Here is a 144,179-nt window from a genome sequence, read left to right as displayed (position 1 = left end):
CATTACAGAAACACAAGGAGTGTTCCTCGCTCATAATTGTCTTTTTATGTAATGCAAAATGAATTAAACTATCGTGTTGCTCCCAGGAAGCCTGAAACACTTATAAAATAATGACTTTTGTTTTTATAAATTAGTTTAATTTATCCATTTCTTTATTGCCTATGAGTTTCCTACAACATTCAAGGTGCTGCAGGGGCTGAACAGATGTGTGGGCATGGCCCTGCTGTGTAAGAGCTCAGGGTATCCACATACATGCCATTGTTTGGTCCCCATGTTTTTACTTTCACTCTATTCTTGGTATATTGAATAAACATGACAATATCTTCACATGTGAATGTGACATTGCTCACCCCTTGTCTGTAAGCTATTGCTTTGTTTTTTTCTAGTATTGAGGCTAAGGACAAACAGTTCATCACTTCTGGTGTTCTTGGTCTGCCTTGGTACCAAACTAGACATTTTTAGAAAAAATTCTAAGGCTAATTAGTATATAGACTGTCACCTAGAAGAACAAAATACAGTTACTGATGCAGGACTAGGTACTGTGATCTTTGCAATTTTATTATTGGCTATACCCTGAGTAGTTCCATGGAGCAAATGAGAATGTGAGGAGGAAGTTCAATCATTTGTGGTTCATAGAGCCAACCTGTGGACTCTTCTTAGTAGAGTGGTTTAGTAGATGGTGATGGAAACCTCAAACAGGAGGTCTCAATTTGGGGATGATGACTGTGCTTCAGAGGGTAGAACTTCCTGAGATTATAAGTAACATTTTATATTTAAGAACCTATATATTTTCTTGAAGAAATGATCTATAGCTTTCACTGGGTTCTCTGAGACAAACGTGAATGCCCCAGAATTTACAAACTATTGGCCCAGGTCAGTACTTCGCAATTTTTTTTAAGATTATTTATTTGACAGAGAGATCACAAGTAGTCAGAGAGCCAGGCAGAGAGAGGGGGGAAGTAGGCTCTCTGCTGAGCAGAGAGCCCAACGCGGGGCTCGATCCCAGGACTGGGCTCAATCCTGGGACCCTGAGATCATGACATGAGCCAAAGGCAAAGGCTTAACCCACTGAACCACCCAGGTGCCCCACTGGCAAATCTTTTATGGAAAGCACCAGACAGTAAATATTTTAGGCTTGGAAGAACATATAGTCTCTATAAACAAATGGGTGTGTCCGTGTTCCAATTCAACTTGTTGTTTCTTTTGAAATAAATATGGTGACTGTAGGCTCTAGTTCTCTGACCTCTGGCTTAAGCCATGACTTGGTAGCATGAACTTTCAAAATACTGTGCTGAAGTAAGTTTATCCAAATTTTCCCTTTTATGAAACTCAGATTTAATGCAATGATTTTTATTGATTTATTTTTGTCTTACTGAAGTATAATTTACATGGAGTAAAATGAACAAAGCTTTATGTGTACTACTCAAAGTATGTGTCTACATCCATATAATCACCACCCACATTAAGATATACTCCATCAGTCCAGAAAGCTCCCTAATGTTTCTCTTTAGCTACTATCTCTCTCCCTGGAAGTAATCATTCCTTATTCTTCTATCACCATAGCTTAGTTTTATCTTTTCTTGAAATTCATTTAAATGAAATATACAGCAGTATGTATTTTTTTAAGGTTTTATTTTTTTAATTTTTTATTTCTTTTTTATTTTTTTTAAACATATAATGTCTTTTTATCCCCAGGGATACAGGTCGCTGAATGCCAGGTTTACACACTTCACAGCACTCACCATAGCACATACCCTGCCCAATGTCCAGAAGCCCACTCCCCCTCTCCCAACACGCTTCCCCCCAGCAACCCTTAGTTTGTTTTGTGAGATTAAGAGTCACTTATGGTTTGTCTCCCTCCCAATCCCATCTCATTTCATTTATTCTTCTCCTATCCCCCTAACCCCCCATGTTGCATCTCCATGTCCTCATATCAGGGAGATCATATGATAGTTGTCTTTCTCTGATTGACTTATTTCAATAAGCATGATACCCTCTAGTTCCATCCATGTCATCGCAAATGGCAAGATTTCATTTCTTTTGATGGCCGCATAGTATTCCATTGTGTATATATACCACTCCTTCTTTATCCATTCACATGCTGATGGACATCTAGGTTCTGTCCAAAGTTTGGCTATTGTAGACATTGCTGCTATAAACATTTGGTTGCACGTGCCCCTTCGGATCACTACATTTGTATCTTTAGGGTAGATACCCAGTAGTGCAATTGCTGGGTCATAGGGTAGTTCTACTTTCAACATTTTGAAGAACCTCCATGCTGTTTTCCAGAGTGGTTGCACCAGCTTGCATTCCCACCAAGAGTGTAGGAGGGTTCCCCTTTCTCCGCATCCTCACCAGCATCTGTCATTTCCTGACTTGTTAATTTTAGCCATTCTGACTGGTGTGAGATGATATCTCATTGTGGTTTTGATTTGTATTTCCCTGATGCTGAGTGATATGGGCACTTTTTCATGTGTCTGTTGGCCATCTGCATGTCTTCTTTGCAGAAATATCTGTTCATGTCCTCTGCCCATTTCTTGATTGGATTGTTTGTTCTTTGGGTGTTGAGTTGGCTAAGTTCCTTATAGATTTTGGACACGAGGCCTTTATCTGATATGTCGTTTGCAAATATCTTCTCCCATTCTGTCAGTTGTCTTTTGGTTTTGTTAACTGTTTCCTTTGCTGTGCAAAAGCTTTTGATCTTGATGAAATCCCAATAGTTCATTTTTGCCCTTGCTTCCCTTGCCTTTGCCGATAATCCTAGGAAGATGTTGCTGCGGCTGAGGTCAAAGAGATTGCTGCCTGTGCTCTCCTCAAGGATTTTGATGGATTCCTTTCTCACGTTGAAGTCCTTCAACCATTTTGAGTCTATTTTCATGTGTGGTGTAAGGAAGTGGTCCAATTTCATTTTTCTGCACGTGGCTGTCCAATTTTCCCAGCACCATTTATTGAAGAGGTTGTCTTTTTTCCATTGGACACTCTTTCTTGCTTCGTTCAAGATTAGTTGACCATAGAGTTGAAGGTCTAGTTCTGGGCTCTCTATTCTGTTCCATTGATCTATGTGTCTGTTTTTGTGACAGTACCATGCTGTCTTGATGATGACAGCTTTGTAATAGAGCTTGAACTCTGGAATTGTGATGCCGCCAACTTTGGCTTTCTTTTTCAATATTCCTTTGGCTATTTGAGGTCTTTTCTGGTTCCATATAAATTTTAGGATTATTTGTTCCATTTCTTTGAAGAAAATGGATGGCATTTTGATAGGGATTGCTTTAAATATGTAGATTGCTTTAGGTAGCATAGACATTTTCACAATATTTATTCTTCCAATCCAGGAGCATGGAACATTTTTCCATTTCTTTGTGTCTTCCTCAATTTCTTTCATGAGTTCTTTGTAGTTTTCTGCATATAGATTCTTAGTCTCCTTGGTTAGGTTTATTCCTAGGTATCTTATAGTTTTGGGTGCAATTGTAAATGGAATTGACTCCTTAATTTCTCTTTCCTTTGCCTTGTTGCTGGGGTAGAGAAATGCAACTGATTTCTGTGCATTGATTATATATCCTGACACTTTACTGAATTCCTGGACAAGTTCTAGCAGTTCTGGAGTGGAGTCTTTTGGGTTTTCCACATATAATATCATATCATCTGTGAAGAGTGATAGTTTGACTTCTTCTTTGCTGATTTGGATGCCTTTAATTTTCCTTTTGTTGTCTGATTGCTGAGGCTAGGACTTCTAGTAGTATGTTGAATAGCAGTGGTGATAATGGACATCCCTGCCATGTTTCAGACCTTAGCGGAAAAGCTTTCAGTTTTTCTCCATTGAGAATGATATTTGCGGTGGGTTTTTCATAGATGGCTTTGATGATATTGAGGTATGTGCCCTCTATCCCTACACTTTGAAGAGTTTTGATCAGGAAGGGATGCTGTACTTTGTCAAATGCTTTTTCAGCATCTATTGAGAGTATCATATGGTTCTTGTTCTTTCTTTTATTAATGTGTTCTATCACATTGATTGATTAGTGGATGTTGAACCAACTCTACAGCCCTGGGATAAATCCCACTTGGTAGTGGTGAATAATCCTCTTAATGTACTGTTGAATCCTATTGGCTAGTATTTTGGTAAGAATTTTTGCATCTGTGTTCATCAAGGATATTGGTCTGTAGTTCTCTTTTTTGGTGGGATCCTTGTCTGGTTTTGGGATCAAGGTGATGCTGGCCTCATAAAATGCGTTTGGAAGTTTTCCTTCCATTTCTATTTTTTGGAACAGTTTCAGGAGAATAGGAATTAGTTCTTCTTTAAATGTTTGGTAGAATTCCCCTGGGAAACCGTCTGGCCCTGGGCTTTTGTTTGTTTGGAGATTTTTTAATGACTGTTTCAATCTCCTTACTGGTTATGGGCCTGTTCAGGTTTTCTATTTCTTCCTGGTTCAGTTCTGGTAGTTTATATGTCTCTAGGAATGCATCCATTTCTTCCAGATTGTCAAATTTGTTGGCGTAGAGTTGCTCATAGTATGTTCTTATAATTGTCTGTATTTCTTTGGTTTTAGTTGTGATCCCTCCTCTTTCATTTATGATTTTATTTATTTGGGTCCTTTCTCCTTTTTGATAAGTCTGGCCAGGGGTTTATCAATCTTATTAATTCTTTCAAAGAACCAGAACCTAGTTTTGTTGATTTGTTCTGTTGTTTTTTTGGTTTCTATTTCATTGATTTCTGCTCTGATCTTTATGATTACTCTTCTCCTGTTCGGTTTAGTCTTTCTTTCTTGTTCTTTCTCCAGCTCCTTTAGGTGTAGGGTTAGGTTGTGTACTTGAGACCTTTCTTGTTTCTTGAGAAAGGCTTGTACTGCTATATATTTTCCTCTCAGGACTGCCTTTGCTGTGTCCCACAGATTTTGAACTGTTGTGTTTTCATTATCATTTGTTTCCATGAATTTTTTCAATTCTTCTTTAATTTCCTGGTTGACCCATTCATTCTTTAGAAGGATGCTGTTTAGTCTCCATGTATTTGGGTTCTTTCCAGCTTTCCTCTTGTGATTAAGTTCTAGCTTCAGAGCATTGTGGTGTGAAAATATGCAGGGAATGATCCCAATCTTTTGATACCAGTTGAGACCTGATTTGTGACCCAGGATGTGATCTATTCTGGAGAATGTTCCATGTGCACTAGAGAAGAATGTGTATTCTGTTGCTTTGGGATGAAATGTTCTGAATATATCTGTGATGTCCATCTGGTCCAGTGTGTCACTTACGGTCTTTATTTCCTTGTTGATCTTTTGCTTGGATGATCTGTCCATTTCAGTGAGGGGAGTGTTAAAGTCCCCTACTATTATTGTATTATTATTGATGTGTTTCTTTGATTTTTTTATTAATTGGTTTATATAGTTGGCTGCTCCCACATTAGGGGCATAGATATTTAAAATTGTTAGATCTTCTTGTTGGACATACTCTTGGAGTATGATATAGTGTCCTTCCTCATCTCAAGTCTTTGGCTTGAAATCTAATTGATCTGATATAAGAATTGCCACCCCAGCTTTCTTCTGATGCCCATTAGCATGGTAAATTGTTTTCCACCCCCTCACTTTAAATCTGGAGGTGTCTTCGCGTCTAAAATGAGTTTCTTGTAGGCAACATACAGATTGGTTTTGTTTTTTTAATCCATTCTGATACCCTGTGTCTTTTGATTGGGACATTTAGCCCATTAACATTCAGGGTAACTATTGAGAGAGATTAATTTAGTGCCATTGTATTGCCTGTAAGGGGACTGTTACGGTATATTGCCTCTGTTCCTTTCTGATCTACTACTTTTAGGGTCTCTCTTTGGTTAGAAGACCCCTTTCAATATTTCCTGTAGAGTGGGTTTGGTATTTGCAAATTCTTTCAGTTTTTGTTTGTCCTGGAAGCTTTTTTATCTCTCCTTCTATTTTCAATGATAGCCTAGCTGGATAGAGTATTCTTGGCTGCATGTTTTTCTCATTGAGTGCTCTGAATATATCATGCCAGCTCTTTCTAGCCTGCCAGGTCTCTGTGGACAAGTCTGCTGCCAATCTAATATTTTTATCATTATATGTTACAGACTTCTTTTCCAGGGCTGCTTTCAGGATTTTCTCTTTGTCACTAAGACTTGTAAATTTTACTATTAGGTGATGGGGTGTGGACCTATTCTTGTTGAATTTTAGGGGGGTTCTCTGCACCTCCTGGATTTGATGTTTGTTCCCTTTGCCATATTAGGGAAATTCTCTCCAATAATTCTCTCCAAAAGACCTTCTGCTCCCCTTTCTATTTATTCTTCTTCTGGAATCCCAATTATTCTAATATTGTTTCATCTTATGGTGTCACTTATCTCTCGAATTCTCCCCTCATGGTCCAGTAGCTGTTTGTCCCTCTTTTGCTCAACTTCTTTATTCTCTGTCATTTGGTCTTCTATATCACTAATTCTTTCTTCTGCCTCATTTATCCTAGCAGTGAGAGCCTCCATTTTTGATTGCACCTCATTAATAGCTTTTTAAATTTCTATTGGTTAGATTTTAGTTCTTTTATTTCTCCAGAAAGGGCTTTTATATTTCCAGAGAGGGTTTCTCTAATATCTTCCATGCCTTTTTCGAGCCCGGCTAGGAACTTGAGAATTGTCATTCTGAACTCTAGACCTGACATATTACCAATGTCTGTGTTGATTAGGTCCCTAGCCTTCAGTACTGCCTCTTGTTCTTTTTTTTGTGGTGAATTTTTCCACCTTTTCATTTTGTCCAGATAAGAGTATATGAAAGAACAAGTAAAATACTAAAAGGGTGGCAAAGACCCCAGAAAAATGCACTTTAACCAAATGAGAAGAGACCCCAAATTGTTGGGTTAAGAAAGGGGATAAAAAGAGGTTCAGAAAAAAAAAGAAGAAATTAAAAAAAGAAAACGAATAAAGAAAAAATATAAAAAAGAAAGAATATAGAGAGATAGATAGATAAACTAGTTAAAAAACGTTAAAAAAGAAAAGGGTAAAAGTTAAAAAAAAATTAGCAGAAACAAAAAATTGGAAAAAAAATTAAATTAACCGCAAGACTAACGAATCATGGGGAGAAAGCCATGAGTTCTGTGCTTTGCTTTCTCCTCCTCTGGAATTCTGCTGCTGTCCTTGGTATTGTACCTGCTTTCCTTGGTGGGTGAACTTTGTCCTGCCTGGATTTTTTGTTGATCTTCTGGGGGAGAGGCCGGTCTTTGCCCGAGGAGGAATTGCACCGCCCTTACTGGGGGCCAGACTAAGTAATCTGCTTGGGTTAGCTTTCAGGATCTTTTGTTCCCTGAATGCTTTCCATAGAGTTCTGGAGGATGGGAATGAAAATGGCAGCCTCCCAGTCTCCGGCCCAGAAGAGCGGAGAGCCCGGGGCCCCACTCCTCAGTGCACCCCCAGAGAACAGCACCCAATCACTCTCGTATCCCTGGCCTCTGGCCGCGCTCCGAGCTCACCCAACCTGCAACTGGTTCAAGGTAACCCCGAGCTGAGAGCTTACTCGGCTCTGTCCCTGAAGCCGGCTTCCCCATTTTAATACCTGCAAGCTCTGACACTCTGACACCCCGATACTTCTTTGACCCTGCGGGACCTGGGGCCACGCTACCCCGCATGGGCTTCACTCTGGTTTAGCCTCTGGACCAATATCCCTCAGTGGAACAAACTTCTAAAAGTCCTGATTTTGTGCTCTGTTGCTCCTCTGCTTGCTGGGAGCTGACCCCTCCCCCCGTGGTCTATCTTCCTGTCGTTTTGGATTCACTTCTCCACCAGTCCTACCTTTCAGAAAGTGGTTGATTTTCTGTTTATAGAATTGTTCTTCTTCTTCTCTTCGATCTCCCATTGGATTTGTAGGTGTTTTCAATGTTTAGATAAGTTATCTAGCTGATCTCCTGCTACCTGATGTAGTCTCAGCCTGCTACTTCTCCACCATCTTGACTCCTCCCCTCCAGCAGTATGTATTTTTTGTGTGAGTTTGGTTTCTTTCCCTCAACATAATGTTTTGAGGTTCACCTGTGTTTTTGAACACACAGATTTTTAATATAGATATTCTGGTTCTTTATAGTGTTGTTGTTCAAGATCCCACTTGCTTCACTAGCAAGACTCTGCTGGTCCTTTTGGTTTTTATAGTGCTGGATTAGGGGTCACAAGGAGATCTAGGAGAATTCCTGTCTCTACCCTCCCACCACCTGGAGTCAAATCACAAACACAGAAACTGCAATTCAAGAACTCTTAGTTACAAGTAACATCAACAAATTGAAGCATGAACTCTGAGTAACCTTCCTCATTGAAAAATTTAAAGATTTAAATGTATTCTTAACAAGTGAGGGCTCTTAGGGTGCCTGGGTGGCTCAGTGGGTTAAACCTCTGCCTTCAGCTCAGGGCATGATCTCAGGGTCCTGCGATTGAGCCCTGCATTGGGCTCTCTGCTAAGTGGGGAGGCTGCTTCCCCCTCTATCTGCCTGCCTCTCTGCCTACTTGTGATCTCTGTCAAATAAATAAATAAAATCTTAAAAAACAAACAAACAAACAAAAAAAGCAAGTTAGGGCTCTTGTTTCTCTCTGCTTTTATTATTTTTTAAAGATTTTATTTATTTATTTGACAGAGAGAGAGATCACAAGTAGGCAGAGAGGCAGGCAGAGAGAGAGGCAGAGAGGAGGAAGCAGGCTCCCCGCGGAGCAGAGAGCCCAACGCGGGGCTCGATCCCAGGACCCTGAGACCACGACCCGAGCGGAAGGCAGCGGCTCAATCCACTGAGCCACCCAGGTGCCGCTCTCTCTGCTTTTAGATCATAACAAGCTAATTTGGTTTTACACTACCACTGGCCCATAAAATTGGGAGGAAGTTTCCAATGTCCTTTGGTCCAGTGCTTCTTAGAATTGTATGTGCATATGAATTACCTGGAAGTCTTATTAAAGTGCAGATTATAATTCAGGGGGTCTGGGTTATGGCCTGAGAATTTGCATATCTGGCATGTTCCCACATAGTGCTGATGCCCCTGACATGGGAAACATGTTTGAACAGCAGGGCTCTCATCTAGTAATTATTACTGATGCAGTCTGGACCAGAGACGATGGTGTCCAAGGGCAGTGAAAAGCTGGAGAGAAGTAGGACATTTATAAGTTAAAATGAAGAGACCTTGCTGAGAAACTGGACTAGTACATGAGGAACAGAAGACACTAAGTGGATTCCCAGGGGGCTGCTTTAGGATACTAGATAAATGGCAGTAGCTCTGGATACCTTCCAGATCGCTGTCTACCTCTTGGCTGCTTCTGGCCCTGGGTCTCTTGCAGCCACGGAAATTTACAGATTTGGGATCCTACTGGAGCAATATATATCCCATTATTTCTGTGTCTAAATTTTAAAGGTCTAAATATGCTTTGTCTTCCTCTACTGTCTTTATGGTGGATTTTTTAAAAATCTCAATTTAAAAAATTGCATTCTCTATATCATAATACATATTGATATAGATATATCAATCTGCATTCTCTATATCATATATTTACCAAATTTGTTCTTACGATGCCACCTAAACCTCTGATTTTACGAGTTCAATTTTGGCATAACATATGTTTTTAAATTGTTAACATATGTAGGGTTTATAATCTTCACATGGACTCATGTTCATCACATCTCCCACTGCTGTCTTTGTTAAGTAAGGCTTACTTTATTACACGTACATTTTCAGACCCTCCTGCAACAGGCAGACCCCTGATTTTGTTGATTTTAGTCTTGCTTCAGCTTGCTCACATTCATCTCCAGGAACTCGTATTCATATCAGCTCATGTTCATGCATGTGTTACCTCTCCATTGAACCCCCAAACACACACATGGTATTTGCTTAGGGGCTTCATTTATACAGTGTTTCTGATTATTAGTTCCATATCTTATAACAAGCACACCCTAAATTAGTACTAGCAGGTTGTGCGGCACTTTTACCTGTGACACCCTTCCTACCCATCTCCATAATTCCAGAGCTCTATTTTTAGATGCTCACATAGACATTTCCATTACAACGTCTTTTCTATCTTTTAAAGAAATTGTGTGTATTTGAAAAATCCCTTGTACCTAGACCGTTATTTGAAGGCCTTGATGAGATGGAAGAATGGCCACAGTGAGAGTAGCTAGAAAAGTAGTTCTAAGCTAGAAGGAAAAGAAGTCAAGATCTAAATAAGGGAAATCCTAGTCAGTAATTTCAGGGTATGACAAAGTTCAAGACGATACTAACAGAGTAAGTGGCAGATGGGGATGCAGAGATCATAAGAGATCAATAGGTCGAGAACCCAAGGTCAATTCCTCCCTATTAACAATGTAAGTTATGAAATTTATTTACCTGGAACAAGGTAGACAGTCCATAAATGTGAAGCTTTCATTTCTTCCTCTTAGCGGAACTGTTGTTTACACTCAGCACTAAAGTGGTGTTTGAAAGTACAGGAAGGGTGTGGAAGTCTTCTGTCCAGGGCAAGCTAGCTTTGGTTGTGGGCGAGTATTAAATAATGTGACCTGTTTTATTTTATACTACTTGGGTGTCCCGATACTAATTTGAACATTTTGCTGTTTTTAGAGAGTGGACGATATTTTAATATCATTGTCAGCTATATTAAAGTACTCAGACAGGACTCACCCTCTAGAGAACAGAGGTAATAGATGTGAACGGCACTGGGACTTTCTTCTCTTTCTTCTCCTGGCCAGGGTCCATGAAGTTCCTTCCACAGGCCAACCTTACTCTGTTTGGGGTCCCAGGAGGTGGAGAGGGTGGGGAGGGTAGGTTTTTGGTACTCAGGACTGGATCTTATGGTTGGCCATGGCCTACCTGCTGCCCAGCTCTGTCCTTTCCCAGTGACTGGCCCAGGACGAGTTCCTCTTGCTAGGTGGGCTCTGGCACAGGGTCTCATTCTTGCAGAGGGATCTCCATCCCAGGGGCAAGGAAGGGAAAGATCACAACCCCTTCAGTGCATAAGGGTATCAGCCAGCCACAGAGAATTCCTTGGCCTGATACCTCCCTGCTCTGGCACCCAGGGAAATAGCTCTCAGCTTTCTATTTTTAATTTGTGTTTGAAATAAAGTTTTTAGCTAGCTAAAGAAAAAAAAAGTATATAGAGTTAAATGAGGGCTTTGACAGTTGATGTCATCGACCAAGAATATAATTGTTTGGAAAACAGAATTGACTCATCAGATGAAGCAAAGAATTTTCCAGGATTTTTCACTGAGGTTTTCTTGTTATGGGAAGATAAAGGGAACAATTTCTTGCAGTTTGAATGGATCAATACCACCAAGTATATTTGTACAGATTCATCCTCTCTCCTTTTCTCTAACAGACCTTGATTATCAAGTGCTTTGTCACTACATGTAGCTTTTTGATTAAAGGATCTCTTATGTTGGTCATCTCCTTTTGTTGCACAGATGAACTCAGTGTTTTTTCAATCTCTTTCAGTAGCTTTACAGATATTGTGAAAAGAAAACTCTCCAAGGATCGCATCCTTTTTAATTTCCTCTGTTGATCGTCTTAGAATTATGCTTTATGGTTTTTGTGGTTTTTTTTTGTTTTTTGGTTTTTGTTTTTATTTTGGGAGGGTTGTTGTTTTAAGGATTCTTATTTTTCCAAACAAGAATAATGAATTTGGGGAAAGGTTGCTCAAAGCAAAAGTTGATCACTTTATGGAAAGTTTAAGGAAATGCTTATGTAAATCCAATGCCAACAATGTACTTAAAGAAAAGTCCACTGATACTATTAATATCAACATATTTTCCTTTTCCTTCTGTTGGTAAGTCTTTCATGAATTTTCACACCAAGATTTCTGAGTGTAGTCTTTGGAGGATTCTTTCATTAACTTGGCACAGATAGAAATATCATCTTGACCTTGTTTCTGAAGGATGTTTTAACCTTACTAATTAAGCAACCTCCACCACTATTCAGTGAAGCTCTCTTGAGAGTGAAGAGCCTTTGATTCGGGAAATCTCCTAATTGAATAGGACCTCTCATCGTAAACCAGTAATAACATGTTGATTATAGTTTTACCATTAGGAATTCCATTGCTTAACACAAATGGATAATAACAATAATTTGATTAACCTAAGTCAGTTTTAGCCTGGAGATACTTGGAACCATTGACAAGATCAAGTTGCTTTAGTAATCCAGGAGTCCAAGGAAAGAGGGCCTTTGATTCATGATAGGAAAAAAAAATATTGTACAATAGAGTTTGTGTACTTATATAATAGCAATTTTCAAGTGATGGCTAAAGTCTAATGCTTCTTTTCTCTCTCAACTTGTACTTAAAATTTTTGTTATGAAAATATTAGAAATACACAAATTTGTGTAAAGAATTCCCACATACTCATCATTCACCCTCAGTATTAACCAGTATTTTATCAATCTTGTGTCATTAATCCCCTCTACTTCTTGTTTCTTTTCTGGGGTTCTTTAGAGCAAATCCCAGGTACATTATTTCGCCCATAAACACTTCAGTATTTGCCTCTGTCGATCTACTTTTATGTTGTTAAAATTACTATAAATGCTGAAACTTACATAGTACTTTATGGTTTTAAAGTGCCTTATCTCATTGGGTTATCACAATCATTTGTTATGTGTTACTATTACTGGTCAGCACATTACAAACAAAATGAAACAACCCAGAGGTTTTTAGTGCTGATGACATTCTTAGGGGCTACTGAACAGTGACAGTGTGTTTGAAGCTTGGGTCTCCTACAAATAGCTCTGTGCTGTACTTGCTGTGGATATGACCCCAAGTACAAGCCGATTCCTTGGGTATTTGACTTCACCTATTCTGAGCAGACGCTCCCTTCTTTTGCTCTTATGATACCTGAGAACCATGTAAAGGAGGCTGAGAATCGCCAGAGGGAAAGAGGTCACGGGAGATACAACTTTTTATTCTGATGTTTTGACATCTAGGGCCTTGGTGGCCCTAGAGAGACTGCTGTTCCCAGGGCTCCAGTTCCCAGAGAGTAAAGGACTCACTTGCAAGTGTGGTTTTCATATGCGAGCCAACCAATCCAAGTCCAAACCCTCCTACCCGCATTCTTTACCTCTCTGTTATAGTCCATGCCACTATTTGCCTGTCCCAATCACAGGAGGGCCAGGCACCAGACAACGAGGGACAGCCCCTGTGCCCTAAAGCCCACCAAAATTATCCAAACTAATCCTAAACCTGCTTACCCTGCCTCACTGATTCTTTCCCATGGAAACCACCATAAAGGCTCTTGCCCATGTGGCCAGTGTCCCGTGGCGTGACCCTCCTCTTAGGAACTGTTGGTCTGTGGGCCTCGCTCCACTTGGATAACAATAACATTTTCCAACAAGGTGGTAAAAGCTGAGTAAAATCTCTTGAAACTATTATCAAGACCTTTCTAAGATCAGACAAGCCTAACTGGAAGCAGGTTAAGGGTCCAGGTTCAGGTAATCAAGTTGGAAATCAAATTCTAAGAAAAAATAGCCACTGGGACAGATAATGAGGTCAAGTACACAAACAACATCATAATGGAATGGCAATAGGCATTTGTTAACCTTCTGGGTTCCTGAGGTGGGATGAATTCCAGGGGGAATTACATTTTTCCTTAGGTATGAATGTCATTCAAATACATTCCCTTAGGGCCAGGAAGGCAGCATTCCCTTGTGCCCTTACGTGGATGTCTCCCCAGTATTTCTTCCCTCAGGCTACCATTCTTGCTGGTCCTGCCTATCCCATCCTATCTTGCAGTAGCTAACAGTGAACGACTGTACTTGAGGCTTTCAGTTTCTGCCTCTACTTCAAGTGTTTCTGCTACTGCCCCTCAGAACAATTTGTTGCTTAAACTATAGCCCCTGGAGGATTTTACTAGTCGCCAAGCACATTTAGATATGGCCTTAAGAAAAACATGTATTGGCAACAGGTCTTTGGGGAGAAGGACGATATACGACCGTGAAGCTGGACAGCTGGGGATGCCTGGCTAGCCCAGGGCGGAATGCTGCCTGCTTCAGAGAAGCCGAGAACCTGGGAACGCCGGGTCAGCTCCGGGTGGAACGAAATACTGCCTGCTTCCCTTTTCCGTTATCGCTCCTTTCTCTTCCCAGAAGTGCCCGTTGTCTTTTAGATGAGTCCTTTGAATGTGCTTGGTTAACTATAAACTTTATCCTCCTCCTTGCTTGTTGTCCACAAGACGTGTGACTAGCATTTGACCTTCATCGATTCTTCTGTTGGCTATTGTTTCAATCTAATAAAAGTGAGACTGTGGAGTTGTTCCAGGCTGCAGTCTTTTCGACTGTTGCCCCCTGCTCCCAATCTCTTCAAGCTGACTTGTTTTGTGCCTAATTCTTCTCCCATTGTCACGGACTGGAAGTGGCATGTTTCCTCTTCTCTGAGACTCGAGTTCTCAAGCTAATGCTTGCATATCCAACTCAGTGTCCCCCTCAGGTAGGATTTTAGATCAAGCACCTAGACTTCTCTAATATCCTCGTTTTACAGATGAGGAAAGTGAACTTCAACGAGGTAAAGGATGGGTCTGAAGAACACAGGCTGCAAAAAAGGTCAGAGACCTTTGACACTGAAGTACACATTCCCTTACTATGTTGGGAATTTTCAGTAAAATCTGGCTTTTATTCAATATAGATCATATCTCACAATATCGAGTTTTAGCTGACTACTAGATGGCTAGAGCACAATCAGTATAATAAATATTTATTTAGGTAACTGGGAAATGACTTTCTTAAGAAAAGAGATGTTCTTATAACAGTGTATGTCATATTTCATTATAATTCTGATACTGTAATATACTAGACTTTTCTTTCTGACTCTCGCTTCCATCTACACAACTATCCTCACAAATTCCACTAACACACAACATAAAGACACCCTACATCTGAATATGCAGTCTCCTTTTGTCCTTAAAAAGAAATTCCTTAACTCAAATGAACTTATCTCGATCGATGGGGCAATAATAGGCTATGTGTTAAAATACTTCACATTAACTCATTAATTTTTATACAAGTTGATCTTGAAATAATGTCCTAAAAGCATGCCATCATTTGAGGTAGTTTATTATTTTGTACTGGTTCTGGGAAATAGGTAATTAAAGCTTCATTACTCACTAAGGAACTCACTTATCTGAGATGTCACTATGGATCCAGGACCCATGTGCCTGTGCTAAGGACTCAAGTGACCTGGACATGATGAGGAAAATTCCTGAGGTCCAGCTCTCTCAAGCTAGAGCTGCAGGGGGTATGTGGGGGTGCACCACAGGGCGCTGTGTTTTGCCTTCAGAGCTTCTGAGACAATAGGTCTGGGGAGGCCTAACAAGGTTCTTCTGGTTCAAGAACCACATTTAGAGAGGGCTGCCAGCAGGAGCTGACAGAAACTCCCAGATTCCTTCAGAGCCAACTCTTGATCTTGTAGCCTTATACCAAGTAGACACGTTATTGCTAACTACCTTCCTGTGCTTCTGCCCTGAACCAAAATTCTCCAAGACGAGGCTCCTAAAGCACAGCAAGTAGTAACCCCGTCAGACAAATGTGTGTGAAAAACAGACCCGCGCCAGCCATGGGATAGATACTGCACACTTTCAAGCCTTAGTGCTTTGCAGCAATCAGACAGGCTTTCTATGTCCTGTAAGTAATTTGAGTATGAGGGATGGTTTCATACTCCTGTGTAGTATCAATCTGTAAGAAATGTGAGGATATTTTCGAACAACCTGCACTGCTGTTGAGCATGGTTTCCCTGTAATTCAGGGGTCCTTAGCACAAGCTAAGGTCGTGTTGCTTCTCCTGGAAGCTGCCTTTAACCTCATCTATTATTGCTGATTTTAGTGTATTGATATTGTCAATTCTCCTTATTTGGGGATGTCATATTTGTGAACTTGCTTATTTGCCAAAATTTATCTGTAATTCCCAAGTCACCAGTCGAGGTGCTTCCTGGTAACAAACCTGCGTTGCCTGCAGTGCCTGTTCTGAGCTGACATCCAACAGGGTGAGGCTCTGCCTTCTTGTTTCAGTTCTCATAGTGTAAAAGTGTCCCTGAGGCAGTCCACTTAATGCCATGTTTTTCATGCTTTTGTGCTTTTGTTGTAATTGTTGTTTTTCATTGCTTAAGATGGTCCCCAAGCATAGCACTGAAATGCAATGCAGTGTTCCTAAGGGCAAGAGGCTGTAGAGTGTCTCACGGAGAAGAAGTATGTGTCAGCTTAATTTATTTCGGCAGGAGTTATAGCATTGGCCAAAAGTCCAATGCTGATGAATCGATAATATATATATATTTTTTTTAAAGATTTTATTTATTTATTTGACAGACAGAGACCACAAGTAGGCAGAGAGGCAGGCAGAGAGAGAGGAGGAAGCAGGCTCTCCGCAGAGAGCCCGATGCGGGGCTCAATCCCAGGACCCTGGGATCATGACCTGAGCCGAAGGCAGAGGCTTTAAACCACTGAGCCACCCAGGCGCCCCGATAATATATATCTTAAAATAGGCATATTTAGGGGTGCCTGGGTGTCTCTGTTGGTTGAGCATCTGCCTTGGACTCAGGTCATAGCCTCAGGGTCCTGGAACCGAGCTCCATGCTGGGCTCCCTGCACAGCCAGGGGTCTGCTTCTCCTCTCCCTCTGCCTCTCCCTGGCTCATGCTCTCGGATGTTCATTCTCTCTAATAAATAAATAAAATCTTCAATAAAGAAATAAGCATCTTTAAACCAAAACACACATAAAACAGGTTATGTATTGATCAGTTGACAAAATTGTTATGACCAGAGGCTTGCAGGAACCTAACCTTGCATTTCCCTTAGAAGGGAAATGATTAAGTGTTCATTAATCCAGTGTTTGCAGCAGGTGTACAGAATGTGACTGTCAGGAATAAGGGGAATCAACATGACTTGTTTTTGCAAAAAATACTTCCACTCTTAGGGAATTTTATTCATCTGGTGATTAAATTTACCAGCTCCATGTTAACAGCATCATATACTGACTTCTCGATATGCAGGCTTTCCACCATGAAAAAGTAAAAATGTCCTGCAGGTGACATAAGAGATCTTCTTAGATGCAGTGGATCACGGAACATGGTAAATTTTGCTAATTCTTCTTTCTTTCTTCCTTAGTTTCCGCAAAATGGGAGTATCTGGCTGCCTTGCTCTTACTGCCAAGTGTGTAGGTCTCCTGGCCTTGCACTGTCACACATGAGGACCCTAAGCACCAGGAGAGTCTCCAGGCTTTCTGACGCCTGCCTGGTCAGGAGTCTGGAGAACTTAATGAGAAATTACCACACTTAATGCTGCTGGTCACAATATGGTGAAACTTCTTGGACCAGACTTTTAATGAAGTCTCCACATTCCTAGGTTTCCAGAACATAAAACTAATAATGCTTCTGTGGCTTTCTAGCCTCCTCATGAAGTAATGCAGTGAAATGTGCATTTAAGGACGGGGGAAAGAATCCCATAGCACTGGGATAAAAGGGTTTGGACATTGGATTATTTTTTCTACTCAAAAGAAAATGCTTGAAACTGTGGAGAAGCGAATATGATCTCCTTAGGGAAGCAGTACCATGTAGTTATGGGGCAGGTGACAGACCTGAAAGTCAATCCATTAACTGCATCTTCTACCACTTTTGTAACTGAACTAGTATTTATAGTAATTCAATAAAACTCTTGAACAAACGAGAGATAGTGATAATTGTTATCATTTACTGAGTCCTTCCCATATTCCAGGAACTGTACAAGGCACTTGTTACAAGCATTAGCCCATTAGCTTCCCATCTATCTTCTTTGTGGGAGAAGAAACATTATCCCCAACTAGCAAGTGGAGTCATTGAAGTTCTGGGGGTTGAAAGAGCTAGGGTACAGGTCACAAAGCTAGTATACCTGGACCCCGGTGTGCTGACTCCCTGCTTCTCCCCACCCCTCGCCCCCAATCTCCCATAACCACTGGTTTCTGTGTATGAGGAAGGACACGGCGGGCTGACTTCCCCTCCAGGTATGATGAACTAAAAGGTGACATGACCATGGGACAGGCTGATTTTCACAAACTGAATGTGGACCGCAATTCCATGAACTTGGAGTGGACAACACTTCTGGCTGAGAACATATTTTTATGCTTTTTGATACTGGCTGATTAGAAGCCAGTGGAAAGGTGATCTGTTGTAAGCAGCTGAATTAAAACTTCTTTTGTATTGTTTTCTCTTTTACAGCTTCATCGTGAGCACTGAATTGCTCTTGCCTTGAACACTGCTCAGAATGAAATAATGAGAGAAGGACAATACTGCATTTCTTTTTCTTTTAATCAAAACGTCATGTCTTGAAAAGAATTCTCCATTGAAAGTTGACCGTCTGCTCTTAGCTTGCTTGATGATGTATTCAGATATGTTTGGGGAAGTCTTTCACAAGCTCAAAATTCTTAGTCTCTTTTTGCTCAAAACAGCAAATGACATAGTAACAAAAGCTTAATCTTATTTAATTTCTAGATGTTCACTTTGAATCCACAAAGACTCCCAAATTAGCACTACCTGTGCCATGTTGGGTTACTTGATATCCTGAATGAGAGGATGGATGCTGTACAAAGCCAGAGCCCATCACTTAAATGATATGAGGCTAGTTTAAGAAATGCCATATCGCTATCAATTTTGAGGTTCCTCAATTAATCTAAGTACAATATGGGATGAGCACCTCTATGACTCTCTGATTTATATATTTTAGTGTATTGGGAATGCTATAGATTCTAACACTAAAATAGACATACCAGATCACAGATTTTGAGCCCAGGCCCAAAAGGTCTTGGGGCTCTGGGTGTTGATGTGTCAATTTAAATTTTGTGAGTCAAGTCTTATTTGGGGAGCTACTTATATTTAAGAAATTTGATTAGAATTATTTAAAAATGAATAGCTACTTCCTCATTTGCCCTCTGTTTAAGTTTGACTTTCTCTTATCTAAGGTTTCCTTGAAGTGTGGGTCATCTGAATGTATGAGAAAATCACTTAGCATAACGTGATATCTTGGACAGGATCTCTCCTGTGATTTTCCATCTTCTTTTATCCTGGAGAGTCGAAGGCTCTTTATGATATTCTCTAAACGTCAAGCCTTTTAGTAAGTTCTTAAGAAAGTTGCCATTGAGGAACGGCAGCTCTCTTTGCTTTTGAAACTGTAAACTTTGTGGTCCAGAGCCCAAGGTTTGAAAAGTGGGCTTTGGACTCACTCACATAAAGAGCACAGATGTATGTGTGCACTTAAACCAGACTATGAGGTAAAGGCAGTAACTATTACAGCACAAATATGATACATCATAAATAAATTCACAACGTGGATAAATATGGATCTAGGTAAGGACACAGAGATGGATAGATGTAAGGGTGGGAGAGAATTGTAGGACTTGATTTCCCCTTCTCCATGGGTATATAAAGGGATAGGACTTCCAAGATCCTGCTCTATTAAAAATTATGAGAGGGAGAATCCAAGTCTGTGTTCATTCAGTGCCTAGTACCACCCTCATTGCAATTAGGTGATTATTAGTGATTTTTCCTGATGGCGATAATGTCAGGGAGAGGAATACAACCTTCCTAGTAAGGCAGTACTCAGCAGTCATTACTATGATGGTGATAAAACCATAATGAGTGGTGGTTAAGAGAAGCAGGAAAATCATGCGAATCCATGCCATTAATCCCAAGTTAGATCTGATTTTCCCGTCTGCTGCCAGTTTGGTGCATTTCCATCCTTCATAACACCTCAATTTCCTAATGTTCCATAACTGATTTTATTCTAATAATAACCTAAAACTGAACCCACGAGGCCTATACCTGACATTCATTTTATAATCTTACAACTAAGTCCAGTTTCTATCATTAATTTATCAAGGTCTCTCTTAGTGCCTGATTTTATTAACAGGGAACCTCGGTGACCGACTCTTACCAGGTTAGTTCTTAACTGAAAGTGCTTTGGGAAAAATACAGGCTTTGGAACCATCAGCTCTAGACCTCACTGTTTGATTTGCCCCTTCCTTAGGGACAGTCTCAGCAAGACGTTTAACTCCCAGGTGCACACTTTCCTTATTGTAAAGTGACAGTAATATTTATTTTGTAGGACCACTGCAAGGAGTATAGTTAGCACATACGAAGTGACTAGCTCAGAATCTGACATACCTCAGGCACTCCTCAATCAGAGCTGTTATATGATGATGATAATGATAATGCATCTGAAAAAAGGGCACATTTTAACCAAAACATTCCTGAATCACTGCCCTGTCTTTGCTGGGCAGAGAGTCCAGTGCTTGAAAAGAAATTCTTATTTGTTTCATCCTGTAGGTGAGACATTGGATTGTCCATCTCATTGTGACACAGTGCCCTAAGGTGGACAGTCCTGTCCTCAGTGCTTGCTCTCAGGTAACAGACAGGAGCTTGGTGGAAATCAGTGCCCATCTGCGAACCCTCAGGTAATCTCTTCTCTGTGAGCACGGTCACCAGACAGCACAGTGGTCATGTTGTTCTTTAGGACTGTGGCTTTGGTCTGTGTTTTTTCTTGATTTAAGTCACTGAAAAAACGAATACACACTTGTAGATGGATGAATTAGGAGTCAGGGTTCTGCCTGATACGTTTTTGTGTCTTGGTAGAGCAGCCGGCATCATTCTGTGAAGTGACCTGACCCATCAACACCGACTGGAATAGAACGAAACAGAAAGGGCTAGATGCACGGTTTGAGGAAGTGTGAGATTTGGTCTAATCAAAGATTTTTTGAAAGGCAAATTTAGGATAGGAGTCCAACAACAGCACAGTGACTATTCTATATCCTTAATAGGCCTGTCTTAACAACAGCAGTAAATAGTTCTAAACTCTTCTTCCTTTTACCCTCAAATGTAAGCAAGAATGGCGATGGTGACAGGTCAGGGGAAGGCAGAGCCATCAGGCAAAATGCCCTCTATAACAGAAGCCCACTTAGCCAAGAGTGTTTCCCAGAGAGAGGCACAGTGTGTTAGAGCTGATGCTGGAAAGGTCTGAGCCACAGCACTTGGTGCTTAACTGATTCCCATCTCATGACCAGTTTCTCCACTTTCTTTTAACTCAGAATACCACAGCTGCAAAGGACATGGAGGACAACCTCTTATCTTTATATTATACAGTATTATTAGCCTTTCTTCCAGTTACCGTTTCTGTATAATAACCGCCCCTGGAATCAAGCGGTACAAAATAACCATTTTATTAGATTCCCAGATTCTGTGGTCTGTGAATGGAAATGATTGCTTATCTCTGTTCTATAATGTTTGGGGCCTTAACTGGGAAGACTGAAAGGGTCTAGAATAATCTCTCACTCACATGTTTGGCTTCTGGATAGGGATGACCTGAACTCTGGACTGAATGGATACTGTCCACCGAAGAGCTTACACATGGCCTTTCCCTATGGTTTGGCCTTCCTTCCTCATGGCACGGCTGCCCAGGACAGTGCAGCTTTTTACATGGAAGCTCACGGCTCAAGCAGGAGTACCTAGGAAGCAAGGAGGCAGCTGCATCACTCTGTATGAACTAGCCTTGGAATTCATGTAGTATCATTTCCTCTGTGCTCTAGTGATGCACGTAGATAATGAGTGTGCCCACTTTTATAGGGAAGGGCATATAGATCTCACCTCTCAGCTGGAGGAATTTCAAAAAGTTTTACAGTCATTAAAAAAAATGGCACTGTCCATTCTATAGTTGAAGCACCTAAGGAAATATTAATAACTTATCATATAATGTCTAAGATAATTATAGATTCTGAATTTTTGAGCCAAAGAAAACCTTTAAGATTCCCCTAATCCAAACACTTGTTTAAATAATAAGGGTAGTATCGAGACCTAGAGAGGGTGCTGTGACTTGCCCAAGCTCACACGGCCAGGCAACAGCAGGGCTGGGATCCGATCCCAGGTCATCTGACCACCAAGTGCTCTCTCCATCAGAACGAATGAGTATTAGCAAATGAGCATCGCTCACTACAAACAACTCTCTCTGACGAAAGAGAGCTTTGGAAGGGGCGATGACACCACCAGCAGGAACAGTTGCACTGAATAGCGACTGCCACCACTACTGAAAACATGGGGGACGGAGGAAGAGCTGGGAAATCCAGCAATATGCCACCTCTTTAATAATACTGCCTTCTATCAGAGCTGCACATTCACAGACACATACATTGATCGCCATAATAACTAAATGATAAACAGTTACTCCCATTATTTTTCCCCCAAGGGAAACTGGGGTTTAAAGGACTTAAGTAACTTATCCAAATTTGCATAATTAGTAAATGGAACCATGAGACTCCACACCAAGTCATCTGGCTGCACATCCTATGTTGTATTTTCCCCAACGGGAAACTGGTTTTAATCTTTCATTTGCAACATAAGTAGATAAGGGTACCTAATTCTATGGAAGTTTGCCTTCTGCAAGGGGAGGGGTTGGGTGTCATGGGACGTATCAGAGGACAAGGACACAAAACCAGCACTTTGGACTCCAGTCCCTGTACCTGTCCAGTGAGCTTTTCTTTTCTTTCTTTTTTTTAAAAGATTTTATTTTTTTATTTGACAGACAGAGATCACAAGCAGGCAGAGAGGGAGGCAGAGAGAGAGGAAGGGAAACAGGCTCCCTGCTGAGCAGAGAGCCTGATGCTGGGCTTGATCCCAGGACCCTGGGATCATGACCTGTGCAGAAAGCAGAGGCTTAACCCACTGAGCCACCCAGGCACCCCAAGCCTTTTATTCCTTAAGAATGTCCTGTTTCCTTTAGAAGAGGGAAAAGGGAGTAAAAGGCAAACAATGCCATTTTTGCTGCTAGAAATGCACCCCTTTTTATGGGCACCTACTGCTGGCTTTCATGCAAATCAAGCAAAGGCATTCTGAAATGCTGATTTGCTTCCTTGGAGAAGCCAGGCAGGTAACCTGTGGTGGTTTCTGGAAATAAGACTCTAGAAGAGAAGACCCTGAAAGTGATTTTTGTCTCATGAGCTTGAAGGGTTGTAAACTGACTCTCCAAGGTGACTTTTGACATTAAACCACAAAAAAAGAGATTAAGAACAAAGAGTATAAATAATACAAATAATAAAAAGGTAAAATATAGTTACCATTATATCTGAGTAGATGTTTATATTACAAGCCCTTCTCTGTTATGAAAACTGAAGCTGTTCTTGCTCTTGGAAAAATCTGAAAATGGTTTTTCAAATATCTTTTCAATTACAAACCTCTTTATTCTATGTCTTGATTTGGATACTTAAAAATACTTAAATGAAAGCTGCAAAAACATTTGAGCTTTATTTGAACTCTGGTCATAGAAATCTTGCTTATATTATCTTTAATGCTTTTTAAAATAACTCTCATGATCAGATCAATCTATGAAATTCCAGGTTAAGACTCAACTTGTTTAAATACTTAGAGCTCATGATAGTTAACTAAGTAGATGTGGGGGGCAGTGCAGACAGATCTCTATCTCTAGGAAAGTAAGACTTGGGCAAAGGACAATGTGATTTGAATTGTGTCAGTGTGTGCCTTCTTGTAACAGCAAATTCCATTGAAGTGTCCTTTCCTCTCAGCTACTCAGTTAAATATGACACTAATGTTTCCCCATACAGAAACACCAACTCTTGATCTGCTAGCTAGGAAAGGGGAAACTGAGTGTGCCCATTTATGAAAAGCCCCTACTAAATCTTTTTTACTTAAACTCTACAGGTATCTCGATGTGAGTGAAAACTGACAGATTACCAATGCAGGAACCCACGTGTTGGCAAGAAGCTGCCACCAGCTCAAATATCTAGACCTTAGCTCTACAGGAATAAGCAAAAGAGGGTAGGGAAATGAGATTATCCTTTTTTATCCAGTTGCTTTACAAAAATGAATCATGCATTAATTATCCATTTCAGTTCATCATTTTAAGGGCACCTTAAATGCAGCCTATAATGTAGACCATGATATGGTAGGCCAAAAGGAATCTGAATCTGCTTATGGCATTCCTGGGCCCCAAGCAAGTCAAGGGATGTGAAAAAATGCCTATTTCAGTGACTCTTAATATTTGATCACAGTTAATAATAGATGATATTCTATCATTGTAGTAGTTAGCTCCCAAACTAGCCCCCGATGATTCCCAGCTCCTAGAATTCATGCCCTGTGTAGTTCCTTCCAACACTGTATTAGCATTGGTCTCTGAGACCAACAGAGCACAGCAGAAGTGATAGCATCTCATATCTGAGACAAGGTGATAAAAGACTGAGCCTTCCATCCAAGGCAGCTTTCTTCTTTCTCTCTCTCTCGCTCATTATTTCTTGTGGGAGAGCCAGCATTTACATCATAAGGACACTCAGGAAATCTGGGAAGAAATCCACATGGTGAGGAACTAAATTCTCTGGGCAACAGCCAGAAAGGAACAATAACCATGTGAGTGAGCCTGGAATGAAATCTTCCCACAGCCAAGTCTCCTAACAGTCTGACTATAATTTCATGAGGCACCTTGGGCCAGAACCACTCAACTAAGTTGTACTTAGATTCCTGAGGCAGAGAAACAGAGATATTATGTGATTATTATTTTAAGCTAAGTTTTGGGGTAACTTGGTGTACACCATGTAACTAACACTCATGAAGAAGTGTTCAGAGCTGGCATTATTTCCACTTACTGAGTAAGACACTGATGATAGTTCTTGCCTAAGCCCATATATCACACCTGGTTGCTTTTATAGCTGTATATTTTAACAAATATATTCTTGAGCTCTGAATGGGCCATCTCATAAGAAAATGATTTTAAGGGATTAATTGTACTTCATTCCATCTCTCATAACACCTAACACATTTACTACACCACAGGGTCATTAGTGGGTTAGCTCTAAATCAGGATTGGTTACTTTAAACATCCTCTTTGCCAAAGATACCTGAAAACATTTTAAAAAATAAAAACAAAATAAACATAGAGGGGATATTGGTTTGGAATATGTACAAATATGAAGGGTCACACACTTTAATAATTACTGTCTGAAGTTTTGCAACATCGTAAAGGATGCTTAAATTATTTTGTCTCATGAAAATTGAGATTTTATATCTACAAAATAATTTAGAATAATCAAACTCACAGAGAATCAATTTTTTAATGATTATAAGAAGTCAACAGATTCTCTAGTTTCTAGATATTATTACTATTACTATTTTTAGTTTGCAGGGAAATCGGAGGACAGGGTAATGGTTTACTGGAAACATTTTATTTTCCTGGAAACATCAAATAATGTTCTTGTACCTATTTGCTCTCACTGGTACATATCTTTAAAATTTTTCAGATAAAAGATTGCTTTGTGGTTAAGTCTTTACTCCTTAGAATCACAAGAGTGACTATTCCGGGAGTAGATGCAACAAACTCCTGTCATCAAGTTTAATTGGCATACTTTAAATAGATAATAAATTCAAAAGAATTAGGTGAGCTGTTTGCAGTAAGGGATAGAAAACAATATCCCAGACAAGTACTTCCTTCAAGGTACTTATCACCTAATTTAAGAAAAGTATCTCTCTCTCTCTCTCACACACACACACACACATGCAAAAATCTAAATAGCATACACATCCTTTAAGAGGGGGGTGACTTCTGGAGAATGGTTTAACCTCAGATAATCCTTGAAGGATTGGTAGGATTCAGGTGGGCAGAGGAGAGGAAAAGGAAGTCTAGGTAAGAACAAATTCTTTCACATTGTGATTTTTTAAAAAAAGAGGTTGTATTTGCCAAAAGCTTTCTTACAAATCACTTAATATACTTAAATATGAATCATCCCATAAATATAGTCTTGTCACTTTTCCATCTAAACTTATGCCATGTTCTCCTAATGAACCATTAATTTTCAAAAATATTATTTTGATATTTGCTTGATATACTTAATTTAAAAATTATCTTATTGGGGTACCTGGGTGGCTCAGTGTGTTAAAGCCTCTGCCTTTGGCTCAGGTCATGATCCCAGGGTCCTGGGATCAAGCCCCACATCAGCTCTCTGCTCAGTGCAGAGCCTACTTCTCCTCCTCTCTCTCTGCCTGCCTCTCTGTCTACTTGTGATCTCTGTCTGTCAAATAAATAAATAAAATCTTTAAAAAAAATTAAAAAATAATAAAAAAATATTGTTGGGCATAGAGATTGCTTCTGATTTTCATTATAAAAAATAACATAGTAAAAATATCCTCGTAAGCAAATATTTGCATCTTTGATTATTTCATTCATAGAAAGCCCTAAAAAATAGAATTACTAGTTCAAAAAATTAGGAAATTAACATTTTTAAGGCTTTCAAATTAATATCGCTAAAGTGCTCTTGGAAAGGCTTTATAGTGCATTCTTCCAACAGCGTTGTGTGGAACTGCCTGTCTTGCCTCATCAGTGGAAACCTCAGTGCTCTGGTACATATAGAGCCAATGTTATGGACAGCATATCTTATTTTGATTTGTTTTGCTGATGCTTCTTGACATTAAATGTTTTTAATATTTTTTTTAAGATTTTTATTTATTTACTTGAGAGAGAGGGAGACCAAAAGCAGGGGGAACTGCAGAGGAAGAGGGAAAAGCAGGCTCCCCTTTTTTTAATATTCTTAATGGTATTTTGCATTTATTTATTTCTGTGTTGGGGGGTTTCCCTTTATACTATTGAAACATATATCTTGGGGGGTTCCTGGGTGGCTCAGTCAGTTAAGTAGCTGCTTTCTGCCCGGGTTGTGATCTTGGGGACCTGGGACTGAGACCTGCTTCAGGCTTCCTGCTCACCGGGGAGCTTCTACCTTTTACTCTGCCCCTCTCCCTATTCATGCTCTGTCTCTCTCTCTCTCAAAAAAATAAAATCTTAAAAAAAAAAGAAACATACATATGTGTAGCTTCATAGATTTGTAAATATTCTTTATAGATATTATGGTATTAATGATCAGTTTTTTAAAAATTTTATTAAGTATTTGTTCCAGTATACCATTTCATGAAAAGTTTTCCAGGTGATTCTCAGGTTTTCTTGATACACTGAATACATTTTAAAGAAGAATACATGAATATGTATAAAATATACATACTTTATAATGTGTTACAATGATAAATACATGCTATTCTATTTTTTTCTAGAGGTAAGCTGCTTGATTTACTTATTTTTTTTTACTGGAGTTTAACTGATAAATAACATTATATGAGTTTCAGGCATACAACATAAAAATTCAGTATTTGTATATACTGCAAAATTATCACCACAATAAGTCTAGTTAACATCTGTTGAATTTAAAATCTCTGATTAAAGATAATGTATGAGACAATCATTTATCAATTTGGAAGAGTCAATTTCAAGAAGTCATGAAGCCCTTTTTATCGAATTCATTTGTTCTACGGTGGTATTTTAGGGTGTGACCCCCTGTAGTTCTACAAAAAATATGAAGGTTGTACTTGGTTTCCTCTTGTGGAACTGCATATATATACTAGATACAGGGTCTGGAAATGGGCCCAACGGGAAATAAGAGGGGCATGTAAAATAGACATGAATTCAAACTACCCCAGTCTTTTTCATTCATTTACGAAAGTATTTACCACAGACCTATGCCCTTGGATTAGCAGACCACTGTGCCCACACACACTTCTGTTAGATTTACAGAACCAACATGCTTCCTCTCCTCTTTGCAACTTCACCAATATCATCCCTCTTGCTAATCACGTCTATCTATGATCTTCATAACGGAGGCCGCAGTTGATAGACAGAGGATGCTTGTCAGAGCCTACAGATCTCTACATGGGAAAAATCAGTAGAATAGAATAGAAAGGAAGACATCATAAATGTACTTCATTACAGCCTTGAGGCCTACTTTTCCTTCAGGCCCAATTTTTTATTTATGCTTAAGCCACATTACAGATGGAAACTCCCCCCCCCAACCCCCACGCTGACCTTTCTTTTATTTTGTCTTTTATCTATGAGTATCTGAATAAAGACTGTGCTTATGATCCCGCTGATCAGCTTATTATACGTGTTTGGATTTCACTTGTAAATGTCTGACTGAAATATAACAAAGAAAAAAGTGAATATACAGTGTGCTGGGCTAATGATAAGCCACTGTTACCTTTTACTGATTTTGTCTCTGAGACAAAAGTCGCTCATCTGGGTGATAAAAAACTAACAAAAGTCTGACTTGACTGGAATCCGAGTCTTTCCTGTGTTACTGTTGGCGGGGGGCCTGCATGAATGACACACAGCTGAGGTCAGTTCCCTAATTAGGAGACTATCTTCATGGTGGAAGGGTGCTGTGTCTCTAATTACACTGATATGTCCCAGAGGCTTCATTTCAGAGAGGGTTTCATAAGGCTAGAACCTACTAACATGCAGAATTAAAGAAATTTTTTTTTTCATTCTGGCTTGTCTCCAAAGGCTGGATCATACTAATTAAAGTACAGAGGAGAGAACAACTCCAAACTTGAGAGCTTATTTTGCTGGTTTTCACTATCATACTGACATGGAGATTGTAGGCTGCCTGTGTGTGTGTGTGTGTGTGTGTGTGTGTTTATTGGTAACTATGGCCACACCCCCATTTTTGTTGGCTCTCCTGGCACTCTTACTGGATTATCTGCTTCATGCCACCTCAGGATCTTCCTTTTCTATTTTACCTCGTCTCCAATAAAATATTCAGTTAATTCAAATGTGAATTCAAAACCAGTTATGTTGCCTTCTTTACTGCTCCCAAGTCAGCAGTTCAGTAGCTTAATTTAGAGAGAGGTGATCAAGTAGGCAAATATACGACAGGCGCGGGTGTCTCATTGTTTTACTGCATCTCTCGGAGCACGGGTACCTCTAAAAGCAGAGCCTATCTGAACAGGATTTATTCGATTGTAAAAGGAAAGAATGTTCTATTCTGAAAGCGATGGGGACTTCCAGAAATGGTGGAAGTGGAATAGCCTGAGAGAAACATTTACAGCAATGTGAAACCTGTCCTTACATTGCCTTCCTCACGTTAGTGAATTTATTTTCTTAGAGGAAAACATGGAACACTGTTCTCACGCTCACGAAAACACGCAACAGAAACCTGGGTCTGCGTCCTGTGGTTTTTATATTATCATTGAGGTTTGGACCAGAAATGAACAGGAACAATTATCAATCACAGTCTTGCCCACTCATTTACTAATAGACTCTCAGGAATGAGAAGCAGATTACTTTTTTTTTCCCCATGAGGAGATAGATCTCTAACTAAAACGTTCAGGAAAACACTCATTTAATTCTTCTTGTGCAAGTAATCTAAATCATTTGTTTCATTTGAGAGGCAGGATTGATTTAGCATGGACGTTGGAACCCAATTCCCTGGCCCAAACCCCAGCTCTTTTATTAGCTGGGTGACCCTGGATGAGATACTAAACTTCTCTGTGCCTCACTTTCCTCATCAGTAACATGAAGATGAAATGATAGGTCCTGCCTCAGGGTCTTCGTGGGGACTAAGTGACTTAACTCAGGAAAAGATTTAGGGGCCCAGAATATGAAAAGCCCTCTGTGTTAGGCATTATTATTTGTTTATAAATACCATTAAAATTGTTTTTATTCAAATAATAAGTATTATTCACCATGCATACACTCATACTACTTATTTAAGGTGGTTATTTCTTAGAAAGTAAAAATTATCATTACTCAGTTTGAATAAACCCATTGTAAAGAACTTTGAATTTTCATAATTATTATAGGGAAGACTTATTCCTTAGAGAGCACTGGCCTAATCATTCAGTGGGACCCAAAGAGATATCAGAATTTCAATATTTATGGATATTATCATGACATTTAAAGTCCTCCAATTTTTCTGTTATTAATTGAAAACAAGAGATAGTGTCCATTTTCTTTTTTCTTTTTTTAAAAAAGAAATTACCTATTTATTTGAAAAAGAGACAAAGAGAGAAAGAGAGAGAGCATGAGTTGGGGGGGAGGGGCAGAGGGAGAGGGAAAAGGAAACTCCTACCGAGCAGTGAAGCCCGCTGTGAGCAGGGGGATCATGACCTGAGCAGACGGCAGAGGCTTAACTGACTGAGCCACCCAGGTGCCCTAAGAAAATGTCCATTTTAAAGATGAGGATAGAAATTGAGGAGTTTTTTTTGTATGTATAATGTTCTTTTAACATTGAAAAGCATAAATTTCTTACTACAGATATGTGTTTTCAGCAGTATGAAACATGGGGAATTATTTCAGGGACAGTCTAAGGAAGCTTTTCCCCTTGCCTTTGTTAACATTAGGAGAACTCTCCGTGATATGCTATGTGAAACATTGAAAATCCCCAACCAGATCATCTTTGATAGTGCGTACAGGCCACACATACTATCTGGGTCTATATCTGGAGAGCAAAGATGATAATACTTAGGATTTAAGTTTGAAAATTCCTTTTCCTTTAACGTTGGCATGGCTTTATCTCCGTGGGACCATCTCATGTTTCTGACATTGATGACTGTCCCATTTCCCAACAGTTCTGGGGAGAGTGGAAATACGTTTGCTACAAACCTACTTGCCCTAACTTTCCCCCCTTCTTGCTATTCTCCATTCTTACCTGCCTTCCTGCAGCCCCCCAATTTTAAAGGGAAACCTGGTAACTAGCCTAAAAGAAGAGTCTGACATGGACAGAAGAATTATCGCTTACAGAGGGCACAAATACTGAACATGGATTCTGTTAAATCAGAATTACTATTTTTAGGGATCCCAACTAGAAGGTCAGTAAAAAATCCTGCTTACCAGAGATTTTTTACTTTAACCTATAGATTTATTTTCAGTAATCTGTTTCTTTGAAGTCCCATTTGTTTAGATTGGTAGAATCACTGACAATGATTCTCTGGCATCCGTATTTGCTAATCATGGGATCACAGGTGGATCTGCTGTGTGGCCAAGGCTGTGAACCATCGTTAAGATCAGTAATTCTCAATTTTTATGTACATCAGGATCACTCAGAAGACTTGTTAAAACACAGACCGGTGTGGGGCACTTAGGTGAGCATCCAACTCTTGATTTCAGCTCAGGTCATGATCTTGGGGTCATGAGATTGAGTCCCACGTCTGGCTCTGTGCTCAGCGCAGAGTCTGCTGGAGATGTTCTCCCTCTCCCTCTGTCCCTCCTTCCATGTGCTCTCTCTCTCTCTCTCTCCCTTTCCCTCTCAAATAAATATACAGTCTTAAATACACACACACACACACACACACACACACACACACACCTATACACACAGACTGGTGAGCCCCAACCCCGTAGTTTCTGATTCAGTGGGTCAGGAGTGAAGCCCCTCTCCCCCGCAAATTTTCTAACAATTTCTTAGGTGATGCTGATGCTGCTGGTCCAGGAGTCATCCTTCGAGGACTAACAATTTAGATTATACATGGATCCCTTGTCCTGGGAGAGGACATTGTGCTCCCGAGATCTAGGTAAACTCTTCAAAGTTACTCATGATTCTGACAAATCTTGAGGTTGGACTTACACTCTCAGGTTCCCTCCTGTCTTGTGCTTCGTGGGGTCCTGCTCCCTCTCACATGCACAATGGTAACTCAGCCTCTTCCATCTCAGTTGTGAGTGAAATAAACCTCAGTAGAAATGTTTCAGGGAACCCTAAGAAAGGCCTACATCACAACAAAGAGAACACCTTCTCTCATCCTCAAGTGTCCTGTCAACCTCACCTTGCCGGCTCTGGCCTCGCTCCATTTACTGCCTTCTGTCTCTCCCTGCTCCACGGTCTTTACCCGCTGTCAGGAGGAAGAAAAACCCATCCCTGTCCATGAAGAGTGGCAGAACTATCGCGCGTTGTTCTGCAGGCCCTTTCCTCCTACAAACGTCTAGCACAGTATTAGCCCAAACAAAGACAGGTCCCTTCTGGGAGTAAGTCTGGTGCCAGATGTTAAGATAACGATCACTTTTACTTCATTATTACTAAATAGCCATCAAAATGACAACACCGTAATAACCCTCTGGATCTATCTACTATTACCCTTTCTCTAAGTATCTCCAAGTAGAATCTGACATCTTTAGATCTTTGCCCTGTCATCTTTACTTTTTTTGTTTTGTTTTGTTTTGTTTTAGTCTGGAAATTTTATTAGGCGTGTTCATTGTATGTGCTTCTTTTAGGGAACTATGTTTGCAGTCTCTGTCTGGATGGGAGGACAGGACTGGTAGGGGAGGAGGGATAGCGTGGGGTTAGTGAACATGCAAGGCCAAGGTAAATTTGGGGGCTAAGTTTTTGAAAATGTCATAAAAAAGTACACTTCACTATCTATTCTCTTAACTTTTTGTTCTCTTTCTCCTTTCCAGAGTTTGTTCATTGGCTAATTATTGTCACATTAGTTTGGAACGTGTGAAACTCAGTTTCTACAAGAATGTCACCCTGCATGTGGTTCAAAACTGCGAAAACTGAAGATGGTAAGAGAATGTTGATTTTTGTCCACTTGTTTCTCTTTCAGTCTTAAATGTCATCACAAAATGAAAACTTGATATCAGCTGTGCATTGGTTTATTATTTAATATTTGTATTATTATTATTTATAAATCCTCGGTGTTGCTTCCATTTTATCAGCACAGGGTTCTAGCTATCATTAATTATTTCCCAGAAAATAGCTTCTGGTAATTTCATTTAAGACCAAACCAAGTTTTCATGAATTCTCATATAGCATAAAAATTATATTAGTTCTTTGGTACTTTGAAATTCATTGAAAAGTTTAGGAAAAAATACTTGGGGGGATGTTAGATACTTTTCATTTACGTTAGCCTCTGTCCTTGGGATCACCATTTACCAGAACAATATACAAGCCAGGGAAATAAAACATTTGAGGAGTTTTGGGAGTTGAAACTACCATTTCAGATGTCTGATATTTCAAGAATTATTTGATGAATCCTAGTCTCTCTGTGAAATCTGAATTTTTTTGGAGGAAATCTGAGATTTCTGTAATGAGTTAATCTTTCAGGAAATAGAGGAATCCATAGAACAAATACTTCTGTATGGAGCTCCAGAAATTTTTAGGCTTCAAAATGAACAAAATAATGAAATAGTTTGAGGGAATTCAGTTTGCTGATTGTCTATGTCTTATACAAATCAACTAATAATTTGTTTATTACTAAAAAATATGAATTGAGAACTTAGAAGACATAATGGAATTTACATTATTTTCCGCAATCCTGCAGGTATGGCATTCCTTCACAAATGTCTAGTTAGTGGGCAAAGGAATTCTGTTTTCTTCCAATGTCTCATTGCATGGTGCAAATGTGACATCTTACTTTTTTTTTTTAAAGCTAGATTTCACTTTATTCTCCCATCTTCTTTAACATTAAAGATTTGCAAATTAAAGAATACATGTAAGAGTGTTAGAAATCCTGGTTCTGTATTTCCAATTACTACATCAGTAAAAAATTAGTGTCCTAGTTCATTGCTAAGCTGAGACTCTGGGGTATTAGTGAAAGAGCCTTATTTGAATATCTCATCCTTTGAATACTGAATTATAGAATACTTTCCAGAGGAATAGGAAAGGTTTTAGAATTTTATAGATCTCTATCTGACTGATCTAGTTTGTCTCATTTTGTACTTCTGGGAACAGGAGCTTTAATCTTTCTTAGTCTAAAAAAAAAGATTAATATTTTAACATCTCCTATTATAGAATTGGGAACTTCCATGGCACATAGAAATGTACATTTCTCCATTATTTTGGATGAATATAAATGTGTCTCTGATCTAACAATGCACACATTGCATTCCCTGGGGCTAAAAGTAATTTTTGAGCATTTGAGGTCAAATTCATAGGATTTCCTAAGAAGAAATCCATTGTGATCTTAGAACATGATTTGACTTTTGTTAGAATGTAAGTTTGGGAAAAAGTTGAGTGTGTCCTAGACATTTCTAAAACAATTAGTAAATTGGGGCACCGGTATGGCTCAGTCTGTTAAGTGTCTGCCTTTAGCTCAGGTCACGACCTAGGGTACTGGGATAGAATCCCATGTCCAGTTCCTTGCTCAGCGGGGAGCCTACTTTTCCCTCTCCCTCTGCTTGTTGCTCCCCCACTTGTGTTTGCTCTGTCCCTCTCCTTCTCTGTGTCAAATAAATAAAAAAAACTTTAAAAAAAATAAGTAGTAAAGTAATAAGGAAATACTGACATGATTATTGTTCCAATACCATCAACATTAAAATGCACACAACTGCCTAATAGTTGTTTATAATTATTCCTAATTTTAAATCCTGCCTCCTTTCCAAAGGCTTTAGGACTTTTTTTTAATAGGTAAATACACACACGCACGTACGCGTGCGCGCACACACACACACACAGCTGAGCAATTTGAAATTACGGTAAAAAAATGTTTGCTCAGAAACCAGGTAGAGAAACAGGAGAAATGGAACTGGGGTCAAGGTGAGGGAAGACTGAAGTTGGAGCTGCTGGCAGGGAAGGCAAAATGGGAAGCACCATAAAAATGATGGCCCTTTTTGCCTTCTAAAACAAGGCCTGGCAATTCTTTATCAAAGGCAAAATTAATCCATCCTGAGAAGAATTTATCACTGGATTCTTCTACAATACTGAGAAACTAAAAACCTTAACAGTCACACATGTCAGCTGATTGCGTAAGATTCTACCTGGTCAGTATTTCCTTATTTTAAAAAAATGCTACACAAGTCACCATTGATAGAGTTTCCACATTCTTCCTTCATGCTACCACTATTGCTGTGGGATGACTGCACTTCTTTCCCTGTAAGTTGAAATATTATGTTTTTATTGGATTTGAGGAATTTTCAGAAGCACGAAGGTAGAGGATTAGTTTGAAAATAAGCAGATCCTTTGCTAGTGCATTTCGTTAACTTGTGCTATGAGAATATGTGAAACATGTCCTCCCCTCACTACTTCACATAAAGCAGGGTTGGAAAAATCCTTTTGTAAAGGGCCAGAGAATGAATATATTAGGTTTTACAGGTCAGATGTGCCTATTCCAACTACTCAGCAGTGCCCATCTAGCGTGAAAGTGAATGCACAGGACTGTGTTCCAATAAAACTTTATGTATGGACAGCAAGTGTTACAGTAGCACAGAACATACCCTTTCCTTCAGAATATAGCTGGTCTTCAACTTCAGATATTCTCACCATTCCTCACTAAGGCGACAAAATTTAAAAATGTACTTGGTGTTCTCAAGTTTGATGCTATCTTTCTCCTTGAGAAACATAAAGTCCTTAACATAAAGAATTTTCATGCACTTACCATGCTTAGACTCTAGGCTCCACTGTCTCCACTCCACATAGTTGGGAGTCTTATCTTTTCACTTCTTTTTAGTTGAAGATTCTCCATCTTTATGGCTGCATTGTCACTTCTGACCTGTGCAAAATAAAAGAGACTTTCAAAAGAGTCCAAGTACTATATGATGCTAATGTTTTCAGGAAAATAGAATTTCTAGTAATAAAGACATTAATAATATACTAAGTTAAATATGCCCTGAAATATTCTCAATTAAATCAAGATATAAATTATTTTTGACTTAAGAGGTAGACAATCAAGGAATAATTGCATGGTACTGTGTTGAGATCTTATAAAAAATAATCCATTTTTGTATGTCAAACATATCTACCCCCATAATAAAATAAAAAATGATAAAATTTTAAATATTGGTATTTTCTTGCCAGTTTGTCCTATTTGTTTATAATGTATTTAAACTTTTACCTGAGATTCCTAATTCGTAAATTACAATCTACTTTTGAGTCACTCAGTGTGTTATGAGAGAATAATATGTCAATTAACTCTGGAAGGAATATTTTCTCTTTTATATGCTATACATATTTAATTGTATGCACCATGGTTTTATATGTAATACAGCAATGCCCAATATTTTATTTCTTCAGAACTTATATCAGGGCATTGTAGTGGCTTCTGGGGAGCCCATATATCCCACAGGGTCATGCCCTTTGACTTGAGTCTCTGTTGTGACTATTTCATGCCAAGGAAGTAGGTGTGCACTGTCTTTGGCAGGTTACCCAGACACTGGGATGAGGATTCACGTGGACATGGAAGGTAAGCAAAGTGGGGCAGGTAGAACAGTCAAGGGAAGGAGGATAAGCAACAGTGCACCACTGACATCAAGTAACATCACCGTAGATAACTTTGTCTCAGTCCAAATGCTGAATATTGTACGGGTCAACTCAGTGTTGCTCTACAGCGAGGGCAAGGGGGCTTGACCACCACTACTTTCAAAGGAGATACAAATTGCTTGGTATCTACAGTTAACTAGACATGCAGGCAAAGTAAACTCGAACAGCCTCAAGGCTGACTGTTGGGTAGAATGCATAGGGACGGGGCCGAGCAAGAGAGCCTTTGGTACTTGTGCCATGTACAAGTGCCATGGAGCACTTAAATCGGGCGATCTGGTTTGAATCCTAGTTCTAGTAGCTGCGTGATTTTAGTCATAGCACTCAACCTCAGATTTCGTTTTCTTATCTCCCAAATTGGGAAGCCTAACTTTGTGAAAGGATATTTAAAGGATGAAATAGGATTGCATGGTGGCAACATAGGGAAAGGATCCTGGGCAGAGCAAATATTGTAGATGAAGTACAGAGTCTTAAAAAGAATGCTTAATGTTTGGGAAACAGTATGGCTGGAGGACAGATCCGCATGTGCAGTAGGTATGGAGGTGGAAATGGGGTCCTATGCGGACACTTGAGAGGGAAGCACAATCTCTTTTTGGAAAGTCAGGGAAATGACACCTAAGTTGAGGTCTAAAGCAGGGGAGGGGAATATCAGGTAAATATGGTAGGCAGAGCTGAAGTGAGAAAGAGCCCATCCCACTTCAGACAGAGATGTAGAAAACAAAAAGGGTGTAATACAAAGCCCAACTCAGAGCAAAAAATGTGTGGTAGATTAAAGATGGTCAAAATTCTTTACTACTCCTCTCATTCAGTGATGGTGACTATTTACCCCCCTTTTGAGTCGGTGTTGGCCTTAGTGATTAGCTTGACCAATAGAAGGTGGCTTAACATTGAAGACTTCTGAGGCTAGGTTGTAAGAAGCCTTGCAGCCTTGGCCCAAGGCTCTTTGAACACTCATGGTTAGAGCCCTGAGGCACCATGTGGGAAGTCTAAGTGTCCTGAGGGAGGGGCCATTGTGAAGAATCCGTGAGACTCCATGAACGTAAAAGCTGGACTAAAATTTGAAAATTCGTCAATATAATTCATCACATTAACAGGATAATGGAGGGGAAAAACCACTATCCTCTAAATAGATACTGAAAGCATCTAACAAAATCCAAAATCCATCCATGATAAATATTCTCAGCAATGTAGGAATAGAGGAGAAATTCCTCAACCCTATAAAAAGCATCTACAAAAACTCTACTGTTAACTTTACAATCAACAATGGAAGAGTGAATGATTCCCCCATGATTAGGAACAACACAAGGAGATCTGTTCTTACCACTGTAATTCTACATTGTAGTAGAAGTCCAGACCAGTGCAATAAAGCAAGAAAAAGAAAACATATACAGATGGGAAATGAAGAAGTAAAACTACCCTTTTCTTCCCACAGACGACATGACTGTGTAAGAGAATATTCTAAGATCCTATCAGATCCACTACTAAAACTAGTAAGTGAGTTGAGCAAAGTCTCAGAATACAAGTTTGTCAAAATTCCAAAATCAATTGAATTTTATATGCTGGAAACAAACAAATGAGGGATACAACATGTTTATTGATAGGCAGACATTGATCTATAAGATTCAACACAGTCTCAGTGCCAGAAATATAAGTATAAATTGAAAAACTGATCTTAAAATTTATATGGAAATACCTAAGACCAAGGAATATCCAAAACAATTTGGAAAAAGAATAACAAAGCTGCAGAACTTATCCTACTTGATTTTGAGTCTTACTATCAAGCAATGTGATCAAGAATATATGGTCTTGGTGAAAGGATAAATGTATGAGTCAAGAAGACAGAATAAAAAATCCAGAAATAGACCCATACGTATATGGTCATTTGATTTCTGACAAAGGTAATTCAATAGAGAGAGGATCCTTTTTTTCAATTTCAATCGAACCAACTCTATAGTGTTCTAAACAGTATAAACACCATTTCACAAACCAGAGCAGGGTAGACATTCCGTACTAATTGTCTATAATTCATGATTTCCCAAAGTCTGATAACTGCCAACACGTACACACACACAACAATGCTGTATACTGATTACAGAAACAATATGCAACCAAAGAGGAAGTTCATCTGGATGGATGCATAATGCTGTATTTTCTAAAAAAAAAAAAAAAAGATCTGGCAAAATGTTCATATTTACAATTTTGGGTATATCAGTGTTACATTATTCTTTTCTCTTTTTTCTAGATTTACTTAAAGAGCAAGTAAATTACTATGATGTAAATTTGTGGACACATTCTTTTTTTGTAAAATCTTCAAAATTTTCTTGTAACTTCCTTAGGAACAGCAAGCCATGACAGATATTCATGAGAGCACTAAGACTCAAAGTCTTGCAGGGGTGCCTATGTTTGAGAAATTTCTGAACCTTCTAATTGGTCCCTCAGTGGTATGCCATTACTTGGATATTTTGTGCCATCATAACAGGCTCATTGGATCTTTCTGGGGCAGAGTAACTGGAATGTTAAGTGACTTTGAAGAAGGCTCTTCTACCTGAAGGAAATCCTATAGGGCAGATTACAACAGGCTTCCACTAAATGCCTCTCCCATTTTACTGAGTGAAGAGGAGGTTAGGGGGTCATGCTAATTCCCTGTTATAGGAAATTGGGTGAATTTATGATATTGGGGCACAGGAATAATTTCTCATGACTCACTACCCTGGTCATTGGTTTCCCAAAGAATGTTCTCAAGATCACTAACTTGGTGGAAAGCCCTCAGAAATTGAAACAAAAACCAAACCAAACCCAAAACCCTACTTTCAAAATCAAATACATTTAGGAAATTTTAGCTTAAGCAAGTATAAACCGCTTTCTTTATCTCATCCAAGAAAGGGCAGAGTAGGATTCTTTTCCAAATTTATTTGTGTTTTAGAAGTGTATTTGATCACATAACATCTTTTCACTGTTCTTAGAAACACACTCTAACAAGATTATCTCTGATTTTTAAAATCCTTGGGTAGCCACAGAGCAAGCTGCTCTTTCTCAAATCATGCTAATAAATATAGGCAAGCTCTCTTTACCTACCAATTCATTGGCTCACAAAGGTTGCTCTGTTATCTCCAATTTCTCACTAGCTGTTTCTGGATGCTAGAACAGAAAAGAAATGCTTCCTATTTCTTTCTTCTCCCTCTTTCTTAAAAAATTAGAGACAGATTATGTAACCCTGGCCTTCCCCTGAGTATATTGCTGAGGATATTTAGAAGCATTCCTCAGTAACTTGTGAATGGCTTTGCAGAAGCATGTCATGTTTTTAGATAAACTGGAGGTCCCTTACTCTTTCTATAAATCAATTAATTTCTCACTGATTTACATGACAATTTCAGATGGTTGTCAATTTGTACTTGTGCCTAATGAATTAGTCTTAAGATTCATTACCTCCTCTTCCGTTTCCCCTGATCTCCTCTGCCATAGGCTTAATGATGTATAAAAAAAACAAAAAAACAAAAAACACTTAAAATATGAAAGGCAACCCACTAGGAACTTCAAGAATCTTTTTATAAACTCAAGAGTTCCTTCAAAATGTGATTCCTTAATAGAACTGACTAGAAAGTTCAGAAATAAACCCAAATACAGAAAGGAATTGAGTATATGCCAAAAGTGACATTTAAATCCATGGGGAAGGGACAGTTGAATAAAGTGTTAGAACAATTAGAAAAATAGTAAAGTTAATTCTACAACTCATACCTGACCCAAACCAAATTCCAGACAGAATATAACTTTAACTTGAAATGTAAAACCATGGAAAAAAAAAGAGCATTCCTGTGCCTTGCTTATTTGAGCTGACATAATTCATACTAAGTAATGTCTTTGAGAACAGGTCACAGTGAAATTGAAGAAACTTTGGTAGGAACAGAAGGATCCAACTCTTCCACAAAGGCTGGGAAATGGTTTGGTTAGACAGAAGAGGGGAAAATTAAGTTTAATATTTACACTTTGTGACAATAATAAGGAGCTATTATGTTAATTACATAATCAAGGGGAGAGTAGGAGCGCTGATGGAATCTAAAGGGAGAGATATTGGGTATATGAAGTGGGACCAGAGGACTCTGAGTGTCCAGATGAAGAGTTAACCCTTGGTTCTCTTTTAATTGGGGAACTCTGGGAATTTATGAGCTAGAATGTAGGTTTTCTTAACCATTATTGACATTTTTGGCCAGATAACTCTTTGTCATGGGAGGCTAGCCCTGTGTATGACAGGATGCTTTTCAGCATCTCTGGTCTCTACCTACTTGATGTTAGAAGCATCTTTCCCTTGACAAATTGTGCAACCAATAATGTCTCCAAACATTGCCAGATGTCTCCTGGGTAACAAAATCACCACAGATTGAGAATAACTGAGCTCTAGGATGACAGAATAATTGGCGTTTGAGATGGACTGTCCCATTGTGGTTGTGTAGAATGAACAGAAGACGGTCGGCAGGACAGGAACCTAAGAGAATGTCTTAGAGACTATCCCAGTACTTTAAGTAGGATCATTGTCACAATAAGGGCCCCTAATAAAGTACAAGTCCCTCTCTCTGTGATCTTGTATGGTCCCCTCCCACATTGAGGGTATGTTGGCTTGCCTTGTTGACCATCTTGGCTTTGTTGGCCATGTTGGCTTGCCTTGATGAATGGAATATCAGCAACCATGACATAAGCTGAGGCTTGAAAAGAATTTGTGCATTGGGATTTAGCCTCTTGGATCACTGCCCCCATGTAACAAAGCCCATGCTAGCCTCTTGAAGACATATGGTCCAACTAACAACCAACACCCACTTCCAGATATGAGTGAGGCCTTCTAACACCATGAAGCCACAGTGAAACCACCATAACTACATAATCTTAGGCAAGCCTGCAGAAAAACTACTTACCCAACCCTGCCCAAGCTAATGACCATGAAATTATGAACAAATTAAACGGTTGTTGTTTTAAATCACTAAGTGATTGTTGTGTTGTTATGCAATGGTAGATCACTTAGAGTGGGTTTGGAGTAGATCATTATCACGGGAAATGAAAAGATGTGTATACAAGACATTTGCAAGGATTTGTATTTCTTGATGACTTTTCAGTCAAGGGACTCAGTGAAAGTGCAAAGCAGGTCAAAAAATACAAGAACTTAGAAACTGAGGGCAATGGTCAAAGTGAATTCAGGAATGAAGTTGCAGGAGCAGTCTTCAAGAAAGCACTTCTGTCTAAGCAGTTAAAAATATTAACTCATCTATTTTGAAAACTACAGATATATAGTAATTACTAACAGTATAATGATAATAATACTTCAAAGGTTTAGTTGAACAATTCTATTTCTAAAGCTTTAAGGGCATCATCTAGCTAGCCACTTCTTCCCTTATATGGAAAAATCAATCTTTTAGAATAAACAGAAGGCACTCAATAACAATTTATATTGCAATAATGATAAAATTCATTTTGATGTGTTAGCTGTCCACTTGCATGGAACTATATTCACTTAGCAATTAGACTGCTAAGATCAGGGCCTCTAAAGGAATGCCTCTCATAATTTACCAGTTAAATTTATAGATGATAATTATCAGTGATATTTATGGCTTGATAGATGCTGAGCATTGACTCTGTTTATTGTACTATTCAAGAATTAACAGTTCCTCAGATGGTTAGCACTTAGTCTTATGTTTAAGAACACCAGCCTGGAGGGATCCTTATTGTCAAATCCCCTCCTTTATTTTAATCATAATTAAAAAATCAAAGTAATAAGCAATGAAGAAAATCCAGCATGAGATAAAAATGGAAATACAGAGTCATAACTAAAAGAAATGGCTGTACATAAAAGAAAGTCTAAAGCGTGGAGGGGATGGATAATGTAAATACAGTAAAAATAACCCAAATGCATTTTCACAGGCATTAGAATCACTGGAGGGAACATTCGCCTAAGTCACATGACAGTGAGGAAAGTCTCTTGGAAATAGGGTAAGATTGAAAAAAAGAAAGATCAAAATGATCGAATTTTTAAGATCTTGTACCCATTAAGCAGTCAGTATCAAAGACACAATAGCACTGCTGAAGTAAGTGTTTAAAATCAAAGGGTAACCTTGCACTTGGACATAAAATTTCCCTAAGATTTATCTAAAAAATTTTTTTTAAATCACCCTAGTTTATAACTGTCGCTGCCTGCCAAAGAATTTTGATTACTAATTCTTTCTCAGGTTGTGGAGACAAGGACCGAGAAAAATTATTCGGATGCGGGGGATCTGGAAGATCTATGTGATTTCTGATATGTGTTGACCAGTTGGAACTTAATGTTGGGAGGGCATAGATTAAGGAAAGCCAGTAAAATCAGAAAATGGAGTCTTCTGGTAAATCTCGTAGATAAGTTTGCAAGAAAACTTGTTCCCAGACAGAATTTAGGACTGTATATGCAGACGTTTACCAAAATTCCGTAATTACAAGAGACTGAAATATGCATAACGTTAACCAATTTGGGAGTCCTACCCCTATCTTCCTTTTCTCTTATTGTCCAAGTAGCTTTGCACTCTCCTGCTAGCTCTTGGCTTTAACCGAGCAACCAGTGTTTTACTCCAAAGACCCTGGCAAACGCTACCGCTGCAGCCCCGGTTCTGGCCGGTATCCCAAGTCTAAGAGTCCCCAAACCCGGCTCAGCCAGCTGGAGCCTGGCGCAGAAGGGACAGCGGGCTCCGGAGGCGTGGGAGCCCGAACCACGCGCCCCTCCTACCTGGCTGGGCGGAGCCAGATCCGAGCGGAAAGTGTGAGGGCAGCCCCACTGGGCTCTCAATCTCGCGCGGCCGCTACTGCGCTGTACGCGGAGTCCGCACCCGGGCGGGAAAGGGCCGCGCGCGGGACCAGCGTTGGAGGGACCCTCCCCCGGCCCGCGCAGGCGCCGCCCTCCCACTGGGCTCTCAATCTCGCGCGGCCGCTCCTGCGCTGTACGCGGAGTCCGCACCCGGGCGGGAAAGGGCCGCGCGCGGGACCAGCGTTGGAGGGACCCTCCCCCGGCCCGCGCAGGCGCCGCCCCCCCCCCCCCCCCCCCAGCGCGGATATTCCTGCAAGCGGCCCAACCAGCCAGAGGAGGCTCTCGCTGCGGCTCCCGGCGGCAGCAGGTGGCCCCGGACTTCCCGCAGTTACCGCTGTCTCAGTGGGCCGCGCGCCCCGTCGCGCCCCGGAGCCCTCTGGGCTACCCTCGCCGGGCGGGATGGAGGTACGGGGACCGGGAGGATCTGGACCACCTGCGCTCTTTCTTCGCTGCCTGCGACACGAACCGCTGGGGGCGCCTGGAGCGCGAGGAGTTCATCGCTCTCTGCGCTGAGCTGCGCGTGCGGCCGGCCTACGCCAAGGCCCTGTTCCAGCGGCTAGACGCTGACCGCGACGGCGCCATCACCTTCCAGGAGTTCGCGCGCGGCTTCCGTGGACGGCACCGAGGCTGGGCTCCCCGGGAGCCCGCGTCCGCCGGAGCCCGCGTCCGCCTCAGCCCACGCGGGACCAGACCCCGAGGACAGCCAAGAGGAAGAGGGCGACGGGGACGCACTGGGAGCCCCCTGGGGTCTGGCGAGCGCTGGCCAGCCTTGGCAGGACTTCCAGGCGAGACTTGGAAAAGAGGCCAAATTCATCCCCAGGTGCGTGTGTGGGTTGGAGGGCGGGAGGTGAAGATGGTGTTACCTGCCCTCACTGGTGCGCTGGCATCTCCCTCTTAACCCGCAGAGTTAGCAGACCTACTGGACCCAGCTCTTCTTTCTGAGTTGCTTTTCTCTGTCCAACTATTCATAGGGGAGATCTCCCTAGAGTTGAAGAAAGGGAGTGCGTTCAGAGTCAGGCTTTGGGGAGAAAGTTTCACTTGCTCACTTCTGAGCCTTGCAAAAGTCACTTTATTAATTACCTGGGCTGCAGTGAAATCCGCAGCATCAAGAGTTTGTTCCCAGACAGAGTTTAGGAGCGCTCTCCAGATCTCATCGCACCTTCTAGCAAGGACCCTGCCTGCACCCCGGGGCTGTGAGCTGCGGATTGTCAAATTGGTGTCCCTGATATGTGTAGTTCATGTATTTGTTGTTTTCCTACAACATAGAAGACGAAACATGCTGGGCATTTGTACTGCTGGACTTACATACTCATTGATACCTACCATATATTATGCAGTTTACAGTTTACAGAGTTCGTTCATTTAATTTTTGCAAAAACCCCGGATGTGGATTTTCTCATTTCTAATTGGAGAAATTTAAACCCAGAAATATAGACCCCTAAGACATTAAGGAACTTGACTGATTAATGAAAGAGCAGGGATTTGATCCCATATGTTGTTGAGCTGAAAAACTCTGTTTTATACAATAGAATAAAATGATAAAGTTATATAATAAATTCTCTATGGCTCCGACAGAAATGATATCAAGTTACTAACTTAATTCTCAGGGGGAAAGGAAATGCCTGCAGGGCCAGGCTTGGAAAGATGCTTAGGTTTTATTCAAGAGAAATTTGCCTCTGTGCTTTCCTTCCTGTCATGGTGTGTCTTGAACTGCTGTATTCACTTCTTCCTCAGACACTCTCAGCATGTTAATGCTGTAAAATGTATTCCTGCTCTCTGTTTGGATTATGGTTGAAAGGCAGCTTGCATATCTTAGACATAAAACTCAGAAAACCAAATAGCCCTGGGAGGATCATTGGTCTTGCTCACCCATTCACAGCTTGGACCTGCTGGCTTGGGAGTCCCACTTCCTCCTCCTCCCCAGCTCCTCCCTCCTGTTTGGAGAGTGAGACATGGAGAATGACTCACTGCAAGTATGAGAAGGATGGTGTAGAGAAAGTGGGCGTGATACTCACCTTTTCTATTATTTACAAATGAGTTAAAATACAATCTCTCCATTGGGGAACTTGTAAGCATCGCTACAAACTATATTCTTGGAATTATCGTTTATCTGTAACTTGGTTTAGGTCCAACTGATTACAAAAGGCAACATTTTTCAGAATCAGGGAAGGTGAGCCCACGGGATGTTTTACACACGAACCTACGCACATACCTACTTTTCACAGTTGTTAAGTCTCAGCAGCAAATACTTGACACTTAACCTTGAAATGATTAGGACGGTCTTCTTAGTATCAGTATAGAAACCGGGTTTTAATATTACTGGTGATACTGTTATCATGATGCCTTTCCAAACTCTTCAATGGTTATTAAATTTAACGGGCACCAGAGTCACCTGGTAGACTTGTATTTTAAGCCACACCCCCTTGTGACTGGAGATTAACAAGGACAATATTTGCCTTCCTGTGCTTGTTCAAGTGGAAAAGAACTAAATGGAGTTGCTTCATCTGATTGTTACCATGGCAGCCAGTAACTGTTTTTGGTAAATTTGATTGCTTCTATTCCACTTTCTCATACAGCTGTTTACCTTCCTTCCTCTCATCCGAATGCGGTAAAAATTGTTTATCATCGATAATGCTGTTGGCATTATTTCAGCCAAATTAATTCTGCAGACGTTAGTGAGTGCTTATTTTGTGCCAGACACTGTCGTAGGTCCTGCCCTAGGTCCCGGGGGACAAAGACAAGGATGAGATGTAGTTCATGCCTTCAAGAAGTTTATAGTGTGGGTGAAACATTTCTCAAAAATTTCATCAAAGAACATTTAAAGATAAGAGGGTTATTTGCAAGAAATTCCATACATAGCGAACATAGCGCAATAGTAACCAGGAGCCGTCTTTGAAGCCTTGAGTTTTTATTTTTAAAAAGTTCATGTGTTTGTTCATTTTAACTCCATATTATATTGGGGCTTATTTTAGTATAAAATATCATATTTTCCTCCAGTGGGAAATTGTTTCTCTAGGAAGGTGTGCCATTTCATCGGGTGGCTTTTTTCCTCATCTGGCACCCCTGGTGGCTTCTTGTCCAATGCGTATCCAGGGGGTTTCCAGGTCCAGGTTGAGAAGATGAGTCATCAGATATTAGAATGTTTGGCTCCTATAAGGAAAAATGTGGTAGTGTTGACAGAATTTCCAGTTGTAAGACCAATCAAAGTCCTGGATTAAAAATATAAACATGTTTGGGTTAAACTCCCTAGTCATCAGTGTTGTGGTCTTAGAGAAGAAATAAGGTTGCACCGTAAAAGGATGAAAATGGTCTCTGGGATGTGTGTCAACTCACTCTTCAGTTGGTTTTATTGTAAAAGATTGAAAGACTCCTTCCCCTAAAGGGGAATGTCTTCAGTAGTCAAGTGACTGTTAGCCTGAGCTAGGCAGGTGTACATCTTCTGCCGGGGCAGGATGGCCATCACCACCTCCTGGTGACCTGGAATTAGGTCGGCCAACAGGTGAAACCACAGTGGGTAAGGCAATGTGGTTATAGAAGAGAATTCAGGAAGGAAGATTGTACAAGGCCAAGAACACTCCATGAAGTGGGGAGAAAATGTTGGGTGAGAGAGAACAGACTTGTAATAACCTAGTCTGGCCAATTTTTTGTGCCAGGGGTGTTATGAAAGGGAGTTTCATACCTAGTAGATACTTAATAAATGTGCTCAGTAAATGTTTGCAAAATGAACAGAATAAACTGATGTTTTTTGATTCCTTGATTCATATACTAAGAATGCAGTTCATGGTATGTGTATTTTCTTTATTTCCAATAAAATTGGTTTATTCTTTTTTTTTTTTTTTTTTTTTTTTTAACATTCTGCTGTAACCTGGTCATGGTTTTCCGAGTTTGGCAAGAAAGGAGGGAAATGGTGTGTGTGTGTGTGTGTGTGTATGTATATATAAACATTTGACTGGGGTAGTGGGATGGCAAAATTTTCAGCTCTAGTTGGACCTAAAGTTTTTTTTGTTTGTTTTTTTTTTTTTAAAGATTTTATTTATTTATTTGACAGAGAGAGATCACAAGTAGCAGAGAGGCAGGCAGAGAGAGAGAGAGAGAGGGCAGCAGGCTCCCTGCTGAGCAGAGAGCCCAATGTGGGACTCAATCCTAGGACCCTGAGATCATGACCTGAGCCGAAAGCAGCGGCTTAACCCACTGAGCCATCCAGGAGCCCTGGACCTAAAGTTCTTCAGAGTTTTCTCAACTCCATCTTTTGCATTTGTAAGTATTATTTGTGAATTGATTTCACTTCAATAAATCAAGTTAGAACAGCATGTTTTTCACAAACAGAATCATGAGGATCCGACTGGCACGAACACTACCCTGGATTTGTACGTGGACAAAGGTACGGCCACAATGGCCAGATCAGGGATAGACCCAGGCTGGTGCTTGTAATGTAACAGGCGTTAGTGTGATTGGTGTCCTGCCAGGCAGGGCTAGGCTGTTTGTTGTTCAGACACCAAAATCTATCCCCTCTACTCAGCTGTTTCTCTTGGTTTCTGATCTTCACACACGCGCGCGCACACACACATACTCTGTTGAAGGGGAGGCTTTTCTTTTGATTATGTAGAAACTGAATTTAATTGAGAAGAACCAAAACTACCCACTTGTGATCTGTGTATGGGTTATCAAAAACAGTGTACTTCAGCATATTCGTGTCATTGTAGTGATGATTATGAAAATCAGGAGAAAAAAACTCAGTGACTGAACACCAATCCCACTTAAGCAGGACATTTTTAAAACATGTAGCTACAAGTAAGCAGAAGGATAGTTTCCACACTGGTCAGGATTTCTTTTACATTTTCCCCTCTCGGGTTCCACATTAGCCCTTTCCAGTCTGATTGCCTTCTTCCCTAATAACATGGTTCCTTCATGAACCCCCTTCTCTTACACGATGTGCTTCCTCAGATGGGAAGGCAGAGGGCAGATAGAGGCAGAGAAATGGAAACTCAGAGGGCTAGAGATGTGGAGCAGAAAGGATAAGGGGAAGCGAAAGACAGAGGTCAACAGACAGATGGACAGATTGGATAGTGCCTCAGTTTCCCGTCTCTTTCCACTAAACAAGTTCATTGCCATGAGCCACCTTATGATGGGGGAGGCAAATCAGCTCTGCTTTATTTGATTTTAGCCCTTGAGTATCCTAGAATGTGAACATCTTGATGCTTTGGATGGTGTTTGTAGTATTTGAAGATACATTTTTCACTCATGTGGCAGGAACATTATCTGGTGTTCATCCAAGGAGGTACAGACTTGTTCCAGCCTTGAGGCACGGCAGTGGGTTGGACCCCCAGTCCTGGAAGAGGATTAAGCGTGTTTTTGCCAATGTGTGATATTTACCTCTGGCCCTGGCCTTGGGATCTCTCAGTGTTCTGACCACATTCTTTCCAGAATTCTCTGCTTTTTCTGGGTTCAGAAGTGGGGTCTTTGTAGATACATATTTTCTAACTGTTGTTGTTCTGCTGCTTTTCCTTTTTTCTCTTGAGTGTATTCTCTACTCTAATTCTGAGTGTCATTACCCCACTGCTGAGAAGAAACCTGTCTGTTGAGAAGACCACAGCTGTGCCTTGGACCTTATGAGCCTTGCTCCTGGGCTTTGTAGTAGTCTGTACATGGCTTGGTTTTTACGAGCTCTACTTGTTTGTGGTCCCTCCTGGTTTGGATATTTGAATTTTATTTCAAGGTAATGATTTCATTTTGGCCTCCTGGCCCCAGAAACATGTTCTGGCCATCCCATTCTTGGAGGATTGTCTGTCTGGCCAGATGGTTAGGGGCCCTGCTCAGACTGTGAGGTTCAGTGTTTTGTTGTCAATTTCTTGATAAGAGATTATTTATCCTGCCCTTATGGTGTGGACACAAAGGAAAAGACTTCAATTGGGGTATCCTGGGAAGACTGCATTCCAGGAACCACAGACAGTTCTCTTAGCTGTCTTTTAACCTGAAGTTTTGATTGACTCCTCTCCTAAATCACTAATCAAATTCATGGTCCTATTACTCCTGTCACTTTGAGAATGCAGACATTTTTGCCTGTTTCTTCATTTCTGTCTGGGTTACATAATCTTAACTTCATTTGGAAAATGGAAGTATCTGTATCGTGCTGATCTGCCTTGAGTGGAGGTTTGGAGGCTGCCAGCAGAAATGGGACCCTATCGGGGATGAGAAAGAGATTCAAATGTCTGGGGGTTTTTCCTTCTAAAATGGTGTATAGAGTATACATTCTTGCTTTATAGGTAACTTGTTAAAGCTTGGGTAGGTCCCCATTGCAGTATGTTGTTGGACGGGAGAGATGGGAAGAGATTCCTCATCATGGATATTCAGGCTCCTTCTGTCTGATGATATTAGTCTTATATCAGGTTGTAAAATAGAAAGCAAACACTATATTCCAGAGGAAAGTTGTCACGGGGAATATATGTATGACACATGATCTACTTATTAGTTCTTCAAAAAGGGATTCCATTGCTTCAACTTGTAAATATTTGGGATTTCCCAAATTATAATTGCTTTTGTCAGAGCAGTTATTAAAGGAGCACAGTGAATTTTGACCCTTCAGGGCTTTGTATGTCTTATAAAAAGATCTACAGATGCAGTAGTTTGGACATGTTTCTTCAGTTCTTTCTCTCATTCACCCAATATGCCTGCCAGCATCCTAGGCACTAGAGAGACTTTGTAGACTTGACCCTGACCTCCAATGAGCGTATTGCCTCAGTTTCTTAATTACATGGGAGTTGATACCTGAAGGACCTGGGAATTCAGTATAATCAATGAAACTATACCTCCTGGTACATACCCCAGCCTATGCACATTTCTGAGTGGTTCTCAGATCAGGGGCTACAGAACTTTTGGGGTCTTTACACGTATACTTGGGAATCTTAGAATACTGTACGTTTTTGTTTTCATTTTGACAAAATAAAATACAAACTAATTTGCACACATTTGGAATCATGTGGATGACTCGTACCTTACAGAAACTCCCATGGTCACTGTAGCATTATTCACTGTAGCCAAGAGATGGAAGCAATCTAAGTGCCCATTGACAGATGACTGGATGAAGAAAAGGTATATACCTACAATAGAATATCATTCAGCTTTAAGAAATAAGGAATTCCTACAATGGGCATCACAGATGAACCTTGAAGAATTACACTAAGTGAAATAAGCTAATCACAGAAGGACAAATAATGCATGATTCCATTTGTATGAAGTATCCTTAGTAGTCAAACTCTTGGAAGGAGAAGTAGAAAGGTAGGTGTAGGGGCAAGGCGAGGAGAGAATGGGGAGTTGTTGTTTAATGGGTATAGTGTCTCAGTCATTCAGGATGAAAGGAGATTTGCTTTACAATAATGTGTCAACAGTAGTGTCCCACAAAAGTTTTGTTAAGATGGTAGGTTTCCGGGGTGCCTGGGTGGTTCAGTGGGTTAAAGCCTCTGCCTTCGGCTCAGGTCATGATCCCAGGGTTTTGGGATCGAGCCCCGAATCAGGCTCTCTGCTCAGCCGAGAGCCTACTTCCTCCTCTCTCTCTCTGCCTGCTTGTGATCTCTGTCTGTCAAATAAATACAATTTTTAAAAATAAATAAATAAATAAATAAATAAATGAAGGTAGAGTTCCTCTATGTTTCTCACCAAAAGAAAAAACCTTAAAAGAAATAGGAAATTTTTTTACAGAGATGAGAAATTGAGAAGGTACCGAAGTTCTGTGTCTTAGCTTTTGTCTTTTGTTTTTGTGCTGTCCCAAGTACAGGTTCTTTCAAGCTTTGCCCCTTTAATGTACTCTTACTTGCTGTTTGTGGGTGAGCAAGCAGAAACACTTGAGATAATGACACATTCTTTTATTTATTCATTTAAAAGATTTTATTTATTTGAGAGAAAGAGCATGAGCAGGGGGGAGGGGCAGAGGGAGCTGGAGAGGTAGACTCCCTACTGAGCAGAAAGCCTAATGCAGATTCCTTTCTGGGCTCTATCCCAGGATCCTGAGATCATGACCTGAGCCAAAGGCAGACACTTAACTGAATGAATCACCCAGGCACCCTGAGATAATGACATATTTTAAGGGCACCATCCCTACACACAGACACACATATCAAGGGCAACCACTCCCTTCAATTTCAATTTTTTAGAATTTAGTTTTGGGACATTTTATGAGAAGGTTCAAGCATGAAAGCCCATTGTGATTATTTACAATTATAAAATTATGGAGCTTGTTCAAGTGGCTGTTTTGTTATAGTGATATCTTTGACCAAGAGTATTTTTAAATGTCTGGATATGAAGCAAAAAAAAACACAAGTGAGTTATTCATTCGAAAACCCGCGTGCCAGGGTGAAAGTGTCACCTGCTGTCAGCGGTGTCAGCCACTTCGTAATTCTTGCCTCCACAGAACAGAGTCACAGTCTGCTCTGGGCTGGGCTGGAAGAATTCCAGAAGAGTCACCTGAAAGTTGCTTAGAATATCCATGTTTGGGACGCCTGGGTGGCTCAGTGGGTTAAGCCGCTGCCTTTGGCTCAGGTCATGATCTCGGGGTCCTGGGATCGAGTTCCGCTTCGGGCTCTCTGCTCAGCAGGGAGCCTGCTTCCCTCTCTCTCTCTGTGCCTGCCTCTCTATCTACTTGTGATCTCTCTCTGTCAAATAAATAAATAAAATCTTTAAAAAAAAAAGAATATCCATGTTTGAGGACATTCGATGTCATGTTTTCTGACAGAAATGTTATAAACCAGTGTTAGTGTTGGTGATGCAAAATAGTTTTTTTTTTCTCTCCTCAGGGATACATGGCACAGCACAAACCTCCGTCTGGCAGACAGTGTTCGTTTGGGGACGTTAACAAATGAATTACAGAGCAGGCATTCTTGCTTGAACACGGTGCATGCATTCCCGAAAAACGTAATATTCTGCAAACACACAAGACATATGAAAAAAAAAAAGGTTGGGTATGACCACTCAATATTGTACACCTTTGTAGCCAGAACACTCAAAATAACAGTAACAATCCTAATAAGGTACTAGGACAATAAAAAAAAAGTCATGTTAGAGTCTTAATAAACACAGAAATATAACAGTCTAGGAATCCCTGTAGATAGTTTTAAAAAATAAAAATACAGGATTTTGTAGTTAATTTTTTTGAAGGTGAAGGAAGCTTGATGAGGAAGGTGTGTAGGTTGTGGCTGCCGAGTTATGGGGCGAAGGACATAATGCATAAAGCTCTGAGAGAACCAAAACAAAGCACGTGGACAGTCTGTGCCAACAGGAAGGCCCCAAGTCAAGTGGACGTTGTGTCCCACACTGTATTCACCTGCTGTCTGCTGCTTCAGCTCTGGGAATGGACTTGCATTTGGTGGCTGTTACTGGGCGGGAGGGTGAGGCACAGCATTAATATGCTGGGAAGTACAAGTTCTACTTTAGCATCACTCACCTACGAGCTAATTAATGCTCTAGGAACACAGTTGTGGCAGAGCAGTCCTGGTCTTGAGTACGGATTCATGAGTGGCTAGAGCAAGGCACAAAGCCAGGATCTTGAGTGAGGTTGGTCCCGTGTGTATAGATTTGGAGGCTTTGAACTGGTCTAAAGGGGTAATGCATCACCTTGCTGCTAATAGATCACAGTGAATAAGCTGTCTTCAGGCCAGTGAAAATCTGTCAGTCCGCAAAAGTCTGCCTATCTTTTAGACAGGTTGTTACAATCCTAATGAGCCCTGGCAACAGTTAAAAATACTACGATCTAGCTGAGCGTTTGGGCCTTAAAAAGTGACCTCTCTGCCGAATGACACTTAAAGTTGTTACGCAGCAACTGAAAAGTAATTCAGTTCTTATTGAATTCAATTTATTCAACTGAGTAAGTTGAATAATCTTTTTTAACTCTTTTAGGCAGTGCTAGCTTGCATATGCTGTGAAGCTGGTAAATTTTGGGGTGTGTCTTAGCACCAAAGTGCAATGATTCAAATCACCATGTTATTTAGGGTTCCCAAGAGAAACAGAAACAATAAAGTGTGTGTTTGTGTGTGTGTGTGTGTGTGTGTGTGTGTCAGAGAGAGAAAAAAATATTTTAGGGAGTTGGCTAATTGTGGAGGCAGGTGCGTCCCAGCTCTGCGGGGGGTGGGGGGTGGGGGGGGTGGGGGGGGTAGACCAGGAGGCTGGAGACCAGCGAAGAGTCAGTGTGGCCCCGGAGTGTGATGGCAGTCTATTGGCAGAATGCCTTCTTCCTTGGCGGAGGTCAGTCTTTTTCTTACTGTCTTCAGTTAATAGGGTGAGTCGTGCCCACATTATGGAGGGTAATGTACTTTACTTAGAGTCTACTGATTTAAATGCTACTCTGATTTACAAAATACCTTCACAGCAATATCTGGACATGTATGACGAATATTTGAGTACAGTAGCCTCACCAAGTCAACACATAAGATGAGCCACAGCCACTAAGAAACTTTTTCAGATATTCTCAGTTTTTGAGATTACCTGTGTCTTCGGAATCAGTTTTGAAAAGATCAAAGAACATTTTTTAAACGCTTCTAGGTTGTAAAATATGTACCAAAAAACTTTCAGTTATTTATCAGAATCTAGAAATATCCCTGTACATCTCTTGTACCCACTTCCAAATGCCAAAACACTCCAAAACAACATACCACATTTCTGTGGCAACTTTAAAGTTACTGTCATTTTTCTATTGGCCAAGAAAAGCCTTGCCCTCCTTATATTTATGGCTCTGAGATGGGCCCTGAAGAAATGAACTTTTCTTTCTTTCTTTTTTTAAAAGATTTATTCATTCATTTTAGAGAGAGTGGGAGAGAGTGAACGCATGATCGAGGGGAGGGACAGAGGGAGGTGAGGCTGAGAAGTAAACTCTGTGCTGTGTGGGGAGCCTGATGTGGGGCTCAATCCCAAGATTCTGAGATCCTGACCTGAGCTGACACTAAGAGTCAGACACTTTATCACCTGAGCCACCCAGCTACCCCCAAATGGGCTTATTTTTCAAGCTCTTCTCTACCCCTTCATCCTTACCCTGCAGTTCCACTCTTTATCTCAGTATCTCTAAGTCTGAACTGAGCAGCTGACAGAAGAGACATTTTGGATTGAAGCAGCCTTTGCCCTGTGGCAAGCTGTGCCAGCATTGCACACTGTAGCCCTTGCCTGAGCAAACCATTGCTTGCTTGCTCACTTCTTTCTTCCTTCTCCCTCATCCCCACCCTCCCTCCTGCAAATGCGTGGGCAAGACATTATGCCAAGAAGTCCAAAGGCTAAAGTTTTAATGAGAAGCAGTAGGAAATTCCTTAGAGTAGGGACACGTTCTTTCTTTACCATTTCTAACCACTAGTTTTGGTTCCTGAGTTGGTAGTTGCTACCAAGGATGGAATTTGAGAGGCATAGGGAAGCCTGGATGTGTTCTACCAGATAGAGGCCTTAAAATTCAGCCATAAGAAAGCCAGTGGTTCCATGCTCATATTCTTAGAATGAGGCATTTTTTAGTTCATCAGCAGACCCTGCTTTTAAATCCCATCTTTTCTCAGACATTGCTGTTCAAGGGCCTCAGACTGCAGCATTGGCAGCACCTGGTAGTGGTTCTAGAACTGCAGACTCCTAAGCCCCGTCATAAACCTGCGGAAGGACCTGTATTGTAACAAGGTCCCTTGGTGATTTGTGCATGTATTTAAGTCTGCCAGGGAAATGAGAAGTGACGGTATGGGACATGGCCACATTGGGTTGGGAGTTCAGTATGAAAAGATAGAAAAGATCCAGAAAGAGCATGTTAAAGACGTAGAAGGTAGCAAAGGTGAACTTCATGTACTCCAGAATTCTTCCCTGGGTTGCCTCTGGTTGTCTGAAATCTGAGTTGTGAAGCATTCATGACCGAATTACCCTGAAGATAAGTAACCGATAGTTCACCAATGTGAATGTATTTGTGAATACAATTGTGAATGAATTTGTGAATGTATTCTTCAAAGACAGATAGGCATACAGCACAGTGCACAGAGCTTACCTGCACACACCTTGCTGAATCTTCCCCAACAGAACACTCCCATAATCAGCATCCAGATCAAGAAACAGAACATTTTACCACATCTGCAGAAGCCCTCAGTGCTCCCTTCCAATCCCTGTTGCCCTCACCACCAGGTTAGTCATTATCCTTTGCCTGTTGCTTGTTGTTGTTACTGTTTTTACTTATGCTCCCTTCCAATCCCTGTTGCCCTCACCACCAGGTTAGTCATTATCCTTTGCCTGTTGCTTGTTGTTGTTACTGTTTTTACTTACACAGAGGGGCTCAAACAGTGTATTTACCCTCCTGTCCGCAACCATATGTTCATGAGCTTGGAGCTGTACATCTGTCATTTCCATTGCTGTAGTGTATCCCTCTGTGTGAAGATACGACAGTTGACCCATTTCACTACTCATGGTCAATTGGGAAATTTCTGCCTTGTGGCCTTTACTCCTATAATGAGCAGCCTGTCACATGTCTTTTGGTAAATGTATGGACACATACAATGCATTGCCCTTAATAATTTCAGAATAATTTAAGATCTCCTTAGAAACTCACGGCCATGATTGTGAAGCTTTCATCTTGGGCTGTAGTATAGCGATACCCCATGTTTGCAAAGATGGTAATTCAGCTTGGCTTTTTGGGTTCTTGTATACATTTTCTGTTCTTGCTGTAAGGCTGCTAAGTTTCATTTCATTATCGTCAGTTCTTCCTTTCTTCCTGGGTACCTTGTCTGCCAAAGATACACAAAGCACATGATCCTATATTTTAGAATAGTGTTTTTAAACCCCTACAGGATTATTCCTGTACCTACAGGTTATTCCTGTACTGAGCAGGGGTGTCTCAGAGGCTGCTTTTCATTCTTTCTTGCTTTTCAGCCTTCTTTTGGATTCTTCTTGGTGCCAGATCTCCGAATTTTAGGTGGCTGGGGTACTGCTGCCATTTTGAAATCATTGTCATTATTTTTTTCAGTCTTAATAATTTTTATTCCTGTGTTAGCCCCTTTTCTCCTCTGCTCATTTTGAAAGTTCCTCAAAGTAGACATGATAGTTCTAAATTATCTTTGTAGAAATTATGCCACTTAGATAAGCACGAATACTCAGTTATATTATTATGAAACATGTGAGAAGTAGGTGTCTAGCCAAGAGTGGGCGTGGGCTTATGCTTGGATGAACCCATGGGAATCTGGCAAGGTGTGAGCTTGCACCTGTCTCATTGGCCCCCAGCCCAACAGATGGTCACTGAAATTATTTGTAATGCTTTTTTATGAGTCTTAAGGAAATGCTACAAAAACTATTCAAGAAGGTAAACAGATACTACAGCTTTGTGGGTTCTCCTTGTCCACTCAAATGAATTATTATAATAACTCTGTTACAGCTCTTTCTTTAGTACTTGGATTGAAAGCAGCCATTCGACATTTATTTCCATTTTGTCTCTGGGTTTTGGGCCAGTTGCACTGCCCAGAGGGGATGTTATCCACACAGATGAGAGCGGAGGTCAGTTCATGCCACAGGTAACTGGAACGGCAACTAGGGGGGAATAAAGGTTTGGGATGAAAAATATAAACTGAAATAAATGTAAAAATACACAGTGCTTTGAAATTCCTTTTTTTTTCTTTTTCTTTTTTTTAATATGATGAAGGGGTGAGTTAAGTTGGTGACTCAATTAAGAGACCAGTTTTTCTTTTCTCAGCTCTCAGGAGGGGTTGAGTTCAGATTCCTTCAGGAGATAGTGTTTGCATGTCTGAAGGTAGTTTGCTCTTTTAGTGGGGGACAGCTCTGGGAACTCAAAAGTGGATTAGTTTTCAGGGCAACTGATCCTGATATAAAGTGAAAAAGTCAGGTTTTAATAGGATTTTTGGCTACCTTCTTTTTTTAAATTACATTCCAGAAAATTACCCTTCAGTTGTTGAGAAAATCAAATGAAAAAGTAATTAAACTTTCCTGCTGGGTGCTGGGGTAGCAATGAAGTGAACAGTTGATGAGCAATGAAGTGTAGCTCGGGAAGCTTCTCCCTTGTGGAAAATATGCCCCATGTGCCAGCGAATGAGACCAGGGGTCTCTCAGAAGGTCTTTAACTGTTGAAATGTCAAATTAATGATGTCAACAACATTTTATTTTCAAGTGTTCTAGAAAATTTGTAAGGAAATCTCTATAGCTAATTTGACTTTAGTTTGGTCTTTTTGATCTAGCACTGCGTAAAAGAGAGACTGGAAAGCCTTTATTGATTTATCTTTATGTTTGACGGTGAGGTAGGAAGGGAGATAGGTAAAAATCAATGATTCTTTAAAAAAAGTAGATTAAAAAATTCTTTGATATGCTTTTTGTGCAGGAACTCAATAAACACTACCACGTGTACAAATAGTTTTAATTTAAGTTAGTTCGAGGATGCATGGAAAAACTCTCTCGTTTAATTACATGATCTTTCAGAGCAAACTCTTGTAACCCTCAAGAGAGGTTTTTAAGAAGCCCAGAGCAGGCTGGTATGATCTACAATAGTATCATCCATACTGCAGCGTAAGGTCAAGATTCAGCTGTTGAAGAAAATGTGACTATAGCTTAGGCACCAAACAGTTATCTTTCTGTGATATCTGTAATAATTTAGCATTAAATGCCAACCAATCAATAATTAGTAGTAGGCTTTTTCATTACCTATTATATACAAATTCAAAAAAATAGGTTTGCTGCAAAGTGAAGAGGTAAGTTGCACTAATATCCCAGAATATGCTAATTTTAGTGGAGAAAAATGTGCTCTTTAGTGGTACTCATGATTCTATGTGATATGAAGAAGTCTTTTGGAGATTTTTTAAAAAGACAGGCAAATCCTTATCTTTTATAGAGGATGGTTGTGGATTGTCTGTGTAACACAATATTTTAAATCTGTGTTGACCTACATAAAATCCTGCAATTTAATTTGTGCTTTGAGGACTCACATGTATATCATAATGTTTAGAAACTTAAACGTACATATTCCTCTGTTATAAATGCATCCTTCTTTATTATTGAAGAAATATATTCAGGATTCACAACATTAGTTCGACCATTCAGCTGGAGTTCCGATTTCAGCAACCTCAGTGAACACTCTGGCCGGTAGAGTTCAGATGTGATTTCTGGAATGCCCTGCTTTCTCAGTGTTCAGAAGGGGATTGGCCTCTCTCAGCTTGGCTGTCAGATTTCCCACAGTTAGTCTTGTCCCCAACCCTGACCAACAAAGTTCATCCGCTCCGTCCTCACTCCGGCCTTCCTTGGCCAGCCTCAGATCCAGCATAGAGCTCCACCCTCTCTGCTTTGGCTCCCACTGAGTCCTCCTTCTCCAGGCTCTGTCCTCCATTTATGCAGGATCCTGTCAGGTCAGATCTCTAGTGCTGCAAGGGATATGGAGGCTGATAGGTCACTGGGAAGGTAAGCATCTGCAGAACATTCAGTACACAGAGCTTCAGATTCGGTGTGGCAGGAGATCTGAAGGGGATGATTTCTTCTGGTTGGAACAGTCGGGGCAGGCTTCATGGAGGAGGCAGCTTTGGGGAGAGCCTTGACTGATGTGTAGGGTTTGGTTTCTGGACAGAAATACAAAAGGCTGTGATTTTGATTAGAGACCGGTATTGAATTGTAATTCATCCAGGATGGGGTGAAGGTGTTTCCCATGACATATTTGATCTGAACAATGTCTCCTTTTTTGAAAATTTATGTATTACTTGTTGGGCACTGTGCAAACTATTGGGGGACCGTGAGCACCTAAGAGTGCTTAGAATAGGAGGAGGTTGAAAGAAATGACATAGGAAGTAGAGTGGTTGTAAAATTGATCCCCCAACCCAGAATTTTCTTGCAAAAAAAATGAGAGGAATTAATATACTTAAAATCATGTAACCTTATTGGAATATTGTTTTATTGTCTGACAAATTATGTTTTCATTTTACATGTGATCCTCTGACATAGTTCTATCAAAAACGTTAAAAAAGGTGGGGCGCTTGGGTGGCTCAGTGGGTTAAAGCCTTTGCCTTCAGCTCAGGTCATGATCCCAGGGTTCTGGGATTGAGCCCCGCATCGGGCTCTCTGCTCTGTGGACAGCCTGCTTCCTCCTCTCTCTCTCTGCCTGCCTCTCTGCCTACTTGTGGACTCTGTCTGTCAAATAAATAAATAAAATCTTAAAAAAAAAAGTTAAAATAGTTATTTCTAAAATGCATACACATTTTATATACATTAAGGCAAAGAAAATGTTGCAACCAGTTATGTGAAGATTAAAGAAATTGTGTAAGTTTTCTGTACCCTGTGCCTCTGATAGTTACTTTTGGAAAATATTTAAGTACTTTAATCAGTTTCTTATCTTGTACTTTCCTGAAGAATATGTCTTTTTTTTTTCATTGTGGTCCTTATGATTTTACTGCCCCATCAAATTGCTTGTAATGCTCTTTAGAAGATTTTGATATTAAATTTGAAATTATTGACATTGAGCAAGTGACTCTTCTCTGCAGGTCATCATGTTTTTAATGGAGAAAACATTCCCTGTCCAAGTGCTGACATAAAATCATAGAGAAAACTCTGCAATAAGTCTAGAGCAAATTCTGATAAAGGGAGGATATTCTCAACTTAGTTTTGGTATAGAGAAGTGTTGATACTTACGTATGTGAATTAATATTTCTGCCCTTTATGGTCACAAGCTCTGTGTTTTCTGCCTCCCTTTGAAGAGCTTTCTTTGACAAACACTTTGACAGATTTCTTTCTTAAGTTTTGCAAGGTAAGACTTGTAGGATAAGTTTGTTTCCATTTATGACTTTTATGAATGTTTTCCCATATTGAGATGCTTCAAAATTGTAGGCCTTTTCAATTTCATTTCATTTTGGTTCAGAGCATAAATGTAATCAAATACAAATAGGAAGTTGAGATATTCCAAATCATAATTATGGAATTTTGGGGTTGAATTTGTGCAACATTTGAGCTCTCATTTCATCTGTTTAGTTCATCAGTGCCTTCCTGTTTTCAGGCTTATTTTTCCAATCTGCTAACAGCTCCAAAAGCTGAAGACAGTTTTTATAAATTTGATAAAAGTTTTCCAACAGATTTTGAGCAAAATGTAATGCCAACTTAGGGGACAGGTTTACAGCAAACATAGGGCGATTTGCTAAGTAGTTCATCAAAGGTTTAAATGTTTCCAAAACCTGAATATGATAAGCCACAGAGAAAAAGTAATCAGGACAAAAATGTTTCGATGCTTTAATTATATGTGTGCATATATTTGAAATTCTGATAGCAACAGCTTCTCTTTCAGTTGGTAGAATATCAAAGCCTGTCTGGATGCCATCAAATGCACCAGCACCATTTCCACATGCAGTTCTACTTCATAGATGGCTTAATTTAGTAAAAATTATGATAATATTTAACCACAGTGCTTTACTTTTATATTTCGTGAAATTTATAGTAACATTTGTGATAAGTTTGGAAGTTTTATCTTCCACAGAATGAATTTCTAAAAGCTTTACTGGGATGTCATGAAGCGATGGAAAAAAAAGAAATCAAACCATTATTGGAATTAACTCAACCGATTTTCTTTTTGAGGCATTGATCAGAATGATAACAAACTGGCCTCATTTACCTCTGCAAAGTTCTTTTTTGGCTAATGGAGGCACGTAAGCACCTGTCACTTCACCATGTGTATTTGTATAAGGAGACTTGGAAGTGAAAATGCACGGAACCAATACAGAAGCATTGTCTTTTGATTGAAGGGAAAGGTCCCACTTTACATGCTCTCATTCTGCAGCTGCATGAGTGACCTCGCAGACCCTGAACAGTTTTTCTAAAAGATAGATGCTGTGCTTTTTCAGGAAATTTGTTGTCTTCTGGTTTTTGTGGTTAATGGTATCATTCTGGTCCACCATGGTGGAGGCTAAATGTTGACAAACTTAAAAAAAAAAACCATTTTGTTTGGAATATTTTTAGATTTACAGAAAAATTGTGAAGCCATTACAGAGTTCCCCTATTACGTGTATCCGCTTTCCCCCATGATTAGCACCTTGTATTGGTGCTGTACACTTGTCACAATCAGTGAACTGATATTGGTACATTAGTATTAATTTAAGTCCATAGTTTATTAATATTTCCTAAGTTTCCCCCTAATGTCCTTTTTGTGCCCCAGCATCCTGTCCAGGACACCACATTCCATTCATGTGTCATGTGTCCTTGGGCTCCCCTCGGCAGTGACCGCTGACAAACATTTTGAGCAAGTTACACATTTATCACCATCATTCTTGTAGAGAGGAAATTTGGTTCTTAACTTTTTTATTAATCATACACCTTTGTTGTTCCTTGAGCTCATGGTTTCCAGAAGGGTTTATTGCAAAATAGTAAAGCATCATCATTCAACAAAATAACTAGTTACATACATTTAAATTGTACTAACCTGGTTAAATTCCAGTAGCAAGAGCATTCCAGATACTTCCTATTGCTGTGTGGGAGGACGGTCCGACTTCTGCTTTCTGTACCCTGTGCCTCTGATTTCCTTATTTCCCCTGATTTGGCCAAACAGCCCCCTGGCAGAGAGTAGCACAATGGACTGGTCACCCAGGCGGTCAGCAGGGCAGCCGTCCCCAGGCTTTCTCCCGCACCCTCTGAGTCCTGTGGACTTACCAGTCTCCAGCTTCTCTTAATCCAAGTCTAATTTGTTTTATCAGTGAGTATTCTATTCCTGGCTTCTGAAAGGAAAAGCCTTGTTATGCTGTGTCTGAAAAGGGTCAGGAAAGGAGAGATGGGTTTATCACTGGTTGTCTTCCCATTTAGCCACGTGTTCATGAGAAGTTTCGCCACTGGAAGGGTGTATCACACACTCCCGGGTAAAAGCTGGAGGTAAAAGGTGCAAATCCACCAGCTTCCCTTGGCTCATTGTAATGCAGCTGTCGATAACTTTAATGCATAGTTAGTATGGAGTTCAGTAACAGTTAACAGTTACGTACTCTAAATGTAGCTTTTTTCCTGAGCATTTATCCAGAATTTTCCTTTTTTTTTTCTTTTTAAAGTCAAAGTGGACAGAATACAGGACAACAGTATGAGATTGTCCTGGGTAAACCCAGGAAGGAGACAGATGTCATCGAAAGAAAAATTTTGTGCAGGAACTGATGTGGCAGTCTTTTATTTTCTTCCCAACTCCTATCTTTCGTACCAAAACAGAAATTTTCTGTGTAAATACACCAACTTGCCCTTCCATTACTAGATTATGCCTACATTTAACTTGACTCCAGGTAAGCTGGTAGAAGAGAAATACCAGGAGAATGAATGTGCCTTGCCAGTAGTCTTAAGTAAAGAAGTACCTATTCTCACGTGTGTGTGTGTACACATCCAGAGCACACTGACAGTGTGGTGTCCATATATAAATATAAATTGATGTGCACGTAGGGGCAGGATGTGACCAAAGCCCTGTTTCCTTGTATATAGAGGGCTAGGCCTGCCCTGCCCCATCCTCATTACTGTGCTCAGGGCCTGCTTTATGTTAACAGACTATAACAGGGATCCAAGGAGGACCCATTGGGCCCTCGGCCTGTTTGTGTAAATAATGTTCGATTGGAGCACAGTTAAGCTTATTCATGTGTGTGTTCTCTGTGTTTGTTTTCATGCTACAGTGGCAGGGTTGAGTATTTGCAACAGAAATTGTAAATATTTTCTGACTGGTGCTTTACCTAAGACTTTTACTGACTCCTTCTTTTGGAGTATTTGGACCCAATTCCAATATGTGGGTGTGACCCCCCAAAAAAAGCAGTCCTTGGACACCAGCAAGGTGTTCAAGAATTCAGCTCAATTCTGACACTGTCTACTTGGAGAGAGCATCAGATTCCATAGGTCCCACAACACTTCCCCATCCCCCAGTTCAGACACCAGTCACAAACCTAAGGCTGTTATGTGTGCTTCCAACTGACTGGAGGTTCCAACAATCTCCTCCTTAAGTTCAGTTAATTCAATAGAGAGACTCGCAGAACTCAGGGAGATATCTACTTACATTTACCACTTTATTAAAGGGTAAGGCCAAGTATGAACCAATAGCCATATGAAGAGATACACAGAATGAGGTCCTGACCAGAGGAGTTTCTGTCCTCATGGAGTCTGGGGCCTGGCTCAGTGGCACATGAAGTGTTCTGGTTTCCCAACTATGGAAGCTCTCCCAAAAGGACCAAAAAGATATTCTCTTGGGTTTTATATGGAGGGTTCATTATGTAGTCATGATAAGCTAAGTTGTTGGCCATTGGCTGCTTCAACCTCCAGCCCCTTCTCTCCCTGAAGGTCAGGGTGTGGAGTAGGGGACTGAAAGTTTCAACCTTTAATCACACGGTTGGTCCTCCTGGCAACTATCCACCTCTTTGGGGGGGGTGGTCTAAAAATCACCTTCATTAATAAAGAGAGTCCTGTTTCACTCTTATGGCTTTGAAAGTTTACAGGAATTATGAATGAAGACCATATATGTCTAAGAAATGCATTTTGGGTCATCTGAATGACCAAATATATATGTCTTATAAATCATGCTGTCATACCCTTGGACTGTGAGCTTCGAGCACTGACCTCAGCCATGACCCATTTTCCATTTCTCAGTTTTCCCTGCACTGGCTCCCATAAGACAACATTTCTGTCCATGAAGTTTCCACACCGCTGCTTTCTCCCTTTTGGCTCTTTCCCCAAAACACAACCCAGAGATACACAGGAGATAAACACCTACTTCTTTCTAACTCATTAGGGTAGAGGAGTCAAGAGCATTAACAGATGGTGATGATGGCCAACATTTATCAGTTCCCTACAGTGTGCCTCAGTCTGGGTGAGTTACGTTATTTGGAAGCTTCCATCACTTTCCTCACTTTATGTCTGAGGAAACTGAATGGAGCGCAGGAGGCTAAGTGTTTTGCCCTGGTTGGCAAAACCAGGATGTCAGGAGGAAGCATTTGATCTAGCCAGGCCATTACACTTCCCCCAGGCATTATTCACTCATGACTGAAGCAGCACTCAGCGGTGAGCAGCGTGCCCTCCCCAAACCTTTAGCGCCGTGCCTCTTGCTGTTTCTGTCTTCCTCCCTCCATTGGCGAACTCCCAGTAACTAAATGCCAGTGATTTCAAATAGGAAGCAATTTGCAATTTGAAACGTTTCTAGACTTTGAATCATCTCCCAGGGAGTTTCCATTTTAAAATCTTGGCAGGAATGCTACCCATCTAAGTACTTTGGGAAGTAAAATACGTCTGAAGGCCATGGGAATCCTGAAAGAATTTACCTGTGGGAGATGTATTTGGACAGGGGGCCTGGGTGCGGCACTGGTGGTTGAACACCTGGGCTGGACCATCTTCTGAGCAGCAGCAGAGCAGAGCCAAGAGAGGCCCGGGCGCTGGACTAGCTTGTCTCTCTGTGGAATGGTGGAACCAAGCCGAAGAGACCATTATTTTCTCTAGAAGGGAGAGTCAGATAATTGCTTTGTGACTGAGTTAATGAGAAGCGAGAGCTTTTGTGAGACCACAGACCAGAATCACTTCCAGTTAGAGGCGGCTGGCGTCAGGCCGATGGTGGTCAGAGAGGCACACACAGCACACCGTGTCTGGAAGGAAAGACATGAACGTCACAAAGAGAACTACTGCCGGGGCACCTGGGTGGCTCAGTGGGTTGAGCCTCTGCCTTCAGCTCAGGTCATGATCTCAGGGTCCAGGGATCGAGCCCCACATCAGGCTCTCTGCTCGGCAGGAAGCCTGCTTCCCCCACTCTCTCTGCCTGCCTCTCTGCCTACTTGTGATCTCTTTCTCTCTCTCTCTGTCAAATAAATAAATAAGATCTTTAAAAAAAAAAAAAAAAACAGAGCTACTGCCACCCTGTTCTAGGTGCAGAGTTAGATTTAGTTGTTGGCATTTATTTTCCAGTTAGTTGGGGTTTATTCTGAAAGTATGTGCACTATGTAATAAAAGTATGTTTTGAAGTCAGTAACTTTTATCTAACTTGTGTGGGAGTAAAAGGATAAGCCTTTCCACTTACTGACAAATGACAGTACGGTTGGTACTGTCTGATCTAGAAAGATCAGCTGGTGTCCCCTGAGTAGCAATATACCCATTTTTCTTACCGCAAAAGAGAAATAAACTGTCAGATTAAAAAAAAAATAAAGAAAGAAAAAGATTTATTTTTTAGAGTAGTTTTAGGTTTGTAGAAGAATTAAGAGGAAGGTACAGAGATTTCCCATATCCTCCCTGCCCCCCCCACCTTCACAGCCTCCCCCATCATCAGCAAACCCTTAACAGAATCATATATTTGTTACAATTGATAAACCTACATTTACACATTATAACCATCCCAATTCCTTATTTTACGTTAGGGTTCACTCATGTCCATTATATGGGTTTAGGCAAAGGTACAGTGATACATACCCATTATCATATTATCTTAAGAGTGTTTTCATTGCCCTAAAAATCCTCTGTGTTTCACCTATTCATCCTATCCCCTCCCCTCCAATCCCTGGCAACCACTCATCTCTTACTGTCCCCAAGTTTAGCATTTTCCAGAATGTCATAGAGTTGGAATTATGTAGTATGTAATCTTTTCAGATTGGTTTCTTTTACATGGTAATATGCATTTAAAGTTCCTCTATATCTTCTCATGGCTTGGTAGCTCATTTTTCAAGTGTTGGTTTGTATTTCCTCATCTGGATGTACCATAGTTTATCCACTCACCCCACTGAAGAACATCTTGGTTTCTGCCCAGTTTTGGCGGTTATGACCAAAGTGGCCTGCCTGTTCGTTCATATGCAAGTTTTTGTGCTGACATAAGTTTTCACCTCCTTTGGATAAACACCAAGAAGCACTGATTGCTGGACTGTGTGGTTAAGAGCAAGTTTGGTCTCTTACAAAATTGTCACGCTGTCCTCCCAAGTGACTACCATTTTGCATTCCTGACAGCAATGAATGAGAGTTCCTGTTGCTCCACATCCTGACCAGCATTTGATGTTGTCATGTTCTGGAATTTGGCCATTATAATAGGTATTAATTTTCATTTCCCTGATGCCATATAATGTGGAGCATTTTTTCATAGGCTTGTCATCTGTACATCTTCTTTGGTGAAGTGTCCGTTAAGGTCTTTGACCCATTTTTTAATCAGGTTGTTTGTTATTGTTGAGTTTTAAGGATTTTGGGGGAGTATATTTTAGATGACAGTTGTGTCTTTTACAGATGTTTCCTCCAGTCTGTGGCTTATCCTCTCATTTTCTTGCCATTGTCTTTCAAAGAGCAGTTTTTAATTTTAGTGAAGTCTAGCTTATCAATTCTTTTTCTCATGGATTATGCTTTTGGTGTTGTATCTAAAAAGTTGTCACCATACCCATGGTCATCTAGGTTTTCTCCTTATCTTCTCAAAGTTTTATAGTTTTGCATTTTATGTTTAGGTCTATGATCCATTTTGACTTCATTTTGGTGAATGATTTAATGTTTGTGTCTATATTTGTTCTTTTTCAAGCGGAAGCCCAGTTGTTCTAGCACCACTTGTTGAAAAGACTATCTTTGCTCCTGTATTACCTTTGCTCCTTTGTCAAATATCTGCTGACTGTATTCAGGCAGGTCTCTTTATGGGCTCTCTATTCTGTTCAGGTAATCTGTTGGTATGATCAGATTCTAATTGTCTATAATTTTACATATTCTGTAACAAAGAAAAGTCGAAGTTCATGAAATCTTCTGAAGTTGTACATTTCTGGATTCAGTGACACTGGACTTAGCTTTATTTTTTTCCCCCCACAGACTTGTTGCAAAATCCTGTGCTCATTTTTCTGCTTCAGCCAAAAGTTTCTGAAGATGGGAGTAGTTAAGATGCAGACTTGATCAAGTCATTGCTTCCATGTAACACTTCCAGTGTGTCCTCCCATGTCTTTGCTGTGTCTTCTGGCTCCTGCTGACTTCTCACCCCATGTCCACGTCTGATGCTGTTGCCACCTCCCCTGCTCCTGGCTTTCCAGCCCCAGCAACTTCTTCTGGTTGTAGGAGCGGCTGCCTTACCCACCCTCCCCCCAATCCTGCCCCTTCAGCCTGTGGTTATCGGTGCCTGGGACTGGCCACCACCCCCTCACCCCTTTCCCACTGGCTGCCTAATTGACATCTACTCATCCCTCAGGCTATCCCCCAAGTGCTGGTCATGTTCCCCTGTCTATACTGCCAGAATATCTTGTACTTAATTTTCATGATGGGTCTAATGGGGGAAAGGAAGCCAGTCTGTTTCTTAACATTTTACTTCCAGGATCTAGCATCCATGCCTTAGGTGGCATGGGTGTTTTAATTTCCTGCACTCAGATGGTGGGATCATAATGTCAGTTTTCTTTTTTTTTCTTTTTTTTTTTTTTTAAAGATTTTATTTTATTTATTTGACAGAGAGAGAGAGATCACAAGTAGGCAGAGAGGCAGGCAGAGAGAGAGGAGGAAGCAGGCTCCCTGCAGAGCAGAGAGCCCGATGCGGGGCTCGATCCCAGGACTCTGAGATCATGACCTGAGCCGAAGGCAGCGGCTTAATCCACTGAGCCACCCAGGCGCCCCGTAATGTCAGTTTTCTTATGGCGGATGTTGGTATGGGATAATGCAGACATTGGTGGCTTTATACTGTTAGCTTTTGTTCGTAGAAAACTGTCTTGAGTTTTAGATCTAATTGACTTATGTTTGAATGACTACGTTAGCCCCCTATTTTAATGCTTAATGCAGTGAGACTCGGGATCTAAGAGACAGTTTTCCTAACGATCTTACTGGGTCATCGTGTTCCTTAGTGTGCAGTGCCATTATCTGTGCTTGACTATTACCCAGAGGTGTCTGTAGAGCTGAGGTGTCCAGGCATTCTCAGTGCACTACTCCGGTGTGTACACGTCGATGTAGATATGTCTGTATATGGTAAGTGTCAATCCTGTGAAAATATGTCACCCTTTTATAATTTGTACACATCCTAAGTGGACCTGTTTTTCTTCTAAGTTCATGTAATAGCCTTTTCAGTCTCAGTGGGAATATTTGTGACTTAAAATGCTTATTTCCCCCGGACCATTGTAAAATTCTAAGTTGTGAATTGTTCATCGGTAATTACCCACCCCCACTGTCTTACTGTCTTTATTTTTTTTTAACAAGTCATCTTGTAATTTATCAATTGAGATTCATAGGCTCAGATTTTTTTAATTTAATTTTTTTTATTTAAATGCAGTTAATTAACACATAATGTATTATTGTTTCAGAGGTACAGGGCTGTGATTCATCAGTCTTATATAACACCCAGTGCTCATTACATCACATGTCCTCCTTAATGTCCATCACCCTGTTACCCCAACCCTCCATCCCCTCCCCTCCAGCAACCCTCAGTTTGTTTTCTATGATTAAGAGTCTCTTACGGTTTTTCTCCCTCTCTGGTTTTATCTTTTATTTTTTCTTCTCTTCCCCTATGACCCTGTTTTTTATTTTTCTTAAATTCCACATAGGAGTGAGATCATACGATAATTGTCTTCCTCTGATTGACATTTCACTTAGCACAATACCCTCTAGTCCCATCCACGTTGTTGCAAATGGAATGATTTCTTTCTTTTTTTTTTTTTTTTTTTTGGATGGCTGTGTAATATTATAGGCCCAGGTTTTAAACATCTAAATCTAATTGGTAATTCAGGGTGTGTTTTTCTCTGATCTGTATTTCTCTGATGTCTTTCTCTGCCTTTTATTCACTCTCTTCCTTCAGACATAAATTAGATTATGTTTAGTATTAGAGACTTTCTTGGCACAGAAGGGTAGAGAATGTGTGTTGTCTTGATTGACTAAAACCTATGGCTTGACCCTTAATTTTTACCTAGTGTTTGTCAAATGCACCTGTAAACCGCTCTGGGTGGTATTTATAACCAAATGTAGCTGTGTGAGATGAGGCCCCAGACTCAGTGAATCAAAAGCGTTTTGGTCCTTGTCACCACAAGGCATGATTCTCAGTCCTCACATGTGCCACCTGGGGTCAGGCCAGAAGGAAACAGAGCTGTGTGTGCAGCATTGTGCATTCTCTGCTTGCTTAACCTTTGATGTGGGGAGCAAGGACACCGGGGGAGGCCGTGCCTGTGGCACTCTTAGGAGCAGAACAAAGATTGTCTTGGCACCAAGCCTTTGAGCGGAAGGACCCGCATGTGTTTAGCTGCTAGGGTAAGGCATAGCATTTAAAGCTCACAGAGAGGGACCAGGTATCATCTCTTGCAGCAGTAAGGTGTTTGGTTTTTTTTTTTAAATTTTTGTTTTGTTTTTTTCATCAGATGTCAGAATAGCCAAGTATGTTCTGTTGGCTGTCTCTTGGCATAATCCACATGGTTCTCTAGTTTCACGGAAACAGACCAAATGAAATACACAGATATATGGGGGCTGGGGAGCGTGGGAGGGGGCCTTATTGTCTGCAATAGTGCTTTCAACCAAATAGCTGTAGGTAAACAAAATTTTATAAGATTACCTCATTTTAATCCTCATCATGCAGTCATTATTTAAAGGAGACCCTTTGTAATGTGGATAGTCCTTGCAGCAATAATGCATAGCCTCCTCCAAAGCAATTTTTAAAAAATCTTGTTATGTTAAATTTTCTTAAGTGGAAACATGCCCTTGGGGTCCCTTAAGACCAGCTCAGCATTTAGTTTCAGCACAAAGGGCTAGTTCTTTTGTGGGAAGCTGGACTCTGGAGCCAGATGGGCTGAGTTGGAATCCTGACTCTGCTACCAGGATAGTATTTAGCTGTCTCTGCCTCAGTTTCCTCTTTGGTAAACAGGATGCTGGTGGTAACTTCTTTTTAGCGTTGCTGTGAGGATTAAGTGACTAGTGCATGTAACTTCTGGATCACTGCCTGGACTGCATATGTAAGGTGCCTAATAAGTGTCTGCCTCAGTAAAGGATGCTTCCGAGTAGTCTTTTGTTCCCTGAGAGAGAGCGGGTGGTGGTGCTAAAGATTTACCCTGGTCATGGAAGCTTTTACATAGTTAAGTTATCAAGGAAAAAGATGAAGAAGTAATTTAATCTGGAAGAGGATAATTAAAAAAAAAACGAAAACAAAATAGGAAACTATTATGCCAACCTTTTAAGTTCAAACTGACTGTGACAAAGAAGTTCCAAGTCCTAGTGGCTTTACAAAATACAAACATTTCTTTCTTGTATGTCATTCAGATTGAGGCGGTCATACAGCCCTGCTGAGCACTTAAGCTCAGTGTGGTGATTCAGGAAGCCAAGCACATTCTCTCGCATGGCTTCGCCATATTGAAATTCTTCACTTCTGCTGTAGGGGTGAGGAAGAGAGATGGAGGACGGTAGAGAAGAAGTGGGAAGGGGGATGGAGGGAGAGATGCTGAGAGAGAGAGAAAGAGGGAGAATATGAATGAATAGAAGCTCAAATCTAATGAAGGATTTTAGGGAACAAGTATGGAAGTGGCCAACACATTTTACCGTTTACCAGAGCTAGTCACATGACCCTTGTCTACCTGCCTGGTGTTCTGGGAAGTGTGCCTGTAATAGGAAGCAGGATAGATGAGTATTCATGTAGTCTATCGCACAATAATTAACCATAATCACATATTTCTGCTAAAATATCTGGCAGATATTTTTCATAATACCATTTATGAAACTCTATAATGTGAAGACCAGCAAAAGTTTTATAAATTATTGTGTTTCTTTCTTATTTTTGAAATTTGCAGAAAGTCCTGAAATCTGGTGACCTGTGCTTGTGAACATTTTGTTGGGCTCTTAGTCGAGAAGCAAGGACTCTAGGTGACAATATCTTAATAGCCATCTCTGACAGGCAGGTTCCTATTAAGGAGAAAGTTTTTATGTTTTGTATCTTGCTGGTGATCAGTAACTGACAAAAGGCAAGAAGTTAATAATCCTGTTATGCATTGAAATTGCTTGGGACAGTACAAGAGCATTTTTGTTTGTTTTGTTCACTGCTCCAGTAAATACAGCTCACTATTGCAACTAGTGTTTGTATTCAGCTCTGATGGGAAGGATGATGGCCGCTTCCTGCATCTTATATCAAATAAAGTGCCTTAATCCTGCAGCTTTATTAATAATATTGCACTTGAGCAGTTCTCTTCAATCATAATTGGCCTCTGCACAGACAGAGAAGTTTATTTATAAGCGTAAACCTGGGGGAGTTTATAGCTCACGGACACATCTTGAGGCCATGCTTAACTAAGCCTCTAGGTTAATATACACCTCATATTTTTCAGGGGTTTGTAGTTCTGTGAATTAATTTTGGATCCCATTTCTTCTGCCACGGCTCAGATGCTTTAACACAATTGGGAAGTAAAAATAACGTTCTGGAGAATCATGTGGTCTTCGGCTTCAGACGGGGGGTGGAATCCCAGCTCTGCCACTAAGTCACTCTGGGACGTTGGACCTTTTGTTGTTTGCTGTGGTTGCCTATGAATTTCTAGTAACAAATACGAGACTGGTGGCTTAAACAGCTGAAATTTATTTTCATACAGTTCTGGAGGCTCGAAGTCTCAGATCAAGGTGCCTGTGGGGTTTGTTCTTGATGAGGCCTATCTCCTTGGCTTTTGGATGGCCACCTTCCTGTGTCTTCACAGAGTCTTCTCTCTGTACCCTTATGGTATCAGCCACTGAACTTGAATCAAAAACACTGCTAGCCCCACTGACTCGCTCCTTTGTCCTCCAGCAGCTGAGCTGCCCAGTTTTTCTTTTGAAACGACTCTGGAATATGTGTCTTTTAATAAAAGTTAGTAATGACAGCTAGGATTGTCACATATAAATACATGTGAATTTTTTTTAATATTTTATTTATTCATTTGACAGAGAGAGACCACAAGTAGGCAGAGCAACAGACAGAGAGAGAGGAGGAAGCAGGCTCTCTGCTGAGCAGAGAGCCTGACGTGGGGCTCGATCCCAGGACCCTGGGATCATGACCTGAGCCGAAGGCAGAGGCTTTAACCCACTGAGCCACCCAGGCACCCCAATACATGTGAATTTATATGAAGTAATTTTTAACTGACCATAAAATAACAGGTACATTCACTCTCATGATCATAAAGGCTGAAATATGTCTTATAAGGGATTAGTGGAACATGTTATTCATCAGTTTAATGGTTACCTGTTTTTCCTGTACCTCTTATTACCTTTCTTTTTTCAAGTTCTATTTCTATTTCTACTTATTTATTTATTCATTCTTTCATTCATTCAAGTGGGGTCCATGCCCAGTATGGGGCTTGAACTTATGATCTTGAGATCAAGAGTCGCATGCTGTACCAGCTGAGCCAATCAGATGTCCTCATTTACCTTTCTCTTAAAAAAAATACATGCAAGGGGCGCCTGGATGCCTCAGTCCTTAAGCGTCTGCCTTCGGCTCAGGTGGTGATTCCAGGGTCCTGGGATATGGCACTGTATCTGGCTCTGCTCAGCGGGAAGCCTGCTTCTCCCCTCCCACCCCCCTGCTCCTTTCCCCCCTCTCGCTGTGTCTCTGTCAAATAAATAAACAAAATCTTAAAAAAAAAATACCTGCAGTAATAACAAAAATTGCCCCTTCCTGTCAATCCCTCTCTATGCCTTTCTCTTCCCTCACCAGTCTACATCTTCTAACACTAAATCATGACTGGGAAACCTAAATATAGAGAGTTTTTATTTATCAGTCATACCTCAATACATCTAGGAAATAATAAATTTGCTGTTTTAAAAATTTTAAAATTTTAAAAATACAGAGAGGGCACCTGGGTTGCCCAGTGGGTTAAAGGCTCTGCCTTCAGCCCAAGTCATGATCTCAGGGTCCTGGGATCGAGCCTTGCATTGGGCTCTTTGCTCAGTGGGGAGCCTGCTTCCCCCTCTCTCTGCATGTGTCTCTGCCTGCTTGTGATATCTCTCTCTCTCTCTCTGTCAGATAAATAAATAAATTCTTAAAAAAAAAAAAGTAGTACGGAGAGTAGTGCCACAGCATCACTGCCTGCCTGCTCGTCTTTCCTTTCTGGTCCTCCTGTTATTGTTGCTTTTTTTGGTTCTTATGTGTCTCATTCCTGAAAGTATTCTGAAAATTTGCCTTTTCATTTTTTACTTTGTTTAATTTAGCTTTTAATTTTATTTTTTTATTTTTGGCAGAAAAGAGCAAGTTAGTACCTTGTATCTAAACATCAACCTTGTGGAGCCAAGACTAAATAAGTCGTACGAGCATGTTATAAGGAACTTTATCCATGAGATCAAACTGCAGAGCACAGAAATGGAAAACCTGCCCATTGCAGTGAAGAGATATTGAAGTCCTTCCTGTCTTTCTTCCTCTTCTTCTTCTTCTTCTTTTTTTGTTAAAGATTTCTTTGCTTGTTTGACAGAGAGAGACAGAAGAGAGGGAACACAAGGAGGAGTGGGAGAAGGAGAAGCAGGCTTCCCGCTGAGCAGGGAGCCTGACATGGGGCTCAACCCCAGGACCTTGAGATCATGACCTGAGCTGAAGGCAGACGCTTAACCAACTGAACCATCTAGGCACCCCTCTTCTTCTTCTTTTTTTTTTTTTAATAAAGAGAGAGATAGAATGTGAGTGGGGGTGTTGCAGAGGGGTAGAGGGAGAGAGAATCTTAAGCAGGCTCATATGTGGACGTGGAATCCAACACAGAGCTCGAGTTGATGACCCTGAGATCATGAGCTGTACTAGAATGCCAAGTTAGACGCTTAACCGACTGAGGCACCCAGGTTCCCCAAAGCCCTTCCTTTCTGAGTGGTATAGGGAAGTTCTTTAACTGGCTCTGTGTCCAGGAGGCACGTGGGCTGAACTGCATGATCCCATTATGATGTGGGTGGATTTCCTGAACCTCGGGCATCTGGAGCTTCCTAAGCTGGGCCAGCATGAAGGCTGAGTCAGGCAGGATGCTGTAAGGACAGCCAGCAGTCCATCAGTAGGTCACCGTGATCCTATCCTATAAACTTTTCAAGACCAATGATTCCATACAGAACCGTTCTGACAGGTGTGTTACTGTATATCCATCCTCTTGAAGCCTACCGGAAATGTCTCATCTGGAGAGGCAGACAGGACAGCCCTTGAAGCCCAGCCTGGTCATGGGCCGGTGTGTGACTTTGGGCAGGTTCCTGCGTCTGCAGAACGAAACTGTAAACGTCCACATTCTCAGGGTGTGGAGGGCCAGGAGATGATGTCCTGGGTGGAGCCCCCCACCCCAGGCTGACCACATGGTGGGTGCTCAGTGGTGGGATTCTTCCTGTCTCCGGCCCTCCTCACCCAGCCTGAACTGGAAGACAGAAAGCTGTAAGCCCGTACTGTCCTATGGCTTGTGTGAGCCGTAGCTGGTTTACATAGGATATCTTACTGGTCTGACCAGCAGTCCAGGGCAGAGGAAGGGATTACCTGTGTTACAGTCCAGATGTCAGCCTCTTTGTTCCCCAGAAGGACTGCAGTCCTCTGGCTTTAGGGGGAAAGAGAGCATTTTGTTTCTTGTAATTCCTGGCTGTTGTGCCCCATAGTGGCTTCTCGTGGTGGCCATTTCACCAGTGTTTCTGAGGGTGAGGCGCGTCCTGCTGGCCTCTGCCCAGAACTTGTAAAGGCCCCTTTGATAGGATGCACCCCACTTGCAAGGGGGCAGGAGAGGGTATGCCTCAGTCTCTTTATTCTTTCCTTCCACATGATGATGAAGCTATCTAGTTAACCGTTTGGAGTTTAAGTGAAGGGAATTAAAATATAGGAGTGTTTTCAAACACTGATGCTACATAGGACTTTTTATAGTTCTGGAGTCATGTGAGAGTAGAGGTATCATGAACATTTCTGTTCCTGAGTCTGAAATTTTCTCTCAAATTTGTCTTCTAGGGGTTTTCAGTAGGAGAGTAGGGCGGTCCTATGAACTCCAAATTCTGTAAACTAGGCGTGATTCACAGACCCACTTATTTTTTTATTTTATTTTATTTTATTTTATTTTATTTTATTTTATTTTATTTTATTTATTTGACAGAGAGAAATCACAACTAGACAGAGAGAGAGGAGGAAGCAGGCTCCCCGCAGAGCAGAGAGCCCGATGTGGGGCTGGATCCCAGGACCCTGGGATCATGACCTGAGCCGAAGGCAGAGGCCCTAACCCACTGAGCCACTCAGGCGCCCCCAGACCCACTTATTGAGTGGGTCTGTGAATCAGACATTTTAGAGTGTCCAAGATTATCTCTTAAAAGAGACAAACATCCATGCACACGCATGTGCACACACACACACACAAATTTATATGTGACCTTTAAGGATAGTACCATATAAACCCACAAGGGAAAAAAGAATGTCATTCTTCATTCTCATCATGAGATGTCCCTCTGCAGAGGGAATGTCTTACATGTGCTGAGCTGTGTTCCTGCTTGTCGTCTCCCTGCTGCTCAGCTTTGGAGTGGGAGCCAAAGTCAGGCTCTGTCCCAACTACCAGAGACCTCACTGGAGTGCTTTCCATGGTGACTGTGACGTTCTCCTGTGTTCTTAGCTGAGGACCATCATCCTTACCTGGGGTTGTGGATGGGGGCAGATCTCTATCTTTTCACTCTGCACTTGGACCTGAAGGATGGGCAGTGTCCGGATGGGAGCCCTGGACTAGGATAGAGTGGACAGTCTTCATCACACCAGACATTTCACTATGAGCTAGGAATTCACAACAGACATTTCATTATGAGCTAGGAATTGCTGGGGCAAACACAGTGTCGTTATAGACTGATACCTGACTTATTAAAAAAAAAAAATGTTGCTCAGAAGTGAGGAAGGCAGAAAGAACACATTCAGGAGCAGTCCTGGATATCGAGAGGGAGTGGTTGGAAAAATGGTAATAGGGGGAAGAGGGATGTGGGACTTGGCTGTTTAATAGTCCCAGAGTTGAGCAAACCAAACAAACTTTCTGTGGGGATAAGTAGTTCTTAGATGTCATATAGCAGGTATTTATAAACAAACCAGAAATAGCTAACTTTCCAAATGAGGTTAACATCTCTTCAGGCGGGCTGTCAGGTAAGAATGAAGAAAACACAAGGGGAAAATAGCAGTAAGTCACTCAAGAATTTTATTTTGGGGCCTTCTCCCCACCCCTCAGGACTCACTTGGACCTTTATATAGAAATTAAAGTAATGTACGCACAGACTTTGTTAACAAGGGAGCCAGCAAGTGGAAAGCAGGAAAAATGGTGTCGCAGAGCCATCAAACTGGGAGACAGGACATCTTATGTTAGGTTCTTTTTTTTTTTTAATTTTTTTAAGATTTTATTTATTTATTTGACAGAGATCACAAGTAGGCAGAGAGGCAGGCAGAGAGAGGAAAGGAAGCAGGCTCCCTGCTGAGCAGAGAGCCCGACGTGGGGCTCGATCCCAGGACCCTGGGATCATGACAGGCAGAGGCTTTAACCCAATGAGCCACCCAGGCGCCCCATGTTAGGTTCTGTTCTCTACTTTTTTTTTTTTTTCTTTTTTTTTTTTCATTTTATTTATTTTTTCAGTGTAACAGTATTCATTCTTTTTGCACAACACCCAGTGCTCCATGCAAAACGTGCCCTCCCCATTACCCACCACCTGTTCCCCCAACCTCCCACCCCTGACCCTTCAAAACCCTCAGGTTGTTTTTCAGAGTACATAGTCTCTTATGGTTCGCCTCTCTACTTTTTATCAATGTCATGTCATTGACCGTCTAAATCCCGTGGCGGCTCTGTCATCTAGTTGAATAGGCAAGACTTATGAATGAGAAACGTAGATAATAGGACATACATCAGAGAGAGAGAATAAAAAATACATTTTTTAGGGTTTCGTCTGCAGCCTCGACCATTGTAGAGTGTGACAGATGTCTCCATACCAGCCAGTTGCTCCGGAAAACTATGCCACAACTCTCCTCAATGACATGTTCCCATTTCTAACTTTTTGGCAAATCAGTGTGCTCTGCATCTGTAGAGAGGTGATTTGGGGATTAGTAAAGGAAACAGAATTTTTCTAATGTAAAGACTATTTTTATGCTAGAACTTTAGGGAAATGATTAGAAGTAATTGTTCAGATTCCTTTTATCCCCTTCTAATCGGAGCATATAACATTGTGTGTTTTCTATAAAGCATTTCAAAATTCTATCCAAAGATCTGTTTGCCGTAGGGTTCCTTTTTTTTTTTTTTTGGTCCAGGATTGTCAGTCGTGGAAGCAAAAAGGATTTTCAGAATTTATCAACAGCTTCCCAGTGATTTGATATCTTTAGCTGTTCTTTGCCACAATCTAGGTTAACACTATTTTGTCTAATTTATACCATTTACTAAATATCTAGTATTACTGTTATTTTACACCCAAATGGTCAAAGTGCCAATCCTGTTTTACTATGTGGAAGAACAGGGAATATTACTTAAAATAGTGTGTTTCTTCTCATGTGTAACATAGGGGTTGAGATAGACAAGGTTGAAGTTATCTCTGCATGTTGCAGTGAAAAGGTGTGCACCCTCTTGAATTTCAGAGCCCAGGACAAGGCAGCCATGCAGCCTTCCCCTGGAAGAGGAAATGGATCAGAGGATTCAGGCAGCAGAACACAAGATGCGTAAAGATGTGAGTTTGTGGGATTGGCCCTTTCTTTCCACGATTCCCGATGGATTGCCTTTTACAGACTGGGCACCGGGCAGGGTTTTCCATGAGGGCTATTTTTGGTAGTGGTTTTGGGGGTAGAGCGAGGGGAGAGAGAGATAATAAATAATCAAATAAAGTAGATAATTTCAGGAGCTATGAGTAAAGAGCAAGTGTGGTCAGCAACGATGGAGAGAAGAGGTCGGCGGGTCAGGAGCCGCTCTGTGGAGGTGCTGTGAGAGTGGAGGCCGGAGGAAGAAGGCAGAGCCCCCCTGGGGTAGAGAAGGGTGGCTCAGCTCTTATGCCACAGTCTCCCCGACCATGCCCACTGCCAACTTTAAATCTAGATTGCAGGGAATTAAAATTCTGTCTGCGAACCTCAATGTTTTATAATAAAAAGTACTTTTATTCATCACTGAGTGAACTCTATAGTCGAAACTTGCTTACCTTCACTGATTTCCATAGAAGCAATGTTTGTCTTTTTTCCTTATAAACTACAGCTGGGTGATGAATGTTTACTAGAAGTAGAAAATAGACTTACCTGTAAGGTTAATGTTGGGTTGAACATTCTCTATTCATTTGCCCTGTTCCTCCAAGAGGCAGAAGCATGAAGTGAGAAGGGCCTGAGTATTGGCATCTGACCTTAATGTGCTTCCTGGCTTTGCCTTTGCCCAGGCAGGTGGCCCTGGGAAAATAACCTGACCTCTGACCTTGGTGGTGCCATTGTTAGAATGGGGTAATGCACCAGCCTGCTTTACGGAGGCCCAGCCTGATGATGTACATGAGTGCCTAGCACCGGGCCTGAGGCCTGCATCCTGGCTGTGGCCGGCCTGCTCTTTTCCGTGGTTCTTCGTGCTTTGTGTCCTTCCAGATTCTTTGCCTTGGTCTGCTGTACCCCATATATGACTTCGGGTCTCTTCATTGTCGTATCTCTTACTGGCAAGTTGAGTAACTGTTGGGACGTCATGTTCAGCAGAGTCAGTGGTCAGAGTCCATGGGCCCGCTTTAGTGCAGTGGAGATCCCATTCTTCTGTTAGCACTCCATTTGTTGTAGTCTAGAAACAGGAAATTCATGTATATTTTTTCTGCCTTTTTTCCCTCTCCGTGCATTTAATCTGTGTGCTCATTCCTTCATCGAACACTTACAAGCGCACGTGCTCTCCTGCCATCAGTCTCACTGCTTCTTAACCAGCAGACTTGTGGTTGGTGTTGGAGCCCTTACCAGGGCCCCCACACCCTGTAGCTTCATGTTTGGCTCAGCTCGGCTCCCTGTGGTTCTGCACCACACAGCTCTGGTCCGGCGTGATCATCGCTCTTCGTTCTCTCTGCTCTTCCTTCTCTCTATCTGTTTTCTTTGCCCCTCCTTTCCATTTTCCCGAACTCAACCAAGCTTAGAGAAAGTCTCCCCTTCTCCTTGATTCTCCCTCGCAGTCCTCTGGCCATATTCACCTCTTCCTGACCTTGACTCCTTTTGCCCCTACGGTGTTATTCCCTTGCTTCAGGTAAGTATTTTAGACTGTAGTGGCTTTCTTGAAGTAGAATTGACACACAAGGAGCTGCATATTTACAGAATATGATAACGCTGGCTGTACCCATACTCCATGAATCCACCACCACAGTCAAGATAAGGGTGTATCCGTCCACCATCTAAGTTTCCTCAGGCCCCTTTGTCATGCTTCTCTTCCTCCCTCCTCTGCCCTCCTTGCCAGGCAACCACTGGGTATCTTCTTCCATGAAATGTCTGTTAAAATCTTTTGTTCACTTTGAAAATTAGGTGGTTTTCTTATTATGCAGGGTTTTGTGATTATTTTTTAAATACAGTTTTCTTTTAGACTTATTTATTAGAGCATGAGCAAGAGGGGCAGACAGAGATGGGGAGAGAATCTCAAGCCGACTCCGCACAGAGCCCGACCCCAGGACCTCGAGATCTGATCTGACAAAAAATCAAGAGTCAGACACTTAACTGAATGCACCACCCAAGCGCCCCTGTTACGGAGTTTTGAGAGCTCTTTATATATTCTGATTTTAAAATTCTTTCCCCACGGTGACTTGTCTTTTCATTCTCCCAACAGTGTATTTTGAAGAGTAAAAATTTTTCATTTTGATGAGGTCTGATTTGTCAATTTTTCTTTAATGGATCATGCTTTTGGCATCTAAGAAATCTTTGCCTAACAGAAGGTCACAAAGATTATTCTGCTGTTTTCTTCTGTAAATTTTATTTATTTTAGATACTAAGTTTAGGATCCATTTTGCAAGATGTGGGTCAAAGTTCATATTTTTTTGCAGGTGTATATCCAGTTGTTCTAGCACCATTTGTTGGAGATTATTTGTTCTCCACTGAATTGCCTTTGCACTTTGTCCCACGTTGATTTAATGTATTTGTGTGGCTTTATTTCTGGGCTCTCTGGTGTGTTCCATTGATTGCTTTATGCCAGTATTACATTGTTTTGGTGACTATTGCTTTATAATAAGTCTTGAAATCAAGTAATATTAGTTCTTCAACTTTGTTCTTTTTCAAAGTTGTCTTGGCTATTTTAGATCCTTTAATTTCCAGAGCATCACCTTGTCAATTTCTTAAAAACAAAAAAACAAAACCCAAACCTTCTGGAGGTTGATTTGATTTCTTTGCATTTATAGATCAATATGGGGAGAACTCGCATCTTAACAATAATAATAATAGCTCTGCTCTGTATCACTGGTTTTGTGGGATGAGAGGATAATTGCCCTTTTCTTCCTCCAGAGTTCCTCTTTCTGTCCCTTTCCCACCTTCATGACCCTGCCTTTGGTCTTTCTGTTGCCAAATTGACGGCCTTTGTATCTGTTTTATCATCATCATTAAGTTGTCTTTATTTTGTTTTTAGGTGGACTCTCAAAAAGTTAAAAGCCACTAGCAAACATTTCCTTTGTTAGGACTCTAAATAATCTCATTGTCGAGCCCAGAAGTGAGCCAGCTTGCTGCAAGTGCATTTCTTTCTCTCCATTCATTATCCCCATACCACTCAGAAGGGAAGGCTCCTAGCTTCATGGTCAAGTTGGAATGTGACATCAGTTCCACATTTTGCCACATCTCAGTTAGCTCTGTATTTGGATCATGACTTTCTTGTAGTTGAGTTTTTGGTTTCTTGTAAAAAGAAACTTTGGCATCTTCAGGATATCATCCACTGATGCCTTCCAGCTTCTTATTTATTCTTCCCAATGCATGGAATTTGTGTTTTCTCCTTCAAAATGTTAATTTTTGAGTCTCCAAAACTTCAGTTCTTATTGGACTGATTGTTTTTTGAACTCACTACACATACATCATCCTGGAATTTCTGAACATTTTAGGTAGCTGTTGTAGGATTCCTGTGCACATAGGTAAATTAGGTCTGTTTACCTTGGGACCTCCTCCCTGAGAGGGTGTCTTCCTAGGAGTTGTGTGTGTGAAGCTGGCTGTTAGAATAGGGGACCCCGATGACCGGAATGGATAAGAAGCCTTAGGACACTGTATAGGGGTCATTCAGTTCTTTTTCTTTCTTTTTTTTTTTAATTTTTATTTATTTCTTATTTTTTTATAAATATATAATGTATTTTTATCCCCAGGGGTACAGGTCTATGAATCGCCAGGTTTACACACTTCACAGCACTCACCATAGCCCATACCCTCCCCAATGTCCATAACCCCACTCTCCCTCTCCCAAACCCCCCTCCCCCCAGCAACCCTCAGTTTGTTTTGTGAGATTAAGAGTCACTTACAGTTTGTTTCCCTCGCAATCCCATCTCATTTCCTTTATTCTTCTCCTATCCTATCTTCTCCTATCCCCTAACCCCCCATGTCCTCATATCAGGGAGATCATATGATAGTTGTCTTTCTCCGATTGACTTATTTCAATAAGCACGATACCCTCTAGTTCCATCCACGTCATTGCAAATGGCAAGATTTCATTTCTTTTGATGACTGCAGAGTATACCATTGTGTATATATACCACGTCTTCTTTATCCATTCATCTGTTGATGGACATCTAGGTTTTTCCATAGTTTGGCTATTGTAGACATTGCTGCTATTAACATTCAGGTACACGTGCCACTTCAGATCACTACATTTGTATCTTTAGGGTAAATACCCAGTAGTGCAATTGCTGGGTCATAGGGTAGTTCTATTTTCAACATTTTGAGGAACCTCCATGCTGTTTTCCAGAGTGGTTGCACCAGCTTGCATTCCCACCAACAGTGGAGGAGGGTTCCCCTTTCTCCGCATCCTCGCCAGCATCTGTCATTTCCTGACTTGTTAATTTTAGCCATTCTGACTGGTGTGAGGTGATATCTCATTGTGGTTTTGATTTGTATTTCCCTGATGCCGAGTGATGTGGAGCACTTTTTCATGTGTCTGTTGGCCATCTGGATGTCTTCTTTGCAGAAATGTCTGTTCTGTACTCTGCCCATTTTTTTTTTAAAGATTTTACTTATTTGATATATATAGAGAGATCACAAGTAGACGGAGAGGCAAGTAGAGAGGGGTGGGGGAAGCAGGCTCCCCGCTGAGCAGAGAGCCCAATGCGGGGCTCAATCCAAGGACCCTGAGATCATGACCTGAGCCAAACCTCTGCCCATTTCTTGATTGGATTGTTTGTTCTTTGGGTGTTGAGTTTGCTATGTTCCATATAGATTTTGGACACTAGCCCTTTATCTGATATGTCGTTTGCAAACATCTTTTCCCATTCTGTCTGTTGTCTTTTGGTTTTGTTAACTGTTTCCTTTGCTGTGCAAAAGCTTTTAGTCTTGCAGTGAGAGCCTCCATTTTTGATTGCACCTCATTAATAGCTTTTTTGATTTCAACTTGGTTAGATTTTAGTTCTTTTATTTTCTCCAGAGAGGGTTTCTCTAATATCTTCCATGCCTTTTTTGAGCCAGGCTAGAACCTTGAGAATCGTTATTCTGAACTCTAGATCTGACATATTACCAATCTGTATTGATTAGGTCCCTAGCCTTCGGTACTGCCTCTTGTTCTTTTTTTTGTGGTGAATTTTTCTGCCTTGTCATTTTGTCCAGATAAGAGTATATGAAGGAGCAAGTAAAATACTAAAAGGGTGGCAAAGACCCCAGAAAAATGCGCTTTAACCAAATCAGAAGAGACCCCAAATCGTGGGGGGGAGAAAGGGGATAAAAGGAGGTTCAGAAAAAAAAAAATAAAAAAAGAAAACGAATAAAGAAAAAATATAAAAGAGAAAGAAAATATATATATATATATTAGATAAACTAGTTAAAAAACATTAAAAAAGGGGCACCTGGGTGACTCAGTGGGTTAAAGCCTCTGCCTTCGGCTCAGGTCATGATTCCAGGGTCCTGGGATTGAGCCCCGCATCGGGCTCTCTGCTCAGTAGGGAGCTTGCTTCCTCCTCTCTCTCTCTGCCTGCCTCTCCGCCTACTTGTAATTTCTGTCTTTCAAATAAATAAATAAAATCTTAAAAAAAAAACGTTAAAAAAGAAAAGGGTAAAAGTTTAAAATATTTAACAGAAGAAAAAAAATTGAAAAAAAAATTAAATTAACTGCAAGACTAAAGAATCATGGGGAGAAAGCCATGAGTTCCGTGCTTTGCTTTCTCCTCCTCTATAATTCCACTGCTGTCCTTGGTCTTGAACCTGCTCCTTGGTAGATGAACTTCCAAAAATGGAATGATCCCTTTTTGTTGATCTTCTCGGGGAGGCGCCTGTTGGAGTGACTCTCAGGTGTCTTTGCCCGAGGCGGAATTGTACCGCCCTTACCAGGAGCCGGACTAAGTAATCAGCTCAGGTTTGCTTTCGGAAGCTTTTGTTCCCTGAACGCTTTCTGTAGAGTTCCGGAGGACGGGAATGAAAATGGCAGCCTCCCAGTCTCCGGTCCAGAGGAGCCCAGAGCCCGAGGCCCCACGACTCAGTGCACCACCAGAAAACAGCACCCAATCACTCTTGTATCCCCAGCCTCCAGCCGCGCTCTGAGCTCTCCCAGCCCGCGACCGGTTCAAGGTAACCCCAAGCTGAGAGCTCAGTCCTCGACTCTGTCTCTGTGGCTGGCTTCCCCGTTCTAATACTTGCAAGCTCTGCGACACTCCGACACCCCTGATCCTTCTGTGACCCTGCGGGACCTGGGGCCATGCTGACCCCGCGTGGGCTTCACCCCAGTTTAGCCTCTGGAGCAATGTCCCTCAGTGGAACAGACTTTTAAAAGTCCTGATTTTGTGCTCCGTTCCTCCGCGGCTTGCCGGGAGCCGGCCCCTCCCCCCGTGGTCTATCTTCCCGTCATTTTGGATTCCCTTCTCTGCCAGTCCTACCTTTCAGAAAGTGGTTGATTTTCTATTTCTAGAATTGCTGTTCTTCTTCTCTTCGATCTCCCATTGGATTTGTAGGTGTTTGCAATGTTTAGATAAGCTATGGAGCTGATCTCCTGCTACCTGATGTAGTCTCAGCCTGCTACTTCTCCGCCTTCTTGACTCCTCCCCGTTCTCTTTTTCTTTTTAAAGATTTTTATTTATTTGTTTGAAAGGAGAGAGTGGGGGCAGAAGGAGAGGCAGAGAATCTGAAACAGACTCCACGCTGAGCACCAAACCTGAGGCAGAGCTCTATCTCATGACCCTGAAATCAGGACTTGAGCCCAAACCAAGAGTTGGATGCTTAACTGACTGTGCCATCCAGGCACCCACTTCTGTTCTTTTTAAAAAGACAAGCCCTGTCTTACTGCCTTGGGAGTTGAGTCTGATTATGTGCTATTCTTTGCTAGTGTAAGAGAGGATGGCCTGGGGGCTGCGGGCTGCATGCCTTAATACACAAATTTAATCTCTGTTTTTAAGCTCCATTTCCATTTGTTGGGTGGCCGGTGCTGCCTAGCTAATTGCCTCCTCCTTTGCTCTGTAGTAAAACCTTTCCCACGCCTCTTCCAGACCTACTGTGCTCCTGCTCTCTTCTCTTCTGTCATCACATTTCCATCCGGTTTCCATCTCCCAGAAATGTATTTAATTCACTTGACTGTTGGGAGGCCCGTCTTGCATTCTTGTAACCTGTATTGGCTTATTTCATGTTATTTGGTATTTCATGGGAATGGGGTCTTCAAAGGAAAAGAAAAGGTTTCTACTGGAAACCTCCAGTGTTTTTTTCTTCTTTTTTAAGAAAAGCATAAACTTTTTAAAAAAAAACTACACTATTTTTAAGTGTAAAACTCACAAATGGTAGGTGATGAAATTTATTGTAAAAATAAGCCAGTCTGCCCGGTGATAAATACTGTTAATTCCATGGCTTATTTGTCAGTAGATTCATAGTTCTCATTGAGTAAAACAGATGTTTACGTGTCTGATCTGAGTTAATTTTCCAATAACATGTTAAAGTACATCACGATCATGTCTTGACTGGAGTATTTTGGCACCAAATGTCAAACGTTAAAAAAAAGAACAATTTTAAATATTTAGCTTTTTGAGACTTTACTACCTTATGATATTTTCAAATCACCTTGAATTGGTAACTAGTTCTTCGAACACCCAAGATTTGAAGGACTGTGGAGGTGTGGGGGTGTGTGAGTTTCCATTACACTTGACTCTCCCAGGTGGAAGATGCCCGAAATCTAATGCTTGTGCTGTTCCTTTCTTTCAGGAAAATCAGAAAGTTAAGAAAGATCTTTTAGAATCACAGACAAATATAGCCTTTCTTCAGAGCAAATTAGATGCTTTGAAAAGTGATTATGCTGATCAGACTCTGAATTCAGAAAGGTATGAAACTTGGCATTTTATTCTTTAGTTTGAGCAGGTTGTTTGTCTAGATGGCCAGCCGTGTGAATGAAGTCAGCTACGTAATCATAAAGGGTTATTTATTGGCCTTGCTGGTATGTTCTTTGCTTTTCCAAAGATTTCACTTTCAGTATCCTATTTCCTGGTGATTTTTGTGTTAAATTTTTTTTTTTTTAACAAAAAGATTGATTAGTATAATTATTGACTGCTTTGGAGAGTGCAGGGCTTAATAGATGTTTGAATTATTGGGAATAGAAGAGTATACCTAAAATGTCGGCAGTCACTCTGCTAATTGAAGTGCACACACACAGCAGTACATGCATACATGTATATGTATGTATGCATATACATATATATATGTGTGTGTATATATATATGCAAATTCCTATGTAAGTATCCATATATATCCATATACCCCTATATGTCCATGTATATGGATACTTACATGGGTATTTGCATTCACAGATTTCCATACAAATGCATATATGGAGATATACATCCAAAATACATACATATGTGTGCATGTGTCTATATAAACTTGTACCCTTGGGGAAAATGTCATGCTTTTTGTTTTATTTGCTTGCAAACTTTAATCACAATTAAGGTCCTGTAATGGTCAGGAGTGAAACATTTAAGTACTTATTGTATACAGGTTCCTGACTTACAGAAGGAGTAGTGAGTGTGGAATATATGAAAAAAAGAAAAGCAAAGATATGGTCTCTACTGTATGAGAAGTTCAAGTTCTTTGAGAAAGCCACGAAGCTGAAAGGTTACGGAGCTTCATAGGAGCTCAGCAGTGTCAGAAACAATCCCAGCAATGTTGCTGGTTGGGTCCATTGCCATGTGATGGTAGATAAAGTGTCCTTTTTATTCAGAAGAGGTGAAGAGATTTATTAGAGAGGAGATGCTTGAGGGCAGCTTGGGAGGAGCTGGCCTGCACTGATCGGGGGTTGGGGGGATCAGGGGCAATGTCCGTGAGGTTACGCAGGCGGCCCTGACATCTGGCAGGCACTGTGTATAGGACCTTCCTAGCATTAACTCTTGCAATCCATAGAATGTCCTATGAGATACAAACTTTTAGTCTCTCCATTTCAGAGCCTCTTAAGAGTCTCAGAGTTGCTCTAAGTGAGCAGTAAGCAAGGCAGAGACAAGAACAGAGGGAAAGGTAAGACTGGCTTGGGGAACAGTGCTCAGACCTCTGGACAGGGAAAGGTATTTCGAATGGAAGAGTAAAAGTTAAAATCTAAAAATTTAAAAGCCAGTTTAAGGGTATAATGCAAGGGCCCAGCATTTTTGGCTAAGGAGCTGGAATTCCTATCATCAATTGGGAACCTTTTTTTAAATTTAATTTTTTTAAAGATTTTATTTATTTATTTGATAGAGAGAGACAGTGAGAGAGAGAACACAAGCAGGGGGAATGGAAGAGGGAGAAGCAGGCTTTCCAGCAGAGCAGGGAGCCCGATGTGCGGCTCGATTCCAGGATCCTGGGATCATGACCTGAGCTGAAGGCAGATGCTTAATGACTGAGCTACCCAGGCACCCCAGGAACCTTTTAGCTTTATCATAAATAGAGTGAGTGGACAGGTTATTATTGATGACAGTTGAGAGCCTGAGAGTCTTTGAAAGCTAGTGATGGGGATTATCTGCTTAGAAATGAGACTGGGGCCAAATAGGGGCTGGCAGTGAGTGGCTGAAGTTCTCAGGGGACATTACCAAGAGGAGGCCAGAGCTTTGTAATAAAGCAACAGGAATCACTGAGCATGGTTTTATGACAGATGGAGAGAGCCTGGTCCTGTGGACTTCTCTTTGGTTTATGGTGAGGAGGGAGAGCCAGGCAGGGAGAGGAGAAGGAATCACAAGGACGGAGAAAAATAGCTGGGCTGGGATTGCGTTAAAGCAGAGAAAGAGCAGGGTAGGGTCAAAGTAGAGAGAGCAGGCTGGGTTGCAGGGACTAGTAATGAGTGCCTGGGGAGAGGGGGTTTAGCAGAAGGTGAAGGGCATGGTCCTGTGAGGAATGGAGCTGGCTTTGGGAGGGAGAACAAGACCTTGCACAGGAAGCAGAGGGGGGTATGCAGGCATGTGGGGCTGCTGACCACACAGAGGGACTGAACGATAGAAAACCATGGCCAAGGACACAGATCTTTGAGAAAGGTGAAGAGGAGTGTGGAGGATAGGTATAAGGCAGGACTGCATACCTAATTCTGGTTCAAACATAGAATATAGTTTTACAGGGATCTGGAAATAATCCGAGAGTACACAGAAGATCGAAATAGTCTTGAGAGGCAAATTGAAATACTCCAGTAAGTTCTCATATAAAACGCTCATTACATTTATATTTTCCTAATGTTTTGTGAATGAGACATGTGCCCCATGTCACACGAGTGGCCATATTCTCAAGACTGGATTTGCAGGTCCATGTGGGTTTCTTTCGCTGTGGTGCATTCAGCATTTGGCCTTCCCCTGCTTTCAATCCTAAATAAACTATTCGAATCCAGGGACTAGAGTATAATTCTCTCTAAGTCCTCGCCAGTCAGGTGAGATGTTGTTACACCTCCATAAAGACTCAGGGCTCAGACCTCAGCAGCTGTCTCTGCAGCTCAGCACATGGAGAGGCTGTCAGGAATCTCCTGTTAACTCACGTCAGAGCATGGGACACGCACATTCTTGCCCAACATATTGTTCTTGATGAGATGGCTATTTTTCTTAGTTTTTTTTTTTTTTTTTTTTAACCCTACTGGAAATATAACACCTGCTTATCAACTTCACACCCAAGTTACTGTAATTCCAGCCTCCGAGGGCCTTCCCCACAAGACCTCCCCCTCCTCTACCTCAGCAATCTCTTCTACCCATGTAAGTTCTGTTTTGTCTCCCCAGATGAAGGAGGATCAGATTTGGCAAGTTTGTTTTCCCCGTTTTGAATGATTGTTAAGTCTCACCTGTGGCAGTTACAGAGTTGACCTGTTACAGTAATCCTGCTCATTCATTTATTCATTCGTCCAGCAGACTTTTACAGGTCAGATATGCCAGGAACTGAGCATAGAATGGCAATTAAAAAAAGAAAAAAGAAAAAAGTCTCTCTGTCTCTTTATGGGGCTTATCTAGGGGAAGAAGATGGAAACTGATGGCTTATTGTAGAAATAAACATTAAAATGCCAAAGAAGTGGTACGGGGGGGAAGGGATGTGCCTACTGGGGGCATATAGTGCAGAGCTTCCTCCTAACCAGGAAGGTCCAGGAAGTGTTCTGGCAGATGCAACAACTGAGCTGAGATCTGAAGGATGGATCAGCCTTAAGTAGATTCAGATTGGTCACTCTCAGGCAGAAGCTCTGTTATTGTCCTCGGTTTTTAGAAGAGATGCCACCGCTCTGACAAGTCAGATGACTCCCATCAATGATATGGAAGGTACATGCCTGCATGGGATTTGAACCCAGAGTCAACATCAGAACATTTCATCGATACCTGACAGTGCCCGGTGGGCAGCAACAGGTCACAAGGAAGACGTGGGAGGAGCCGGAAGAAGTGTGACATAATACATTGCATCTACGCCTGGCTGGGACACGTGCACAGGGACAGAGAGTGGCACATGGGGCCACCTGGGTCCAGTCATTTAGGAAACAGAGACCTTCAAGAAACCTATTTACACTGCAAAGCTACCTGAGGGAACAGTGGGTTCCTTTTTTTTTTTTTTTTTTTAAAGATTTTTTATTTACTTATTTGACAGAGAGAGATCACAAGTAGGCAGAGAGGCAGGCAGAGAGAGTGAGAGGGAAGCAGGTTCCCTGCTGAGCAGAGAGCCCTATGCGGGACTCGATCCCAGGACCCTGAGATCATGACCTGAGCCGAAGGCAGCGGCTTAAACCACTGAGCCACCCAGGCGCCCCGGAACAGTGGGTTCCAATAGCATAGCTAATTCCTGAAATGCCTTGAGACCTTTAAAAGGGAGGTAATCCATCAGTTAAGTTGTAGTTCTAGTAGTGAATTATGATCTCAGTTTATGAGGTTTGAAGAGGAGTGGTAGAAAGTTGGAAGAGGTGGTTAAGTAACTCAGTGTTCTGTACTTCGCAGCCTGTGAAGAAGGCGGCTTTTACCCCAACTTCCCTTATCTGCTTGTTTGTTTATTTGCTGTGTAGAACAGCTAACCAGAAGTTAGATGACAGTAATGACAGCCTTAGGAGCGCCCTTGAAAACAGTTACAGCAAGTTCAACAGATCGTGGGTATGTAGTGGAATTTTATAATACATTCTCTTCTTTCTTATAGTAGAGTATTTTGATGAAGATCATGTATCTTCTTAAAGGGGGAACTTACAAAAATGCGAAACTATTCCATTTCAATAGAGGAGGCAACATTTTCCCAAATTAAAGGATATGCTACCCTTCTGCCGAGATAAATGCCTAGATGTTCACCAACTGTCTGTTAGCTGTTCAAGGAAACCAGAGAAAGATATGTAAGGTGTGAGCTGGGTCCTGGAAGAGTTTATAGTGTAGTAGGGAGTTCAGATGTGCACAGATAGCAATGATAGAAGAAAAAATGGGAAATCTTATCGAAGTAGGAAGAAAATACTTCCCATTTCAGAGGAGGGAGAAGGTGTGTCTGGCTAAGGAGTGTATTTAGACACACTGAGTATTCTTTAGGTCGTGAGATGATCAGAGTGGGGGCCTTGGATTTAAAACACTGCTACAGAAACAAGCTATGCCCGTCTTGGAATTTTGAGTAAATTTCCTGACTACATGTGTCAGAAATCCTCTTCTCCCACTTTTGGGGGTCAGCTTCAAGTTTAGGGTTCCTTTGCCTTAGCTTTAGGCTTTAGCCTTTAGCTCAGTTACTGAACCAAATTATGGTTTGAGAAGAGATAAATCCAAAGACGTTGGTATTCAGAATCCTAGACAATGCAGGCAACCAGGATGCTCTTTATGGCTCATGCAGTGGGATTTGGACCTAAGACACAATGCAGAGAGAGTACTACAGGAGTTATCTTGGTGTTTGTGCTCACATTTACTCATGTAGGGTACCAGCTTTTAATTACATTAGAAGTTAGTGTGTTATATATGTGTATATATGTATTATGTGTTTATGGAATAACAAAATGTTGCTTATATATTTTATGTATTTCAATGCATAAGTAATATATCACCAGGGAATACAATTTCTAGGAGCAGTCCCAAATTTAATGGTCATTCTCCTCATCCTCTGGGCTATGACACCTATGGTAACACCTACTTTTCATTTGAATTCTGGATCAGAGTGAAAAGGAAAGTAAATTTCCTTAGAGGGGAATTAAAACAGTAGAATCTACTTTGGGCACTAATTTCTATTTTCTGCTATCTTATTTAAAATTTCTGAAACCTGTAAAGATTCAAAGTAGAAATGTTTCAGAGAGGGCGAAGTGATTTCCTTAAGACATTGTTATGACTTGATTTTATGTGTGCTTCCCCTGACCTCATTCTCTCGTTACATCTTGTTCCTCAGAAGTGAACTCTGAAAACTCTTAGAGGGAAACAAGCAGAACTATAGTGTTGGATGTTGCCATATACGTGGGATAGGATGTTCAGACTCTTGGCAAATGTTTAATAGCTCAACATAATATTATGTAAGCTGTGTTCGAGGAAACTTTCAAAACAAATAAAAACATGACTAGCAGACATTTGTGAGCTGTTGTATTGAAAGACTCATAGAGATTTAACAGAAGTGAGAATTTAGCTCTATTTTGAATCAAATGAAGTGACATATTGGTAACCTGAGATCTGGCGACAAGGACTGAAAGATTAAATGTGTGTACTTGTGTGTATAATACATATGTCCATTGTTATTACTTGAAAAGTTAAATTTGGGGGTTATCTAATCTTGAAAGTAGAAGTTAAGGCATAAGCTATGGGCTTCTAGCTCTCCATTTTCAATGCAACTTTCCAATTCATATTCATTCCCTTTGCATTTGGGATCTTTTGTTCTAAAGAATAAAAATGTATTGAGAGTTAAGATGGCAGAGCAGTAAGGGGGACCCTATGCTTGCCTTGTCCCTCAAACACAGCTTGATAAATATCAGATCTTCCAAATACTCAAGAATCGATCTGAATACTGAGAGAACAAAATGCAGAACTAGAGGGAGAAAACATTGTAGTAGGTAGGAGGTGCAGAGGCATGGTTCTGCAGATCTTTCCACAGAAACCTGGCAGGCCAGTGGAGAGTGGCAATATATTCAACATGCTAGGAAAAATATGCAGCCAAGAATACATTATCCTGCAAGGCTAGCATTCAAAGTAGAAGGAGAGATAAAAAGTTTCCCAGACAAACAAAAACCAAAGGAGTTCCTGACCACAAAATCAGCCCTGCAAGAAATACTAAGAGAGACCCTTTCTGTGGGACAGAAAGACCAAAAGCAACAAAGACTAGAAAGGAACAGAGAATCTCCAGAAGCGGTGACTTTACAGGAATACAATGGCACTAAATTCTTATCTATCAATAATAACTCTGAATGTAAATGAATGAAATGCTCTAGTCAAAAGATATAGGGTATGAAAAGGGATAAAAAAATAATACCCATCTATATGCTCCTTCCAAGGAACATTTTAGACCTAAAGGCCCCTCCGGAGTGAAAATGAGGGGATGGAGAACCATCTATCACGCTAATGGACATCAAAAGAAAGCTGGAGTAGCCATACTTATATCAGATATGATAGATATTAAGCCAAAGACTATAACAAGATGAAGAAGGGCACTCTATCATAATTAAGAGTCTATCCAACAAGAAGATCCATGCTGCATGCATCCACAGCTGTGTGCCGAAGAATGAAACTAGACCATTTCCTTACACCACACACAAAAATAGACTCAAAATGGATGAAAGACCTGAATGCGAGATAAGAAACCATCAAAATCCCAGAGGAGAACACAGGCAGAAACCTTTTAAACCTTAGCCATAGCAGCTTCTAACTAGACACATTCAGAGGCAAGAGAAACAAAAGCAAAAATGAACTATTGGGACTTCATCAAGATTAAAACTTCTACACAGCAAAGGAAACAGTCAACACAACTAAAAGTCAACAGACGTAATGGGAGAAGATATTTGCAAATGACATATCTGATAAGGGATTAGTATCCAAAATCTATAAGGAACTTAATCAAACTCAACACCCGAAAATAAATAATCCAGTTAAGAAATGGGCAGAAGTCATGAATAGACATTTTTCCAAAGAAGACATACAAAATGGCTAACAGACACATGAAAAGTTGCTCAAGATCATTTATTATCAGGGGATTACAAATCAAAACCATGATGAGATACCACCTCACACCTGTCAGAATGGCTGAAACTAACAACACAGGAGACAAATGTTGGTGAGGATGTGGAGAAAGAGGAACCGTCTTACACTGTTGCTGGGAATGCAAACTGATACAGCCACTATGAAAAACAGTATGGAGTTTAGGGGCACCTGGGTGGCTCAGTGGGTTAAGCCGCTGCCTTCAGCTCAGGTCATGATCTCAGGGTCCTGGGATCGAGTCCCGCATCGGGCTCTCTGCTCAGCGGGAGCCTGCTTCCCTCTCTCTCTGCCTGCCTCTCTGCCTGCTTGTGATCTCTCGCTGTCAAATAAATAAAATCTTTAAAAAACAAAAACAAAAACAAAAAACAGTATGGAGTTTCCTCAAAAAGTCACAGCAGAATTACCCTGTGACCCAGAAATTATAATACTAGGTATTTACCCAAAGGATACAAATACTGATTTGAAGAGGTACATGCTCCCCAATGTTTATAGCAGCATTATCAATAATAGCCAAATTATAGAAAGAGCCCAAATGTCTGTCAACTGATGAATGGAAAAAGAAGAGGTGATATATACAACGAAATATTGGCCATGAGAAGGAATGGAATCTTGTCATTTACCGTTATGGAGATGTAACTAGAGTGCATTGTGCTAAGCAAAATAACTCAGAAAGACAAATACTGTATGCTTTCACTCATATGTGGAATTTAAGAAAGAAAACAGAAGAACATAGGGGAAGAAAAAAGATCAAAAGAGAGAGGAAAACAAATCATAAAAGACTCAACTACAGAGAGCAAACTGAGGGTTGATGGAGGGAAAACAGTGGGGGGTGAGCTAAATGGATGATGGGTATTAAGGAGGGCACGTGCTGTAAGTAGCACTGGGTATTACATGTAAGTCATGAATCACTAAATTCTACTCCTGAAACCAATTTTACCATATATGTTAACTAACTAGAATTTAAATAAAAACTTGAAATCAACAAAAAAAGAATAATGTTCTTAACTCTCCTGGCAATAGCAAAATGGTCAGGAAGGTTTATTACCAGGGCTTATTGATGATCACTTTTAGGAAAATGCTATACAGGTATCAGATGTTTTTATTGTCACCGATTTGTGAAATAACAAATGTTGATGGTTTGTAGACATGTAGGCAGCTCAGTTGCTCTGTTATTGAGAAAAAGACATTACTTTTAAAAAACTGTGTGGGTGCCATGGGATTTTTCTGGACTGATATTTAAGACCAATTCTAAGCACATAGGGGAAAAGATATATTACTGAAAATTATTTCAGAAATTTTACCATGGTTCATTTTGGAAAAGATTACACACCATGAATAAGGTTCATTGATACTGGATTAAGAACTCCTCAAGAGTAGGTTCTAAGGGACAAAGTCATCACACCCCAGTGGCTGAGAGGGACAGGAGTAGAACACCCTTGTTCTCATCACCCTGAATAATAACCAGTGGGCTGCCAGGGTCTGGACTGATGTCCTCTTTGGAAGGTCATTATTTTAATATCAGAAGTTTAATATCAGATGCTGATATAAAAACTTAAAAGCATGTTTTTAAATTTAATTTTATTGCTTTTGTGACCTTACTGGATTTTAACTTGTATGCTTGTTTTAGTTTTGTGTTTTTCTAAGATTTGTAACAAAAATATAGCTTGTTCTATATTTGTACTGTTGGGTCCGTTATCAAAGGAGCGAGACTGAGACAAAGTGAAAGTTATGCAAAGCCTTATTCTATGCCAAGCATTAGAAGTTAGACTGACCAGCCAGGGGCAGACTGACCGCCCAGGGCCGCCTCCAAAGAGAGGGACCACCCCTTGGTCTTACAGGCTAGTTTTATAGGGCGCAACTGCAGACCTCTACATATGTGGCTTTGGCTGATTGGATGTATCCTACCTGTGTGTTTTAATAACAGTTACCCGAAACCGATACTAGTAACTGCTGAGGCATTTATTAAACAACAAAATGGCCTCGTTTTAGGTATGTGTTTTAGCAACGGTTACCCAGAACCGGTATCAGTAACTGCTAAGGCATTTATTAAACAACAAAATGGCTACCTAGGCAACATGGAGTCACTATGGCTAAGTAGGCCCAGGCAGGCCCTAGGGGTTTAACAGGTTTTAACGTGGAATCGGCCCCAACAGTACATACTTACTTATGAAAATATATTTTGGGCAGGTAAGAATAGTTTACTTTTTTAAAGGGTATATATATGTTGACTTTGAGAAAATCTGATCTGTACCTATATTTTAAATTTAGAGTCTGGATATTCATGGAAGTGATTTCTCAATTCTGTATTTCACTTCTTCCCTTCTTATCAAAAATCTGAGTGTTTTTTTTAAAAAGATCTGATTAATAATGATACGGAGCTGAAGGAGTTTGTACTATATTATAATGAGAATGTTTTTTTTAGGTTTCTTATAGTGTGGCTAAAAGATTTAGAAGGATAATTTCATAAACGATGAAACAACAACAAAATGTATGTATGCACACAGACACACAGAGCTAGCTAGTTAACAATATGGTCTGAATATGTGCCCCCAGGATAAAGACTTTGTAATTAAGTAACATATTTCGGGAGGGTTTGGTGGTTCTTACTTTTTTAGTTAATTTTAAGCATTTGCTAATGGTATTAAAATAGTTTTTTTAAAGATTTATTTATTTATTTTGGGGAGAGAGCACATGAGCGGGAGGGGAAGAGGGAGAGGGAGAGAGGGCTTCAAGCAGACTCAGAGTTGAGCATGGAGCCCAACATGGGACTCCATCTCACAACACTGAGATTATGACGTGAGCGGAAGCCAAGAGTCTGACACTTAGCCCACTGCGCTACCCAGGCACCCTGGCACCAAAATATTTTTGACTTCTCAGACTTATGTCATTTATACTTATTTATATTGAGATCACCCTCTGTTTTCTGAACATATTCATCTCTTACTCTTACTTACTTTTATCTCTGTGGACTATATACTCTGCCCATTTCCTCATTCTGATGAGACAGTGTTTGCCAAGCGACCCAAGATGGTGCTCCAGTATAATGGAGACTAAACAGTCTGTGGCCCTTGTTTTTCTTCTTTTCTTTTCTTTTTTCTTTCCCCTCCTCTCATCTCCTCTCCCCTTCCCTCTACTTCCTTCCTTCTTTCCTGTTCTTGTTGTTCCTCCTCCTCCTCCCCCTTTCTTCTTCTTCCTCTTCTTCTTCTTCTTCTTCTTCTCCTTCTTCTTCTTCTTCTTCTCCTTCTTCTCCTTCTCCTTCTCCATCTCCTCCTCCTCCTCCTCCTCCTCCTCCTCATGATGGGGGGGCGCAGAGAGAGAGAATCTCAAGCAACCTCCACCCTGAGCACAGAGCCCGATGTGGGGCTCAGTCTCAGTGACCATGAGATCATGACCTGAGCCAAAATCAAGAGTCTGACACTTAACTGACTGAGCCATACATGTGCCCCATTATTTCAGTATAAACAGGTTTTTGGGAAAATCAAATGGAAAAGTAAAAGTAAATAGGGAAATAATGCAGTTTCTTTTGATTCTTTTGTTGGATGTTAATTTCTCCCTCAGTTATAAGATGTGAGAGAGTTTCACGAATGGAAACATCCATAGAAGCCAGGGGTTCTTGCCTTTATCCGGGAGACCTCCCTGTGAAACTTCTTCTATAAGCATCTTACTAGAGTATATATCAACACCTAGTGGCAGAAAACTCCCTGTGTCATATTCTGGTACCACACCTTTCTAATTGCCTGTCATTTTTACCATGTTGATTAGAAATATGACTCCTGGGATGCCTGGGTAGCTCAGTGGGTTAAAGCCTCTGTCTTCAGGAACCATAAGAGACTATGGACTCTGAAAATCAACCTGAGGGTTTTGAAGGGGTGGGGGTGGGAGGTTGGGGGAACTAGGTGGTGGGTAACAGGGAGGGCACGTATTGCATGGAGCACTGGGTGTTATGCAAAAACAATGAATACTGTTACGCTGAAAAAATAAATAAATAAATAAAGCCTCTGCCTTCAGTTCAGGTCATGATCCCAGCGTCCTGGGATGGAGCCCCGCATCGGGCTTTCTGCTCAGCAGGGAGTCTGCTTTCCTTCCTTTTTCTCTGCCTGCCTCTCAGCCTACTTGTGATCTCTCTCTCTGTCAAATAAATAAAATATTAAAAAAAATATGACTCCTAGAAAAGCTTATCAGTTGGCCTTATTTTGTCTTGTGCAACCTAAGAGAATGTATTCTTCATCTTCATGTCTCAGCTTCTCTGAGGATTTGAAGAGGGACACCAGTAAGACTGAAGTTGAGCTCATGGAACAGTTTCTTGTGTCTGAGTGTTTTGAGTCTCACGGTCATCCTGGTTACGTTTTCCATCTAGGTTGTCAGCATCCCTTTTCAAAAGCAGAGCTGTTATCCAAAAATGGATGAGTTATTTGGAGTATGGTCTGACCACATTAGAGTAAAAAGGTTTACATCTACTGCATACATTTTTCTTAACTTGAGATTGCATTTATGCTCTGGGCACGGCAATTCCTTTCTTTTTTTTTTTTTTTTAAAGATTTGATTTATTTATTTGACAGACAGAGATCACAAGTAGGCAGAGAGCCAGGCAAAGAGAGAGAGGGGGAGGCAGGCTCCCTGCTGAGCAGAGAACCAGATGCGGGGCTTGATCCCAGGACCCTAGGATCATGACCTGAGCCGAAGGCAGAGGTTTTAACCCACTGAGCCACCCAGACGCCCCTGCAATTCCTTTCTTATTCGGAAATAAAGAATGTGATTTTTTAAAGCTTTATTTATTTATTTATTTGATAGAGATCACAAGTAGGCAGAGAGGCAGTCACAGAGAGAGGAGGAAGCAGGCTCCCCGCTGAGCAGAGCCTGATGTGGGGCTTGATCCCAGGACCCTGAGATCATGACTTGAGCTGAAGGCAGAGGCTTTAACCCACTGAGCCACCCAGGCGCCCCCAGAATGTGATTTTTAAAAATGGCTTCATTTTTATTAAATATTAGACTTGAGTGTCTTTATCTTAATTGACTGTTGCATAGAATGAGCTGGTGTTGCTCTCAACATTTTGTTTCCCCTGATGCATAATCATGACTACATTGTGATTCTTGGCAAAAGGGAGAGTTGTTGGTCTTCTTGAGTCCATTGCTGTGTAGCCTGAGCTTTGTGAACTCTTGGGTAGAGCTGTCTTCTCCTTTATCACCAGGTCATCCTGCTCCTCCTACATGGATGAGGACTGTGACTCATTGGCCTTCTGTGACCCTGTGCAGAGGATGAATTGTGAGGTGGACAGCCTTCCCGAGAGCTGCTTTGACAGTGGCTTGTCTACCCTGAGAGACTCCAACGAATATGACTCCGAGGTGGAATACAGGCACCAGAGGGCACTTCAGAGGTCACACGGCACGCAGGAGAGCTTTGGGGATGATGCTTCAGATGTAGACGTAAGCCCCAGAAATCACTGTCTCCTGGGCCGTACCTTCGATGGAAATCTATCACCCTGTTTGACTTGTATCTGTCAGGGGAATATGACTTAAAGGTTATAAATATGAAACATAGTCAGTAGAATGTATTTTTCTTCATCAGGGTAGGGAGAAATGTTCACAGATTGCCATTTGGGGCGACTCTGTTCCATAACAGAACTGACTATAGATTCATCTGTGTATTTTTCTTCTCTTTAATCCATAATATATATGTGTAAAGAGAGACTTTGTTTTTTAATGGATGACTAAAAAAAAATAATAATAACAAAAACCAGGTTGCTGATATAAGGGATGAAGAGGCGTTTGGTGCCGAAGGTGTGGCTGCCGTCTTAGACTGGAAACCCCAGGGGTCCGCTAGTGAGGGCAGCATAGTCAGTTCTTCAAGAAAGCCCATCTCAGCTCTGTCACCACAGGTAGGTAGTTTCTGGGATATTTTATTCATGAACTCTGTGAATTTTCGGTGCCTTATAACTTATTAGGAAGACAACTGGCATGGCCTTTGTCACCCACTGTGGCTTTGTCCCCCTAGACAGACGTGGTGAATGACGACCATAAATCTTCCAGCTCACAGAAGGCTTACAAGATTGTGCTTGCTGGGGATGCTGCAGTGGGGAAGTCTAGTTTCCTCATGAGGCTCTGCAAGAATGAATTTCGAGGAAATACAAGTGCCACCCTGGGTATGGTTCCTTCTCCAGTTGGTAATGGGGAAATGACCTTCTTTTAGCGTGATTTTATTTTCCATAGAAAGTATATACACAGGTCTCTCTGTATACATATATAATATATAGGGGTGTGTGTGTGTGTGTGTGTATCTTTATCTACAGAATGGTCTTCTGTTTTGGTGAAGGCCCAATTTAGGAAAAGAAGACTGACAAAGGACAGAGGTATCCACTTAGCCAGGCAGAGCAGCCAGACCAAACTTAGAGCCAGAGATGACAGATTCATTTATTCAGCAGACATTTCCTGAGTTCTCCTAGGAGCACGATACTACTGTAAGTGCTAAGGACACAAAACAAACAGAGGCAACTAAATCCCAGGCTGCAGGAAAATTCACCCCAAAGGACAGCAATGGGTGAAAAAAAGATGAAGTTTGGAGAGAGGTGCAGTTTTACACAGGGTGACCAGGGAAAGCTTTTCTGGTAAGCTGTCACTTGGCAAAGTGACATTGTTGATGCAAAATCATAGCCAGGTCTATGATCACTTCCCCTCCTTTACAGCGGAATACATGAGTAAGCAGTTCTGAGAACAAGAGAGGAAGTGTCCTGATTTCCCAAATTTGCATACTAATCAGTAGAAGGAGTTGAAGGTTTGCAAATTATCATTAACCTTTCTTCTTTATCTAAAGAGTTCTTATTTTGATGATGAGAAATATTAGAACAGATTGATTATACCCTCTTCATAGTGGGCGTCTTTGTAAATTCATGGTTCTCCATCATACCCCTGAAGGTAACAAATCTGCAAGTTCACTTTGATTTGGTTCCTGAAAAGACCACCGTGTTTTGTTCGGTTGCTCAAGAGCATGGTGTATATGCACACCTCCCACGTATCCACATACAGATACATGCACACATACACACGTCCACATGCACACAAGCACACACACATAAACAGGCAGAGACATACCGACTTCATGTAATCACACGGACAAACAGAATGTAGATTTTCCTTTTGTCTGCAGCCGAAAGCCTTCCCCAGCTCAGCCAACCTGCAGAGGGTGCCTCCACGCACATGTGTGTTCTGACTTGTAATAGTGTTTGAAGATCGCTCTCCTTGAAGGCTACATTCATCCCTCTCTACCTCATTGACCTTTGGCTTATTGGCTTTTGTCTTATCTACAGAGGGCTTGAGAGTCTAAACCAGTGAAATTGTTTACATCATGGTCCCCACGTTGTCTTGTAATTCCCTTTCAGGAGTCGATTTTCAGATGAAAACTCTCCTTGTGGACGGAGAGCGCACAGTCCTGCAGCTCTGGGATACGGCTGGTCAGGAGAGGCAAGTGCTTCCAACTGCGCTGTGGGCTCACCTTCGGTCTGCATGGACGAGCCTTGTGGGACACTTGGTGGTTTTTGATGCTTATAATCCTATAATTATAATACACTGTTTACATAGTGCATTAGGATATTGGGAATGTTTGCATGTCCCCACATTCTTTCCTCCTTCATTTACCTGTCAGTTGTGTGTAGGAGTCTTCAGACTTCCTCTTAGCCGCTGTTCCGTTGGGAAAAGGAGAGTGCCCTTTCCGAAGGAGAGAACGTAGGCGAGGCAGCACTCCTGGAATGCAGTGTCGGTGTGAGGAGGCACTTAGCCAGGCTCAATAAAAGACCGAAAGGGGAATCTGTCAGCTCCCCTCCATTCAAGGGCAGAGGCACCAACTAAGTAGAAGACTCGTGTCTGGTGACCTTGCCTTCTCCTGCATGCATTGCCGATGACCAGAAAGATCAAGTGCCTTACTCTTCGGAAATAGCATCTCCCCACTTGCTCAGCTAGCGAGTATGGGCTGCGTACCCACATGTGCCCGTACCAGGCACCATTTAGGCTCCAAAGATTCAACAGGAAACAGACACAAATCCACAAAAGCTGCTTGCAGGGAGCTCGCATTCTCTAGGACACTGAGACTTTCAATATTTAAAAGACATTTGTAGTCGACATGGCCTTTTTAAAGATGCTATCAAGTGTTGCAGTTGGTTTAGAGTTGGGACACGCATGCAGGGGTGTGCTCTTGCGCTAGTGAACCGGCCCACGTGCCGTGTGTGTAAAGCTGGCATGCTGTGGCACTCCGCATCGTTAGGCCCTCTTCCATGCCCCCCCCCCCAGTAACCCCTCCCCACCCCTCCAGACCACAGTTTTCTCTCTCGGGCCTCTCCTTCCCTCCTTCCCTGTGTTCCACACATGGGTTTGGGAGCTTGTTGCAGGGGCTGAAATTTTTAGAAATTATACTCTCAGCCTTGTCCTGGTTATACTTTGGGTTTATAGATATTTTTGGAGAAATTGTTTGGCTCTTGTAGCTCATACCCCAAATTATTCTGTTACCCTCCACTGAGTCGTTCCAGCCCTCAGAGGTGGCTCTGTCCCAGTGCAAGATTGCCATGAGATTCTTCTAAATGGAGGCTTATCTTAGAAAACGAGAAAAAAGTGAGAATGAAAGAGATGAAGAAGGGGTAGCACTTGACCAACAGACTGATTAGAACTGGTATTTACACGCTTTCCTCTTTGCCAGGTTTAGAAGTATCGCCAAGTCTTACTTCAGAAGAGCAGACGGCGTTCTGCTGTTGTATGATGTTACATGCGAGAAGAGCTTTCTCAATGTTCGAGAATGGGTGGACATGATCGAGGTAAGATATCAAAACACAGAAACAAACAAAAAACTACACGGGCGTCATGGGCCATCTTAGAAGACACGGTTTCTCTTCTTTGTTGATGTGCACACCATTAGAGAGCATTGCTTGGGTGTGAGAGGGGGAGTGTCTCATGGCGCTTGGCAGTATTGGTCTCTTCCTCGGTAGCTGGGCGATTTTCCCCAGAGCCGTGGATACCACTGAAGGGAGCTTCTGGGAATAAGACTTCTGGTTTTCTTACAGATAAAATCAGAACCCCTCTGGAAGTAACTGCAAATGTGGGCAACCTGAGAAGCAGCAGCTCTTAATGCCTGGGGTGGTGTGTATGTGACTGGGTGTGTGCGGGGCCCCCATGTGTGCCAGATAGGAGCACGTGCAAGGCCCAGCTCCGTGTCCTCAACCTTATTCTGGTGGTAATTTGGTGCCCCTGAAATATCAAGGTTTTTTTTTTGTTTTTTTTTTTAGAGTCTCAAAAATCAGAAAAGCGCTTTTTTTTTTGGTTAAATGAGATAGTGTCTTTCATCTGAGGAGCTTTCATCTCCTTTGATTTCATGGTAAATAATTTCTAGAAGTAGGAAATGATTTTGACCTCACTTAGTGTGCTGCCAACGGGTTATTAATTGACATAAAATTCAGTTCAAGCTGTGGTTCAATATACTCTCTTGGAAAAAAAAAAACTAGTGGCTAATAGAATTTTTCAGTTAAGTGTATTATCTCTAATTTTTAACAGGCATTAAACAGTGCAGCGATGACTAAACAGAGAACTGATTGCTGTGTATCAACTTAGCTTCTAGAGTCTTCCATTGGGCCTATTTTATACCCTGTAAGAAAATAAAATTATATTCTCTAACTGAAGAAATGATTTGAGAAATGACAGAGAAATGTGCATTTTGTCCTAGCAAAATATCATGACCTAAAATTATTATCAATATGATGCAAGTATGTTGATGTTTATGTTGCATTTTTACTTCACAAAATTTCCACATGATATATACATCTTTGTAACCTATCTGAGGAAAGAAGTAAGAAGTGTAATGTTACTCTCATATTTTATGAGAAACCTGAGTTGGAAAAAGTATATGACCCTGATTTGTGGTTATTTAGAGGGGAGGGGTTGAAGGGGGCCTTGGATTTCCTGAGTCAGCCCTGGTTGCTGCTGTGATAAAGAGCCAGAGTAAGCAGCAGGTTGAGAAAAGAAGCTTTGGGTGTCCAGAGTGGAGTTCCGAGGTACATTCCATGCACAGAGGAGAAGCGTCTGCTCACGGGAACAGACGGACCTCCCTGGGGTAGAACAATGAGTGAGAATAATATCATCCCAATGGACTCGTACCCACAGAAAATTTAAAATCCACAGCAAAACTTTTTATTGTGAAAATTTTTGGATGTAGTCTGCATTTTAAGACTTTGCATGATGTGCAAGGACTGGCGGCCCAAAGGCAAGGTCAGTCACAGTTTTGAAATAGCCGTTAGTGACCACTACAGCTGGTGTGCCAGGCCCCCATCATCTGCCATCATTTGCTAATCACCTAAATGTGGTAAGTGACCTTTACCGCTCTGTGGATCACCTTTCACAGGGTCTGAAAAGGACAAAAACTGTATTCAAGATGAACTCTTGAATTTGTCACGGGGAAAAATTAGATACTACTTGGCTTTTGACTTCTACCCCTGGGAAAAAAGGGCATGACAAACCTTTGCCATGGTCCTTTCTAATTGGAGGATATTCTGTGGGGACAGATTATGTGGCCACTCGAGATACAGGTGGAAACTGAGAGTGTGATTGTTGGGATAGGCCCAAGGGCTGAGGGGAATGGAATGTCAGTGGTGAATTAATAATTAATACTTTTTGATAAAAATCACTGAGTTACAAAATTGCACAGTAAAATCATGGGTAAAATTAAATGATGGCCATTTACTTACCTGTCGTGAGTAATGTATTGGTTGAATGCTTGGGTGAACGTTGAATTGAGGAGACACTTGAGACATGAGATCTCTAACTGACTTTTTCACATTCCAGAGTATTTTTGGAGTCCCTCCTTTGTGCAGGTTCCAGAGCCTGGAATACGCCCACAGTAGGGGAGCTTGTATCCAAGTAGGAGAAACATAATAAGCAACAAACAAGTAAATAAAATAAATGGAATGATAGAGAATGATAAATATTGTGGACACAAGAAGGCAGAGGAAAGGACCTGATGGTGTGATCAGGGCAGTCTCCCTGGAAGGTGCTGTTCGAGACAAGACTGGAAGGAGTTGCCCATATTTACTGACATAACTTAGGGAAGTCAATTAGATGCTTGCTTGGGTTCTTGGCTCACTTAAGTGAGTATTTGTTGAGCGGCTTCCAAAGTTGCCCCCTTGGAACCTGAACAGTTTGCAGAAGAACACAGTTAATGAACACATCGATGGACAGGGCACCTAGTTTAAGGGACGGCCCTCCATTCCCATCTCCCTTCTACTGTTACTACACTGTGGTGTCCTTGGTCGGAGGAGAATGGTCTGAAGAGAAGGGAAATCAGATGTAATGCCATCGTTTTCAAGGCTCATTTCTTGATCCCGTGGCAGGTGTAGCACCAAACCGAAAGCACAGCTGGTACCTGGAGGCCTGGAGAGGGTCACAGTCAGGGCTGCTGCTGCTGCTCTTGTGTGGGAACCAGAATCCTGTTTTTCTGGGCCAGTCAGGCCGCTTTCTCTGTTCTCATTAGAGCCTGCTGAGGTGTGATGTGCCCTTACTAACCCCTTCATTTTACCAGTGGGAAAATGAGGCAGAAACGTGAAGCTTTTTGCCTGATTTCTGGGCCACAGCCGGTATAGCAGCCAGGTGGTGGGAGGGGTGGCCTCCGATACAGCTCTGTTCCCCACGTTTCATGTGGACCTGCAAAGGTGGATTTGGGAGCATTAGCTTAGGTCGATTCCTTCGAATGATCGGTAGTTGACTCCTTGTAAGAAAAATGTTAACCTTTAGGACCTTCACATTTTACTTTTGTTGTGAACCGGCCTGCAGTGAGTGTGGAAGGCCCACATTCTGTTTTTATCCTGTTATGGCTGAGGGATCTTCCTGTGTGTTTTGTGCCTGAGATAATGAAGTTGACTTGTATCAGCACCGTTTGGAGTTTAAGTCACAGAAAATTGTGTGGGTGCCACAGCCAAATATAGTTCTGTGGTCATGCCCCTTGAGTTCATATTGGTTCGTATGGTGGCAGGGGTGATGGGGAGCATTTGCACCATGGCCCTGGCCTTTGCAAATTCTTGTTTAACCTCTCAGAAACTCAGTGTTTTCGCTTGGTGATGGGAAGAAGTTTGGCTCTCTGTAGAGAGATTTTGAGGCTGGAAGATATGACCTCCAGTTCATGCAGAACCCACGGGGCATTTGGAGAGTGGAAGCTGCTGTTGTCAGTGGAACTTGTTCAGTGTTTGATGAACACACAGCATTTTTCCCCTGGCAGGATGCAACCCAGGAGAGTGTTCCTATCATGTTGGTAGGAAACAACGCTGATCTCCGTGATGCTGCCGCAGCAGAGGAGCAGAAGTGTGTCCCAGGATACTTGGGAGAAAAACTGGCCATGGTAAGGGTGAAAGTGGGGCTGTTGGAATAGACGTAGCCATTCGTGAGCTTTGCAGTTGGCGACCCTTCACTCCTGTCTACGTTCACTTAACAAGGTTCTTTGACAGCCCTTCACCCCTTTCGATGGGACTACTGGCCTTCTTACTCAGGCAGAACTCCCAGTGTCCCGCTGCCCTTATTTTTTTATTTTTATTTTATTTTTTAAAATTTATTTATTTGAGAGTGAGAGAGAAAGAGCAGGCATGAGTATGAGCAGGGGTGGGGAGTGGAGGGGCAGAAGGAGAGGGAGAAACAGGCTCCCCACTGAATAGGGAGCCTGACATAGGGCTTAATCCCAGGACCTGAGTAAAGGCAAACACTTAACTGACTACACCACCCAGGTGTCCTCCTGACCCCCACCCTCGCCACACACACTTTAATGAATGTTAAGTAATTGTACCAAGGATTAAATCTCTCATGGAGGTAAAATGATCACTTGGGCCATTTTCCCCATTGAAGAACGTTGACAAGTGAACCAGAAGTATCCTGCCTTCCTCCTCACTCTCGGCCAGTTCCTGGACTCCTCCTAGTTCTGGAATCCATGTCAAGGAAAAAAATGGGTGTCCTGTTTAGAAAACATGGTTTAGTTCCAGAAGGTTACTGTGCCAAAGGGCAGTGTGTTACCTGGATGAAAGAGAATTTGGAAAGTTGTTTTTTTTTTCTCTAAGATTTGTGCTTAGTTGAATAGTCTAAAATTATTTTTGGTTGTGCGCATGTATAGAACGTGAGGCTCATTTCGATCCAGTTTATTACGGGGGGCAGCATTTATCTCCCGCTATTACCAGTGTGTGAAGCTGCTTCAGGGCCCCCTTAGGACCTGTCTTTCCCAAACAAGGCATCAGAGGCACCTGTGGGTGGCTAAGTCCACGCCATTGCAGTCTGATTTGATACGGCTGCCTCTGTGGTCTGCTTCAGCCCATGGACAGCCTGTGCTGTAGTATGGCACATGGACTATAAAAACAAGGGTCAATGCCACTGTTTTAAATTGGAAAATCTTTCTTGTTTTAAGTTTTAAAACTATGAACCAAACATGCTAAACATCAGAGCTAGGCAGTGAAGCACAGAAGAGATTCATTCAACACGTTTAATCATGTGCACTTGATCATGTGTGGAGGGAAGACTGGAGCACACAACAGACAGTCCGTGTCTTCATGTAGTTCATTTCTGGGGGATACGTGGAAAATGTATGTAATCCACGTGCAACATTGTCCCGCAAGCCCCCTTAGAGAGCATGTGATTCCCCACCACTGCCAAGTTTATCCCCTCCTCATGATTTCAGAGTTCCCAAGGATTGCTCACTTTCGCATCTTGTGACCCCTACCCTCCTGTAGCCTCGGAGAGACCCTCCATATGAACCCATAACATCCTAGCCATAAAACTTGGAAACAGCGCTACACATTTCCACTAGAAATTCATTCACATTCATTGTAGAATTTTTATAGATTTTCTGTGGAATTTTTACAGATTTTCCCCAGGCTCATGGGTAAAGGTCCCACTGTGGACTCTTACTCCCTCCTTTGTTCTCTCTCTCCATGCTCCAGAGCAGCCATGACATCCTCCCCTTATCCCACACAGAATTGTGTCACCTACACCCAGGCCCAAGGCCCCTACAATTCTCCTTCCTGAAAGGACATTGTCTCCAGGCAAAGATGCACCAAAATACCTTCATCAATTACAATTGTGGCAAGTGCAGCACAGAGAAAACACAGAGGGCTGTGAGGTTCCTAATAGCAAGACCTGACAGGGACATGCCAGGCTCAGACCAACACTGAAACTTGATTTCATGGGAGGATTATGGAAAAATTCAAAAAGTAAGTAGGAGTCAGCCTGGAGAAGGGGGTTGATGGGCATAACCCAGGTAATGGGAACAGCAGGTGCAAGGATCATGAGGTAAGGGGGAATTTGGAACATTGGAGAAACAGAGGGAAGATTAGAGTAATCAGAGAGTGAGAGAGGAGGGTGGTGGGTAAAGCTAGGAGTTGGGCCGGGACTACATGGACGCGAGGTCTTATCAGCCGTGGGGAACCATCTGAGCATTACTTGAAGAGGAATGGGAAACACTGAAAGGTGTGAAGCAGGAGAGTGATATGATCAGTGGTCATACCCATAACCACTGGGAGATAGAATAATAGAGCCCTAGACAGCGTCCATTGGGTTTAACAACACGGAGGTTGCTGAATCTTGAAGGCAAAGATGATAGTGTGAAGGGATGCAAGTTAGCTGCCGGCCCAAAGGAGACATACTTTTGATGGACTTGTAATTCGTGAGTGGTTACCTTAAGCTACCATTTTTACCTCTCTCATATTATCCGATAGAGAACGTTTGTAGCAACTGGTGGGACCGTGGAGAATAAGAACCTTAAAACATGAAATGGTGTATTGTGCTTGCTTTTAAGGCAAAATAAAAAGTCCCCTGACTCGGAGCTGTTGTGTCTGGAATAACTAGACCCAAATTCACTATTTTTAAAGTATCAAAACCATGAATCCTATTTCTTAGCTGTTAGAATACTCAACAGGACAATATGTTTATTTTATTCGTTGGTTTCAAAAGCTGAAATTCCAGGAGCCTTAAGTAAAGGCTTCATTTAATTGTGTTTATTACTTTTCTACAGACTATGGGGCATTATTCTGTGAAACCAGCGCCAAAGACGGCTCAAATATAGTGGAAGCTGTTCTCCATCTTGCTCAGTAAAATGTTGTCTTATATTTGGAAAACTGAACGCAGGATTGTATTTTCACGTAGTTGGTGCATATGCCCAATTTTTGGACCATAATGTGAATATACATAGGAAAACACTGTCTCGTATTTCAGTGGTGGTTAGAGAAACAATTGAACACGGATTTTAGAAAAACTGGTAGTGCTGCTTATTCACTGTGAACGTTGGCAAAGTACCTTTACTGCCAAACAAAGCAGGTACATCTGAGGTGTCGCTGACATTTCTGCAAAATGTCACCGCAAAGCTAATAGTTGACTTGTATGAATCAGTTCCAGGAACCAGATTTTAAACACAAGAGACTATTATGAAATTAGCTACCTATTATGACATTTTCTGGGATAAAGGAGAAAAAAAAGCAACTCAACTAAGCAAATTGTGTATCATGCTAGTTGGAAGCACTGTATTAAAATAATTACACAGGTAATTATTAAGCTCAGGCAGTGGTGTTAATAATAAATAACATTTTGGGATGTGGATTAGAATGAAAATTACATCCTTGAGGAACTTGGATATAAATGTGAGTGTTTTTTAATCCTTAGAGTAAATTTGAATTTTAAGAAATAACAACATTATCTTTTAGATTTATGTCTTCTGCCTGGTTTTCTGTCACAAATGAAGAGATGATTCTTTACTGTCCTGAAGAGATTAAATATCCAAAAGAAAAAAGAAAGGAAAAAAAGAAAAGAAAATGAGCATGAACAAAATCAGGCCAGTGATCTTTAATTGCTGATGAAGAGAAGCCATAATTTGGAGTGTGTAGTTTTTTTTCTGATCAGATGTGAAATTTTATAAGAATCTTAGCTTTAGTATGATAGATGGCTTCTTCTGCTCCTATCCAGTGACAAGTAAAACACATCGCAGTGTTCCAGTGCTGCTTTTCTATTGATGACTCGGTGTTGATAATGCTTACCAGCTGCTTAGACTGGGGCCTTGGGCAGGATCCTTGCCCTCACTTGAGAAAAGCAGGAAATGGGCCCCAGGACTGTAAGTGGTCTGCTTGGCATTAGTCTGTGGCAGGCCTTGGCAGATACCCTGGGCTTGAACTGAGTCTTTGAAAGTTATCTCCTTGGATATCAGTCTGAGAGAGAGCCACCTGTCTGCACCATGCTGGAAATCATCTTTGTGTGAAGCAAAGACAGTGGTAACTCTGAGTGTGACCCAGATCGGGTGGAAGAAAGGCAAACATTTAAGCCTGTGTAGATTCAAGGGAATGATATGGTTTTCTGCCTGTGATTAATAGGAGAATCATGGCTCATACCACATTTGTCAAACAAGAGCCCAGGTAAAATTAAGCTGGGTGAAATAATGGAGTCCATGTACCTGTGGGTGTGAAGGGGCCGCTGACCAAGGAAGGCTCATTCAGTGCAGGCGGTGGGGGCGGGGCGGGGGGGGGGACTGGGTGAGATGCACTGACGGTGGACTCACTGCTGAACTGGTAGGTGTTGGTCCTTTCTCAGGTGTTCGTGCTGGCGCTTCGCTACAACATATGCGGGGATTCCTGGGTGGAAGTGCTCTGCTTGCTGGGCTACGTGGGTTTTGGGGAGGACCTGCAGGTCTTTAGAGCACCACTGGGCCCAAAGCTGCACCACAGCAGGCAGGAATGGGGCCCCCTAGCATTGACGGCGGGGTGCTGACCTGTTGCTGGGCCCAGCAGAGAAGGATGCTGTGTGCAGGCCTCCTGTCAGGCTCTGGCCCCGCTTAATGGAGGACCACAGTGCAGGAGGCTCAAAGTACGGTCTTAAATCTCCTCTCAAACAGCTGTGGAGTCGGACGAGTCCCTCCTCCCTCTTGGCATCTCTCGTCTGTAAAATGAGGGATGGGGCTGGAGAAGCGACCCCAAAGGTCCTCTCTGATTCTGCCAGTCTGTAGTTCTACACAGAACCGCCGGTATGCCATGGAATACTGGTCGCTACTTCCTGCTGAGTTCATTGTCTTACAGGATCATATTACAGTTAAAGTGACTCCAGATTGCCACAGTCACACCCAGATTGCCGCATCGATGCTCTTTATTGTATCACGATGGTGGGCGAGGCTGTGAGCCGCCTGTGCTTTCTCTGCAGCCACCACACAGCCTTGCGCTTCCTTACCCGGCACACCTGTGCGCAGAGGCCTTTTGATCACGAGGTCCCTCCTTGGGAATCACTCACCAGGGAGTTATTTTATTGTTGTTGTTGCATTATGGCCTGGTGTGAGGTCCCTGGTTTCATTATGTTAGCAATGTGTTAAATATGAAAATTATAAATAAAGCAAATATTTAAAAATTTTAATTTGCCTTATATCCTGCCTTCAGATTTGCTTATTAAAGTGCCTAAGTCTTACATGGAAGTGGTAGATTTGCCACTGGTGAAATGATCGTTTTTATAGTTTTACATCCTGAGGCACCTGGGTGGCTCAGTCTGCTGAGGGTCTCCCTTCAGCTCAGGTCATGATCCAGGAGTCCTGGGGATCGAGTCCCACATGGAGTTCCCTACTTAGTGGGGAGTCTGCTTCTCCCTCTCCCCACTGTTCACGCTCTCTCTCTTGCTATCTCTCTCTCTCAGATCCATAAAAAAAATCATCTAAAAAAAGGTTTTACATCCTTTAGAAAGTTACATATAATGTAAAATATGTTACATTCTCAATTTAGATCTTGCAGGACAGTTACCATCATGGCCGCTTTCATGCTGCCTCATGTCATAAAACTGAGCTAGAGGAGTTTATGGATTTGCACTGTCTGAAACAGAATTCTGTTTTGAGGGGAGGCCATGAATGTTTGGTTAACACTCTGAACTACTAGTATGGCTTTTTTCTGGAAACCTCTCAATCCCAGGAAAAGTGTTTCCTAGAAATGCAGTTTCCTCCCAGTGCTGACAGGACATTTATCACAATCATTGTCCATTGGCAAGTGAACTTGCCAGCACCAAAACCACAAGCATTGTACATTTTGCAGTAGATTCAAGTTCCAAAGTGTTTAATTGATCAATGGTCTGAGATTTGAAAGGAAAAAAAAAACACAAAGAGTGCTCAGGCTGATATTTCCATTCAGCCCAGGAGCTGAGCCTGTTGGGAGGAAATCTGCCGATGAGACAGAGTCACCTTACATGCAGTTGTCAAGCATGTGGTAGTTTTTATGAGAGAGTGTAGTTTTCCCAGGCTTACACCTATTGTAGGTGTTTGTAATATCTGTCTGATTTCCTTGAACTGGGAGGGACATGCCTATACTTATGGTGGATTAGAGAAACCAAAGGCCAGATGGACCATGTGGGTACATATTTTTCCTCCCTACTACTCGCTTTCAGGTTCAATAAAATGTCTGCATTATTGTGAGCACTCAGTCTGTGGAGGCCCCGTACATGGTTCAGTACTGGTATTGAGGAAATAAATATTTGCAGGACATGCAGTGTAATGAGAGGGGAAAAAGAGAGAGAGAGAGAGAAAACATTTGACCAGACAGTCAGATGCTTGTAGCTGATAGAAGCTATTGGACCGCCTAGAAGGGAGAGATGTGAGTTGTCTTGTGAAGGCGCTATGATTAGTATACCCATTGCACAGATAAAAAAGTGGAGGACTAGTGGGCATCCTTGTTGTGTTCCTGATCTCAACGGGAAGGCTGCAAGCTTTTTCCAATTGAGGATGATATTTGCTGTGGGTCTTTCATAGATAGATTTTATGAAGTTCAGGAATGTTCCCTCTATCCCTATACTTTGAAGCGTTTTCATCAGGAACAGATGCTGGATTTTGTCAAATGCTTTTTCTGCATCAATTGAGAGGACCATGTGGTTCTTCTCTCTTCTCTTATTGATTTGTTCTATCACATTGATTGATTTGCGAATGTTGAACCAACCTTGCAACCCAGGAATGAATCCCACCTGGTCATGGTGGATAATCTTTTTAATGTGCTGCTGGATCCTGTTTGCTAGGATCTTGTTGAGAGTCTTTGCTTCCATATTCATCAGTGATATTGGTCTGAAATTCTCCTTTTGCCCACTCTCACCACTCTTGTTCAACATAATATTAGAAGTTCTAGCAACGGCAATCAGACAACAAAGAGGAATAAAAGGTATCTAAATTGGCAAGGAAGAAGTCAAACTCTCTCTCTTCTCAGATGACATGATTCTTTATATGGAAAACCCCAAAGACTCCACCCCCAAAATACTAGAACTCATACAGCAATTCAGTAAAATGGCAGGATACAAAGTCAATGTACAGAAATCAGTGGCTTTCTTATACACGAACAGTGAAAATACAGAAAGGGAAATTAGAGAATCAATTCCATTTACTATAGCACCAAGAACCATAAGATACCTGGGAATAAACCTAACCAAAGAGGTAAAGGACCTGTACTCGAGGAACTACAGAACACTCATGAAAGAAATTGAAGAAGACACAAAAAGATGGAAGACTGTTCCATGCTCTTGGATTGGAAGAATAAACATTGTTAAAATGTCTATACTGCCTAGAGCAATCTATACTTTTAATGCCATTCCGATCAAAATTCCACCAGTATTTTTCAAAGAGCTGGAGCAAATAATCCTAAAATTTGTATGGAATCAGAAGACACCCCGAATTGCTAAGGAAATGTTGAAAAACAAAAACAAAACTGGCGGCATCACGTTACCTGATTTCAAGCTTTACTACAAAGCTGTGATCACCAAGACAGTGTGGTACTGGCATAAAAACAGACACATAGACCAGTGGAACAGAGTGGAGAGCCCAGATATGGACCCTCAACTCTATGGTGAAATAATCTTCGACAAAATTGGAAAAAATATTCAATGGAAAAAAGACAGTCTCTTCAATAAATGGTGCTGGGAAAACTGGACAGCGATATGTAGAAGAATGAAACTCGACCATTCTCTTACACCGTACACAAAGATAAACTTGAAATGGATAAAAGACCTCAATGTGAGACAGGAATCTATCAGAATCCTAGAGGAGAACATAGGCAGTAACCTCTTCGATATCAGCCACAGCAACTTCTTTCAAGATATGTCTCCAAAGGCCAAGGAAACAAAAGTGAAAATGAACTTTTGGGACTTCATCAATATCAAAAGCTTCTGCACAGCAAAGGAAACAGTCAACAAAACAAAAAGGCAACCCACAGAATGGGAAAAGATATTTGCAAATGACAGTACAGACAAAAGGTTGATATCCAGGATCTATAAAGAACCCCTCAAACTCAACACACACAAAACAGATAATCATATCAAAAAAAGGGCAGAAGATATGAACAGACACTTCTCCAATGAAGACATACAAATGGCTATCAGACACATGAAAAAATGCTCATCATCACTAGCCATCAGGGAGATTCAAATTAAAACCACTTGAGATACCACCTGACACCAGTTAGAATGGCCAAAATTAGCAAGACAGGAAACAACGTGTGTTGGAGAGGATGTGGAGAAAGGGGAACCCTCTTCCACTGTTGGTGGGAATGCAAGTTAGTGCAGCCACTTTGGAGAACAGTGTGGAGATTCCTGAAGAAATTAAGAATAGAGCTTCCCCATGTTGCTTCTCCATGTCCTCATATCAGGGAGATCATATGATAGTTGTCTTTCTCCGATTGACTTATTTCACTAAGCAACATGGGGGGGTAGGGGGATAGGAGAAGAATAAATGAAACAAGATGGGATTGGGAGGGAGACAAACCATAAATGACTCTTAATCTCACAAAACAAACTGGGGGTTGCTGGGGGGAGGTGGGATTGGGAGAGGGGGAGCGGGCTATGGACATTGGGGAGGGGAGGCGAACCATAAGAGACTATGGACTCTGAAAAACAACCTGAGGGTTTTGAAGGGTCAGGGGTGGGAGGTTGGGGGAACAGGTGGTGGGTGATGGGGAGGGCACGTTTTGCATGGAGCACTGGGTGTTGTGCAAAAAGAATGAATACTGTTACGCTGAAAAAAAAAATAAATAAATATTGTCACCGGTAAAAAAAAAAAAAAAAAAAAAGAATAGAGCTTCCCTATGACTCTAATTGCACTGCTGGGTATTTACCCCAAAGATACAGATGTAGTGAAAAGAAGGGCCATCTGTATCCCAATGTTTATTGCAGCAATGGCTACGGTCGCCAAAGTGTGGAAAGAACCAAGATGCCCTTCAATGGATGAATGGATAAGGAAGATGTGGTCCATATTCACAATGGAGTATTATGTCTCCATCAGAAAGGATGAATACCCAACTTTTGTAGCAACATGGACGGGACTGGAAGAAATTATGCTGAGCGAAATAAGTCAATCAGAGAGAGTCAAGTATCATATGGTCTCACTTATTTGTGGAGCATAACAAATAACATGGAGGACATGGGGAGATGGAGAGGAGAGGGAGTTGAGGGAAACTGGAAGGGGAGATGAACCATGAGAGACTATGGACTCTGAAAAACAACCAGAGGGTTTTGAAGGGGCGGTGGGGTGGGAGGTTGAGGAACCAGGTGGTGGGTAATAGGGAGGGCACGTACTGCATGGAGCACTGGGTGTGATGCCAAAACAATGACCACTGTTATGCTGTAAATAAACAACAAAAAAAAAAGTGGAGGACTAGAACGCTTAATCAGCCTGCGCAAAGTGACACAGCTACTAAGTGGCAACATTAGGGCTTGTTGCCACCACCCTGGTGCATCAGATGGTTGCTTCCCTGTTGGCAATCTCAGGATTGCATTCCACATTCTCGTCTTCTTTACTCTCTCTCTGCCTAATGTCGTCCATCCCCAGGGCTTCTAGAACTGTCTCTAGCTGGCGACTTTTCCAATTTCTATATTTTTAACCTCCATCTCTTTTTAAAATCCATAACTGTATCCCCACCCACCACCCAGAGAAAATTCCAGAGGCGTGACTGTATCCAACATGTGCAAACCCTCACAGCCTGGCCTCACCCACCTTTCTGGTTGCATCTCTTGATCTTACTTCCCAAAGGGATGATAATCTGTAGACACAGCAAACTTAATGCTAGTTGTGGCCAAGCTCTTTTATGTCTCCTTGCCTTTATGCATGCTGTTCCTTGCACCTAGAATTTCCTTTCCTCATTAAGTGAAGGCCACTTCCTGTTCTTTCAAGAGGTCCCTCCAGTGTCAAAGTGTCCACGCAGCTCCATCTTCATCTGCGGGTTTCCTTTCCCGCAGACCAGCACGACTGGTGTACCATGCATGTGTGTTAGCAGCGGTCTCGGGACCTGGGAATGAGTTGTTTAGCCTTCTCTCTCTCCTTCAGCGCTCACTAATAGAAGGTCCCAGTGTTTGGCATAAATTGAGCATTTGTTGAATGACCAAATGTCTGAGATGATGCACTTGGAAGTTGTAGTAGGTCTCTGTTGTTGCTGTAACAAATTCCCACAAGTGTTGTTGCTTCAGCAATGCACGTGTATCACGTTCCAGTTCTGGAGGTCAGGGGTCTGAAAGGAGTCCTATGGGGTGTTCTAGGTTGGATCATGTACCTTCCTTCTCCTGGGTCTTTGTTTCCTCATCTGTGAACTGAGGATAATAATGCTCACCTGTCACCTGTCAGGGATGCATGTGTGTTTGTGTTGTGTGATTGTTTATGTGCATTAAATAAGAAAAATGTGAAAACATATAGTATAGTGTTTATTAGCTGTCCTTCAGCAAGAATTAATTCCTCCCTCTTTCTTTTTTTTTTCCTTCTCCTGAGATATCTTGTTTCCAACTTAGTGTAATGGTTTTCAAAAGTTGACACATATCAGCACCTTCTGGAGTCCTGCTGACCAATTTGGCTGCCATGGACCACCGGAATGTGGCAAACCCAAATTGAGATGTGCTGTAGGTACTGAGTATGTACTAGATTTTGAAGACAGTATAAAAATCATAAAATACTTCATTATTATTTTTATTGATAAAGTGATAATATATTTGCTATATTGAGTTAAATATATTAATAAAATTAAGTTTACCTGTTTTTTACACTTTTTAATATGGCTACTAAAAAATTTAAGTTTACACATGAATTGCATTATATTTTGATTGAACAGTGTTGCTGTATTAGGAATATGCCAGTTCTTAGTAGGTTCAGTTATCTGCTGCTCTGTAATAAACCAAAATGTGGTTGCCTGAAACAGCTACCACTTTTTAGTTTCTTGAAATGACCAATCTCAGCTGGAAGTTTCCTCTACTTTTCTTACTTGGGGTGTCTCATGCATTTGCGGTCAGGTGGCCATGGGGTAAAGCTGAGGCTGGGTGTCTGCCACCAGGGTCCTTGTCCTTCTGGCCACTCTGCTGGCCCTCTCCACTGAGGACCCCTGGAAGCTGAGAGCAACTAGGCCTTATTAATGGTTTGGAGTCCCAGCCCAACATTTCCCCTGCATTCTGTTGATCTAAGCAGTCATAGAGCCAGTATTGTCAAGGGACAGCCCATGGTGGAAGCTCCCCAGGCTTAGTGGGGAAGGTAGGATTGTTTGGGGGCCTCCTGGGGAAGAGCTGTCACAGTCGGGAGTGCCATTCAGGGTCTGCATGTTTCACAGGCATCCCTGGGAACACACTTGGAAGGATACTATCCCTAGGAGGTTTTCACTAGTGAAAGTGAAGATCGTTTGTCATTGTAGCCTCTAGCTGTTAATTCTAAAGGAAAGTTAGGAAGAGGCAGAAGGAAGATTTTTTTCCTGGATTTTATGCATTCATCATTATCTCCATGATCCTGTATAATGAAAGAGTGGTTTTGAAGTCATCATTGCTTTTGTTAAGGTCAGCAACTACTGGTAGGTGATGGAAGCCAGGTTCCAGAGTGCTAAGGAGTGAGGTATGCGTGTGGCAGACTGTAAAGCATGTGAGACCACAGGAGAGAGCAGTGGTAGGATGCGTGCGTGTGTGTGTGTGGATGCGTGTATGTATGCGTGTTCCTGTGCATGTGTGCGTGTTCCTGTGCATGTGTGTCTCGTGTGTGCCTGCCTCTCGCATGCGTGAGCATGGAGCTGTGCTCAGAGTTCAGGTGTGGTTCCAGGCCTGGCTCTGTGGCTTCTCCAGCCACGTGACCGAAGGGAAATCGCTTTACCTTTCTTTGCCTTTGCTTCGCACATATAAAATGGGGCCCAACAAATTCACATGGTCCTCGCGAGAATGGTGTCCGGATGACATACAGCAAGTGCTCAGCCATCTTGTTTTTATTTCTACAGAACCATTTGTGGTTTAGTTTTGTACCTCAGTAATGCATTCTCTCTCTCTCTGTCTCTGTCTCTCTCTCTCCCTCTCTCCCCTGCCCCCTTCCCCAGGGAAGTGAAAAAAAGGACCAATGAAGATGACAGCAAATCCATTACCAATGTGACTGGGACCAGTTCCAGAAAGTCAACGCAGATGAAGAACTGTTGCAATAGTTAAATCCCAAACATCCTTGGCCTGTCAGGTCTTCAGGCCCAGAGTCCTGGGTGTCTGTGACTTGTTTGCTTCTCACAGAGGTATGTGTCCTCCAGACACGGCCAGGTGGAAGCTGACAGTGTGGGCCTTGCAACTGTGCTCTTAGATCCTTCTGGAGCCCTGGCTCTTTGCTATATTTCAGTGAATGATTGGGGCCCATGGTTGAAGGTACTTGTGTCCTTACAGAGTCTCAAAAGAGAAAATGTAAAAAATGGTAAAAAAAATCATATGCTCAGATCAAAGCTGTAGAAGAAACTTCCTGATGTAGATTCACGTGGTAGCTGACTTTGTAGATAACCTAAAACAACATTTTCCCCCAATATCTGTTACTAGAATACTAGTAAAAAGGGATTATCATCCTAGCTTTGCTGTTAACTAACCCGGGGTCTCAGACGTGTCAGTAGCCCACAATAGATCTGTTTCCTCACCTGCAAAACAAGCAGCTTGGACTTGCAGGCCTTGGCCTCTTGGAATCTGAGCACTGTAAGGAGTGGGAAGGAGACCACAATGACACACAGTTAGTAAGGACTCTGGTTAGTCGGACTTTTTAAATATTGGGGCATTGATTTTTTTCATTTCTGAAACAACAGAATTTAATTGAAAAAAAATAATATTGTAGGCTTCAGTGGAGATGGAAAAATCTATTTTTATATACAGAGGAAAAAACATTTGTGTGACAAAAAGTTAGGAAAAAAAACAAGGTACTGACATCTCAACAAAGTCTGTGGTTTAAGTTTCATGTTAAAAATTCTAATGAAGGGGTGCCTGGGTGGCTCAGTGGATTAAGCCGCTGCCTTCGGCTCAGGTCATGATCTCAGGGTCCTGGGATCGAGCCCCGCATTCGGCTCTCTGCTCTGGGGAGCCTGCTTCCTCCTCTCTCTCTGCCTGCCTCTCTGCCTACTTGTGATCTCTCTCTCTGTTAAATAAATAAAAAATCTTTAAAAAAAAATTCTAATGAAAATCATAGGAGGCCACATACTGGTAAAAGTACAACGCCCAGGTAGGTTGTCACTCTTCACTTAAAAATATATACCAGCCAGTCATGGCCATGGCTAGGGAAAGACAGGAGCTGGAGTGACTGCTAATGGGGATGTGGTTTCTTTGGGGAATGAGAATGTTCTGGAATATATACTTTGATAATGGCTGCTAACTTGGTAAATACGTGAAATAACACTGAATTGTTAAAAGGGGAAAGTTTATGGGACCAACTTATATCTCATTTAAAAAAAAAACCACTACCACTTTAACATTTTGCCCAAGGAAAATGTGCATGATTGTTTCAGACCTTCCCATGATTTACAAGCATAATCTCCAATATGGTACAAATCTCTGAACTCTGTCAAGGCCAGCGTTCACTGCCTGAAATAATGAACAGTGAAGAAATGTTATGTATAGTTTTGGGAACTCATCTCTTCACAAGAGGTGCTGTCCTTAGGAATGGGAAGTCAGAGTCCTTTGTTTAATATGACTAGTGACTCCTCCTCACCAACAATGTGGTGGGTCTTGCTCTCCTTCTAGAACCTGCAGTGCCTCCCAGATTTCCCCTCTGAAAGGTCTCTAACAGCTGAAGAAGTCAACACCTGACCCTAGAGAAGCCTGGTTTTTGGTTTTTGGCTTTTGGTTCTCAGTGGCCTTGAACCAATTAAGTTATCCCCAACTAGAGGTTTGAACTTACCTTGGTTCATATAGTTCCAGCTTCCAAATAGTCTGCTGGAAAAACCTTAAATAATAACTTATTTATTGTATTACATAAGCTAGTAACATTTCTTTTAGTTGAATTAAAACAATTCCATGGAGCAGTTTTTCCCATTTATGATTTTTATGATCAAATCTTTAATTCCCCAGCTTCATTTTCTTTAAGTGAAAACTGACCAGATATGTTACACACCAAGCTTATAAAGAGCCACAGCATCCTCGAGTTTGCAAGAGCATGACTTCTCTCTATTGACATCTAGGTGATTTTTTAAAAATATTTGATTTATTTATTTGACAGAGAGGTCACAAGTAGGCAGAGGGGCAGGCAGAGAGAGAGGGAGAAGCAGGCTCCCCACTGAGCAGAGAGCCCGATGCGGGGCTCGATCCCAGGACCCTGAGATCATGACCTGAGCTGAAGGCAGAGACTTAAACCACTGAGCCACCCAGGCGCCCCCATCTTGGTGATTTTAACCGCAAAGTTTGATCTATCCCTGGCAACTCTACCATGCATTTCTGTTCAATGGCTTAGGTCGCACCAAGTTTACATTTTTGACCAGAAAGAGTGACTCGCTGGTCGAATAGTGTCAAACTGAGTGGTGAAGGAGGTGTTATTTCTGTGCCATTGTGAGATACATGTTTTGCCACTGCTGTTGCCTCTGTGGCATCTTTGGAACCCGGGTTAGAAAGGATCTGTGTGTTGACATATGGGACCGTTGTTCAGGTGTTTGGTGCAGTTGCACAAAACTCTGTGAGGATAGTTGTTACTGTGTTGCCTTTATTTCCCACCAGAGTTTTCTTTCTGCATTTGTCTGACAGTTTGTACATAGAGTATATCTTCAATACGGAAGTATTGCCTTGGCTTTTGTGTCTGGCTTGTATGGCTAGTACACCCACATTGACTTGGACAAAGATTACATAGACAAAGCACTCATCTTTATTCGAACCTGGATAAATGTTTTGGCATCAAAATCCAAATCAGAGACTTAGAGCTCTGGTGAGCAATCTTCTTTAAAGAAAAGTTACTTACAAGCTCTTTCAGCTGCATTAGTGGGAAATCATCATTATCACCATTTCATTTCAGGAAGGTTTTTCAAAGTGTATTTTTTGATTCAAAAATAATGTTTTTAGCCTAGAATTAATGTGGCACATTCATATAGTCTTGTGCAACTAATTCATCTTGACTCAGTTTTTCCTTTGAGGGCTTTTAAAATCACAATTATGCACTGCTCCTTTTTTTTAATGTATCCTGACACACTGGATAATATTTTAATTTCATCATGGAAAAGAATGTTGGATAAGGAGACATTTTTCACTCTTAACTTTTAGCCTCATGCATTTTCATAATTTATATTTTCCACTTGCTGCTTTATATGACATATGTGACATTTGATTATTTAATGCCAAATGTGATTTGCATAAACTCAAGTCACACAACCCTCTTGGTGAAGATAAAATTGAGGTTAAAAGATAAAGATTTGTTTTCATATTTGTACAGTGATCAGCTTCAGAGTGAAAGCTTTTGTGGGCTTTTATTGTATGTGTGTGTAAGAAATTTCATATGTATATATTAAGTAGGCCTCTGAGTGTAGAATAAATGTTTCGTGATTTTGATTTACATTGTTTACATTTTCATAGTATCGGCCATATTTCATTTGTAACTGTTTATTTCTCTTCAAACCATTAATAATTATACCATAGAGTATAATTTTTATAGCAGTACGAATGTCTGAGGAGCTACAAATATGTTCTGCATTGTAAATTCAATAAAGGACACTTCCTTTGGTCTTCGGGCTGTTCCCTTCAGCTTTACCACAGGCATCCCTGAAGTAACTTTATTTCTAGGGTGTGCCTGCATGAAACCATGCCTTTAAAACAGCTGTCTTTTTGGGGCACCTGGGTGGCTCAGTGGGTTAAAGCCACTGCCTTCGGCTCAGGTCATGATCCTAGGGTCCTGGGATCGAGCCCCACATCGGGCTCTCTGCTCTGCAGGGAGCCTGCTTCCTCCTCTCTCTCTGCCTGCCTCTCTGCCTAGTTGTGATTTCTCTCTGTCAAATAAATAAATAAAATATTAAACAACAACAACAACAATAACAAAAAACAAAACAAAACAAAACAGCTGTCTTTTTGGGCCTGGGCAGCTGGCTAGTTGGAGAAAAGAATGAATATGTGGCATTTGGTGCTATGGCCCAGCCATGTCACCTTGGCCAGCAGGGCATCAGGTCAACCAGCTTGGTGTGTGACAACTAGAAACAGTGAGGCTTTTGTAGAAAAAGTTGAGGATGTGTCCTAGCCATCCTCAGGACCTCAGGGGTTAGTCCCTTTCTCTGCTACCCATTCTGCTCCTTCCATCCGCCACACAGCCCCAGCTCCTGCTCATCCCCCTGTTTTAGCTGAAACATCACTTCCTTCAGGAAGTCTTCCCTCTCCACCCCTCTAAACTAGGATGAGGCTGCCTGCTCTCACCTGTGCAGCACCCTCTTTAACTGAGCAGCGTCCTTACTGCCCTTGTACTTGCTGAACTAGACTTATGCCTAGAGCCCTGAGCCCTAGGTCCGCTGCTGCCTCCCTTCTGCTGTATGCAGTGCTGAAATGGCTGAGCAAATAATTAACTTTAAATAAGGCAGGCATTGCAGAGTTTCTGCAAACACACGGAGGCACATACGCAGTAGTCACAGGTGGTGTAATAAGAGGCAGCATATTTTAATCGCCACAGGTCTGAGCTCTGCAGCCAGCCTGCCTGGGTATGAACCCAGCCTCATATTCCTACTACTGGGGTAACAGTGAACAAGGGGCTTACCCTCTGTGTACCCTAGGGTCTTCTTTGGTAAAATAGAGATAAAAGTACCATTCTCATGGGGTATATAAGAAGGGTTTGGAATAGTACCTGGAACTTGGATCACCCTCAATTAAAAAAATGTTTTGGGGGCACCATGGTGGCCCAGTTGGTTAACCATCTTCTTTCAGCTCAGGTCATGATCCCTGGGTCCTGGAATGAGTGCCACACTGGGTGGGGGAGGGTCCCTGCTCAACTGGGAGTATGCTTCTCCCTCTCCCTTTACCCCTCCTCCCACTCATGCTCTTTTTCTCTCTCAAATAAATAAATGAAAACTTCCTTCTTTTTTAAAAAGATGTTTTGAAACACCATTGATTGCATTGATTTTGGTTGAGACCTTAGGAACCGCCATGGATGAGTAGCAGAACTCAAATTTACCAGATTACCCGGGGGATGGGGCATTGTAGAAGATTCATTTTGACATAAGTTCATTGACTACTTCCCAAATATATTCTTGATATTTTGATGGACATGAAGTTGAATATCACATGGCATAGGATATTGTATTGATGGATTGAAAGAGGAGGAAATCATTGAGAGAAAAGTGAAGGTCTGAAAGTTAAAATGGGAAATCGTGAAGGGATTCCTCATGTGTAGGACAGCCATTTATTAAGGTCTAACTGGATCAAGTAGTTGAAGGGATGGAGAGAACACCAGAGCTCTGATTGAGAGAGTGCATGTAAATGACAGTAGACATGGTAGTGGGTAAGGGGGCTCTTGAACTAAATGAAAAGTAACCTTTATGTTTATACCATGACAGGTAGCCTGTTGAGAAGGATCTCCAGTGGTTATATCCAACCATTCACAAGAGGGCAATTAATTCCCAGGAAAGCTAAGCTTTAAAGTAAAAATTACATCTTTTCTTTCCAGATCTAGATATTAAAATATGTCTTCAAAGCTGAAAATGGAAAGCAGGCAAAAATGCCTCCACTCAAAATTACAGGGTCAAGTGGATTTTCAATTGCAAAATTCTACAAATAGTTAACCAATTTCCTTTATTTTTTTCTGCATCTGTATCAGATTTATTTGTGAATTCATATTTCTTATATTTTAGTAGAATAGGGGTTTAGTTGTAATGTCCTTTAACTTGTGACCTCTCAGACTGGCAGTCCATGAGCTATATTTCATAGCATTTGACATATACATTTGTTATGTTTCTCTGTACCTTTGGATTTTGGCTTTCTGAAAAATTTTCCATGCAGGTTTTCAGGCACTCCCATTGCTGTGCAGCAGGGCAGAACTTAAGAGCTGGATAAAGATCCCTTCAAGGGGCATCTCATGAATAGTTCAAGTGTCATTTTAGGGGTTCTTTAATTCGCCACAACTATTTTCTTTTCTTGATCAGTCATTCCAGAAACAGATGTTTTCCGAAATCCCCAAACTTTCCATTATCTCTAAGGCCCTCTGTGATCTGGCTCCTACCTGTTTGCTCACAATGATTCTAGACACTGGGGATGGAGGGTGAATAAGTTAGACTCTCAAGCAGAATATATTCTGGTGGGTGTTGACAACAAATTTGTGAACAAATAAAGAAGATCCACATTCTGCTTCCTCCTCCCCTTTCTCTACCTCAGAGTCTACATTTCGCCTTGGGGAACTCTGTTTTCAGACATGTCATACCCTCTCTCCCTCACCCTTTACACAGGCTTTGCCTTCTGCCTGGAGCACCGTCTGTCTGCTCGTGTCCATTTGCCTACCCCGTTCCTGTCCACCCTGGGTGTCTCGGTTCCTCCCAGCAGGTTCCTCAGACCCTGAAGTCTGAGCTAGAGCCTCTTCTCCATGATGTCTCCCTGAAGTGCCCATCATAACATTTCATCAGTGGTTGCAATGATCAGCTGACTTGTGTACTTGCCATACTAGATGATTTCTGCCTCCTGAAGCCCTTTAAACTTGACTGAGTGAAGTAAACTTTCTCCACCCTGCAGCATACTTCAGCAGGCTCATGACTCTTCTGTCAGGGTCTCAGCTTTCCTACACCACAGACTCCTCTGAAGCCCAGGATCCCCTCAGATTAATGTTTCTAATAAAGGAAACCAATGTTGTTGAAAGACTATTCTCAAGATATTTCAAAAATTTTGCAATTATGTGGTATTTGTATTGTTTATTGGCACAAGATCTGGTGATAGAGCTAATAAGCACCGTACTTATGATGTAGTCATGAATGTAAGCTGTACTTTGAGATGTCTACACCAATCTAGAGTAAATTATGAATATCCATGGTTTTGTTGGTGGTACAGTCACAGGTACCAGTGGTATTACTGCATTTTGTTGCATTTTATATGAAATGAAATGCTAAATTTAAGTTAGAGTTTAGTTAGTGAAAATAAACATGTAATTTTGGTCCCAAATTAGAAATATGGATTTCTACCCACAGTGACAATGGGCCCATGACCCCGAGTAAGAACCTCTGGCCGTGGGTCAGAATGTATGCTCAGATGAGAATTCCCAAAAAGTAATCAGAACTCCAAGTTTGACTTAGTAGTGTTAGTCTTCTCTCTGCTTCAGCTCAGGCCTGCTTCATCCTGGAAATTGGAAATGGGACAAGAGGCTTGGTTGCCCTGGTCTGTCCTGCATCCCTAATGGACTACTTACTACTGATACACTCTCCAAGGCTCCAGGCAAGGAAAGCATGGTGCTTACACCTTGGATACTGTTTTATGCATTATCAAGATAAATATCACAGAAGAAAAGGGATGCATGTGGCCAGCCATTCTTGACCATCATGTGCACTGAAGTTGAAGGAAAAAATATAACCCTTGAAGAAATGTGTTGGAGCCCACCTCCTGCCTCATAACTGCAGTTCTGAAACTAGCCTGATTTAATGATTCCTCTTATAGCCGTGAACACTAGCTGAGGAAGTAAGGATGGTATAAAGCCCTTAAACCCTCAAAAGCAAAAATAAAATAAGTTGATGACAAAACATCCCCAGGTTGACACATGGTGCATAAGATTGAGGATAAGATTGGGTTAAGAATCAGAAATATTGAATGTTTTCTGGAGCAAGATAGCATTTAAATTTTCTTCTCTCTAAAATACCATTAAAACTAGTGTCATACAGATTTTCTTTTAGATAGACCAACAAGAACAGAAGACAATTACAACAAAATTGTGAAGCTGCAGGGTAGAAGGAAAATTGGGAGCTGAATTAACAACCTAAGGAATCTGAATCCTAAACCAGGAATGGGAGAAAGCTGAGAATAATCTAGATTTACATTGTGAATTTCCCAAAAGGCTGAGGAACTAGGGAAGCATGTGCCTCTGTAACTGGTGGGAGGAGGGAAGGTGGGTGAAAGCAGTTTGAGAAGCAGTTCTATCCTTAAGTATTTTTCTCCCAGGCTGTGCCACTACTATCCAGACCAAAGTCCAGAGACTTTGGAGTAAAACATAGCTGCTAGATTGGGGTTTGGATGCCAGAAACAGCTGAGTGTTGGTACTATTCAAAAAATGAGGGAATTAAGTGATACTACATATTCTGGGTACTTGGTGCCAAAAGCCAGTATTCCCCACTCTGCTTTCAGGACAGTGACAACATTTATCTTCCCAAGACTGAAAGACTTTTCCCTGGAGTATGACCAGCTACAGGGGAAGACCTTAAGATACTGACCTCAGACATCATTCCAGAAAATACAACCCTCCCCCATCACCCTACAGTAAAGTTCAAATTTGGCAAGTCATACCACACTCTTTCCATCAGGATTTTAGCTCCCTGAACAATCCAAGGATCACTGGATATTTGTGGCAAGTCTCTAGCTTGGAAAATGGAGAACAAATAAGACAGAAAAATAGCAACTTAGGGAAATGGAGCCCATGTAGAAAAAGAAAAAAAAATCATGAATATATTTAGAGAGATAGACAAAACTATTTGCAGCCATGAAACAAGAATAAATTGCTATCAATAAGGAACATTTCAAGAACAAAGTAAGCTCTTCAAAATTAAAAACATGGGAGCAGAAGTATAAAAAATGTACGTTATAGAATTTGGAAGACAAATTCGAGGAGTCATTGAGAAAGAAACACACAGAAACTAGGAGTGGAAAGAAGGTCAATGTCCAAAAACAGCTGTTCCACAAGGAGACATCAGAGAAAACAAGGTGACATGGTCCAATAATTCAAGACAAATTTCCGGAACTGAAAGGCATGACTTGCTAGATTGGAAAAGCCTATCTAAAACCCAGAAGAATGGATGGACATAGAGCATGTTGTCATTAGAGTTCTTTGCCCAGTGAAGAAACTTTCCAAGTTTGCAGAGGAGAAAAAAAATAGGAAGCAGGAATTAGAATGGTTATGCATTTTTCAACAGAAATACCAGAAGCAAAATGACGATGTAGCATACCTATAAGTTTCCAAAGGAAAATTATTTCCAAACTGTAATTGTATACCTAGCTAAACTAGGTCAGTAATAATGACATTTTCAAGACATTCAAGGTCTCAAAAACCTTCTCTCTTATACACTACATACCTTTTCAAAGTTGCTTGAGGAGAACTTGCTCCAACTAAGGAAAAGTATGTGACGCAGAATACAAGAGTTAAGACATCAGCATAGGATGGTATAAATTCCAATACCTAGGGAGACAGTAAAGGAAGATCCCTGTCTGAGAGACATCACCAGTTGTAGAGGATACTGGTCCAGATTGGAACAGTGTGACTTGAGAGAGCTGTCATCACAGAGTACCATTACATCATCTTTTTATCTGAGGACAGAATGGCAGGGTAAATCCGGCCCTGATCCTGATCTGTGTACTCCTGTCCTTGCCTTCTGCTGGTGAACTTCCTGCTTGCTACTTCATTCCCTGTTGCTTGGACTAGCTGCCCATTCCATAGGAGTGTTCTGTTTTTTCCACCCTTGGGAGATGGTGGGAGGCCATAGGTAGCGGGGGGTTGGGGGGGTGGACAGAGAGAGAGCTCACGAGCTGTACACCCTCCCTGTGTATATTTACTGTAGACATCCGGTACCCAGCTCACACTATATCCTCCCAGATTGCCAATATTTGGTAAACCCTCTTTCCATGAAACCAACTCATCAAATTTTCAAATGATATACCTAGAAGGTGGGAGGGATGGAGGTAAGAAGGATGGAAGGAGAGAGGAAAGAGGAATGTTACTGTAATATGGAACACAATTTTAAAGCATTCTCTAATTTAAATATTTGAATTTCATTAAAAAGTTTTCAGTTAGTTATGTTTTTATAACTACAGACAAAGGGTCTTAACACTATTTTAATTTCTTGATTAAATGCTGTGCTGGATAATTCAGACGATCAGAAGCTGTGGTAGACATTTGTCTTTTCCTTTCCTATCAGCATTTGAACACCCTTCTTCTTTACCAGGAATCCCATACCATGTGAATGTTAGTGAGAAACAAAACCGCATGGATCCTGAGTGAAGCCGAAAGGAACAAATGTTCCCTCTCCCCATCACCTAAAACCCAGGGTTTTAGACTTCTCACTGTCTTCCCACCCAGCCATGTGCTCTAAAGGAGTGACCTAGACCTGAGGGTGGTTAAGAGACTCCTCACACCACAGTAATGGATCCCAGACCCTCTAGGCCATGGCCTTGGCCACAGTCCCCAGGGCCTAGCTACCCTTGGTTTCTGCTTATCATCTATAATCTCCACTGAGTTCTTGAGCCTTCTTATTGATTCTGTGTTAACCATGACCTTTGGATAAGACCATTTCTGCTAAGTTTCAAAAATTAAAAAGAATATAAAATGCAATTAACTCATCAGTTGTTCTAGTTTGCTTACAGTGGCATCTCTAATTTTTTTTAAAAGATTTTATTTATTTATTTGACAGAGATCACAAGTAGGCAGAGAGGCAGGCAGAGAGGGAGGAAGGGAAGCAGGCTCCCTGCTGAGCAGGGAAACTGATGCAGGGCTGGATCCCAGGACCCTGAAACCATGATCTGAGCCAAAGGCAGAGGCTTTAACCCACTGAGCAACCCAGGCACCCCACATCTCTATATTTTGATCTCCAACTTGGAAATAATTAGTTTGTTGTATATATATATATATATATATATATATATATATATACACATATATATATATATTATGTCTTATTTTTCTACTCCATCTGACAAATTACCACCAACTTTATGACTGAAAAGAACACTAATTTATTCTTATAGTTCTGTAGGCCCTAAGTATAAAAATAGGTTTCAGGGACTAAAATCAAGCTGTCAGTAGGTGTCATTCCTTCTAGTAGCTCTAGGGGATAATCCATTCATTGTCTTTTCCAGCTTTGCCAATAAAGTGACATATTTACAGGTTCTGTGGATCAGTGCTTTGGTGGACCATAATTCTATCTACTGCAACATCCACAATAATTTTATACCATTATCTTTTTCTTTTCACAGTTTGCAAGTATCAGGTGACTTAAAAAAAAAGAATGCTTAACTTCTGAATAATTTGCCTTTTAATCTTTTAATTTGGAAAACCTAAATAAGTACACAACCCATAATTTTCACTTTTTAAAAAAAAATATTTGGGTGATTTAAAAAAATTCCAAAACTCTCTTTGAAAATAAGAAATGAACATTTATCATTTCAAACATTATGTTTATGTAAATGGACACAACTTGACATAGAGTTGGCCAATTAAACATTTATATAGCACTGATTAGGGGGAGTACTCTCTGAAAGTCTGGGCAGAAAGAAAAAAGAAAAAAGGTATTCTTGAGGAATGTATCATTTAGTTGACAAGATCACAAAAGAGGCCATCCCCTCAGTACTGGAGAAAATGGAGCCATTGGAAATTCCAGCCGTGTAAGCAAAGGAGAATGTGCATTCCCACAGGTTTCTCCATCAGCTACTGGGCTGATGTGTATTCTGTCCTCTTACCATTTTAGAGGCTATTCAAATGACTGTAAACAGATATGGCCCTTTGAGGAGTTTAAAACTCCCGAGATTGTAGACTTGATGGAATTTCAGTGGGAGCACTGAGCAAGTACACAAATAAATTACTAAAAACATATATCATAGCATGACCTTGTGAAGATGGTCTATCCTAAGGGGTGTGAGATATTTACCAGAGCATACCAGTAGAGCATAAACCAGACCTGTGGTCTGCTCAGTTATGGGCAGGTCACAGAGAGGATGTATATTTCTTATTGTAGATAGGAAAACTCATATTTCCCAAGTGTTTTCTGTGTCCTACAAGCTTTCTACATGTTTTCTCATGTTATCCATGGCAGTAACTCCTGTTTTAGCAGATGAGGAAATGGGTGTAACTAAGCCCAGTGACTTAGCTAAATGGATCTAGGGCCTAAGTGGCAGAGCTGGGCTTCCAACCCAGGTCGGTTTGAGTCTTTCCAGGATGGCGCCTTATCTCAGACAATGTATGTCTCAAAGGTCACCCAAATTTATAATCTAATTGGTCTTGGAGAAGAAAATACCTCACTTAAAAAAAAAAAAAAGGCACAGGAATAGGAAACATCTTTTCTTTCTATTGTCTTGACTCACTGAGCCCAGAAGGAACTGATCACATTGTCCTGGGGCTACTGTTCTGATTCAAATTCAAGAAACCCCCTGAAAACAGTTAACAAAACCAAAAGACAACTGACAGAATGGGAGAAGATATTTGCAAACGACATATCAGATAAAGGGCTAGTATCCAAAATCTATAAGGAACTTAGCAAACTCAACACCCAAAGAACAAACAATCCAATCAAGAAATGGGCACAGGACATGAACAGACATTTCTGCAAAGAAGACATCCAGATGGCCAACAGACACATGAAAAAGTGCTCCACGTCACTCGGCATCAGGGAAATACAAATCAAAACCACAATGAGATATCACCTCACACCAGTCAGAATGGCTAAAATTAACAAGTCAGGAAATGACAGATGCTGGCGAGGATGTGGAGAAAGGGGAACCCTCCTCCACTGTTGGTGGGAATGCAAGCTGGTGCAACCACTCTGGAAAACAGCATGGAGGTTCCTCAAAATGTTGAAAATAGAACTATGCTATGACCCAGCAATTGCACTACTGGGTATTTACCCTAAAGATACAAACATAGTGATCCGAAGGGGCACGTGTACCCGAATGTTTATAGCAGCAATGTCTACAATAGCCAGACTATGGAAAGAACCTAGATGTCCATCAACAGATGAATGGATAAAGAAGATGTGGTATATATACACAATGGAATACTATGCAGCCATCAAAAGAAATGAAATCATGCCATTTGCGACGACGTGGATGGAACTAGAGCATATCATGCTTAGTGAAATAAGTCAATCGGAGAAAGACAGCTATCATATGATCTCCCTGATATGAGGACATAGAGAAGCAACATGGGGGGGTAGGGGGATAGGAGAAGAGTAAATGAAACAAGATGGGATTGGGAGGGAGACAAACCATAAATGACTCTTAATCTCACAAAACAAACTGGGGGTTGCTGGGGGGAGGTGGGATTGGGAGAGGGGGAGCGGGCTATGGACATTGGGGAGGGGAGGCGAACCATAAGAGACTATGTACTCTGAAAAACAACCTGAGGGTTTTGAAGGGTCAGGGGTGGGAGGTTGGGGGAACAGGTGGTGGGTAATGGGGAGGGCACGTTTTGCATGGAGCACTGGGTGTTGTGCAAAAAGAATGAATACTGTTACACTGAAAAAAATAAATAAAATGGAAAAAAAAAAAAAAAAAGCCTGGCACAAACTAGTGATCAGTAAAAAAAAAAAAAAAAAAAAAAAAAGAAACCCCCTGAATGCCTTTTTCCCTGTGGCAGGCCAGGACATTTAAAGTTCTTGTTTTAGAATGAGGATGGTTTGTATAAGGTTTTTCTCCCTCATTCTTGAGTATTGGAAGCCTTCAAATTCTTGTTAGAACTGTTTTTTTTTTTTAAAGATTTTATTTATTTATTTGACAGACAGAGATCACAAGTAGGCAGAGAGGCAGATAGAGAGAGATGGGGAAGCAGGCTCCTCGCTGAGCAGAGAGCCCCATGCGGGGCCTGATCCCAGGTCCCTGAGACCATGACCTGAGCCGAAGGCAGAGGCTTTAACCCACTGAGCCACCCAGGTGCCCCTAGAACTGGTTCTTGATTTCCCAACTGGATAGTGACCAGAAGAAACACTATCCTCTCTGTGGACCCAGTCCAATGAGTAGATGTCCAGGATAGAATTAATGCCAGTGCTGTGAGGGATTTTAGAGCTTATCCGTGCTAAGCACCTCTGTAACCAAACCAACGTGATTTCATTCCTCTCTGAGTCAGAAACTGTGCCAGGTTGAGTTGTTACACAAAGATTCTATTTGCAGCAAATAAGGAGATCATGGAAAATGAGAATGATTTCCAAATCTGTGACTCCCTGAGCAAGGGTGGATGGGTTCCTTTTATTTAGGGTTAGGATGAATATTTAGATAGAGCAGCCTTGTCATCATATGGAGAGGCAGGCATAAGGTCATGCATGCACCTTAAGGAAACATTCTTGCACACACATAGTATGTTATGTAAATGTGGCTTGTACTCCTCCTTGGGCAGAGATTTTAGCATTACAATGAAGTAAAGGTAATTGTTGGTCATTCTAGAGGTCACTCCACAGTCCATCTGCACAGGCGCAAGTCAGAGGTTAAGCTCAGACTGGTCTGAGTGGTCTGGACCTGCTGGAGTTTCTGTCCTGGCCGTCGCCTTCTCTCCAGGGGCAACTTCACTTTATATCTGCATAAGAGATACTCTAGAGAGAAGAGCTTAAGGAAAAAATGTGGGACCAAGGTCAATGAGTACTAGCAGGTAGGCAATGAAGGTCATGTGTGGGGTCTAGCTGGCGACACTTTGTTTTTAATTGGTGAGGTAACTGGTGATAAGGGATAGCCTGTGATTATCTGTGTGGTTTCGGAGCTGGACACAAAGTCCAGGTCTCCTCTCTTCAGGCCAACAGTTCAAGATACCACATTTCCTCCTGCTTTTTAGGAATGGGAACTGAGAAATTCTTCATTTCTTCTCTCTTTCCTACATCCCTTCTTCCCTTCCCTTCTCCCCTTCCCTTCCCTTCTCTCTTATTTTCCTTTCTTCTTCTTTCTGTTGGGTGCAGAGATGAGGGTGTGAGGGTGTGGGGCTCTGCTTCAAGGCAGAAAGAGGAGAGAAGAACTAGAGGCATATGGTCTGGATATTAGGCATAGAAGCAAAATTCTTTCCCTCAAAAACAAACAAGTAAATAGGACCCTAACCTACCATACTCTGGGTATTTAAGGCAAAGTACTCACCATCAGGTAATTTTTTAAAAATAAGCCATATAATGGCAAAAACTTAGGAAATTAACTACTGATCTTGGGGAAAGAACTGTGCCTGTGAACCTGTTACATGAAGGAATACAAATCACATAGTGACTCATCAGAATGTAAATTCAGAAAACCTACTTCATGTGGCTTTTTTCCCACTGACCTGATACTTCAAGTCTTAAGAAAAATCCAGATTTTCGCTTCTTTTTCCTTCCCTTCCTTTTTAATTTCCTTCCTACTCTTCTTTTTTCTATGAAGTATGGGCTTACTTATTTTTTCTCATTAAGTCACTGTTGTGGGTTAAATTGTATCCCCCTAAAGTATATGTTAAAATCCTAAGCTTTTGTATCAGTGAATATGACCTTACTTGGAAATAGGGTCTCTGCAGGGGTACTCAGATTATAATGACATCATGCTTGCTGAGGCTAGTCCCTAATCCAATGTGTCTGGTGTCCTTATAAGAAGAGAAAGAGACACACAGGAAAAACATAGTGTGATGATGCAGTCTGAGATTAGAGAGATGTGTCTACAGGCCAAGGAACACCAAACATTTCCAGCAACACCAGAAGCTAAAAAGAAAGTACAGGACAAATTCTCCCCTAGAAACTTTAGAGAAAACATGTCCCTACCAATACCTTAATTTTGGACTTCTGGTCTCCAGAACTGTAAGAAAATAAACTTATGTTGTTTTAAGCCACCTAGTTTATGGCAATTTATTACAGTTGCCCTAAGAAAACAATATAGTCACCAAACATTTCCAGAATTCCTGCTATAGCCACTAGCATTGAGTGGGGTATGTGATGGGGAGGAAGGAAAGAAACAGGTGAATATGATACAATTTTTTAGTCTCTAGGAACTCACAGTCAAGCAGCTAAGTTAGGAAACTTTGTCATGTCCCATTCCACCCACAGGTATATCCACTTTTCAGAAGACGCCATCAAGAACAGGTGATACCAATGGTGACATCTTTGTGTTATACTTTCAATGCAGGGCATTGATCCCAGGGAAAATTGTGAGAAGAGGAAATTTGAGTAAGTCTTTAGAATCAAGCAGTAATTTAAGTTGGCTTCAGAGAGCTGAAAGCCAAAATTTGAAATGATTAAAACAATGATGGTGATATTGAGTGCTCTGTTTTGGGTTATTTTGGGGTCAGTGGCCAAGATGAATACAACTGAATAAATCAAACAGAAGAAAGTAGGAAAGTTCTCTCTGATAAACTTCTAGTCAGTATTCAAAAGGAAAATGTGGTGTGGAGATCACTGGCTCTCAAAGACTTGAATATACATACTCTTTGACTTGGAAATTTCCCTTTTACAGATCTGTCCACACTCATGCAGAATGCCTACAATCACGAGGTTATCTGCTGTAGCGAAGTTTGGAATGGGAACTAAATACATATTTTTTAAAATTTATTTATTTATTTTCAGCATAACAGTAATCATTGTTTCTGCACCACACCCAGTGCTCCACGCAATACATGCCCTCTCTATTACCCTCCACCTGGTTCCCCAACCTCCCACGCCCCACCCCTTCAAAACCCTCAGGTTGTTTTTCAGAGTCCATAGTCTCTCATGGTTCATCTCCCCTTCCAATTTCCCTCAACTCCCTTCTCCTCTCCATCTCCCCATGTCCTCCATGTTCTTTGTTATCCTCCACAAATAAGTGAGACCATATGATACTTGACTCTCTCTGCTTGACGTATTTCACTCAGCATAATCTCTTCCAGTCCCATCCATGTTGCTACAAAAGTTGGGTATTCATCCTTTCTGATGGAGGCATAATACTCCATCGTGTATATGGACCACATCTTCTTTAACCATTCGTCCGTTGAAGGGCATCTCGGTTCTTTCCACAGTTTGGCGACCGTGGCCATTGTTGCTATAAACATTGGGGTACAGATGGCTCTTCTTTTCACTACATCTGTATCTTTGGGGTATATACCCAGCAGTGCAATTGCAGGGTCATAGGGAAGCTCTATTTTTAATTTCTTGAGGAATCTCCACACTGTTCTCCAAAGTGGCTGCACCAACTTGCATTCCCACCAACAGTGTAACAGGGTTCCCCTTTCTCCACAACCTCTCCAACACACGTTGTTTCCTGTCTTGCTAATTTTGGCCATTCTAACTGGTGTAAGGTCATATCTCAATGAGGTTTTAATTTGAATCTCCCTGATGGCTAGTGATGATGAGCATTTTTTCATGTGTCTGATAGCCATTTGTATGTCCTCATTGGAGAAGTGTCTGTTCATATCTTCTGCCCATTTTTTGATATGATTATCTGTTTTCTGTGTGTTGAGTTGGAAGAGTTCTTTATAGATCCTGGATATCAACCTTTTGTCTGTACTGTCTTTGCAAATATCTTTTCCCATTCTGTGGGTTGCCTTTTTGTTTTGTTGACTGTTTCCTTTGCTGTGCAGAAGCTTTTGATCTTGATGAAGTCCCAAAAGTTCATTTTCGCTTTTGTTTCCTTGGCCTTTGGAGACATATCTTGAAAGAAGTTGCTGTGGCTGATATCGAAGAGGTTACTGCCTATGTTCTCCTCTAGGATTCTGATGGATTCCTGTCTCACCTTGAGGTCTTTTATCCATTTCAAGTTTATCTTTGTGTACAGTGTAAGAAAATGGTCGAGTTTCATTCTTCTACATATCGCTGTCCAGTTTTCCCAGCACCATTTATTGAAGAGACTGTCTTTTTTCCACTATATATTTTTTCTTGTTTTGTCGAAGATTATTTAACCATAGTTGAGGTTCCATATCTGGGCTCTCCACTCTGTTCCACTGGTCTATGTGTCTGTTTTTATGCCAGTACCACACTGTCTTGGTGATCACAGCTTTGTAGTAAAGCTTGAAATCAGGTAACGTGATGCCGCCAGTTTTGTTTTTGTTTTTCAACATTTCCTTAGCAATTTGGGGTGTCTTCTGGTTCCATACAAATTTTAGGATTATTTGCTCCAGCTCTTTGAAAAATACCAGTGGAATTTTGATCAGAATGGCATTAAAAGTATAGATTGCTCTAGGCAGTATAGACATTTTAACAATGTTTATTCTTCTGATACAAGAGAATGGAATGGTCTTCCATCTTTTTGTGTCTCCTTCAATAGTTCTTTCATGAGTGTTCTGTAGTTCCTTGAGTACAGATCCTTTACCTCTTTGGTTAGCTTTATTCCCAGGTATCTTATGGTTCTTGGTGCTATAGTAAATGGAATTGATTCTCTAATTTGCCTTTCTGTATTTTCATTGTTAGTGTATAAGAAAGCCACTGATTTCTGTACATTGACTTTGTATCCTGCCACGTTACTGAATTGCTGTATGAGTTCTAGTAGTTTGGGGGTGGAGTCTTTGGGGTTTTCCATATAAAGAATCATGTCATCTGAGAAGAGAGAGAGTTTGACTTCTTCATTACCAATTTGGATACCTTTTATTTCTCTTTGTTGTCTGATTGCCATTGCTAGGACTTCTAATACTATGTTGAACAAGAGTGGTGAGAGTGGGCATCCTTGTCATGTTCCTGATCTTAATGGGAAGGCTGCCAGCTTTTTCCCATTGAGGATGATATTTGCTGTGGGTCTTTCATAGATAGATTTTATGAAGTTCAGGAATGTTCTCTCTATCCCTATACTTTGAAGCCTTTTAATCAGAAATGGATGCTGGATTTTGTCAAATGCTTTTTCTGCATCAATTGAGAAGACCATGTGGTTCTTCTCTCTTCTCTTGATTTGTTCTATCACATTGATTGATTTGCGAATGTTGAACCATCCTTGCAACCCAGGGATGAATCCCACCTGGTCATGGTGAATAGTCTTTTTAATATGCTGCTTGATCCTGTTTGCTAGGATCTTGTTGAGAATCTTAGCATCCATATTCATCAGTGATATTGGTCTGAAATTCTCCTTTTTGGTAGGGTCTTTGCCTGGTTTGGGGATCAGGGTAATGCTGGCTTCATAAAAAGAGTCTGGAAGTTTTCCTTCTGCTTCAATTTTTTGGAACAGCTTCAGGAGAATTGGTGTTATTTCTTCTTTGAAAGTTTGGTAGAATTCCCCAGGGAATCTGTCAGGTCCTGGGCTCTTGTTTTGGGGGAGGTTTTTGATCACTGCTTCAATCTTGTTACTAGACATCAGTCTATTCAGGTTGTCAATTTCTTCCTGGTTCAGTTTTGGGAGTTTATAGTTTTCCAGGAATGCATCCATTTCATCTAGGTTGCTTAGCTTATTGGCATATCACTGTTGGTAATAATTCTCTTACACTGTACACAAAGATAAGCTCGAAATGGATAAAAGACCTCAAGGTGAGACAGGAATCCATCAGAATCCTAGAGGAGAACATAGGCAGTAACCTCTTCGATATCAGCCACAGCAACTTCTTTCAAGATATATCTCCAAAGGCCAAGGAAACAAAAGCAAAAATGAACTTTTGGGACTTCATCAAGATCAAAAGCTTCTGCACAGCAAAGGAAACAGTCAACAAAACAAAAAGGCAACCCACGGAATGGGAAAAGATATTTGCAAAGGACAGTACAGAGAAACGGTTGATATCCAGGATCCATAAAGAACTCCTCAAACTCAACACACAAAAAACAGATAATCATATCAAAAAATGGGCAGAAGATATGAACAGACACTTCTCCAATGAGGACATACAAATGGCTATCAGACACATGAAAAAATGCTCATCATCACTAGCCATCAGGGAGTTTCAAATTAAAACCTCATTGAGATATGACCTTACACCAGTTAGAATGGCCAAAATTAGCAAGACAGGAAACAACGTGTGTTGGAGAGGTTGTGGAGAAAGGGGAACCCTGTTACACTGTTGGTGGGAATGCAAGTTGGTGCAGCCACTTTGGAGAACAGTGTGAAGATTCCTCAAGAAATTAAAAATAGAGCTTCCCTATGACCCTGCAATTGCACTGCTGGGTATTTACCCCAAAGATACAGATGTAGTGAAAAGAAGAGCCATCTGTACCCCAATGTTTATAGCAGCAATGGCCACAGTCGCCAAACTGTGGAAAGAACCGAGATGCCCTTCAACGGACGAATGGATAAAGAAGATGTGGTCCATATACACGATGGAGTATTATGCCTCCATCAGAAAGGATGAATACCCAACTTTTGTAGCAACATGGATGGGACTGGAAGAGATTATGCTGAGTGAAATACGTCAAGCAGAGAGAGTCAAGTATCATGTGGTTTCACTTATTTGTGGAGGATAACAAAGAACATGGAGGACATGGAGAGATGGAGAGGAGAAGGGAGTTGAGGGAAATTGGAAGGGGAGATGAACCATGAGAGACTATGGACTCTGAAAAACAACCTGAGGGTTTTGAAGGGGTGGGGCGTGGGAGGTTGGGGAACCAGGTGGAGGGTAATAGAGAGGGCATGTATTGCGTGGAGCACTGGGTGTGGTCCACAAACAATGATTACTGTTAAGCTGAAAATAAATAAATAAATAAACAAATAAATAAATAAATAATAGATAAAAAAAAGAATATTCCCGTCAAACTCTCATTTGCTGAATTTAGGCTGTCACCAACTCATCATTGGTGTTGTCCTTCTTTCCATCCCCTCAGTACACCTCCTGGCTTCTGAGTCAAGCCTGAATAAGTTCTGAATAAATTTTGTTTTTGCAATTGAATTGTAGTTCCGACCATATGGACCTATTCAGACTCTGTAAGAATCCACGTCCAAATGATTTTCTGTCAATTCAGATCAAGATGCAAATCAAATGTAATGGTTGTGCTGAAAATAACTGTTGAGAGAAAAGCATTTCCCAAGTGCAAGTTGCAAATATGACTTAAAGGTGCTCCCTCTTCAAGGCAATAATTTTTCACTGAAAGCATGCCAGGGTCATGCCCTCCCGCTCCATAATGTATTTTGTTTCAGTTCCTTGAGCCAGGAGGGTGCAGTGGAGAAAGGTCCTCTTTTAACAGTGGGCACAGGCGTTTCTTTCTTTTTTTTTTTTTTTCATATTCATTTATTTGACAGAGAGAGATCACAAGTAGGCAGAGAGAGAGGAGGAAGCAGGCTCCCTGTGGAGCAGAGAGCCTGATGCTGGGCTGGATTCCAGGACCCTGAGATCAGGACCTGAGCCAAAGGCAGCGGCTTAATCCACTGAGCCACCCAGGCGCCCCCCCCCCCCAGCCCGCCCCCCCACCCCCCCCACCCCCCCTCCGGCACAGGCCTTTCTGAATAGCAATGCGTCAGTTCTCCAGCGCAACCTCTAGGTGGTATTGCAGCACAAGACAATGTGCTTGGCCCTCTGCCTCCTCCCCTCCCCCTTGCTCTGGGTTGGCAGCACAGGTTGGATTGGCATGCAGGGAAAATAATCATTAAAAATAAATGCAATCAAAAGAAGTAGGTTATTATAGTGGCACATTGGAACTGCTTTAGTTAGAAGTCGGTCGGCCTCCCGTTAGAAATGTCATTTGGGAGGAGTTAACCACGTGGCTGTGGAAATTTGGTAGAGGTTAAAAGTGACATTCTCTAGATCTCAAACTTAGAGCCTATTTAATCCTAAGAAGTCTGATTTCAGATGGTTGAATGGCTTTGAAGTAGCACGCAAAGACACACAGATGGATTTGTTTTTCTTAAGGGAATACCTGTTTTTGTAACCTTGATATGCACTATGACCCTGTGACATACTGTGGTTTTGTTGGTCAAATGAGGGTGTATGTCCTTAGTAGGATCTTAAGATTAAATTCTGAAAAATACTGATGTGCGAGGAGGGAAAATATTAGAAAGTGCAGCTTAGTTACACATTTCGGTTGGTTTCGTAACAACCCCCTCTTCCCACTTTATATGAGGCCAATCCTTTCTCCTACTCCTTCTGACACCGTGGTTTCTTCCACTTTAAAATGAGGCATCACGTTCCATGAACATTATCAACCTGAGTGCGTCAGGATGTTCGGGTTATGGTATGGTAACAAGCAACTCCCCAGTCTGAGGGATTTACTACCACCAAAATCAATTTCCAGCTTGTACAGTGGTATAACCTGGGTGACACATTATCATGGCAATTCTACCATCTTGTACCTGCACCAGGAGAATATGTGCCCTTAGGCTTTCTTTTCTATACTCTGCTCTGGAATGTTCACATCACTTCTGCCCCATTCATCGCTTACAACTAGTTATGTGGATACACTCAACAGCAAGGGAGTGGGGGAAGTACTAGGTCAGCATCTCAGCCTCCAGCCTATGTCCCTTCCAGCTCTGTATTTTCCGATTCTGTAATTCTGTTGGGATGTTAGCTCATTTATACCTTAGTGCCCTCAACCGTTGATACCAAGTGCATGTTAATTCCTCAAAAACTAAATTTAATTGAATACCTTGATGACCTCCCAACCTCCCATCAAGGTAATTAAGGCCATGGAATCTTTTAAGAACCCTATTCCACTTTTCTAGGCAAAATTAATTGCTGCTTTTCTGTGCTTTTGTGGCACTTTATTCATGCTGGTTGTTTTGCATTTGCCACAGTCCATTTTGTTGCTATTCTATCTCTTCTGATAGAATACAGACTCCTTTTTCTTTTTAAGGTTTTTTATTTATTTATTTGAGAAAGAGTGATCAAGAGAGAGAGAGCATGAGTAGGGTGGAGAGGAGGAGCAGAGGGAGAGAGAGAAGCAGGCTACCTGCTGAGCAGGGCGCTGGATGTGGGGTTCGATACCTGGACTCTCGGATCATGACCTGAGCTCAAGGCAGGCGATCGACCGACTGAGCTACCCAGGCACTCCTAGAATATAATCTCCTTGATGGCAGGCACTCATTTTTGTTTTTAAAGATTTATTTATTTATTTGTCTGTATGTGTGTGTTAGAGAGAGAGAAAGAGAGTGAGCAGAAGTAGAAGGGGCAGAGGGAGAAGGACAGAGAATCTCAACTAGATTCCACGCTAAACATGGAACTGGACATGGGGCTTGATCTCAAGACCCTGAGATCATGGCCCGAGCTGAAACCGAGTTGGACACTTACCCAACTGTGCCACCCAGATGCCCCCAAAGGCACTCATTTGTATCCAACTTTGTATTGCTGATGTCTGAAAAGACACACACACACACACAAAAGATAAATAAATTAATCTATGAAAAAGAATGATAAAAATAATATTTTTGAGCTCTATGTACTCAAAATAAGTTTTCAATATATGGAATGTGCATCGGTACCTCATCTCTTTCAATTCCTATAATAATTCTATAATGTAGATAGATGAGGAAACTGCATTTTAAAATTTATTTTTATTTTTTTCTTAAAGAGTTTATATATTTATTTATTATTTATTTATTTATTTATTTATTTGATAGAGAGAGGGTAGGAGAGCTTGAGCAGGGAGACCAGCAGGCAGGGGGAGAAACAGCCACCCCGCTGAACAGGGAGCTTGACTGAGGACTTGATCCCAGAACCCTGGGATCATGACTGAGCCAAAGGCAGACACTTAGCCAACTGACCACCCAGGCACCCTGAGGAAACTACATTTGATAGTAGTCAAATTACTTTCCCAAGTTTATGAGGTAGAAAATGCTAAAGCTGAGATTCAAGTAAAGATCTCTTTGATCACAGTCTAGTACTTCTCAAGCGTTACACTATACTCACTTAATCTCCTGATTTGTACATTTTAATATAAAAATAATTTAAAAAACATAATTATGATAGATTGAAATGTTCACCCTGCAAAGTGGTGTGCATTTGAAGTAAATCCTCCCACCCCTGGCCGGAGATCTGGATTCTGTTTCCATCTCAAGGAAGCCTGTTCCAGAGAGCTCACCCCCACAGAGCTCTGGTGGGTTGTCTACTGATGTCCCAGCAATCACAGGCATTGACCCCTCCAGCTTGTCAATTTTAGACCTCCCTTGGTGGCAAACTCATGCCAAAGACTTCTTCCCTTCAACCCTGGCTCCACGTGATTTCCATCAAGCCCTCCATTCTTCAGAGGCTTCTTCAAGGGCAGACCCTGTGGCCAACCTTGTAGAGCCTGGTAACCTCTCACTTCTCAGCCCTGATGCCCTGGCACTTCTAGAGAAACAAGTCTGGAAGAGGAATGACTTCCTCAGGTAGAAGGAAACAAAGTGTTCTTTTCCAAAACAAACAGTTGCTGATAAGCATGATTTGGCATCCTCTCTCCCTTTCTGGAGCAGCAAAGACCAATCAAAGGAGCTGCCTATGCATCAGCAGCACCCAAATCCTACAACCTTGGAGGAGGGCCATTCACAGCAAACCCACATGCAGCTCTTCTGGGGTCTCCCAACTCTGCATAGTGAGTCCTTGTTCTCTGCTCAATGTCTCAGATAATTGTTCCTCCATCTTTATTTTCAATAGAATCTCAAATGCCTCCACAGAACAGGAATCCCCAGTAGTTCCCCACATACTTCCTCCATCCTTGCCTGAGAACAAGCCTCAATGCCTGCCTCAAACCTAGGGCCAACCTATCCCTCAGGTCCAGCCCCAGGTGCACTTTCAATCCCCACTCCCAATCCTGCCATCTGGTCCTCTACCCCACATCAAGATCTGTGGAGACCTCAGAATGAATCTGAGAGTCTCATGTCAAATGACATGCAACATCTGGAATGGAAAGTGTTGTAGAAGGAGCAGGAACGTGTGTTCCTGGGATCCAAAGATCCCAGGAGGACTTTTGTCCTTTAGCTCCTAACCATTCTCTGAACTCCTGGGCCTCCCAGGCCCATGCTGCAATCTCTATCCCTCCTAGACAGTTTTCTATCAGTGATGAGTTTCGGAAAAAACTGGAGAGTCACATTCAAAAGAGGCTCATCCAACACCAATGGGGCCTACCCCACAGGATCACTGAGTCTCTAACACTGCTGATGCGTCCAAGTACTCTTCCACAGCTACCTGAGTCACAGCGTTATCATGGACGCTCATGGATCTCTAAGAGACAGAGCAAATTGAGTGACTATTAAAGTATTTATGAGGAGGACTCAGAAATGCTTCAGCTAGATAACAATGACCTGGCAAAGTACAAAGATGACCTGGAGAAGCATAACAATGACCTGGATAAGTACAGTGATTATGTGGAGAAGGACAATGATGATCTGGAGAAGGAAAATGATTACCTGGAGAAGGATCAGGGACACAACCCAGAGAATGGCCCCCAAAAATCTGTTGAGTGACCCAAAGAGCTCGTTAGAAATGAAATGGGGTATGATTCTGAGAAAGAACCTAGGAGCCCTTCAGAGAAAATCTCCAATGTGTCTGTGGATACCATAGGTCAGAGACGACTTGAAAATGTCCTGAAAATACACTTGTGCAAAAAGCCTGAGAAGTCACTGAGGGTCAGTTTTCTGGTACTGTGCATAATTCATGGCATACAATGAAGCAGAGATCACTTCTTTCTGAGAAATCCCTGACTGAAATAAAACAGGGAAGTTTGCCACCATCAGAGGTTGAGGACTTCTCCCTGAATACCTTCCAGGAGCTTCCCTTTGTTGAACCTAGTACAGCACAGATGCTGGAAGCCCATATTAAAAGGTTTCATTGGAGGATGTTATGGGGCCTTCCCTCCAGGGTCCTTGAATCCATAGAGATCTTTAAATTTAGAAAGGCCACATCCCCTTGTAGCCTTTCCTGTTCAGCCAACCCAATTCCTGCAGCAAATTCTAAAGCTGGGGGCTTTACTCCTTTAGGGGAAGCTTGAACTCTCTTCATGGAGACAAAGCAGGAACAGCAAATTCAGCCCCCATTCCAGATGGTCCTCGCCCTGCCACCTCAACTGTGGGCAAGGAAGAACAGAGAATCATCCTCTATTATAAACCATCAGTTTGGAGAGGATGTCCGGAAAACTAAGGATGGCAGACAGACTCTTACACCTGTCAAACGCATCACTATAAGCAACAGGCAGTCCTCAGAGCTTCCTGTAAGGCAAGCTGGGCCAGACATGAGCCAAAGGATAAAAGTGCAAATTCTAGTGGTAGAAGAGGAGGGCAACAAGGCAAAAAGATGAAGAATCCAGAACTTCTTGTTGTGCCCACAGTGTCCAGGAAGATATCCGGGGCCAAGGAACTTGATGCAGGTCAACCACAATCTAGAATTTTGACAACCAGCAAGCCAGTAAGGTCCCAATTTATAAAGCAGAATGAGCATCAAGTCAGAACTCCCATCCCACCAAACATACAAATTCCACAAGATCCTAAATCATTGACAACTCTTGCATGGGTTAAAGCTTATGCTGGAGAAGAGGGAGCATAGCTGGGTCCAAGCCCAATGCACTGGCCTAACCCCTCCCTCAAATTGTTTGACTTTTAAGGCCTCACTGATTCATGCCCAGGATGTCTCCCCCAGGGACATGAGAGCTTCACAGGTGCAGCATGTGCATCCAGAGGACACAGTAATTTACCATAGAACAACAACAGGAGCCCTGGGTCCCTAAGCATATCATAAGGAAGTGCCAGAATAAGAATCCCCCACCTGCTGCAAAGACCATGAGGCCTCCGGGTTCCAAGGCACAAGAGCATGGTGGAGGGGATGCAGGACTGGGAACAAACCAACTGAGAACGAACAGGTTCCCTACTGAAGATGGGGCATCGAAGAGGAGGTTCCCTACTCAGGACGTGGGATGGAAAGTAAAGCTGGGAATCCAGCCTTCCCAGACCTATCACAGAAGGGTCAGCTGCCTCCTGAAAGCCTTTCACAGAAGGGTCAGCCTCCTTCTGAAAGCCTTTTCATTAAAAAAATGAAGCATGGGGGCTCCTGGGTGGCTCAGTGGGTTAAGCCGCTGCCTTCGGCTCAGGTCATGGTCTCAGGGTCCTGGGATCGAGTCCCGGATCGGGCTCTCTGCTCCGCAGGGAGCCTGCTTCCCCCTCTCTCTCTGTCTGCTGCTCTACTTGTGATCTCTCTCTCTCTGTTAAAAAAAAAAAAAAAAAAAAAAAAAAAACAAGAAAAAAAAATGAAGCATGTTTTTGCAATGGTTTACTCCTGGGATAAAATGCAAAAGGCAAGGAAACTCCCAGGAGAAGTGCAGTCTCCTATCTGTGGGAAAGCAGAGGCCTATTAAAGGTAGAGCTGCCTTTACTGGGATGACCGAAGCTCAGAAAATCATGACAGCTTTTGGGAAGTTCCAAGAAGAGAAAATAAGGCATCGGCATGCAATAGGCAGCACCTGCCCTCAACAGCCCTTTCCCTCCCCAACCAAGTTGGGGAAAACTCAGCAGAAAGCACAAGTGCAGGCACAGGCACAGCCTGTCCCAGGGTACCCTTTCTTTCTTTTTTTTTAAAGATTTTATTTATTTATTTGACAGACTGAGATCACAAGTAGGCAGAGAGGCAGGCAGAGAGAGAGGGGGAGAAGCAGTCTCCCTGCTGAGCAGAGAGCCCAATGTGGGGCTTGATCCCAGGAATCTGAGATCATGACCTGAGCGGAAGGCAGAGGCTTAACCCACTGAGCCACCAAGGTGCCCCCCAGGCTACCCTTTCAACTACAGGGTTCCCGCCCATAAGGAGACAAATACCAGGTCCTGCCAGCAAGAAGCTCTCTTTGCTGGCCAAGGCCTTACTGGAAGTAACAGACAGCTCAGACACAAGGACAGACAGCCCCAGAAAGTTGTGGCATTTAAGGACCAGCTACCACATCAGAAATATCCCCTCTCCATGCCCCTCAGGGAGCCTGTACCCCACCCAAATGCCATCTGTGGGTATCAAGCTATGCAGTGGCCTGCGGCCACTCTCACGACTCCTGAAGGCACTGTGTGCAGAGATGTGTGTCTACTATTTAGAAGGAACACCCTTCTTCAGA

General features: G+C 41.6%; 1 protein-coding gene across 1 annotated transcript; it reads left to right on the top strand.

Moving 5' to 3' along the window:
• The first annotated feature begins 35,897 nt into the window (after positions 1-35,897).
• LOC123952601 (ras and EF-hand domain-containing protein-like) lies at positions 35,898-107,340 on the top strand. Its single transcript, XM_046021855.1, is given in 14 exon segments — positions 35,898-35,904; positions 38,221-38,237; positions 42,526-42,925; positions 43,032-43,441; positions 43,443-43,612; positions 72,835-72,973; positions 84,869-84,984; positions 97,449-97,683; positions 97,998-98,135; positions 98,252-98,399; positions 99,633-99,714; positions 100,940-101,054; positions 104,498-104,617; positions 107,267-107,340. Coding segments are annotated over 14 exon segments (2,148 nt in total). The 3' UTR covers positions 107,318-107,340.
• The last annotated feature ends 36,839 nt before the right edge of the window (positions 107,341-144,179 follow it).

This window comes from Meles meles, chromosome 11 (genome assembly GCF_922984935.1).
Source record: "Meles meles chromosome 11, mMelMel3.1 paternal haplotype, whole genome shotgun sequence".
NCBI classification, from domain to species: Eukaryota; Metazoa; Chordata; class Mammalia; order Carnivora; family Mustelidae; genus Meles; species Meles meles.
Note: the sequence above shows the minus strand (reverse complement) of the source record. Positions and strands in the feature narration are given on the sequence as shown.